Source organism: Tursiops truncatus, chromosome 4 (assembly GCF_011762595.2).
Source record: "Tursiops truncatus isolate mTurTru1 chromosome 4, mTurTru1.mat.Y, whole genome shotgun sequence".
NCBI classification, from domain to species: domain Eukaryota; kingdom Metazoa; phylum Chordata; class Mammalia; order Artiodactyla; family Delphinidae; genus Tursiops; species Tursiops truncatus.
Window position 1 is genome coordinate 26,029,617 of NC_047037.1, and position 121,896 is coordinate 26,151,512.

The following is a 121,896-nucleotide window of genomic DNA, read 5'->3' on the forward strand; positions in this document are numbered from 1 at the left end:
CACAGAGAACAGAACACTTGTGCAGTGTGTTTAAGTCCCTGTTGAATCTGTGGAGATAGGGAGTCAGCAGGCATCCTGATACATCTCTCTTCCTCTTGCCCATTAAGTTGATGACCTTCTCCCATCCCAAACTTGCTGCTCGTCTTGTGCGCCGTACCACCCCTCCCTCCCAGCTCCCTTCCTGGCTCACCCTTTGTCCAGACAAGAAACCGTGGTGTCACGTTCAATTCCCTCCTATCTCCTTAGACCCAGCCAGTGATCAAATCCTATCATACCTGCCTTGCCACTGCATCTCAGGATGCACACTGCTTCTAGGTCCTGTTTCAGGCCACCCTAAACCACTGCTCCATGACCACCTACAGCTCTCGGGGTCCTGGGATGCTGGGAAACTGCTGGACGCAGGCAGCGATCCTGGGAGCTAAGCCTGAGACGAAAGGGGAGACGGGGAGGTGAGAGTGCCTGCGAGCTACGACGGTAGAATATATTAAAAATTACAAAAATGTGTATAGGCAAACCACTTCCTTAAGTTGATGGTCAAATGTGAAAATGTTATTTTTCATATCATTTATAATCCTGTCACAGTCCACTTAACGAAGTTTGGTTAGATTTCAGTGAAAATTATCTTCCAGAGTAGTTTTCCCCTCCCCGGGAAGCGGGGTGGTAACTTTACTATGATTAGCATACGTGGTGCAGAATTTCATGCAAATGAGATGTGGCAGCAGTGTGATAATTTAAATGTATTTAAACAAAAACAAAAAAAAGGACGAATGCACAAACTTGCATGGGTGAAGGTGCCTGGGAGCTAGGCCTGGACCGCCTGAGACAAAAGGGAGGAGGAACACCTGAAGGGATGTGAGGCCCCAGGGACAAGCCACATCTGCCCCACCATTTCTTCCGGCGCCAGCCAGCTGGGATGGTGTCACAGGCAAAGGAAGAGCCAGGCCAAATCTCAGCGTTGGCATTTTAGCTCGGCTGCAGCAGGCCCTTCCTGGGGACTTCCCTCTTTCACCCCAAAGTCACTTCCAGCCAGTTCTTCTTTGGGAGGCTTATTGTCAACTCACAGGCTGTGTGTGTGGAGTAGGTAATGGCAATCAAGGCCCCCGGCATTCTCAGGTTTAATCTTCCATCTGCTAAGTACCTGCTGTGAGCCTGGTACCATGCTGACAACCTCCACCATCCTCTGGGAGAGTTTTTCATGCCTATTTTGCAGGTGGGACCCTGGGACTCAGAGTGATGAAGTGACTTGCCCAGGGCAGCCAGGGCAGCACAGCTCGAAAAGAATGGGCCTGAGATTGGCCCCTGGGTCTGACTCCAAACCACTCCTTTTCTCCTGTTCACCAATTATCCTAAGCCGGGATAAGGATCTCCATCACCTGCAGAGCTATTAAGAATTCGGATTCTGGAGCCAAACCCCAGAGATTCGGCTTCAGCTGTTTTAGGCTAGAGCTGGGGAGTCTGTGTTTCCTCAAGGGCACCATGTCTCCCAGGTGATCCTGACACTCAGCAGGCCCAGGACTGGCCCTGCATCAGGTCCCGCTGCCTCTAGGTGATAGAAGCTGCCGCTTCCCCAGTGCAGCAGGGAGGGAAAGCCACTTGGTTGGCCTTGACGAGGCAGCTGCTGCCCTGCACAGGGGTCCGGCCAAGTAGGAAAGAAGTGTACTCAGCAGTAGGCCCAGAAGAGCCTGCTGAAAAGGGCAGGTGCCAGGAGACAGCTGTGTCCCTTTGTTATTCCTCCTCAGTACCGGGCTCAGGGATTGTTGCTTTGAATTCTTTGTGCACTTGACCAAATCTGTCTCTCTTCTTTCTATCCCCCCTACAAAGAGGTGCCAAGTTAAGCTGCTGGGCACAGCACTGCCCGTATCAGCCCATTTGAACATTTTCATGGGCTCCTCTGCAACCAGAGGGTCCAGGTGAAGCTCCTGGCCCCCAGGTGGTCTGACCTGACCTCCTGCTCCTGCCTTCTCTCTGGCTGGTCTCCTTCAGGAAGATGCTGGACCCTTTGCTCTGCTTCCCCCTTCTCCCCCTCCCTGGCCTGGAATACCCCCTAGAGCCCTTCTTCACTCCCCAGATCCCCCTCCAGCTTGAATAACCCCTCCTCCAGGGAGCCCTTCATGACTGCCCTGGCCCATATTCCTTCCTGGAAGACTTGCTGTCATTTATGCCTCAGATTCTGCTGTGTCCTGTGATCTCTACATGTTTGTGTCCTAACAACACAAGCAGAGGTCACTTATCAAGGTCACTGGCTGGGTCTTGAATGTCTTCTTGACTCTGCACCTGCACTCCCCAGCTGTGCCCCAAGCCTTGGATTTTCCTAACAATCTCCTTTTCCCTCCTTCCCCTGTCCTCAAAACTGACCTTCCCTGTGGCCCTTTACTCTGTCATAAAATCAATAAGCCAGTTTGTGATAACTCAATCATAGATTTAATTTTTTCATTTTATTAGAAGAGCTAAATTTTACAGCACATCTGCCTTTTTCTAGGTTTTTGGCCCCAGTTATTTATTCATCACAAAAACTCCCTGAGGTAGGTGTAGTACCCATTTTATTGATGCGGAAACTAACGCTCGGGAAAGCTAAGCGATGTGCCCAACGTCTCACAGCGAGTGAGAGATGGAGCCCGGGAGTGAGGTCCAGGCAAGGCCTGTTCAATCATTTCCGTAACAGCACAAACTCCTTTACCGCTCTTCAGTGTTAACAAAAGCCGCTAGGTGGCGTCAGAAGGCAGTCTCGAGTTTGGCTGGCCTGCATGGCACGTTGGTGGCATGCCGAACCTGTGGTGCCCACATTTACCACTAGGCGGCAGGAGGGGGGAAAGAAATGGCACATAGGGCCACACGAGGGGCGGCTCAGCCCCTAGACTATAGAACCCCCTTATCAAATGACTAGTGAACCCCATTACCTTAGGACTGGGGAAGGCCACGGAAGCTCATTGATTATTTTAGCTTTTACAAACATTACAAGTTTAAAAATGTGTTAACTGAAATCTTCCTTGCATATAATTGAAGCACCATAGCCTAAGCAGAACTGTAATCTTTTTTGTTGACTTAAAGGCATCAGCATGGTTGGTAGAAAGAACAGAATTCCATCTCTGCAACTTCCTGGCTTGGCCAACAAAGAGAACCACCATTAATTATCTCCTGTGTGCCGGGCGCTTTACATGCTTTATCTCATTTCATCTTTACATCTTTGAGGGGTTCTGAGAGGTGAGGTAACTTGCCCAAGTTTACACAGCAGAGCCAGTGGATCCAAGTTCAGAGTTTCTTAAGCTCTCTGAGCCTCAGTCACCTCATCTGTTAAAGGGGCATAATTATAATACCTAGCCCAGTGTTGAATAAGGTAATGTACGTGAAGTGCTTCAGACAGGACAAAGATGTGGAGTGCTAACATGGGTGAAGTAAAAGATGCTGATACCTGAGTGAGGTCTGTCACATAGTGAATTCTAAAATAGGTACCCAAGCACAGTCTCCCTTCTCTAGCACCAATAGCATTAGAAAGTCCAGTGGCAGGTGTTTTCATATCTGATTTACATAAGAAACTGAGGCCAAAAGGGGGATGAGTTCTGGCTGAACCCTGTGAACTGGCTGGTGTTCATTCATTCTCATTGATTCACGTACTTGACAAACATTTATTGAATACTTAACACGTATCAGGCCTGTGCTAGGCATGAAGATATTGCCCCAACCTTCAGGTATTCACATTCTAGGGAAATCGGGACTGTGCTCTCATCCCCACTGCATTCTGTGAAGTCACCTCACCCATACATTCACTCATAGACCCACCCACCAATTCACCCATTCAGTCACTCACCCGTCCACCAAACTAGCCATCCATCCATCCACCTATCTGCCCACATATTCATCCACCGATCTATCCACCCACTTATCTATCAATTCATCCACTCACCCATCCACCCATCCACCCATCCAAACATCCAACCATGAATGTATCCATTTATCTGTACATCCATCTAAACAACTGTTTAGATGTTCCTTCCTCTGGGTGAAGGAACACCCACTTTAGTGCTCCTACAGTCATTTGTGTTCCCTTTATCACATCACTGATCACTCTGTTGTAATGGTCTATTCTCTAGCCTGTATTCCCTTCTAAACAGCGAGTTCCCTGAGAACAGGAAACTGGAGAAGGGAAACTGTAAGACATTCAGTAAATGCTTGTTAATAAAACAGTGATGCCCAAAGCGGGAGCTGGGCACTCGAGATTTGTCTAAGATGATCCACTGGAATGCAGGAAGACCATTTTAAAACTTCTGTTTGCATTTTAATTTTTAATTAAATAGCAAGAACATAATTAATCCTCTCCTGATATTTGATATCCAGATTGACAGTGGTGTCACTGATGTACTGGGTAGTCCTGCCTCACTCCTAGTAGGTGAAGCATCCTGAGAGGAGGATGGGAGTTTCCACCTGTGGGTGGACTACTGGGAAGCCCTCTCTCTTGTTTGCTAGTTTTCAGGCAATTGCAAATACAGCCATTCTTCAACTGTGGTGTCACTGATGTTCATCTATATAAGCGAGATCTTCAAGTATCAAAATCTTTGTGTGACTTTGTACAAGATATTGAGTGACTAAAAGTTTTGAATTAGTTGGTGGTTAAATATGTTTAATATCATCCCCTGAATTGGATATCAAATGGCAAAACTGGGCTTTATGGTTAGCAAAACAAGGGGGTCAACCAAGAAAGGAGACATGGGATTTGGGACACGGGGGATCCCCCATAGCACAGCAGGGCAGGAGATGTCAGAATAGCTGCTGGGCATCAGGCCCAGAAATCAGCCAGCTCAGATGGAGCTGATGGCTGGAGGACTCTGGGGAAAACGACTTGCTGGCAGGCCTTGTGTTTAGCCAGGATGTGCTCGTTTAAGTACTTCTGAACTGGTTGTTAAATAGTAGCTAACATGAGCCACCCTTCTTCCACCGCCCAGCCTCTTTCCAGCAGCTGGACCTCACCACGATCCAGACCCAGACCCCAGGAGTATGCCTGGCACAACAGGGGACTTCTAGCATCTGCCCCAGGCTTTGGTGGCTAGTGCTTTGTCCACTCTGGTTGCTACCTGCTGTGAACGATCCCCATACACTGAATTAAATTGGCTTCGCTGGTGACTGAATCTTTTCAGCATAATTCTCTGCTCGTTAGAATATCTGATATGAAGGAAAGTTTGGAAACAAAAGTGAGGAGATGATATAGACAAACAGTACAAAGAAAAGAAAGGCAAGTAGAAACTCCAGGACAAACAAAAGGCTTACCAGGAAGATAGTTTGCTCATAGTATATTACAGTAGCTGGCTGAGCCACCGTCAATATTTGCCTTCTCATAATCACGTAAACATTGCTTCCCGATTTTCGGTTTTTAGACTCGGCCTGTAAACAAAGAACAGAAACCTTATTTGTAGTTGTGGAACAGAACAGTAATCGCGAAGAAATAAAGTAAAGCTTACCAGCGCAGGGAGGAAGGAATAGAGAGGGAAATTGATATTTTCATCTCACCAAGGGAAAGTCAAAAGACACTGGGGAAGGATGGTGGTGGGCTTAGCAGTAGAAATACAAAGGTAGTATTTATACTGACAAAGTCATCCAAACAAGGAATGCATATGAGTATCTGAACTCAGATTAATCAGGAAGCTAATAGATAACACCTAAAATTAATAATTCTAGAAAGCATGTTAAAATCACGTTAATCTTGAGACACAGAGTGAACCACCAGCAAAGGAGCTGGAAGAATTCAGGGTGGCCCCACTGGGAGCCCGGGAGGGTGACTGGGGCCTTTCCTTACAAGCTCCTCTATGCTCGTTGACTTTTTAACCAACCACGTGCATGTGCTAAAAACTCCAAAGCAGTAAATGGAGGTTTTTTGTGATTAAAATGTACGAGGTGAGGACTGTTTGACAATACTCCATTCCATGGCAGGTCATGAGATCTAAAATTTATTGACAGACAGCTTTGATGAGACATCTGTTGCCATTCAGCCTCTCCCCAAAGAAACTGGGCTTCTCTCCTCTGTTGGACCTCATTGAAGGAGGCCCGAGAGAGGTGACCAGGTGGGGTCCCAGGGCTGGAAGGCTGCCGATGGGGTCAGAAGGGGACTGAGGGTTCTTCAGGTGGGGCTCCCAGGTGGGGTGTGGCAGGGAAAGAACCAGACCAGATCCCAGACAGCAGGAGATTGGCCATCCAGGGCCCCCATGCCTCCTGCACATCCCTGACTGGGATGGAGGACAAAGGGATGGTGGGGGAGGGGTCATTCCTGCCCGATGAACTGGGTCTCAGGGCCACTCGCCTGCTGGGCCAGCTGCCCCCAGCCCCTGGGCCATTCTGCATTCCTCCCCGAGGACAGATGGAGGCCGTGTTGGCCGCCAGACACGTGCACAGGTGGGAGGGCGGGTCCCAGGAAGGGTGGCCTGTCCTTCTCATTCTCCTCCTCCCCCTCTGCCCCAGTCTGAAGAGCTGAGAATACCGGTCGTCAGGGTACCCTCCTGTCCCTCCTACCACTCCGCTTTCTGCCCACCCCAGACCCCGCCTGGACCCCCAGATTCCTCCCACCTTGCACGGGGCCCTTGATTCCATAACAATGCACCACTCCTCTCCATCAGCCCCCGACTCTCAAGGTCCTGCTCCTCACTGACCCGGATCCTTGCTACTCAAAGCGAGGTTCTTGGACCAGCAGCACGGGCATCACCCGGAAGCTTATTGGAAATGCAGAGTCTTGGGGCTCCACTTCAGACCTCCTGCTTCGGGAGGCGCATTTTAAGAAAACTTCCAAGGAATTCACATGTGCTTTAAAGTCTGAGAGGCAGTGAGTAGATTACACCATCTGACAAATCAATTTATCCAACACTACTAGTTGACAATAAAAAAAAAATCCTTCCTATGATCCAGGCTGTGTGCTAAGACTTTGCATGTCTTGTCTTTCTTTTTTTTTTTGCGGTACGCGGGCCTCTCACTGCTGTGGCCTCTCCCGTTGCGGAGCACAGGCTCCGGACCGGACGCGCAGGCTCAGCGGCCACGCCTCACGGGCCCATTTGAAGCCAGGCAATCTGACTCCAAAAAACTCTGAGGTCTCAAGACAGAGGTCAGCAACTCTGTTATCCATCTTGGGAGGCTTTGTGTTTATTTTAAAAAAGAAAAGCAGGGGAGGGTGTCCAGGAGCGGGGAGGAGCTAGGGACAAAGTGGGAGGGGACTTGGGTTCAAGAACCACTTTTGAAGAGGGTGACTTTGGGCCAGTCACTTAGCCTCCTCTTTGGAGTGAGAATGATAATGACAGTTTCTGCTGCACGGCGGCTGGCTGGAGGGTGGGGGGTGAGGGGGCGGTATTTGATTATTCAGTGAGAAGGTATGCAAATCCCTTTATAAACAATCTTCCGGGCCAGTGCCAGATGCGGGGGATGTAGAGATGGGCGATGACACCCTGCCCTCTGAGAGTTCAGAGCCCGGGGATGGGAGGGGTCGGGGGACTGATGGATCCGCCCATATTCAATTTCCAACAACGCGGGGAGTGTTTGTTACTACATAGACGCGCGGGGGACTGTAGGGACCAAGGGAGAGATGTGGGATCTGCTATGAGCAAGAGGAAATGCTGCCCTCCTTGAGGTGCCCCCAGGATTGAGTTCGGAAGCAGTCAGGCTGGTGGAGGGAGGGGCACAGGGCCAGGGCTGGGATTCGTGCAGGGCACTGCCCAGCAGCTAGAGGGCAGGAGGGTCTGGGGAAGGCAGTGCCCGCAGCACAGAGCAGGGCGTGAGAGGGCCGGGGATGGGTCTGAGAGCCAATGGGCAGTTTCCCTGCCCGACCCGGACAGATTGCCCCAAGGCCCTCCCCCACTGCCAGCCTCATCTGACTTCATGTCTCTTGGCTTCCAGGCTCTTTCTGGCTTCTGACGAAGGCTTCTGATCTTTTCACTGGCAGGAAATTGCTCTCCCCTCTCCCTGCTGCTGGGTTTGGAGACTATGTTTTGGGCTAGCACCTCAGACCCACACTGTTCTGCTGCCCAGCTTCCTCCTCAGCTCTCACTCAAGTCTTGGGAAAACGGTCCCGTGAGTGTTGCCACTAGCCCACAGTGTGGTTTTGTGCCTCTTCCTCCAGGCAGACACAGCCCTGAGCCAGGGTTCACAGTAAAGCAAAAGGAGTGCGGACTGGACTTCAGTCCCACTTGCCTTTCATTTGGGCCCTTTGTGCAGTGCTCAACCTGCACAACCGTACATGGTGATCCTGATGCTTAAGAAACTGCCCAGCTTTCTGCTCAGACTGGTTTTGGCGGGGGCGGCGGGGGCGCACCGTGGGAACAAAGACAGTGTTGTACTCATCTCTGACAGCCCAGTGTCCAGGAACAGGGCCTGGTGGGATGAGTAGGTGACCTCACACCCATGTCCTCCAGCTCAGCTGTCAAAGTAAGGGCAAGGGAAACCAGGAGCCGCACTGCACAGCTGCATTGCACAGCCTGCCTGATGGGGTCAGGGCTGCACCTTCTGTCTCTACTTCTCCTCAGCTTGGACTCAGGGCACCCTATTTCTGCCCTCAGTGGGACTCAGTCTAGGCAAAGTATCTGAGGCTAGAGGTGGGAGTAGTCTCTAAAATTCTTTTACCCAAAGGAAGATCTGCTCCCCAAGGAGGGATAAGGGACAGGCCCTGCCATGAGGGAGTTATAACCAGGGTGGGGAGATATCACATTTATCACGAGAACAAATAATGAATAATTCAAAGCCACGTTTCAGGGCCACACTCTGTGGTTCAGGCTTCCCAGACTCCACTAGTGAGCGGATCCACTGAGCTCCTGCTGGGGCCCCTGGGAGTCTGGGGTGAGCCTGTACTGCCTGCTACAAGCTCGAGGGCTCTTTGAAAATTACCTGTTTCATCTTAAAAATTCATGAGGATTTTGCACTCAACTTCTGGGCTTGTTTTAACGTAACGTTGTGTGCTAAACTGCTTTCCAGGAGTAAAACAGAAACTGCAGAAAGATGCCCGCGTTTCCCTGTGACTTCACATCCTGCCAGCACAGTCTCGGAGTGGAGACAGCTGTTGTTTATCCTGCCCTGTCTCCGTCCCTTTCTGGTACTGATAGCTCAGTTTCCCTTAGGGAGAACCATCCCTCTGCACTCTCTGTCCACAGTCAGACTCTGCCCTCTGTCCCTGGGGTTGGACCCCTAAATCAGGTTACATTCCTCTGAGCCCAGTGTTTGCTCGGGGGTGAACACGTGGCCCAAGTTGAACCAATAAGCATTAGCCTTAGGACTTCAGCTGCTACTACTGGGATGAGAAGGCTTATTCCTGCTAGGATGGCTAAACTGCTGCGAGATAGCCTGGAAGTTTTGGGGCTGCCTAGTAGGAAAAGCTGCCTGGGAATGAATCAATCCAAAGGATAGCAGAGCTGAAACATGGAAAGAGGCAAAGTCCCAACGGGTCATGTAAATCTCTGGATCTAGCTATACCTGAAGCCACTTAATTTTGGGGTTAAACTGGTTTGCATTAGGTTTCTTTCACTTGTAACCAACAGAGTTCTGACTAATTCAACCAGTGGACACATGGCCCAGTTTAGCGGCCCAGTCTTACTGGAAAGAATTTCAGAGCTTTGGCATGGGAACCAGAAGACTGGATTTGGGTCCCAGCTTTCCCACAAACTTGCTGTGATTTTAAGGGTTGGATTAGGTCATCTCCAGGGTTGCTTCCAACTCTAAGATCTTCTGCCTAAAACTCTTGTACAAATTTAATGAAAGGCAAATTTACCCTGGACTTGGGGTGGGATTCCTGGACTGCAAATCTGGAGATCCTCACTGTGTCTGGGTGGGGCTTAGAAATCTGTATTTGTAACGCAATGTCCAGGTGGTTTTGATATGTAACCAGGTTTGGAAACCACTCAGATTCTTAAATTCTTCTTCCTAAAGCAGCAGTTTAAAGGCGCATCGGATAGGAATTTACTGAGCACCTACTATATGTCAGGGGCACCTTTTTCTGACAATGGCCTTCTTGCTGGGCGGGGAGGGTACCCTCCATCCTCATGCTGGACTTGGTATAAAATCCTAAAGCTGGCTCTGAGAATGAACAATACATCACTGGTGACACACTTCCTCAGTCATTCAATTGCTTCATAAATGGCATTTAAAACTTTTATTGATGAATAAGCTATTCACTCTCCACTTGGTTCGTTTATAAACAGCAAGAGGTGAACGCATGTATTTATGTCGCTGTTGCTGTTGACGTCTTGTGTAAAACCTTAACAAGACCCGGCCATGACAACCGTTAACTCCCACACTACTTGAATTCAAATGGCTTATTATCAAGATAAACATTTATTCTATGAAGGTATGCAATATGAATGTCATATTTTATACATGGTTACTTGTAACATAGTTCAGCTTGGGGCCAACACCATATTGAATTATTTAAAACCATTTCTCCATGGGTTATTAAAAAGTTCAGTAAAATATATATTAGTGTATAAAATTTTAATGCATAGTTCTCATTGCAGTATTTGCAAGCTCTTGGTCTTTAGAAGAGGAAAGCCAGGGAAGGCGCACTCCACACAGACTGTGTCTTTGAGAAGTTGCTCGATCAGACACAGCCTGTGCTTTGTCTCAGCAGAGACTTTGAGCCCCGTCAGGCTCTTATACAAGTTACAGGTGAGGAGTCCACAATAAGTGGACAGCCATCAACAGTGGCCCCGAGAGGACTTTGGGTCCCCAATTTCAGTGACTTTGACCCTTGCTGACTTGGCTACAGAGAAGTGTCCAGCAATTCTGTTACGTGTGACCCCTATAGCCCCTGGGTCGCTTAGGTGGGCAATGAATCGGGTGTTCCCCACACTATTGCTGACCTGTTTCGTGAGTGGTCATTTTATCATTTACCTAGAAGGGTTAGGTGGGCCTGGAGGACATGATTTTAAAACGTTCTGCCAAGTCAGAGAAGCTGGCCTCAGTCATGTCAAATGTGGGACCTGCTATGGCCAACGTCCCTTCCTTGTGGCCCAGAGCCCCCATATCAGGGCAGTAGACTCTGCTGGCCAATGTCTGGTCACATCAAGGTGGGACAGGGTGACCTTCAGCTTGAGAAAGTCACTGCATTCCTCCACCCCCAATTTCTCTAATAAATACCAGGGGCGGTGAGTGTAACACACAAGGCGCTCCCCAAGTGTTCATTCCCACCCACAAAAGTTAATGTTCTTCTCCTGATGTCTGCGTCATCCATGCCTTCTCATTTTTCTTCTTTTTTTAAAATTAAAAAAAATTATTAGAGTATAATTGCTTTACAATATTGTGTTAGCTTCTGCTAGACAACAAAATGAATCAACTATATGTACACATATATACCCCTTCCCTCTCATTCTTTTTCTTTATCCCCCCCATGGATGGCCATGGATCAGGCTGGACGTGAACTAGATGTTCAGTAAGTAATTGTTCTATGGCAAGAAAATGTGTTGGTTGTTCATTTCTTATATCCTTTTTGCAGCAGGTGACTCTCCAAAGGCGGAGAAGGTAATTTTCCTCTCTTCTCTTGCCTCTCTGAACAGATAAGGGCAGATTGGGTCTGGACTTGTTTACCTCTGGAGATGTTGATGCTTTGGGGTTTCAGAGCCCAGAACAGAAACTGTCAGGAGTCTTAGGTCAGGGTCCCCAGAAGCAGATCCCAAAACAAGGATTTGGGACAATATGGGAAGCGATCCCTGGAGTCACAGGTAAGGGAGTGAAACGGGAGCAGGAAGGAAACCACTTGCCACCGCTGTTCGTCACTGGCCGCCTGGGGGATCGTGGGAAACACAGCTCTGCTTTGTCTGCCCCAGGGGCCAGGGGCTGGCGGACTTATCCCCCAAGTGCTATTCGTCATTGGTTGAAGTTGCTCCCAGGGCATTGGCATCTGGGCACTTCTGGCCTGCACCCTGGGCCCTGCACACTTCTGCAGCTAGAGAAGTCCTCAGGCAGAGTGTCAGGGGCTTTGTAGGAAGATGCCGTCGGCTTCCCCAGAAAGGTGAGTTCTAGGGTGACGAGTAGAGCACCTCCAGTGACCCGGCACCCAGAAGACAGTGCCACGTGGAGGGGGTTAAGCTCGGCTCTCTCTGAGCGGGACAGGTAGAGGCTGGAGCCTGGGGTGTGACGTTAGGGGGTGAAGGGGAAGCTGGCGGCGGTGAGTGCATGCTTCACTTTCATGGCAGGTCCTCTGAGGGAAGGCACAGATGCTGGGGACGGGACCCTAGGGTGTGTGACGTTGGGGACCAGCAGTGAACAAATGCTGTGCCCAAGCTAGGCAGGAGGAGGTGACATCACCCGTTTTAAATGGACCACATGCACGATGAGAATCTCAGTGGTGGTTGTGATGACCGGAAGACCACAGATATTTCCTCAAGCTTTCAGGACTGTGCAAATCCCACTGGCTTCTTGGGTGACCCTGGGGAAGAGAGGGTATCCCCAGTCATGAGTTATGTTGGGCGTCTCACTGTCCTGCTAAGTCGGGGCTGAGAGCCAGACTGAACTTGAATTAAGAGAAAAGAAATCACAGTTGTCCCTCAGTATCTGAGGTGAGTGGGGGGATTATTTCCAGGGTCCTCTGCAGATACCAAGATCTGGGGATTCTCAAGTCCCTTATATAAAATGGTGTAGCATTTGCATATACCCTACTGCACATCCTCCTGTGTACTTGAAATCATCTCTAGATTACTTATACTACCTAATACAATGTAAATGCTATGTAAATAGTTGCTAGCATGTGGCAAATTCAAGTGTTGTTTTTGGAACTTTCTGGATTTTTTTTTTTATCTGAATGTTTGCTATCCGTGGTTGGTTGAATCTTCGGATCCGTGGATACCAAGGGCCGACTGTCACGTGGGCTTTGTCGCCCTTGAGTGTTGTGGACCAATGCAAACCTATTTCAGTGGTTGGAGTGAATAAAGGTTTGAAATCAGACAGGAGAGACGCCTGAAAGGTGAGCCCTTGTACTGAAATCCTGTGTGTCCAGCACAAACACAGGGAGAAGCGTCTTTCCTACAGCAAGTGAAAACAGCGTCAAGAATCTGGAACACAGAGCAGAGAATGATTTTTAAGAGACTGAGACCCCCCAAAATGCCTCTTCATCTTTAAAGACTCACAGAGTGTGTTGAGTCACTGAGAAGATGAAGAATAGGACTTGGGTCTTATGACAAAGTCTAGACATTCAGGACTTTAAAACAGACAGGGGACTTCCCTGGTGGCGCAGTGGTTAAGAATCCTCCTGCCAACGCAGGGGACACAGGTTCGAGCCCTGGTCCGGGAAGATCCCACATGCCGCAGAGCAACGAAGCCCATGCGCCACAACTACAGAGCCTGAGCTCTAGAGCCCGCGAGCCACAACTACTGAAGCCCGCGCACCTAGAGCCCGTGCTCCGCAACAAGAGAAGCCACCGCAGTGAGAAGCCTGTGCACCGCAACGAAGAGCAGCCCCTGCTCACTGCAACTAGAGAAAGTCTGCGCGCAGCAACGAAGACCCAACACAGCCAAAAATAAATAAATAAAATAAATTTATAAAAATAAAAAAAAAGAGCAGGACATCGTGTTCCCCAAAGGCAGCCTGTCACTTTGAGAGATGGCACAGGTGGCAAATGGAGACGGGTTCAAGAAAGGCTTGGAGGGAGTCACACCTGACGCAGGCAGGTGTGTTACTTGGGGAATTCAAAGACTGGGGCAACTGTGCCTGATGAAAGGACTCTTCTGACCTTCCCAAAACCACCATAGCCAGCGAAGCCATAGGGATGGGCAGGCCAGAGTGTGTGGGGTAGCAAACCATTGAGCTATCATTCTACATCCACGACGAAGATCTCAGTGAATACATCGAAGACAAGGTACCAGTAACTCAGACGTCCGCACCTGACAGAATGTACTGTGGTCCCACTTCTGTGGAAGCACACGGCACACAGGAGGGGAAATTAAAAACACCCAGAGTACATCCACCTAACACATGGAACAAACATTGTTAAACTATCGAAGGGGCGCCACATTTATTTCTAGCCTGTGTGAGACACTCACATGCCTCAAGCCAGCCCTAAGGTAATAATTCTAACCTTTGAGTGATGGAGGAAGTGTCTTTATGAAATCAGGGTCTGAAAGGCATCCATGATTCCACCAGAAGCACAGGGGCCTCAGCTGCAGGGTGAGGTGAGAAGCAGTAGAGTCGGCAGGGAAGGCCAGGGAACACAGGCAGTTCTGTGTGGCAGGAGGTGCAAGTCGGAAGTTTCAGGACAGGAGTTGGAGACATAAACAAATATCAGATCACGGTGGTTCCCTATAATTATAATGACCATATATTATTCTTTAAATTGGAACACTTTAAAAAAATTAAACATTTTGTTTTGAGATAATTATAGATTCCCATGCAGTTGTAAGAAATAATACAGAGAGGTCCTGAGTACCCTTTACCCAGTTTCCCCCAATGGTCATGTTTTGCAAAACTATAGTACAATGTCACAGACAGGAGATGGACATTGATACAGTGAAGATACAGAACCTCACCACCAGGATCTCTGCAGCTGCGCCTTTTAGCAACACCCAATTCTCTCCCACCTACTGCCTCTTTAACCCCTGGTAAGCATTTTTCTATGTCTATAATTTTGTCATTTCAAGAGTGCTACATAAATGAAATCATACAGTACTTAACCTTTGGAATAGTTTTTTTCACTCAGCATCATTCTCTAGAGATTCATCCAGGTTGCCACACCTATCAATAGTTCATCCCTTTTTATTGCCGAGTAGTATTCCATGGTGTGGATGTGACACAGATTGTTTAACCACTCACCTGTTGAAGGACATTTGGATTGTTTCCAGGTTTTAATTTTTTGAGGACCCTCCATACTGTTCTCCACAGTGGCTGTACCAATTTACATTCCACTAACGGTGCACAAGCATTCCCTTTTCTCCACATCCTTGCCAGGGGCGTTGTCCCTAATTTTTATTATATCCATTCTGATAGGTGTGCAGTGATATTTTATTTTGGTTTCAATTTGTACCTCCCTAATGGCTAATGATGCTGAACACCTTTTCATGTGCTTGTTTGCCATTTGTATATCAGTAAAGCGTCTGTTCATGTCTTTTGCCCATTTTCTAACTGCATTGTGGTTTTTTCTTTTAACTTTTGAGTTTGAGTGTTCTTTATATATTCTAAATACTACCAGTCTTGCTGAATATGTGGTTTGCACATATCTCTCTCACCCTGTAGCTTGTCCTTCTATCTTCCTTACCGAGTCTTTCATGGAGCAAAAGTTTCCAATTTTACTTAAATCCAATTTATCATTTTTCCCTTTTATGGATCGTGCTTTTGGTGTCAGGTCTAAGAACGTTTTGCCCAGCCTTAGATCCGAATGAGACACATTGGGAGCAGATAGAAATAACAGGAATAAACCACAACTGCACAGGGCAAATCAGGGTGTCTGGTTACACTGTGTACATGTCGTGATAACTAGCTGTACTTAATCTTGTAGGTAAAGGAAAGTAACAAGATGAGATTTAGGTAGAAATGGATTGGCAGGGCTGAAACTGGAGGAGTGAACCCCTTAAGGAGGAGCTTTTAAAATTCAAAGAACCCAGAAGGTCAGGATGGGAAGAAGCCTCAGAAATCAATCCAGTCTTCTCAATACATGGATGAAGACACTGGGCCACCAGTGACGTGTACCCTCATCAGCAGATTCTTAATCACAAATCATGGAAACCTTCAGTGGAGGAGTTGAGAATTCAGGCCGCTGGGGATCTTGTTAAAATGCACATTTTGATTCAGTAGGTCTGGGGTGGGGCCTGAGAGTCTGCATTTCTAATGCTTTCTCAGGTGATGCCTGTCCTGCTGGTCCACGTAGCAAAGTTTAGAGAACATTAAATAGCTCTCAGAATTACCGGGTGAGCCAGAAAACCAGGGAAAGTGGCTTCAGGTCAGGAATACTGCTCGGATCACACGGGGAAGTAGGAACGGGCACTGCGGGGCCCTGCTGGCACTGAGACCCACACTGCTACCACCCTTGCTGAGTGGATCCCATGGGGACCTGTTTCTTCACATCATGAGCTTCAGAATCACAGGCTGGCATGGGGCATCTGACCGGCAGAGTGGGGTTCAGGCTGGTCTCTTCCTGCAAGGGAAGCTGGGAAAGGGAGCTCCCCTAGTCCAGCTGGCCTAACCCATACAGTGGGGTATCCTCAAGCTCAGTTCAAAGGGGATAGACAGCCAGAAAGAATGACAGTTGTCCACTACATCCCTCTCTTGGGGACAAAGTCTACAGTCTCCTAACAACCAATAAGGTTTAAAGTGATGAAATCTGGGAGGGAGAACACATTCACTCAAGTGTGTGAGGGCCAATAATAACTTTTTATTCCTCTACCTATTAAAGAAATGAGTGGGTATTTGTTGTCTGCTATGAGCAAAGCACTGAGGGGAAAACATCCTGTGTTCATATTTCCATCTCGTCAGGAACTAGGTTCCAGATATCTCTGCAAATTTCTTCAGGCTTATGACTTTACTCTGACCTGCAGAAATCACGGAACGGCCTCTCCTCAGGAAAGAGAAGTTTCCCTGGCATCCATGATGCCTTCGAACCTCCGTTCAGATTTCAATTCATTTGCACTAAATTGTTAAACTCCATTTACTTATTTTACCAGCAGGCTCACGGCACATTCTTCTTCATACAGAGGGGAGAATGGGCTGTCTTTCTGGAACATTCCAAGGCATAGTCGAATGATGACGATCTTATAACAATCAGAGCGAGATATGACACACCACAGATGGAAAAAGCGTCAAGATGTTCAAAGCTCGCAAAGTAACAAACAACGGAAAGGAAGGAAGATAGAAGTTGTATTTGCTAACAGATGGTCAGTATGAAAATCTGCAACCCTAATTCAAATATGCAGATATGTACATTTATGAAGAAAACTGGAAATGGTAACTGAAAGGGTAAGCCTGTAAGATTTTTTCTTCTTATTTAAATCTCGTTGAAAAGATAATTGTCTAAACAACAAAAACAAACCACAATGGCTTTGGGGGGTTATAATATACATATATATAAATAAAATATATGACAACAAAATCAAGAAGGCTAGGATGGGTGAAATGAAAGCATAGATTGTAAGGTTCTTATACAATATGAATAGTGAATAAAACATCTCTTGAAAGTATAACATGATAAGTTAAAGAGGTATAAACCTTAAAGTAAACTACTAACATAACAAAACAAAGAGCTATAGCTTATAAGTCAACAAAGGCAATAAAATGAAGCATAAACAATACTCAGTTCATCCAAAAGAAGGCAGAAAAGGAATCAAAAGGGAACACAGAACAGATGGGACATGAACTCCCGTTTTTTAAAAAATGTATTTCTTTTAGGCAGTATAAAGTTAGGTCTTGCTTTTTTATCCATGTAGAAAAATCCAGGCACAGATGACTTCACTGATGAATTCTACGAAAAATTTAAGGAAGAAATAATAGCATTTCTACACAAACTTTTCTAGAAAATTGAAACGGAGGGAATCCTTTCCAACTCATTCTATGAGGTCAGTATTACTCTGACACCAAAACCAGACAAAAGACATTACAAGAAAAGAAAACCACAGACTATATCCACCACTAGATTGATGCAAAAATTCAAAACAAAATGTTAGCTAATCAAATCCAACAATGTGTTAAAAGGGATTATACATCACTGGTGAGTTTATTCCAGGAGCAGGGTTGGTTTAACATGTGTCAGCTGATCAATACAATTTATCATATTAATGAACTAAAAAAGAAAAACCCTACAATCATCTCAAATATGGAGAAAAACACTTGACAAAATCCAACATCCACTCCAGATAAAAACTCACAGCAAATAGCAGCTCTTCTAAGGGAAACTTCTTCAAATTGTTGAACCACATTTATGAAAAACCTAGAGGTAACATCTTAGTTAAAGGAGAAAGACTGACTACTTAAGGTCAGGAGCAAAACAAGAATGTCTGCTCTCACTACTTCTCTTCAACATTGTACTGGTGGGTCTAGCCAATGAAAATAAGGCAAGGAAAAGAAGTAAAAGACATTCAGGGCTTCCCTGGTGGCGCAGTGGTTGAGAGTCCGCCTGCCGATGCAGGGGACACGGGTTCGTGCCCTGGTCCGGGAAGATCCCACATGCCACGGAGCGGCTGGGCCCGTGAGCCATGGCCACTGAGCCTGCGCGTCCGGAGCCTGTGCTCTGCAACGGGAGAGGCCACAACAGTGAGAGGCCCGTGTACTGAAAAAAAAAAAAAAAAAAAAAAAGAAAGACATTCAGATTGCTAATAAAGAAGAAGAGCCATCCTTATTTGCAGGCAGCATGATCTCGTATGTAAAAAATCTGATGAAATCTACAAAACAGACACTGGAACTAATAAATGAGTGTAGCAATACTGCAGGATACAAGAACACACACACACACAAATCAACTGTATTTCTATATACTAGCAAACAATGGTCCAAAGTAGGAAATATTGTTTAAAATGTACAACTGCAACAACAAATACTACTTAGAGGTGAATCTCCCAAAATTTGTGCAAGACTTATCCACCAAAACTGCTAATCACTTTTGAGAGAATTTAAAGAAGACCTAAGTAAATAGAGAAATATATGTTTTTTACGAATTGGAAGACTCAATATTGTTGATATCAATTCTTCCCAAATTGATCTATAGATTCAATGCAATCCCTATTGAAATCCAAGCAAATTTTCTTTTGGAGAGAAATTGACAAGCTGATTCTAAAAGGTATGTGGAAGTACAGAAGACTGAGAATAGCCAAAATGAATTTCACGAAGGACAAAGTTGGATGACTAATGCTAACTGATTTCATGACTTATTATAAAGCTGCAGTAGTCAAGAGTATGCATTATTGGCATCAAGACCGACAAATAGATCAATAGAACAGAGTAAAGAGTCCAGAAAAAGTCCACACATATATGGACAACTGAGTTTTTACAAACATGCAAACGCAATTAGGTGGAGAAATGCTAGCCTTTTCAATAAACGGTGCTGGGACATTTGGGTATCTCTATGCAATAGCATGACTTTCATCAATGTCTTACAGAAAACACAAAAATTAACTCAAAGTGGATCAAAATCTCAAAGTAAAACCTAAAACTATAAAACTTCTAGAAGAAAACATAGGAGAAAATCTTTGTGAGCTTGGGTAAAGCAAAGATTTCTTGAATAAGACCCCAAAACACGTCTATAACAGAACAAATGAATGATTTGGACTTCACTGAAATTAAAGATACCTGCTCTTAAAGGACCCTGCTAAGAGAATGAAAAGACAAGCTACACACTGGGAGAAAATAAAGCCTACATCCGAAAAAGGATATCAGATGCAGAATATGTAAAGAAGTCTCAAAATAAAATAAAACAAACATGCCACTTAAAAATGGACAAAAGATTTAACAGATATTTTAGCAAAGAAGATATATCGGTGGTAAATAAGCATATGAAAATATACTTAACAGCATTAGTCATTAGGATCTGGAAATTAAAACCTGAGTGAAATACCACTTCACACCTAAACTTATAAAAAAGCTGATCCTATCAAATGTTGGCAAGGATGTGAAGGAACTAGAACTCCTACATACTGGGAAAGTAAAATGACACAACTTTGGAAACAATATGGAAATTTCTTAAAAAGTTAAACATACACCTACCATATGATCCAGCATTCTACTCCTAGGTATTTACCCAAGAGAAAAGAAAGCACATGGCCACACATGAATATTCATAGCAGCTCTATTTGTAGTAACCCCAATCTAGAAGCGACTCAAATGTCCATCAGTGGTGAATGGATAAACAAATTGTGGTGTATTTATCCCATGGAATGCTACTCAGCAGTCAAAAGGAATGAACTATAGCAGCACGTAAAGATATGGATGTTTCGTAAAATAATTATCCTAAATGAAAGAATCTAGATGAAAAAAAAGAGCACATAAAAGTCAAATATGTTCATTAGTGATCAAAAAATGAAAATAACAAGCTATTAAACTCCAAGTTTGGACTCCAGTCAGTGAAGAAAACACTGATGATAGGAAATGATTAGTGACCTGGAGATCAAATGAGGGGATTTTATTTTCATTTTCAAATGTTGATGAGAAATGGCAGGTTGATTTCAACAATCAGAATCCTCTGATTATTAACTCATGTGATCAGATGTAAATGTCCATCCTTCCAAATCAGTTCACCTGCAGAGAATCCGTTCTTTTTATTATTATGGGCAATTTTAAACAATGAATAGAATGAACAGTATAATAAAGTCTCATGTTCCCATTACTCGGCTTCAAAAATTTTCAACTCATCACCTATCTTGTTTCATCTGTATGTCCCCACCCACTCCCTGTGCCTGCAGCCCCCAACATCATGCTCTTTCATCTGGAAATATTTGTTTGTGTTCCTACAAGAAGAGGATTATTTTCAGTCTCTGTTTCAGATTTCTAGTAATTCAGAACAAGTGCTGGCAACTTCATCTGAAAATCTTGGAGGGGTTGGGGAGGAATAGTAATCACATTGATTAACCTGCCAAGAGATTTTTCTTTTCTTTTTTTAAAAAATAAATTTATTTATGTATTTATTTATTTATGGCTGCGTTGGGTCTTCGTTGCTGCGTGCAGGCTTTCTTTAGTTGCGTCGAGCAGGGGTTACTCTTCGTTGCGGTGTGCGGGCTTCTCATTGCGGTGCACCTCTTGTTGCAGAGCATGGGCTCTAGGCATGTGGGCCCTGTAGTTGTGGCTCGCGGGCTCTAGAGCGCAGGCTCTGTAGTTGTGGCGCACGGGCTTAGTTGCTCCGCGGCATGTGGGATCATCCCGGACCAGGGGTCGAACCCCTGTCCCTTGCATTGGCAGGCGGATTCTTAACCACTGCGCTTCCAGGGGAGCCCAAGATTTTTCTTACGAAAATTAAAAAATAAAAGATTTATCTTCTCTGTTTACAAAAAAAAGTTGCCTTTTCTGTAGCTAGCAGGCAGTGATGTCCTATTAGACTCTATGTGAAAATCCTAGGAGCTGTTGTGTAATGTGACCATTATCCAGGAAAGGAGTGTGCATTTTTAGATGGAAATGTGAAATTCTAGAATATATTCCCTGTGGTCAATGAGGCTTCTAAGGGCATCCACACTTGCTTTACAGGAGGCTACTTGATATGGGAAATCACCGAACAGATGTTGTGCTCCTGTGAGTTCTTCTGAGACATAAGCTCCCTGGAGATGATTTCAAAAGATAGTGAGATTCTTTGTTCTTCAAAACCTTCAAATCTCTCAGCCCCCTTTTCTTTTTTCTTTTTCTTTTTTTTTTTCTGCTGTGGAACCATCTCCCTTCTCAGATGCAATAGCTCTACAGTTGCTGCCAAGGGAAATACTGCATTGAATCCAAAGTATTTCTAGTGGAAAGGAAATAACTTTGAAAACAGAAATATTAGGGATACAGCTTCTTCCCTTTTTTTTTTTTTTTTTGCATTTAGGTATGTTATTCATAAAAGAAGTGCACGAATCCTTAGCACGTAGCTTGACGGGTTTTTACATATGTAGGTATTCATGTAACCGTCCCCTGGATACAAATGTGGAACTTTTCTAGGACCCCAGCAAGCTTCCTCATGTATATTACCAAGATCAATAACACACCCCCTGCCCGCTCCAAAGTAACACTCTTCTGACTTTTACAATCAGAGCTCGGTTTTGTCTGTTCTTGAACTCACCTAAGTGGAGTTATGTATTCTCTTATGTCTAGCTTGTTATGGTCAACATTGTCATGAGATTCCTTCATACTGTGTGTAGCAGTAGTTCATTCCTCTTCAAAAAAAATTATTATGTACTATTCCATTGTATGACTATTGCCCCAATGTACTTATCTATTCTCCTGTTGATGGGTATTTGGGTTGTTCCCAGTTTGGGCCTGTTAGGAATAGTAATGCACACCCTGGTCAGTTATGTGTATGGTAACCATCTTCCCCCAGACTATGCCCTTGCCTTTTCACTTTCTAATATGTCTTTTGATGATGAAGTTATTAATTTTAATGAAGTTCAATATATTTAGCTTTTTCTTTATGGTTACTGCATTGTGTGTGCTGCAAAGAAGCCTTGCTTACCCCAAGGACATGAAGATTTTTTCCTATGTTTTCTTCTAGAAGATTTTTGTTGTTGTTGTTGTTTTACATTTCGTGTTTAGGTCTATAAGCACTTTCAATTTAATTTTTGTCTGTAACATGAGATGGGGGAAGATTTGTATTTTTCCACCTGGATATACAATTGACACAGCAATACTCGTTGAAAAGACCATCTTTCTCCCACTGAATTCCAGTAACACAATTCATCGACAATGTAGGCGTGGTCTATTCTATTCTATTAGTCTAGTCTAGTCTAGTCTGTTCATTCATCTATTTGTTTATCCATACGTAAATCAAACTATCTTAATTATTATATCTTTATAGTAAGTCTCAGTATCTGGTAATAATAATTTCTCCTACTTTACTTTTCTTTTTTTAGATTGTTTATAATTATTTTAAGTCCTTTATGTTTCCAAATGAATTTAGAATCAACTTGTCAATTTCCACAACACAACTCAGAAAAATTTTATTGTTATTGTATTGACTCTATAGATATTTGGGGGAGAGGTGACATCTTAACAATATTGAACCTTTCAATGGACATGGTATATCTCTCCATTTATTTAGACCTTCTTCAGTGTCTCTGGACAATGTTTTGTAGTTTTCAGTGTAGAGGTCCTGCACACCCTTCATTAGATTTTCTTATTTTTGTTACTATACATGGCACTGTTTTATACTTCATTTTCTAATTGTTGCTAGCACGTAGGCATACAATTCTTAAAAATTGACCTTGCAACAAGTGACCTTTCTAAATTCTTTTATTAATTCTCAAATCTTCTGTAGATTCATTTCTATGTATACAATGATGTCATCTGCAAATAATGTTGGTTTCATTTCTTCTCTTCCAATTTATAATACCTTGTAATTTCTTGTTCTTGTCTTATTGAACTGCCTAGATTTCCAATATAATGTTGCATAGAAATAGTGAGAGTGGGCAATCTTTCTTGTTCGTCAGCTAAGAGGAAAGCATTCAATAATTTATCATTAAATGTGATATTAGCTACAGGCGTTTTGTAGATTTCCTTTACTAGATTAAGAATGTTCCCCTCTTCCTAGTTTTCTGAAAGTTTTTTTTAAAAATCATAAACGAGTGTTGCAGTTTAGCAAATGCTTTTACCACATCTGAGATGATAATGTTTTTTCTCTTTTACTTGGTCACTATGATGAATTGCATCACTTTTTGATTTTTAAATCAACTCGTGAAACAAACTGACTTTGATCATGATAAACCTCTTTACATACCCCTGGATTTGCTTTGCATTTTCTTTAAGATCTTGCATTTCCACTTTGAGTAGTACCTGGAAACGTTACGTGCATCGTGGGTGCTCAGGAGTGGCATAAACTTCTGATTGTGCCTGGGTCAGACCCTGGGTCATTGCTGGGAGAGCTTCATCCAGGCGTGGTTGCCTCACTCCTGTCTACTCTAAACCTCACTCCTGTATACTCAAACCTCGTCACTCTGCAAGGGGCACTTCAGGAAAAAGACCATTTTAATCTTAGGCCAGTCAAAATGTGTTCACTTTTGGTGGATCAGAATGGCACTGGGGTAATGCCAATCCCAGCAGTCTGGTGGTGTCCTGGAGCTGGCTTGCAACAGCTGATGGTTAAAATTTCAGGAATTTTGAAAGCTTGCTATTGATTACAACAATGATTAAAAATAAATTATATAAACTTGCAATTAAGTAAGTCATATTTTGAAAAGGTAAGAAATACCCTAAACTCATCACTTTTAATTATATTGCTATCATCTTTGTCTTATGGATAATTTACATTTATTGTATACATATGGTGGAAATACTACAAAGGATTGGCCACTGATCATCTTTCCCCAGCTCTGTATTTAGTGCCATCACGTGGGAGCTTGAAATCAGCCGTGGTGCGAGTATCTACACTACGGAGAACAGCAAACACTACAAATCAGGGTTTTTACTTTTTCCCCAGAGAGCTGGTTGTTAAACTTTTGCAAGCCCACCACTGTAGCAACTTCACCATCTGCTCCCTACGTCTTTTCCCTGTTTGGCAACGTCCAGCGTACTCTATATTTACCAGCTTACTTGGTTGTGTACTTTTCCTACTAGAAGATAAATTCCATGAGGGGGGAGAGTTTTGTTTGTTTTCTTCACTATAGTATCCTTAGCACCACCCACAGTGCCCGGCACGTGGCAGGCCTCGATACACAGCTGTTGAATGAATGAACGAATGGATGAGTGAATGAATGGATGGCGAGTGTCCTCCCATCTACCCCTGCCTAACTCCTGCAGGCGCCCAGTCATCAAGTCCCAAGGATGTGGGCCTTCTGCACTGGCTCTCTCTTCCCCAGCCCCTGCTCCCAAGGGCCCCTGGGACCCACAGCCTTGCCCTGGATTTCCCCACCTCTACTTTCACCTGCGTGCTAAGTGCCCTTCCACCGACCCTCCAGGAAGGCTGTACAAAGACACAAACTAACCCTCAGCATTCCTGCCTCAAGGCTGCTGTGATTCCTGCAACAGCATTTAAGAAGTGTAGTCCAGGCCCTGCACCTGCTGCTTCTTGTTACTCAGAAGGATCTCATTTTGACGGTAGCCTAAGGCTCCTTGGAGATGCTTCAGCCGTTTGCCATCTGATGTTCAAGTGGGAGAGGCAGAGGGGTGGGCTTCAAAAGCACCCCCAACACACACATCTGGAACACATTGGCTTTATCTATTTCACTAAAGTTTTGGATCTTTGCAACTGTGTTTGAAAAAAGAATTTTGCAGGTCTCTAGGATAAAGTATATGGGCTGTTCTCTTGACACCCATAGATCCACATTCTTCCTTCTCTGCCCTGCTCTGTAGGACTTCTAAGGACAACGCCAATCAGGTGCCCTTGCCTGCTGGGCTCCCTGGGGTTTCAACCAATGGGGAGGCATGGATGGAGATGGGAGGAGGGACAAGAGATGGGTCAGAGTATTTATGCCCCGGCTCCCTCCTTGCCAGACTGTGGTTGGCACAGGCTGTGTCCCTCCATCTAAGGCCATAGCTCTCTTACAACTGCAGGTCCCCTTTTTCCAGTTACTGTTCCCCTCTTTTAGCCCTCTGAACCTAGTGACGTAACAACGTTCCCCTCCCACTGATGCAGGGTGCTGATTCACAATGGTTGGATTCCCCGAGCCCTGCCCACACCTGTGTATGCAGCCCTTTTATTAACTCTCCTCAGCCTCCCTTTTGAGTGTGCTGGCTGTGTCCTGGAACCCCGACCCCTTCCAAGCCCTTATCCCTGAGTGTGCCTTGCGAGCCCTCATTCTGCATCACTGCGCCCTGCCTCCACACAGCTCGTCTTCCATCACCTGGGCGTTCCCTACCACACTCTGAGCCCTTTCCCACCTCCACGCGTTGCTTCTGCTGGGCCTTCTCTCCTCTGGGCCCCTTGTTCACACCGTCAGCAGGCACTGGGCTTTGCGCCCACCAGTTTGCGTGTCAGTCCCTCTGCTGGGGTGTGGGGTACCCCTGGCAGCAGGAGCAAGGCACCCCTTGGGGCTGGCACAAAGCCTGGCACACAGCCAGTTGTTGACTCAAAGTGATGACCGAATGGCAACTTTTTCCTTCAAATGCCAACCCTGTGCAGCAAATCATTAGCATATTATCTCTGCTGGATGGAAAAATCTCCAGGCACGGGGCCAGTATAACTGAGGCCTCTGTGCCAGTTGGAAGAAACGGCACTCACCCTGATTCTCCCACACAGGCTGGTGGGCTGGGCACTCAACCAACGCCAGGGCTCCTCAGGAAAAGAGTCTTATTTGTTGCATAGACAAAGCAGGTAAGGACACGGTCGCCACGCCGGAGTTGGCTTGTCACTGGCTTATTTACACCCAAAACCCATCAAGAAAGTGGAGGGGGCATCATTATTATTGGCCAAATGTATCATCTTCAGTCTGTCCCATACCTTTTATTCTACAGTTATTCTGATGGATCATGGCAATGCTCTCTGAGAAATTCTCCACACACCTCCAGCCCCACGGGTCAGGAGCGGGTGGGGCTAGAATCAGTCTATCATGAATTGTGCAGCATCAGGGCAGAAGTGGCTGGTCCTTCCTCCCCGGTTCTGGAGAGCAAACAGGTCAACGTCACTAAAGGAAGGAAGAGGATTGGTAAGGACTCCCTGCCTTTGGACTTAATCACATTGGTGACAAGCACCATTCAAAATCTTCTCCTCTTGGAGAATTCTGGGTGGGCTGGGGCAGCTTCCTCTAGTCTATGATATACAGTTGGCCCTTCGTATTCACTACCTCCGCATCCTCCGATTCAACCAACCAGGTCGATCTGCGGTTGGTTGAATCAGCGGATGTGGAACCTGTGGATACCGAGGGAACTTGAGCATCTGAGGATTTTGGTATCCCTGGGGCATCCTGGAACCAATCCCTCGTGAATACCGAGGGGCGGCTGTACATTCTAACATCAACCATGTCTTCACCGAGATGACGTAATTCAGCACCTTATCTAGGGGATCTCAACCCTGGCTGCACATTGGGCTGACCTGGAGAGCTTTAAAAACTATCAAAGCAGGGACCCCAACCCCCAGAGGTCTTGATTTAATTGGTCTGGGGAAGGACCTGGGCCCTGGGACGTCTTACGAAGTTCCTCAAAGGGATTCTAATGTGCAGCCGGGCTTGCCTAATCATATCATCCAGCTCATTAACGGGAGGACCCAAGAATTCTCGTCTTTGTGCTCGAGTTCACTGTCTAACCACAGGTCATCTTTGGTGTCTGGGCAGAGATCCTGGGTGTCTGTGAGCTCCTTGGACATCAGTGGCTGAGCATGTGAGATATTTCAAAGTCAAGTCCGGAATTAACAGACTCCCCTCCTGAAGCCTCCCTTGGTGGGGGTATGCATGTGTGTGTGTGTGCGTGTGCGCATGTGTGTGTGCGTGTGTGCGTGTGTGTGTGCGTGTGTGCGTGTGTGTGTGTGCATGTGTGCGTGTGTGCGTGTGTGTGTGTTTACCAGTTGATGTATGTCCTGGTAATAGTCCAGAGAGGCGAATGCAGAAGTCATGATCCAGACCCAGACAGTTAACGCCAGGAGGGAGACAGTTAACGCCCAGAGTTAACGCCTGATGTGACTTGAGAGGGGTGGACCCAAGGGTGGGTTACAGAACAGAGGCCCCTTCTCAAGGGGCTGACACTGCTCAGCCTCTGCCGGCATCACCATCAAGGAATGTGTGCTTGGTCTTACTACACCTCCCTAATTTTCAAGAGGAGTCAGAAATCTGGATTTTCTGTTCAGTTACTTGACTTTTCTGAGTTGAGCTCAATTTTATTAAACCACACACACACACACACACACACACACACACACACACACTCTAAGTAGGACAACACAACACATCTGCAGACTGGGATGGGACCCAGGCCCCCAGAACTAGAGGGAACAGCAGACCAACTCCTCGTGTTTTGGATTAGAAGTGGAGATTTCCACTCCTTGTCGAGGACCTGAAGAGCAACGCCGCGGAGTCTCCTGTCCGTTTGCCGAGGCACACATGTGCCTTCTGTTGCAGCCAGGTCCCGGGCAGCGGGCACAGCTGTCCTGGCACAGACCAGTCGCCACGTAACCGTGCTACTTGCCACCTGCTGCCCTCTTGGCTGTAACATCGTGAGGTGATGCAATCTGCTTCTTGGTGAAAGGCAGCCCCCTAAAGTAGCCAGCGGCACGGCATGAGCGATGGGGAGAAAGCCCGGGAAAGAGGGGCGGCTTTGATCCGGAAGGTGGGAATGTGACATTGGGGTAAAGTGTGAACGGGGGGACTCAGCAGGGCTCAGATCTGTGGGGAACCGAGCTCACCATATGCTCTTCTGCAGACCATTAAAAAGCGATTAGCAGGACTGTTTCAGCTGGTGCCGGTGTCAGCAACCTCAGAGAACATGCCGGGGATGGGAGGGTCTGGGGCTGGGTGACGATGGGCACTGGCCCTGGAGGGTCATGAGGTGTCCAGGATGTCCACCAGGGAAAGGCCATCAGTGTGTGTGTGTGTGTGTGTGTGTGTGTGTGTGTGTGTGTGTACTGATACACAAGGAACCCTGGACATACGTTGCACACACACAGGCAAACTGAACAGGAGCTGGGCAGAGTGCAGCGCAGGGCTTCTGACCTCAGCTCAGCTCATTGGAGCACAGAGCTCCCCGATTTGAGCAGGGTGGGGCAGCCGGAAGTTCCCCCTACTGAGAGAGCCCCCCACCACTGCCTCTCACGTGTTTCGCTCCCTCTTGTTTTTTCAGAACTCGGCATCTCCCCAGAGGCCTTCCTTGATCACCCTCAGTAATGGGGTCCCTCTGCTCCCTGCTCTTAGCCCCTGGCCCAGCTCATCTCTTCCCTCTGACGTCAGTTGCATTTTTTTTTTTTTTTTTTTTTTTGCGGTACGCGGGCGTCTCACTGTTGTGGCCTCTCCCGTTGCAGAGCACAGGCTCCGGACGCGCAGGCTCAGCAGCTGTGGCTCACGGGCCCAGCCGCTCCGCGGCATGTGGGATCCTCCCGGACCGGGGCACGAACCCGCGTCCCCCGCATCGGCAGGCGGACTCTCAACCACTGCGCCACCAGGGAAGCCCCTCACAGTTGCTTTTCTTCTGCGTCATCGTCTCCCCCTCAGAACGTGAGCTCCAGAAGGGCAGGGCCACATCTCCCTCTCGTCCCCAGGCAGCGCTGGGTGCATGTAAATGCCCAACAATACCCGTGGAATGGCCAGGGAGTCAGAGGCGTGGTGTCCCGGAGGATCCAGCAGGAATTCCTCTCTGCCCCCAGGATTTTCCTTGCAGGTTTCATGGGCACCCCAGCTATAAAGGGGGTATCTTCTCATTCCCCGCCGCCGCCAGGCCTTCTCTGAGTCCATGTGTGTGGCCCCAGGGCTGTGCGGGAATAATGGGCACAGGTCCTACTGTCCCAAGGCTCACAGCCTACTGAGCAGATGAGACCACAGGGCAGAGAGGGGCTCCATTCCAGGTGTTTGGGTGAGGGTCCTGGGTGCCAGGAGAGGTGTCATCAGCCCAGGAGGCATGGAGCTCTGAGAGCAGGCAGAGTGTGGTGGGTGGTTAGGGAGGGCTTCCTGGAGGAGGGTGGAGTGAGGACCAGGAGGGCACTGCTGGGGGCAGGCGATTGCATAAGCAAGGCGGATGCAGCCGAGCTGGAAAGCTGGCGCTGAAACTGGGACCCTATGAGTTGGGAGAGGGAGGGTCCTCCTCCACTGGCCACCTGGTCCAGCCCCTACACCGTGTGGAGGAGGAGGTGACTTACCCAAGGTCACAGCATATAGAAAGCTGGGACTCAAACCCAGGCCTCCTGACCCCGAAGCCTGAGCCACGCCTATGCAGGAAGCTGCCCTTCTACAGCCCAAACCCGCCTCAGGTCGGAGTGGGGGTGGAGGACACAGCTCCTGGGGGCAGTGCAGCATGTCTGGTTCTTTTGGTCTGTTCTCACCAAGGTTGTCTTCCCTTAAAAAGCGGGTGTGAAGAGTGCTTCTTCCTCCAGGAAGCCCTCCCTTCAGGCCCTACCTTGCACAACCCCTTCGTGAGCTCCCTCTCACTTTATTAGGCTGTGCTGTAAACGTCTCTGCTGGGGGTGGGATAGATCTGCTTGAGCTCTGGGTCCTCAGAGGTTGGCACAGTGTGTGTCGGTGGCCTGTACTACTGAGTGAGTACTGCACTAGTCCTGACCTAGACCCCAGCCTGAACTGGCTCCTGACCTCACACGCTCACCCTTCAGCAACTTGCACCGCTTCTTGGTGACACCATGCACTTCCAAAGTCGCATCCAGCCCCACCTCTGGGTCACTTTGTTGGCCCTTAGGGTTTACCCTGCTTGACCCTCTGCCCCTCCAGAGCCACCCTGTGGACATCGCGGCCCTGGCATCAATAATTTGGCCTGTTTTTCCACCATGGAAGCTAGCATTATATGGCCCCAGGCCCATTCTCTCCGCCGGGGCAGGCCTTTGTAAAATGACTAGAGTCTGGGATTACACAGGGACAACCGGACAGAAGAGACGGGAAGTGCCTGGGGAGGGATGCACAGTCCTGCCTTCTGAAGGTTTGGCAGCCAGATTGATAGAAGACACCCTCCCAGTCCCTTCCCAAAGAGCACTGAACAAACTGAAGGACTGAATGACAAACTTTATTAGAAACGCTCTTCATTCGTCGAATTCACATTAAAGTGGCAGGGGGCAGTGCCATCTGGGGCTCTGGTGTCCCGCTGCTGTGACAATTTCCAGTTAAAAATCAGTCTGGGCAGAGAGTGTTGGAAACGCGAGAGATGCCTGGTGGTGGCAGCGGCGGCAGCAGCATTGTTGCCCGGGGGAGGACAGGCTGGGGCGGGTGGAGAAGATGCCTCACATCCACCCTTCCAGTTACAAAGCTGCCCCCATGGCCCCAAGCTGATAAATAAACAGCACGTCACACACACACACACACACACACACACACACACACACACACACACACACACGTGAAACAGAAACAAACTCGTACAAGTCTCCTCAAGTGAAAAAATAATTCGCTCAAATAAAGCTTTGTGGCAGTCAGGCTGTATCCTGAATGGACGGTTGCCTGGAGACCCTCAGCCCCCCAGGAAGGCTCCCCAGCCCGTGGACATCACCCCCCCGTGGGTGTCACAAGGCCTCCAATTCCCCCGTTAGCACCTTTGGACTAAGTACTGCCCTCACCACACTCTTTTAAAAGGCATCGCTACTTAAAACAATAATAATAAAGGATACACTCATTCCCTGGGGTGAATCTGTCAGACTCAGCTTCCCTGAATAGAGGTGCCCTGGGCATCCAGAGACTGGGGGTCCGGGTGGGGAAGGACGGCGAGTGAGAGGGGAAGTGAACAGCGTTCAGAGAGGTAAGCTGGGAGATGTCTCAACACTGCTTTGTCCACTTGCCAATTCCGCAGCTGGGCATCCCTAGGTAACAGTCTCTCAAATGGGCACAAAGTCCTAAAGTGTCATGACAATCCTGCTGCCCTGGGAAGGCTGGGGACCCAGAGGGGCACGGGCATCAAGCTGCTTTCACCATGCATTATTTAGAGGCAATGTTCTCCCGGAGCTGGCCAATTTTCCCCTGGCCCTGTCTGCAGCGGGGCACACAGCAGAAAGTGTCCTGCCCAAATGTTTTATTCATTCTCTTGAATAAGGAAACAGGCTCTCGGATCAATGCCGGTGGCTGCTTGGCGGCTGTGTCCCGCTCAGCGGGCAGGATCTCCACCCAGCGCAGGCTTCGGGCGCTTTCCGGCTTCCAAGGAGGTGTCTGACTTGGGAGGGCTGCTTCAAGGCAGCAAATACTGTTGGCAACAGACATTTCATTTTCAAAGTTGGGAAGATGTCCTGGCCTTTCAAAGAAGTGAATGTCCTGGGGAACCAGGGTGAAGAGGGAGACTTCTTCCTGATGTACAGTGTGACCGTGAAGCGACAGGCCTGGGTCTGTGGGTGCCTTCCGCTGCCCCTCCATCCCCGGCTCACTGGTACTGCAGATAGTTTTTGAGAGATTGAGGCAGGGGCAGGGAGCCGATGTCCTGTAGGCGCTGGCGGCCCAGGGCCAGGCGGATGCATCTCCGGCACAGGTCCATCAACGGCAGGGGCTCGGCTACAACGAGAGGGAAGAGAGTTAAGTCTCGCCAGAGCTGTCCCTACACCTCTCACCCTTACCCAGCCCCTGCTCACCCCCTGCCCGCCTGCTCCTGAGCTGCCCTTCAGGGCCCCAGTTCCTCAGAGAAGCCTTCTCTGGTTATAGTAGCTGAAGGCTTAGAGCAGTGTCTTCCACATTGTGGGATGCAACCAACCCGACTAAAGACGCATGGAATCAATTCATTAGGTGGTGACCAGCGATTAAAGAAAAAAAAAGAAAGAAAAGGAAAGAAAAGAAAAAAGAAGAAACAGAGAGCAATGCCACAGCAAGGGGTGAATACTGCTCCACGAAAGCTCTGTCTCTGATGTAAGTGTTCAGTGTGTCTCCATGTAAAAATTACTTTTCACTGCAGGTCGTGATAAAATGCGAGACGCTGACCTAGGGTGGGTCTGCAGGGGGCTTCCTCTTAGAAACAGGTGAGGTGGCGGGGGCTGTTTGAAATGCCCTTGAACCCTCAAACTTCTCCTCTAGCCTCTTTTGATGGTGAGTGGAGGAATGCATTTTCTTCAAATGTCCAGTTCTAGAAAAAATTCATGAATTAGAATTCATAAGCCATGGAACCTCTGGACATAGGACCGAGGTTTAGTTAGGTTTATTGCAGACATACTTATGAAGCTCTTATTCTCTTCCAGGCTCTCTAATTGGACCCCGGGGATACAGAGAGAACTAAGCCAAGGCCAATGGCAGCCCTGGGTGTGAAGGAAGGCTCGAGGTCTGGAAGTTTAAATATGTGAATAATTGTAGCAGAGCGTAACATACGCAATAATTCTTAAATGCACAAGGACAGAAACTGAGCAGTTTCTATATGGAAGAGTCGTTTGAAAGCTTCCAAGAGAGGATACTGGAAAGGGGTTTTGAAGGGTGAATAGGAGTTTTATGTGATGTGAGGTTGGGGAGGGTGTTCTAGGCAGAGAGAACAGGTCAAAGCATGGAGGCATAAGACAGGACAGGCTGGGAGGTCTGGAGGGAGAGGAATGGTGCTGATCAGCTGGGTCTGGAATGAAGAGGGTGGTGGTCACATGCTGTTTCATGTGGCTTCTGCAGCCCTAGTTTCCCCCAACCCACAGGAACATGCTAGAGGCCTGATGCTGCATCTTAGCACTTGTTTTTTTGTCAACAGAACAAGTGATGTTTTAAAAGCATTCTATAACGTGCTAAGGTACAATAAAACTGTAAGTGGTAAACACTAACACAAGAGTTGTGAGAGGAAAATAATATCACAAGGGAATGGAAGGAATGGGAAGGTTGTTGAGAGTGTGTTTTATAGGAATTTTCATTTACTGGAGATGCAGAGTTAATGAGGAGAGTCATTAAAATCAAACCCAGACTTGGCTGGTGCGTGGGAAGCCATGCACAAGAGCGTACCCAGCCCTCCTTCACGCGGGGCGAGGCTGCATATCCTCGTGGAGTGTTGGTGGTTTTAAACACTCCCACCTCCGTATCCTCTTTTGATCCTCATACAAACCCTTGAAGTTAGCTAGGGAGGCCTGGGCACCCCCTCTTTCCCAGGCCTAGAAAGCAGATTACTCACCCCGAGTCTTGCGGTCACATGGTCATCATGCCTAGGCCAACACCTGACACCCCCCTCGAGGTGTCCCCATCTCTCCCCTAGCAATGCCCCTGCACCCAGCTCTTCTCTCACTGTCTCCCACCGGGTTCTCATCCAAGCTTTGCACAGTCCCCCAGATTATGCCTCTGTGAACCCCTTTCCCTGCCTCCCCACCCGAATCTTCCCATCCTTAACATCTTGACCTGCCCACCGCAAGTTCCCATGATCTCCTTTTAGCTCCTATAGCACCAATGCTTGCCGCCTGTGCCACTGGACGTTGGGGAGAAAAAAACCTTTAAAAGCCTTATTTAATGATCAATTGCTACTTATTTACCAGGCAACATGAGAGATGAAATATAATTGTAGCTACTGTTTATTGAAGACATATTATGTGGCCAGGTGCTGTGCTAAGCTCCTTATCTGTACCAACTCATGTGAATGCATGTATCAAACTCATATCACAGTTACCTCTTAGGGGTGGATGGACCTAGAGTCTGTCATACAGCGTGAAGTAAGTCAGAAAGAGAAAAACAAGTACCGTATGCTAATGCATATATATGGAATCTAAAAAAATGGTACTGATGAACCTAGTGGCAGGACAGGAATAAAGATGCAGACGTAGAGAACGGACTTGAGGACACGGTTGGGGAGGGCAAGGGAAGCTGGGACAAAGTGAGAGATTAACGTTGACATATATATACTACCAAATGTAAAACAGATGGCTAGTGGGAAGCTGCTGCATAGCACAGGGAGATCAGCTCGGTGCCTTGTGACGACCTAGAGGGGTGGTAGGGAGGGTAGGAGGGAGGCTCAAGAGGGAGGGGATATGGGGATATATGTATATGTATAGCTGATTCACTTTGTTGTATAGCAGAAACTAACACAACATTGTAAAGCAATTATACTCCAATAAAGATGTAAAAAATATAAAAATAAAAAGGTAATACAGTAAAAAAAAATTACCTCTTAGGGTAGGAACTATTATTATTACCCCCATTTTAAGGAGGAAGAAACAGAAACACAGAGTGGGTAAGTCACTTGCCCAAGGACACACAGCTGGTAAATGGCAAAGCTGGGAGTTAGACCCAGGCAGCTGGAAACTGGAAACTGTCTTATATTTAACCACATTTATTGAGCATCTGTTCTGTCCCTTTGCTACGTTAGGTTTACAGTTAAGTACCCTACATATGAACAAGTTCTGTTCCGAGAGTGTGTTCATAAGTCCAATTTGATTGTAAGTCCAACAAAGTTAGCCTAGGTACCCAACTAGCACAATCAGCTATATAGTACTGTACTGTAATAGGTTTATAATACTTTTCACACAAATAATACATAAAAAAGAAAAAATAAATAAGCAAACATTTTAAATCTTACGGTACAGTACCCTGAAAAGTACAGTAGTACAGTACAACAGCTGGCATACAGGGGCTGGCATCGAGTGAACAGGCAAGAAGAGTTACTGACTGGAGGAGGGAGAGGAGGTGGGAGATGGTAGAGCTGAAGGATCGTCAGCGATTGGAGACGGAGGGCGAGATGCAATTTCACTCATGCCTGACGCTGATGGCACAGGTTCTGGTTCCTCGCTGGATTCAATTCTATCTACCCTCTTGAAAAAACGATCCAGTGATGTCTGGCTAGTAGCTCTTTTTCTCTCGTCATAGATGACACAGTAGCGCTGGATTGCATTCTGAACGGGTGCTGCAACCTCTGTGTACCTTTCTACATTCGGGTCCTGTGCCTCAGAGACTAACAGTGCCTCCTGAAATAAAGAAAATCCCCTGCCATTTTCTGCATGGTGAATCTCTTCGGTTCTTCAGTTACTTCTTCTTCCTCTTGTCTCTCTTAGTCCTTTCTCTGGGATGAAGAGAATTCAAGAAATTCCCGGGCAGCTACCATATCTGCACTCGCTGCCTTGCCGCTTACTTTTACCTTGGAAGGTTGTCTCTAGCCTTGAACCGATAAAACCAGCCAAGGCTGGCATTAAAAGATGCACCTTCTGATTCTTCGCCGCGTTTCTTCTTCAAGTCTTCATAAAAGCTTTTAGCTTTCTCCTGAATCAGCATTAAGCTGAGCGGGACTCAACTCTGAGGCTGCTGCTGCATCCGCACGCTGAGAAGTTTTTCACCTCCTCCATCACTTTTCCACACTTCTTCAATATCACTGTCGACATCATCAGCACAGCGGACTTCACATGCTCCATGATCTTGCACTTGTCCTTTAGAATCGTGCCGATGGTTGAACAATTCATGTTATAAGAACGAGCGACGTCTAACCATCTTTTTGCCTCGCTCCGCTCTCTCAGTTATTTTCACTTTTGTTTCCATCGTTATCGCTTGGCGCTTCTTAGCAGTACCAGCTACATCACCACTGCCTTTACGCTTGCTTCCGGACATCCTGGGCTTGAAATAAAGATACTGTACTACTGTACTCTATACGGTACTGTACACAAAAGCACAACCACTTGTAGAGGATGCACGCACGTGACAACGTACGCCAGACACGTGGACTAACTTACGTGACTGGACATGCGAATGAATGTTCGCATCTTTGAAAGTTTGCAACTTGAAGGTTCGTATGTAGGGGACATACTGTATCTCATTTAGAGATGCCTACTTCAGAGAAAAGGAAACTGAGGCTCAGAGGTGAAGGGGCTTGTCCAGAGTCACACAGCCCAAAAGCCTACAGGTGGAGCTTCACGGTGCCTCCCTTAAACACCATGCAATAATGGAAGATCGCTTTAAGGTATGAAGCGAAGGAGAGGGTCACCTGTCTCCCAGGCTCACACAGTCCATAGGCTCTTACTCTGGCTCCGACCGCTTTCCAGTTCACCGGTGCCCACCTCTCCTGCCGTGAGCTCTGCACCCACCTAAATGGGCCGCCCTGCCACCAAGATGCCTTTTCTGCTCTCCTGCCCACCCATTTCAACGTGGACCTGGTCAGCCACTTTCCCTTTCTTCACGGCCATCAGACCCCTCTCCTCTGGCACATCCCAGGGATCTGCAGAAATCTGGAGCCCCTGACTTCCAGCTCTGCCAACTGCAAGTCTGTGCCTCTGTGAAGGTACTCTGAGCGCTTGTTTCTTCACTTGTAAAATGGACCAACAATCCCCAGCCTGGGCCTGTCACAGGGGGATGGCCCAGAAACCATTTGTTAAATGAACGAATTGACTCGCTTCTTTGGGGCGTGTCTTCTACAGCTGTTTCAAGCTATTGAAATAAATTGCTCTTACCTGACAAGGTTGCTGTCTTGAGTTCCCACTCTCCTGTAAACCCTCTGAGAACAGGGCAGGCCTTAATTGGCAGGAGGCTTGTGGTGAGGGTTAAACGAGTTAGAGAGTAGAAAGCACTTGGCACAGTGACCAGCACGTAGTAGGTGTCCGACATTCAGCACTTCTAGCTATCTCGTCCCCATCCAGGCATTTGTTTGGTCACCCTTTGTGAGGACGAGCTTGGGTAGGGATGTTAATGAGATGGGGTCTGCTAGGAGGCCAGCAGTTCCTTCTCTGAATGTCGGGAGATGGGCTTGCATTCTGCATCGGGAAAATTTTGAGCTGTTAACGTTTGAGAATCATTGCCAGGGCTTAAGAACTTCTGTAATCACTTTAAAGCTCTAGGCACATACTAGGTCCTCAATGTCCAAAATGCTAAGCCTGGTCAGCAAACTCAATGCCCTGTGTGTTCCCTGCCCAGTTAGGTGCTGAAGAGAAGGAAAGAGCTATGTTTCTATTCATTCCTCTGCAGTCACTGAAATCACTCCAGAGCCCAAACTCCAAAGGAAGTGAGGGAGGGGGGAGGGGCCAGAGTTCAGAGCACACCTTTAGCTCTAAATGTGAAATATAAACCATCTCTCCCGGGGCTTCCCTGGTGGCACAGTGGTTAAGAATCCGCCTGCCAATGCAGGAGACACGGGTATGATCCCTGGTCTGGGAAGATCCCACATGCCGTGGTGCAACTAAGCCCGTGTGCCGCAACTACTGAGCCTGCACTCTAGAGCCCACGAGACACAACTACTGAGCCCACGTGCCACAACTACTGAAGCCCGCGTGCCTAGAGCCGGTGCAACAAGAGAAGCCGCCGCCATGAGAAGCCCATGCACCACAACGGAGACCCAATGCAGCCAAAAATAAACAAATAAATTAATAATTAAAAAAAAAAGACCTTGCAATTGTTTAAAAAAAAAAACCTCTCCTAATTTCTGAGGAAACTTTAACTGATGACTTCATAGTAACCCCAAAGTGCACAGAGAAAGTAACTTCCAGAGCTCCAAGGATGCCCCGTGTGGCTTGGGCCATCCCCCAACTTCTCTTTCTAACTCCCTTTGGCTTTAGAACTGCCAAGTGTCAAGGTTTAGAAATGATCACCCAGGTGGGAAGAGAAACACAGCATCTTTCAGCCTGGAAGCCATTCTTAGAAATATTTTCCGACAAAGATAAACTTAAAAAGGAATCATTGTTGCAAAAGTGAATATCCAAATAACCAATAAATATATGAAAAAGTGCTCAATTTCAAGAACCATCAGAAAAATGCAAATTAACACCATAATGTGACTCTGCTATATGCCAACAAGAATGGCTAAAATGAAAATAAGACAGTAGCAAGTGCTGGTGAGGATGTGGAGCAACTGGAACTCTCATATGGCTTCGGGTGGGCGTGGAAACTGGCACAACCATTTTGGAAAACTGGGAGCATCTACTAAGACTGAACCTAGGGCGCACAGTCTCCCCCTGGTGTACACATGCTCACCAAAATGCACGTACACGGATGCTTAGAGAAGTGCTAAACTGGAAACAAGAATTCTACTCTCCGCCATCAGTGGAATGCACACACAAACTGGGTCTCTTCTGATAGTGGAACACTAATCAGCCGTGAGAATGAAGGAACCACAATTACATGCAAAAAAAAAAACATGGATGAATCACTCAAACATAATTTTGAGTGAAAGAAGTACATTTTGTGTAACCTCATCTGTATAGAGTTCAAGAGCAGGGTGGTGAAGTTAGGGTAGTGGTGACATTAGTGGGGAGCAGTGATTGGGGGGTGGGTATCGTTCTGCTCCTTGATTTGAGCTCTGGCAATACCAGTGTGGTCAGTTTGTAAAAATCATCAGGCTTAATCACCTGAGATTTGTACACTTTCAGCATATATGTTATACTTCAAAAACAAGTTTACATTAAAAAAAAAATCAGTCACTGACTGAGTTAGGAGGGCCCTGGCTCCCTGGTGGGTGGGTGTGGATATGACACAAGCCAGGCACCTTCCCACCTGTCCCAACAGGCAAAGTGGGGGGAAGGGACTAGTTTGGAATCCCAGCTTCTGCTCCCAGGGAATTCCCTGGTGGTCCAGTGGTTAAGACTCCATGCTTCCACTGCAGGGGGGCCGGGTTTGATTCCTGGTTGGGGAACTAAGATCCCGCATGCCGCGTGGCAAGGCCAAAAGAAAAAGGAATGCAGTAAACATTTATTAAAAGAAAACTATCCAGCTTCTGCTCCCACCACCAGTGGGCCAGACAGCTGGCTCACCTTCACAGAGCCACATTTTTCTCATCTGTAAAATGGGGGCATCAACACCTCCATCCATGCCTTGTGACAACGGTATGACACAACACGCTCCTTGTTCCAAAGGCGTTCTCTCTACAGTATGTCTTATTCCAGGCCATCAGCCCCAGAGGTACCTTTAAAAAATAGTAATACTTTACTTATTGTGGTCCTAAAAATGTCCCGGTACATCATCCTAATTGACAACAGTGCTCAGCTCTTGATGAAGACTTACTGGAGCTAGGGCTGGATGTCTTGTTCTGTGCTAAAAATATCACAAGGCAATCATTTCCAAAGTTCTCCAGGAAGCTGAATTTTCCATAGTTCTCCACCACTCGCCCCCTACATGACCCTCAGTAAGCCACAGAACTGCCCAGGGACTCTGTTTTGCTGTCAATAAAATGGGGGTGTTAGCTCATCTGGTTTTGATGGTCTATGTCTATGATGAAACAGTGGAGAGCTAGGCACTTTGTGCCTTAAGCTTCTTCTCTGGGCCCCTTTAAGTCTCCTCTGCTGATGGTGAGGAGATGCCAAGACACGAGTCATCACCCTACCCCCATTCCTGCATTTATATTTTGAAAAAAAAAGATCAACATTTTTAAGGTCAAGAGGTGAAATTCTTTTGGAACAGTTTAGACAATGGTCAGCAGATAGGGGAAGCTTTCAGTGACAGCCCTGAAATCTGAACTTAAGTAGACATGGTTTTTGGGGGAAAAAAAGGAGAAGACATGCATGTGGGCAAGCACACACACTCTACGTGTCAGACACTGTGCTAATCACTTTCTGCAGACCATGGTTTTGGTGTCCAAAGACTCAGAGTATTGTCTGCACGCCTCTGGGCCTCCCCTCATGCTATGCTTCAGCTAGAACATCCTCCCCTGTACTGCCTGTCAGAAGCCTGTCTCCTCTTTCAGGACCCAAATCAAGAGTCACCTCCTCCCCAATGACATGGCTCCCCCACCTTCTGGGTCTGCACCTGTCAAGTGTCAACCCACTTAGCTAACTACACAAATGGGCAAATGTGTCATTACCTGCTCACTTCTAAAATACGCCATACCTCTACCAATTGGCCCTATCATGGCCAACAGAGACCTCAGCTCACATCTAGAAAGCCCCTGGAATCTGGAGGTTTCTGTTAGCAAGCTTTACTGTTGCCACAACAAAAAGGGTATGACTACAGCTGGGACAAAAGCAGCATCTTCAGATGAACTTGGTTCCAGCAAGCATCATGGGCACAGACGGAAGTGCCCGAGGGGCTGGCCTGTCCACCAGCTCCCCGACACAGTACTAGACAGCAAGGTATTCTCACCTAAAGACTCTGCGCTGCTCCCAGGCAAAGGGGAGCTACGTGGCTGTGGAGTGAAGAGCAGCTGCATTTTTAGATGTGTTCAGTGGCTCTAAAAGAAGAGCCTCTACCCACCCAGCCTGAAAGTTACTTAAGGAGTTATTCCAGCAAAATGAAAAAGGAATCCAAGAAACAGGATGGCACAAGCTTCCAGGAAAAGGGGGGAGTAAATGGAACACAGAAGCAAAGGAAGGTAGAGTGAGTGATACGAAGGTCCATTAGATGGTGATGCTTGGAAGATCCTCCTTCCAGTGGCCGTCGTGTCTCTAAAGTGCCACACCCACAAAGCTCTGTGCCTCCTGACCTCTGACCCCAGCCCTTGGCTTCCCCACCCTCAGCGCTCCCACTGTGCCCTCTGGCAGTGCCACTCCACACAGAAAACTGCAACCCAACTTCTTTTCTGAGAGCTCCCTCCACCTCCCGCCTTAACTGAACCCAGCTTCCTCTCCCAGGACACCACTGCCCTTCAGCCTTCCCTGGGCGTTGCTGGTGTCTCAGGGCCAGGAGGTGGGCAGGACCCCTCGCTCCTTTGCCACATACAAAGCTCTGCAGCCTCCATCTGCTATGAGAAGTCCCAGCTCCTCCGTGGCTCACACCACTTGGCCGGGTCCTCTTCTGGTCCTTGTCAGGGCTCTGGCTTGGCCTCCCCGGTCCCTTCTCAACCCACGCCTGCCACCTCCCCGGTGACAGAATCCTCCACAGGCACGACCCTCTCATCATGCAGCCTCCTGGGGCTGGAGGCCACGCCCATTCACCCAGCTACCCACATCCTGGGCCACAGCATGGACTGCAGCATTGCTCCTAAATGCCCCTTCTAGGACCCCAGGGATGCTGAATCAGCCACCACCACTTTGACCATTACTTCCTGCTCTCTTTTGCTCAGCCCACCAGCATTGCCTTTCTTCACCTCCCTCCTCACCCAGCTGACCAGTTCGCTGTTCTCAGGGACAAAGCATACGGGGGCAAGGCAGGCAGGACGGTGGGGGGGGGCTGGTGAGTAGCTGTGGGGATACCAGGTTGGGGGCTGGACAATGAATTGGGGACAAGAAGCCTCTGGCATTCAGATCATCTGTGTTCAGTGCCACTTCAGAGCTTCTTCTCCCCAACCCGGCCTCACCCTAGTACAAGGTCAAGGCCAGTCTGTTTCAGCAGCAGCTGGCAGCCCTGGGCTCTGGCCGGCCTCGGCCACCGTCTGGCAGAGCGGCCTCCCCAACCTCCTTGGGGCCTCAGCCTCTACCAGTGCGGCAAGTGGCTTGGCAAGGAGGCTGGGGGTCCTTTCTACCAGCTGACACTTGACAGAAGTCACGTTTAATCCTGGCAGTGGAAGGACTCTGACTGCACCCAATCAAATCAGGTTTCAACACACAAGAAAAAGTGAATGGCAAGGCCAGGGATGCCTGTGAAATACATGTTAGATCATGAGCCTTGGTAATCCAGGGCCGTGGCTCCCAAGGTGCTGGCACAAGCCCGGCAGGCTTCCTGGGGGAGGTGGTGCTGAGCCAGGTCCAGGGGGCTAGCTGGTTACAGTCTGCTATTATATCAAAAGCAAGGCTGGCTGCTCAAAGGCTGCCCTCAGCTTTACCAGGTGAGGCTCATTTTAGCCACAGCATTGTCAAAAGAACGAGGGATCCGGTGACCTGAATGCCCTGTCCGAGGGCCTTCCATCCACCAGTGCTCTCTGCCCCGCTGGCCGAGATCTCGGCAGGGCTGGAGCTACCTGTCCGCCCACCTTGCAGCCATGCCTGGCCCTGCTGAAGCCAGGGGGGTGTTACCTGTTGCCCTCTCCCAGCTCTGAGGCTGAATGAATGGCTCCAGGTGGGCACTGGGGACTCCCCTCCTGGGGTGGTTTGTGGCCTTGGCCCCTGTGGGGCCTTCTCAACCTCCAAGCAGATGCAGCCTGGAGGAACCTCTGTGTGCTTGGGTTGGGAAGGAGTGGGGAGAGGGAAGAGGGTCCCATCACCTGCCCAGCCTCTGAGAGCCTGGCTGGGGTGTAGGGAGCTGTGCTGGATAGGACTCCGAGCTCAGGCTCCACCCTAGTACAAGGCCAAGGCCAGTCTGTTTCAGCAGCAAACTTGAACCATGTAAGATGATTGGTGCATTCTGCGGATGGAAAAATCAAGGCATGAAGAACATCACTGTTTTGATTAAAGGCTTCTCAAGAAGGGTTTGGAGGGGTATCAGAGTTCTAATGTCATTCTGGGGACTCTGAGGATAAAGTCTTGTCTAACTTGTGACGCTCATCACATATGCGTGTATTCATCAGACTTCTACTTACAAACGTGCTTTGCAGGTCCTGAGCAGACAGCCTGGCCCACAGAGGCTCATGGGGCTACAGACAGGACAGGGAGACTGAAAAAAGCACAGAGGGGTCTGTGCTTAAGAGAAGGAATTGTAGGGGGAGCTGAGGGAGCCAGGAAGAGGGGCACCTAACCCAGCCAGAGGGTGTCCAGGACGGCTTCCTGGAGGAGACTACAGCTAAGAGAAGTTTTAAAGGATGAATAAGAGTTATCTCTGCTGAGGGCTGAGAAGGATGTCTGTTGGCTCTGAAGGCGTATCTCTAAGATGCATTCAAAGAAATCTCTTTTGTGTAACATTGGGAAAAGTTCACAGTTTTCCCAGAAGACACTTTGAGGAAACAATAATCAATTGTTGGAGAAAATCTAGTCTGTCAAAAAAAAAAAAAAAAGTCAGTGCAGACTGTGGGCTCCCACAGGCAGGGACTGGCTCTTGTCCTCGCTGCCCAGCCCCGGGGCTCAGCTTTGGACATCGTGGGTGCTGGGCCAGTGGGAGGGTATCTGGGGGAGGGGAGACAGCTGCAGTGAGCCTTCACCTCTACAAAGCAAACTATGGCCCAGCTCTTCTGGTGCAGGGAATGAATGTTAAAAGTAGTCCTTTCCTACTGCCCTAAGTCAGCTAAAGAACCCTCCAGAAGGCTCCTGCAGGCTGACAGAATTAGCAACACACTGTGCCGGCTCCGCGGGTCTGCTGGAGGGATGCTCCTATCTCAGCTGAAAAACTTCCCAGAAAATCTGACTGTTTTCAGTTTGGAGCCCGCCCCAGGGAGCTCCACAATGGCTGGACACCCTGGCCCTGGCCGAGGACAGCCTCAGTGGGGGAGGGCCTGGCTGGCGTGTGCCCTGCACCACGGACCATCCCAACACCCCTAGAAGTTATCTCTGCTGCTGCAGCCATGGGAACAACCTTGTTGCCCCTACAGACACTGAAAGAAGCATGTCCAAGATAGGGAGACCAGGGAGGGGAGTAGCATCCTTCAGAGACAGTTGGTACTCATCCCATCCAGGGTAAGGTTGGGGCCCTCAGGGATGGGACCCCCATTCCTCATGGTGTGTCCCCTTCTAAAGAAGAAAAATGAGCGTGGGGATAGCCAGCTGGAGAGCAGGACTTACTTAAAGCCATGGGAATGAACACAGTGTGGTATTGGGAAAGGAAGAGGCAAACTCGAAAGTTCGAGAACTAAACGAAGCAAGGCGTTATTTAGACACATACTATAGGTGTCTAAAAAGTCTGCAAGGAACAGGAAACACAGAATTCAGAGGAGTGGTTGCCTTGAGGAAGAGGGGATGGGGGCTGGCAAGGCTAGACCATGGAGGCACAGAAGCGCCCGGTTGTCAATTTTCGAGTCCTTGGGCTAGACGACGGATTCATGGTGGCATTAAATTAGTAAGAAATAAATATAGGAATCAGCAAAGCAGAATAAAAGAGGGCTATGCACGGGACCAATGATGACAGTGTATTACAACCAACGATTCTGTTTAATCCAATTCTGTGTATCAGTTAAAAACAAAAAAAGAGAAAGGGCAAAAGCGAATGAGAAGAGTCATGAGTTGGCCTTAATCTGGCTCAAATGAGAGCTTGGCTAGAAGATGAATTACAGTTAAATTCTAGTTAATGGGTAGTAACGCTCTTGTCTGTTGTGAACTTAGCATAGCCGCGGGGAAGGCGTCACTGGGAAGCAGAAGCACAGGCCTGGGGTGAGAAGGCATAGAGCCAGTTCTGGTCTCACAGGGCAGCTGCTTCCTCTGTAGCAGGGGGCCAAGCCCCGTCTCACCGGGAGCTGGGGCAGGACGAGACGGGGGCAGAGGACAGGTACCCGGCGTAGGCCCTGGCACACGTGGGCCATCGTCAAATGACAGCTATTTTGTTTTCAGAGCAGCTAGTCCTTTAGGACAAAGTGCAAAAAAAAAGAGGCAGCTGGTGTGGTGAGCTGAGGACCTGACGCCCTGTGTGGGATGCTGCATGTCGACAACCACAGATAATTCCCACCAGAGGTCTGAGCAGGCCAGGAACTGGGGTCCAACCCCAGCCCTGTGGGACCCTGATCCAGCCCTATCCCTCAGCCTCTTCTACTTTGGGGGATGTTCCTTCCAATCTTTCCCCAGAAGCAGAAGCACGAGGACACTCATGAGTGCTGGTAGATTTTCAAAGCCCGTCTTGGTGTTCTGGGCTCTTTGGCTGGCTTGCTGGCGATGATGATGATAATGATGTGAACAGTCATGGCAAGGACTTACCTAGCACTTCCTGTGTCGTGAGATGTTCTAAGCAGTTTATGTCTTACTGTACTTATACTTCACTATGACCCGATGAGGTATTACTATCATGAAAGCCCATTTATGGACTGAGGAAACCAAGGCACAGAGTGACTCACCGAAAGCCACAGTTAAGTAGTGAAAAATGGGACTGGAATTCAGGCAGTGTGGTTTGGGGTGTATTCTGTTGCCAAACTCTCCTGGGAAGGTAGGGTGACAGTCCCTGCAAAGGAAATGCAGCCCTACTGATTCTGTCACTCAGTGACAGGTGCCCGCATGCCCCGGACCCCAACTCCACGTGGTAGTGCTAGATCACTGTCTGTGCACTAGAGGCCCCTGAATGGACTGGAGGGGGGCCCCTGACCCAACAAAGCCCAGCCCTGGCTGGCAGGTAAGCCATGAGGTGGCCTCGAGGAAGGACCCTGCCTATGGGGATAGTTACTAACGGGTTGTTCAATCCACCTGGTTCTGTCTGGGATTTGGCCTGAAGACCAAATCTTCAGGAGAGGAGAGGAGAAGGAAGCAGGTGCAGACCACGTGAAGGGGTCTTCTCCTCTGCAGGGCTGGAGACCACCAGAATCACCCATCCCTTCCTGGAGCAGCCCTGGGGCTGTGTTCCTTGCAACCACTAAGGCCAACTGGCACAGTTGACTCTTGTTTTCTAGCAAATCGCCAAGGTCAGGCCAACTTCCACTTGGGAAACGGCATCACTTTAGCCTCTTGCTAAACAGCACCGGCCCCAGGGGTTTAATATGAAGGCCTTCTAATGGATTTATTGTGTTTATTTGACCTTTCCCAGTGTGAGCCCAGAAACAGGCCCAGAGGAGGGTGGCAGAAGCTTGTTTTTCTTAAGCTAAGGAAAACTGATGAGTAAACTGAATTCTTGGTTGGAGTCTGCTGAGTTTTCTCACCCTGGCTCCCCGCCTCCCTTAGTTACAAGATCCAGTTAGACTCAGGAGGAACCCGTGTTTACAGGATAGCTCTGGAAGAGGAAAACTGTGTCTACTAAGAAGTGGTCAATGATGAGATCTGCAGATAAATATTTTCAGTGTGTCAAGAGCCCTGATAAGGGATAATCGTTAGTATATTTAGCAATGACTGCTCTATTTCCACTTCTAGTCTCAAGGCAAATGATTTCTTGTTTTAAAATAACTTTTCAAACAGTTCATGATCAGTGCATGAATGAAACCACTTCTAGTATCACAAGTATGGTTGGGTTTTTGACCAGAGGCTGCAAACTCCAGTGCCTAGGGGCCAGGCAGGTACCCTAAGTGACCAGTGCAGAGCAGACGAAAGCAGCGGGCAGGGGGAGAGTGGTGGGGTCCACGGACGCCGGAGACACACGCCAGGGGTCATCACTCAGCTCTGGCCTCAGCTCCAAGCAGGAATGTGGGCCCCTGTTACCAGATTCCCTGCCCTTTCCACAAAAGCCAAGAATTCAGATTTTTTTATGTGACGTTTCTGAGTTACTTTAATTTGGCATGGCCAAACGAAATATTGACATTTCTAGGCCCAGACACAGCCCTGGGCTGACAGTGTCACCTCTACTCAGAGTGAAGCTTATCTACCACCTTGCTGGGAAGTCGGAACCAGCCCACCCCACACGGGGGGCAGCCCATGCCCCATGAACTGCCAGAAGGTCTGATCCAACCACAGAGGCACAAACTCCAGGGGATCCACGAGTTTGCCCCCCGTCCTTCCACAGCCCTAATATCCACAACTGCATGTGAAAACCAGAGCTTCACGAAAACCCATTTTCTCCCTTTGGTCTCCGCGTGGATCCCAAGAGTCCAGATTGAGCAAATGTCACTCGCCCGGTCACCAGACACACCCACTCCTTCCCCCCACCAGCTCTCCGTGAGTGTGCAGGGGTGAGGACACTGGAGGAGAGGGCACCGCAGAGCTCCCCACGGGGGGACGGTAGTGGCGCAACCGCCTCTGCGGCAAATGCGGAGTTCGCCCGGGCGGGTGCTGTGTGAGCACTGCCCTTGGGCAGCTGCTCAGTCCTCACAGCGCCTCTGCGCAGGCCCCGTGTGCCCTCACTTTAGAGACAAGCAGGCTCGGGCACAGAGAGGGGCTTCCGAGAAATGGCACCGCCGTGGGCTCCGGAGTCTGTTCCTCACAAGACACCTCTCAACACCCAGAACTTTTCTGTATTTGGTGTAAGGTGCCTATAACATCTATCTTCCCATAAAATCAGGTATCTTCTTATTTCTTATTTTACTCTGGACAAGGGGTGGCGGCTGGTAGAGGTTTATGGACAAAAACATATTAGCAGAGAAAAATGACAGACAAAAGCAACTTTTTTGATCGTGGGAGTTAAGAAAATGCAGAAAAATCCCTTAGTTCAGGATGTGGCAAAACCAGTTTCCTAAAGGAACGTAGCTTGAGAATCCCCTTGACCTTGGATAACAGTAATAATAACCGACTAATACCGTATTATATACTTGCAAGTTGCTGGGAGAGTAGATCTTAAATGTTCCCACCACAAATAAGAAATGGTGATTATGTGAGATGACAGAGGTGTCGGCTGACACTACGGTGGCAATCATTTTGTGATATATAAGTGTATCAGATCAACACGTTTTGTCCCTTAAACTGACACAAGGTTATATGTCAACTGTATCTCAATAAAGCTGCAGAAATAAAAGGCTTATTTCCCAATTGAAATAACAATACTACTAACCTAAGGCAAGTAGCAGCTGCTCTCTGCTGAACCCTGCCTCTGGGCCAAGACGGGCCCGGCCACAGGGGGCTGAGATGCATCATCTCACCGGGCCAGCACAGTGAGTGTAGACACAGCACCATGTCCCGTGTTATTTCGCAGTGAGGAACTCAAGCATCGAGGCTGGGCTGCTGGCACAATACTACATAGAGGGTGAGGGGCGGGCAGACCCAATGTGTATTCGCTATGTTTTTACCACCAGGAGTCCCATATTTCTTGAGGATCCGCTGTGTGCCAGGCCAGGTGCTGGGGAATCACAAAAGGCAGACACCCGCAATTTGAGAAGCACACAGCTTCCTGAGGGGCCTGGGAGGCGAAGGGTGCTTCCCCCCGTGCCATGCTCAGCGTGACTAAGTTCACCCCTCGGGTATTCCTGCATGCACATAGTTGCCCTGTTGATGGAAGTCTGGTGACAACTTCCTTGCACGGAATTTTATTTTCTAATTGGGGTGAAGTTTGCATAACATAAAAGGGACTGTTTTAAAATGCGTGATTCAGCGGCATCTGGCACATTCACAGTGTTGGGCAACCATCACCTCTGTCAAGCTCCAAACCATTCTCATCACCCACAAAGGAAACCCTGTATCCATTCAGCAGTTCCTCCCCATTCCTTCAGCAACGGCTAATCTGCTTTCTATCTCTAGGAACGGATCTATTCCGGATATGCCATATAAATGGGGTCATACAATACACGACCTTTGCATCTGGCCTTCTTCACTCAGCATGTCTTCGAGGTTCATCTGTGCTGTAGCATGTATCAGAATTTCGTTTCTTTTAATGGCTAAGTAATACTCCATTGTATCGATATACCCCATTTTGTTTATCCTTTCAGCCACCGAGGGACATTTTGGGGTGTATTCCCCTTTTGGCTATTGTGATTAGTGCTTCTATGAATATTAGTGTATAAGTATCTGTTTGAGAACCTGTTTTCATTTCTCTCGGGTATACACTTAGGAGTGGAATTGCTGGGTCATGTCGATTCCATGTTTAATTTTTTGAGGAACCTGCCAGACTGTTTTCCACAGCAGCTGCATCATTGTACATTCCCACCTGCAATCTGTCCATACACTCGCCATTTCTTATTTTCAAATACTTGACTTTAGTTGGATAAGACTCTTGAAGTGAGAGACAGAAGACACAGGTCTGGCTCTGCCACAAGTTCATTGTGATAGTAATAACATATATATTGATTAATAATAATAATGACAGTTAGCATTTCTAGTGAGTTTACTGCACCAGGCACTGTTTTAAGAACTTCCATAAATTAACTTATTTAATCCCCACAACCATCAACATATTTCTTTACAGATGAGGAAAGTGAGTCACGGGGCGGGGGGTCATAATTGGCCAAGGTCACACAGCTAGTGGTCTGGGATTCCAACCCAGGCAGTCTTAACCCAGGTCTAAGGGGCACACATGGCAACAGTTCTCAGCCTGTGTGACGAGGAAGGGCAGGTCTCTTTGCCAGAGTAGGAGAACCCCTTTGCCAGATGAAATTTTATGTAAAACCCCAGTCTATTTAGCAGATAGAAGGGAAGCTGCTGGAAGGATGGGGTCCCAGTTTCCCACCTTAAGGTGGGGCCTTGGGGACTTCGGAGGAAGAGGGTTTTGGAACCCTCTAGCAAATTCCACGATTCTGAGTGAGATACTGAGAAGTGAGTGAGAAGACAACATCTCGGACTCTTGACCAATGGCAGGCAAGGGCACAGGCTTTTGCTTTTAAATTTAATGTGTGAGAACAATACCTTAGATTTACAAAGCATGTTGTCTTTTCCAAGGACCTGCACGAACATCCTATTTGCTGTCAGAGTGAACCATTCCAAAACACATTCAAGGATTTATGAGGTCCTAAAGAACCTCTGTTGACTAGAACACAGTACTCAGGAACGAGGGAGATGCGCTGATTTCAACCACGTGCCAACTGGAGCAGCTCCACTGTTTTCCTGCTTTTGTTTCAGCTCTTGTGGGGCCTCTTTCCTGCCTCGTCCGTCCAACCTAGGGACCCAGAATCACCACCAATGTCTGTGCACTTACTATGTGCTGGGCCTGTGCTCAGAACTTCTTTTTTTTTTTTTAATAAATTTATTTATTTTATTATTTTATTTTATTTATTTACTGTTTCTGGCTGCGTTGGGTCTTTGTTGCTGCTTCGTTGCTTTTCTCTAGTTGCAGTGCACGGGCTTCTCACTGCGGTGGCTCCTCTTGTTGTGGAGCACGGGCTCTAGGCATGCGGGCTTCAGTAGTTGTGGCACATGGGCTCAGTAATTGTGGCTCGAGGGCGCTAGAGTGCAGGCTCAGTAGTTGTGGCGCACGGGCTTAGTTGCTCTGCGGCATGTGGGATCTTCCCAGACCAGGGCTCGAACCCGTGTCCCCTGCATTGGCAGGCGGATTCTTAACCACTGCGCCACCAGGGAAGCCCACGTGCTCAGAACTTCTGACACATCATCTCCCTTCATCCTCACTACAACCCCTTGAGGAAGGTGAGACAGATCTGTGGTCCCTTAGCCAAAACCCTGGGGCAGACTGTTTGGGAATTCAGAGTTCCAGAGTTGAGTAACTAGGTTGCATATGCCACGTGTCGCCTAACATCCCAGGGGTCTGGGGCAGCGTCTGCAATCACACACATTGATATTTCTATAGCGAAACCTATGAATATTCACACTGAAATAAGAAACGACTCAAAACAGCCTCACACCAGTTCAGGTTGACCTGGCTGTCAAAGGAGTTTGCCCCAAACTTAGGAAAGAAGTTTTGATTTTCAGAATGTAGTCTTGTGCTAACATCTTCATCTGACGAAGAAATGAGGCTCTAAGAGGTGGAGTGGCTTGCCTAGTGAGGGTAACGCAACAGGTGGGTCCTGGAGGTAGGATTCAAGCCAGAAGTCTGCCTTGAGAGCCCATGTCTAAACATGGGAAAAGAGCACAGATATCTGGGAGAAGCAACAGAGGGTTCGAATCCCTGCTCTGCCACTTCGGAGCTGTGGGATCCGGCTTCCCCCTGGGATCCTCGGCTTCTGTAGAGGTTGTTAGGACTATTCTCAAATGTTCCAGCTCTCACCCTCCGGGCACAAAATCACCTTGCCCTTTCCTACTCACCGAAGTTAGGTGCCACCATAAGTCTTGCCTTGGCCAATGAGTGGAAGTGTGGTGTGTCACTTCCACCTGGAAGCTTTAGCAGCAAGCTGGTCAGGGCATTGCTGCCTTCTCTTTTCCATTAGTGACCATTAGGATCTGCTTCTAGTGACCCCGGACCTGAAGTGAGGGCACAAACCTTGCAGAACAGAGCCTCCAGGGGACTAGTGATGAGCATGTACCAAGGGCAAAGACAAATCTTGGTGGTTTGAAGTCAGTGTGACTTGGGGCTTGTCTATTACTGCAGCAAGACCTGGCCCATCCTGACTGATACAGGCTCCTTCTCTATAAAGTAACTGGGGTGAAGACTGAATTAAGTGGCACATGTAAAGTTCCAGGAGAGTGCCCGACCAATGACATTAGTTGATTCCCTTTCCCATGCTCAGCCTGAATTCCCCAGCTGTAAAGAAGGGTGGGGGAGGGAGAGCGGAGGAAGGCGGTAATAGTTACCTTGCTCTGTTTAAATAACTGAAACTACTGTTAACCCACGAGGTATTCATGGGAAGGATTTTGTGGATGTTTACCAATGTATTGAGTCATAGGCGTCCCTCATCCCACCCTGGCATTGACGGAGAGGCTGGGTGGAGGTGCAGGGAGGTTGGGGACAGAATGTCAGCCCCGAGACAAACAGCTGCCCAAGGACTTCAGGTTCCTGATGGAAGTGACAGCTGTGGACCAAATATCCCCAAAGGCGGGACTGCAAAGGGCCCGCTTGTGTCAGGAGGAGGTTAGGAGGGCCAGGCAGCCTGCTGACAGCTGCTGAGCACGGGGGAGGCACCACTTCCTCCGAGAGGGGCGCCAGATGCAGGGAGCGAGGCTGCATGGAGGATATTCTCCGTGATGAGAATGCGCAGTTGCCAGGGGACTTGCATTAAGACCCCATTTAGCAACACCGATTAAGGAGCTATAAATAGCACCTGAGCTCTTTCACAGGCCATAAAACATACTTCCCCGCATCGTTGCCAGCCAGCAGCCTGCCCTGCTTAATTGGGGCTCAGAATAAAATACCTGGGATGCCACTTCTGGATGGAAGGCCCGTGTTGTCTTAGGGACCAGCTGCTGGGCTAGGGATGGGGCAGAGGCTGGACACAGGGCTGCTGCCGCAAAGGTGGGAAGAAAGAGGAGAGAGGAAGGGGAGGGGAGAGCACACGTCTGAAGGTGACTGTGGAAGTCTGGAGCCACACCACAAGAGGCGGTGCTACGTCAGCTGACGGCCTGCAATGACCACCCAAAACAGCAGCCGCGCCCCTCACCTCTGCCAACTGCTGGTCTGACAAATGAGGACCACCGAGGCAGGGAAGTGGGCCTGGTTGTCCCTGGGTCGATGTGAGGGCAGAAGACTAGCGTTTCGGTCCTATCTCAGTCACTGGACAGCTGGGAGACCTGGGTGGGGGGCTCCCCACTTTCTCTGGGTCTCTGGTCTTTTCCACTGCAACACGAGGGCGGCACGAGAGGTCTCTAAACTCTAGATGCTCAGCCTGGGGCGCTACCTCGGAACTCCCACCAGCGTCAAGAAGAAGGAAGAAGCCCATCGTGTGCTGAGTCACCTCCAAGGTCCATGAAGCGGAGAAAGAAGGGTGTGGGACTTCCTGGTGGTGCAGTGGTTAAGAATGCAGCTGCCAATGCAGGGGACGCAGGTTCGAGCCCTGGTCCGGGAGGATCCCACATGCTGCGGAGCTACTAAGCCTGTGCACCACAACTACTGAGCCCGTGCGCCACAACTACTGAAGCCCTAGAGCTTCTACTATGCGCCTAGAGCCCATGCTCTGCAACAAGAAGCCCATGCACTGTAATAAAGAGTAGCCCCCGCTCGCCACAACTAGAGAAAGCCTGTGCGCAGCAACCAAAATTTAATTAATTTTTAAAAACAGAAGAAAGAAGGGTGCGTGTCAGCAGGGAGGGGAATACTGCTGTTTGTGTATTTTCGAAAAGTATCTTAGAAGAAAACAGGAGACTCTGACAGCACTCGTTGCTTCTGGGGAGGGTGGCTGGAAACGGGTAGGCAGGGAACTTATAACTGTTATTTTAAATAAACCTTATGAATGCATTTAGTGTAAATAAAATCTAAATTTAAAAACTACGAGACTTCAGAAGGCCCAGGTTTTAATGAAGGAATAAATGACAAACTAGACCAGTGGGGTCTCTTTCCATGGACTAGTCTCTTCGCTGCTACTCTCTGCTTCACGTGCTCCTCAACTTGGCTGTGTGTTTTAAGCCTCTGTGCCTTTGCACATGCTGCGCCCACCCCCGAAATGCCTTTCTCAGCAGGGCCCAGGTCTGATTCTAGGGTGTATTGGGACCTGGCACAGAGTGCCACCCAGCACAACACTCTGGGTCTCTGAGGACTCACGCACACACGCAGAGCATTCATTTCCGATGATCCCCTTGTGGTTTATATGCAGAAAATCAAGTCTCTGCTCTCACACCACCTCCTCCCTTGGCCTCATCTGAATGTGCTGGGAAAGTTAATTTGTAACATTGGCCCGAGCAAAATACAATTAGGAAGGGATGCCCTGTAGCAACAAGTACTTGCAATAGAGGTACCAGCAATGCCACGGTGAGGGGCCTGACTGAGGAAAACTGATTTTGTGATTATTCATGGCAAAGATGTCGTCTGGGCCTTCACCTCGGCTGCCTTCCTGCTTGCCAGCTCAGGAATCCCATGGTAACGAGGCACCCCTGGAGAAGGGGCTGCCAGGCGGAGTGTCTTGGCTCTGCAATTTAACTGGCTGGAGGAACTCAGCAAGGCCCTGACCCTCACTCGTCCCATCCACTGCCTGGGGGGCTTGGACCAGGGTCCCTCTGACCCTCTCTGGTTCCCATCTATACCTTGGAGGGGGCTTGGACCAGGTCCCTAAAGCCCTCCCTATTTGGAACTCTATCTGGAATTTTAAACCTCTGCCAAGCAGGGCAGAACAGTGAGAGAAGCCCACTCTAGATAAGTAATATCTCGCAGTGAACATCAGAGACAAGAGGAGGGGGTGTAAGGAAGCCCCAGTAGTTACAGGAAGATATTCACATGCAAGGCACACGCCCATGTGTAAACCCCGAACCCTAAGAATGGAAGTCATCATTTTGTTTTGTTTTGTTTTGTTTTTTTGCGGTACGCGGGCGTCTCACTGCTGTGGCCTCTCCCATTGCGGAGCACAGGCTCCAGACGTGCAGGCTCAGCGGCCATGGCTCACGGGCCCAGCTGCTCCGCGGCATGTGGGATCTTCCCGGACCGGGGCACGAACCCGTGTCCCTTGCATCGGCAGGCGGACGCTCAACCACTGCGCCACCAGGGAAGCCCGGAAGTCACCATTGAAATGTGTCCTCAGCACGACTGTCCTCTGTGGATGGTAGCATGGGAGGACAGGATACGGTTGCTACCAAATGAAACTTCCCAGGGGCAATGAAGTGACGCTATCAGAAGGATGGCCTTATCCCCCTGATTTAACTGAAAGATCAATCATTTATAAACTTCCATTCTACTAACCCTTATGTTAGTTACTAATGGATTCCTGATGGTTTTGCCTCCAGCATCCTCTGCTTCCTTTTTTAGTAAAACATCTTTGGATTCCCTTGTGGAGTGTGTTTGTTTCGAGACTTTGCCCCCTCCCACCTTCAGGGGTGGAGCCTGTGACAGGGGCTGAGCCAGTCAGCACATTCCAATCCAGTGGCCACGGTGACTGGTTGAGGGGGGGGCGGGGGGCGGGGAATGTGACCCAAATTGGACCAATCAGAATGCATTCCAGGACCTGTGCTAGGCAAAGCTAGCGCAAGCATGCTGGCTCCTGCTGGATAAGGAGGGAAGTTCCTGCAGTCATTCTGGGATGCTAGAAAGAAGACCCCAACCATGGGACCTCCGTCCAGAATGTGTGTGTGTTGGAGGCGCTTAGGGATGGTGCTCTGTGGGATGGGAGATCTAGGGATCAGTGTGGAATCACTGCCTTTACTTAGATTGTGTCTTTTCATGTAGGTTGAGAGTATGAGGACCTAAAGCCCCATAAGACACCCCTAAGGCACCACTAGGCTTGAAGGAAGAAAGGCTGAGAAATAGAGAGAAACCAGATCTAGATCCTGGCAACGGTGTCTGAACCCTGGATACAGGTGAAGTTGAACCCAAATTTACCCCAGAACTAAAAAGCACATACATTCCCTTTATCAACGTAAGGCAGTTCGGGTCAGGTTTCCGGTTCCTTACAAGTGAATACACTAATAACCTCCCCCACTGTGCTAAGTCTTCGCTAGATCCTGAACTTAAATTCTTGGACTACAATCAGAGGTCATTCCTGTTGGAAACACCCTAGTGTGTGGAAGAGGATCTCTGGTCCCCTGAAGAAAGGCAGGGGGCAAGAACTGACCTTAAGCGCCTGGAGTCTGAGAGAATCCCAGAGAAAGAGTGAGAACCCACAGCGGGCCAAGCCGCCCACTTGCAGGAGAAGGTGCTACCTTCACACAGTGGCCTGAGGGCTCCGGAAAGCCCTACTTGCCCAACCCCACTTCCCCCTGTGGTGTCTCAAAATCTACCTGCATAAATTTCCCAAGTTCAATGCAACACAAGAGAGACAACGAAGAGTCAGGGAATGTCTGTTAGAAGGGATCTCCAGGAAGAATACCAGTCCATGCCGGAGCTGCACAATCAAGGATCTGCTGTCCAGAGAGCGGAAGCGGCTGGCTCAGGGCCAGCAGGGTGGGTCTAGGGCAGGGCACAGACTGGAGCCCCTGCGCTCTCACTTCCAACACAGAGTCCCTCCCACTGGCTGCAGTTGCTGTCTGGTTGTCTTTTTTTTTTTTTTAACATCTTTATTGGAGTATAATTGCATTACAATGGCGTGTTAGTTTCTGCTCTATAACAAAGTGAATCAGTTATACATATACATATGTCCCCATATCTCTTCCTTCTTGCGTCTCCTTCCCTCCCACCCTCCCTATCCCAACCCTCTAGGTGGTCACAAAGCACCGAGCTGATCTCCCTGTGCTATGCGGCTGCTTCCCACTAGCTATCTATTTTACATTTGGTAGTGTATATATGTCCGTGCCACTCTCTCACTTTGTCCCAGCTTACCCTGGTTAAGTCTTTGCTCTTCTCTTTTAAATCTCTCTCCCCTGTTACGTATGCAAAGACTCTGCCACCAGGTGGCAATATGGAGTTACCGCATTCGGTGTGGAATTCAGTGGGCCTCATAGATTTGCTTTTACATAAAACTATCTTTATTCATCTCAAAAGATAATTGGCATAGGAAGCTATGATTAATTTGAATAAAACCTCGAGGACAAACCAGAAGATTATAATAGGGTTACACACATTGTCTGTTCTTTACTAATTACTTGCCTCTTTCTAACACTGCTGAGGGAGGGAGTGGAGAGAAGCTAGGCTTTGAAGTCAGACTGGCCTGGCTGTGAAACCCAGCTCTGCTTAGCTGTGTCTTAGCTGTATGTGTCTTAGCTGTAGGTCTTAGCTGTATGTCTTCGAAAGTCACTCCTCTTTGAGCTCCACACGTCCATCCATCTGTAACAATGGGTTCACTACTACTCTGGACAGGGCTGCCGTGAAGGAGAACTTCCTTGTGGCATCCCCAGGGCTAGCGTCCAGCAGGTGCCGATTAGGTCTCAGCTGAAGCAATGAATTCCGCATCTACTGAAGTGTTTGGCGTAATACAGCAAGTACTCTATAAATGACACTTATCAGAGGCAGAAGGGAAGCAGTTCTACCAGTGAAATTACAGGCCATGGGCAGTTAAAAAAAAAAAAGGTAGGGGGGTTTGTAGGGGATGTGAGAACTCAGCGGAGGCCAGAAATCACAGTGTGTCCTGGCTGCCCATGAGCTTACTGCATAAGGTTGATGCTTTTCAACCTCAGTGCACATCATCCCCCCTCACCGTGCACCTCGGCTCTGAAACCCCTCTAGAATCCTCTCTGCCTCGAGAGGAGGGTCTGCAGGACAATTTCCATTCAACTCTCTCCGTGAGCTCCCTGACCTCACCTGTGGGCAGGGGGCTAACGGTCCCCAAAGCATGGTGTTAAAGAAGATTCTCGGGGAGCAGGGTCTCCTCATCTAACACCGGCTCGGGGGCTGGGTTCCCAGGCTCAGGGCCTCATTCTCTCCCTCTGCAAAACCTGCAGCTGGCTTGGCTGGTGCCCACGTCCCCTCCAGAGGGAACACCCCTCGCCCTCGAGCTGACTGGCCTTCCCAGGGGCACAGGATTCACGTGACTTCAAACCTTCTCAACTCTAAAGGAGCAAATGATGTGACACTTTATTTTTCCCAAGTTGAACAGGCAGAGCCAGCACCTCATAAAGTGATCGGGAAAATATTTGGCTGGTTTTGTAAGCCGGGGCCACAAAGGCTCACTTGTGATGGGTGGCCCTGCCCAGGTCTGGGCAGCGAGGTCCGCAGACGACCACTGCCCGCTTGACACCAGCCACCTGCGTGCAGGCCACGAGGCCTGGCAGCCTCTCAGCCCCGCCAGGCCATCTCCTCCCACCTCCCACACCCTTCCAGACCCTGAGCTGCCAAAAACAACACCAGACATCGGCCCTGCAGGGGGGATTCTCGGGGTGGGGGGGGGCAGGGAGGCCCTCAAAGAAGCTTCTGCAGACTGGTCAGTGGCAGCCACCCAGGAGAGGTCTGCAGTGTGTCTGGGTCATGGTCTGGCCCCAGGAGGGCTCCCCTTAAGGAATCCACCCTCAGGCCTCCCAGCCTCCCTGCCTTTGCTCCCGCCATCCCCCCTGCCTGGACCACATCTCCCTGTCCTCTCCACCCACCCCTCCCCAGCCCTGCAGAACATCCTCCATCCTATCATCTGGGCCCACAGGGACTGTTCCTCTGCACGAGCTGACAGGACTCACTGCCTGTGCCTCTCATGAGATAATGAATCTCACCCTTCTTGGGGTGCCTCTTATTACTTAATGGTGGGATTATTTATTTCACTGACACCTCATTTATTTGAAACTTAGGGAAAGAGCTTTTTCAACATCAGTGAATTTTTCTGACAAGTTATCCTTGTAAGTACCAACTTACTTTCAGCTTGATCTCTTTGGGTGGGAGTTTTTCTAAAATGCATTATGCCTTCATTTTTTTTTTAATTTTATCTTTTCCATTTTACTGAGATATAATTGATACATGACACTGTATAAGTTTAAGGTGTACCACAATAATTTGATATATGAATATACAGCAAAAGGGTATTATGTCCTCCTCTTAAATGAATTATCCCTGGATGGAATGGAATCCATTTTTCAGGATGCAGAATTACAAAAGAAAATACCACCTCTGGTGCCGTGCCCTTGCTCTGTTCGGCTCCCGAGTTGGGGGCTGTGTGCCCCTTTGCTGACTGGCCCCAGATGGCGATGCTTTGGGAGCTCATGCTTGCTGTTGCTGTTCTGTGTCCCTCCACGTGGGTAGGTGGTCCACGCTGCGGGGGATGAAGTTGGTGTGTTTGCCTCTGGCCTCACCTACCCGCTACGCTCCCATCTGCTGTTTCTATTCTGTGAAGGGAGGGGGACGCAGATAACAAAGCGTGTGTCAATGCCAGTAGGATGTAGATGAACAGCAAACAGTATCTGAGAAGGGTTCCTTTCAAGGCCCCAAGTGAGCCTTCCCGTTCGCTCTCAGGGTCGGGGTTGTGTAGAGCTGAGGGTGCCACATAAGGGCACTGTTCCTACGCTGATGCGTCCGTGGGGTGACGAGTGGGATCCCCTGTGCCCATACAGAGCCTGACCCAGGGCAGCTCAGAGACAGCACCCAGCTGACTTGCTCTGGGATGTGTGACCTGGATGGGGCTCATCCCAGAGCTCCATCATCAGCTCTTGCTTTAGAATCAATTGCATCCTAAAAGGGCAGCTGGGCCTGCAGGTGGAGCTGGCTCAGCCTCATCACGGGCTCCCAGGGGCCGTGGCTTCAGGTCGCTGGCGGCTGCCGTCTCCAAAGGGTGTGGCTTTGGGTCGGGTAAAGATTTCTAAAGCCTTGTTGCAAACAATCGCTGCATCTGATCTGTGGTTCTTGGGAAGACAGAGATGTCCAACAACTTTATGCAGCACGCAAGACAGGCATGGCCACTTAGGAACCATCTGGTTTCTTGAAGTTACCACAGCTGGTTCGGGCTGCAGTAACTCCTCTTTTAAGCCCTGGGAACAGAGGGGCTGGACAAGGCGCAAGCTGGGTGCAGTGACTACACTGCACTGTCAGGATCCAGGGACGGGGGAAGAAAGGGCCTAGGAGGGCCCTGGAGACCCCAGGTCGGGTGTGCAGGCAGAGATGTGGCCTCTCTCCTCCAGGTAGGGTGGCCCTGCTGCCCTGAAGTTGCTGAGCTCTGCCGGGCAGCGTGCTCCTCCCTGGCGATGATGCTTTCCTCGAGCGGTTACTTTGACCACGAGGCATCTCGAAGGTACCACTTGGCCGCCTGGCCTTGGGCACTGTTAGTGAGCTTGTAATCTCGCCCATACCCCAAATTATCCTCACTCAAAATTCTTATATACACAAAGCTTTACTTCCTGCTTGCTTCCTTTGACCATTTTTTTTTTTTTTTTTTTGGCTGCACTGCCCAGCATGCAGGATCTTAGTTCCCCGACCAGGGATTGAACCCACGCCCCCTGCAGTGGAAGCATGGATTCTTAACCACTGGACTTCCAGGGAAGTCCCAACTTCCTTTAATCTTTGTGAGACCCTGCCTGCCCCCCACTGCCAGCTTTGTTTCCTGCCATGCTCCATGTGTGCCACCTGCCATCTCCATTCCTAAACTGTACCAGGCTCCTTCCTGCCTCAGGGCCTTTGCACACGCTGCTCCCTCTGCCTGGAACACCCTTTTCTTCACTCTCACCCCATAGCAGACACTTTACTAGTTTGTTAATTTTTCCTCTGAGCTTACAGGGTCCCTATATTGGCCTTCTCTGATGCCCAAGACAGACCAGGCCCCTCACACACTCTCTCAGCACCCTCTGCTTCCCCAGTGTGACGCCTAACACGATAGGAACCACAGGATAATCTCTGTACTTGGCTGTGACACGTCTCCCTGTGGACTTGTAAGTTCCATGGGACGGGGTCCCCGGCTGCCTGTTCATGGCCTTATCTCCAGCACCTAGCACAGGGCCTGGCATATAGTTCACAGTCAGTACATACTTGCTATTAATCAATGCCCACACCCTTCACTCCAACTCGAGCCATGCCAGGCTGCCCCCAGAACCCAAGCCCTCTCATAACTCTAATTTCTTGCTCTTTCTGCCTGGATACACCTTTCTTGCCTAAGTAATTCCTGCTCTTTGATGAAGGAATGAATAAATCAATGAAAGCATGAACCAATAAACAAACTGTCAGAATGTCAGAGAACTTATAATTCTCTGAGGCCCTCCCCTGCACGACTGAAAAGGCACCGAATGTGTGGCAAGAGAAGTATTCATAGAGGAAAAGGCCCTTGAGTGGGAGTACTGCCCACAGCAAAGCTCAATGAACGCACAAGCATCCTTCTAAAATGCTTCTGGGAAATCCTAAAGTCTCTGGTGAGCAAGGGCTGGTGAGCGGAAACGAATAGTGCGGAACCTACTCTGATGAATTTGAGATGGGCATGCGTCATCAGTGCATCTTGAACTGAGGGTGCTGTCTGTTGTTCAGCTTAAGGAAGGGGAAAACATTCATAAGGTGGAAAGAGCCTAGGCGTCTGTCATCTGGAGAACATTATGCAGGTAGTGATAAGAGCTACCTGGCAGTGATCACGTCAGCATGCCAGCGCTGTGCTAGGCAGTTTGTATGCCTTATGTTATCGAATCCTCAAGAGAACTGTGAAAGGTGGGAGTTATATCCGTGTTGCAGATGAGAAGATGGAGGTTCGGAGGGGTTGAGTAACTTGGCCGAGGTTACAGAACTCGCTGAGGCAGAGGTGGGCTTGACCCCGAACAGCTGGACTCCCAAGTCTCTGCCCCGGCTACAGAGCGAGGTGCTGACCAGGGGTCTCCGGGCAGGCGTCCCCCAAGCTGAAGGCGAAGTGCTGCCATGGAAACAAGGTTCCCAGCTTCCGGCCCTGCCAGGTCTGTTTCCCAAGTCTTTAACCAGGTCTCCCCCAGCCTCCCAGCCTGGGGGTCTGCAGTGGCCAGGGAGGAGGGGAAGGGCAGCCCTCAGACCACTCGGGCCAGGCCACTAGGGCACATGGGGCCAGCCTGTGGTGGCGTGGTGGTGGCAGTTTCCAAGGGGATAGCAGCTGGGCTCTAAGGCCCCCGTCCTTCTCCACAGGGACCTCGTCCATTGCCGGCCTTGGACAATCTGGGGGGCGTGGTTAAGGGCAGCCCCATTCACCTCCCACCTGTCCTTCCATGACTGCAGAGCTGCAGGTCCCATAAAGCCCGTCCTCGGCCTCCTGGAAGTTACATCCCCACGTGGTCACCATGTATCTCCACCACCAGAGGAGCAGCTAGTTGGCTTGGGCCCTGGAAACGGGGGGGCTCTGAGCCGTTCACAGGAACTCCTTGTCAGGTTCATGCAAGAAGCATTGCCCAGAGAGCCACTGTGTGGTTAACTGTCTGGGCACCGAGGGCGCCCTTGCCTTCTCTCTCTAGGCTCCAGGCTCAGGCCCAGGGCAACCAAGTCCTGGGAGGCAGGGTGTCCCCTCGACAGGCTCTAGTCCCCTCCATCCCTCTGCACCTGTCCAAGCCATCCTGAGGCACCATTCCTGAGCAAATGGAGACCTGTGTTGAGCAGATGAGGCTTTACCCTCTGTGCTAGTTAGCTAGGACTGCCGCTACAAAGTGCCACAGAGACGTATTGTCTCACAGTTCCGGAGGCAGGAAGTCCACAATCCAGGTGTCAGCAGGGTTGGTTCCTTCGGAGGCTGAGAGACAGAGTCTGTTCCAGGCCTCTCCCCTAGCTTCTGGTGGTGTGCCGGCTATCTCTGGTGGTCCTTGGCTTGTAGACACATCCCACTGATCTCCGCCTTCATGTTCACGTGGCATTCTCCCAGCAGCTGTGTCTCTGTGTCCAAATTTCCCCTTTTTATAAGGACACCGGTCGTATTAGATTAGGGCCCACTCTCATGACCCCATCTTGACTTATTACATCTTATTTCCAAGTGAGGTCACCTTCTGAGGTACTGGGAGTTAGGACTTCAACATATGAATTTTAGGGGCACACAGTTCAACCCATAACACTCTGTTTAGTTTATGCAAGGGGAGGCCAGGGTGATAGGGAAGAATGATGCAGCCCAGCAGCTGACTATAGCGTAGCCGGGTTGACAAGAGCCCCCAGAACACCACTGGAGAGCCACGAAAGAAAGGGAGACGTTTTGCGCAGAAGGTAGCACAGGGTGGGCAGAGCCACGGCAGCCAGGGCAGGGGGCCACGTGGCTGCCGCAGGGCCATGACAACCACTGCAGCAGACCCGTGGCTGCCCAGTCAGGCCAGGGCAAGACGAGTCAAGGCAACGCTGCAGCACATGTCTGAGGGCCGCACAGTCTACGACAGCGCCGAACAGAGGGGATTCTCAGGAGGTGAACGTAAGCCATGTTGGCCTTTAGGTCAGGCGGCCCCAAGGGGCCGGACAACCTCGGCACCAGCCTATTCTGATGCCCCAATCTCTTGTTCTCAACTAAATCTGAGTTCACGATAAAATGCCTTCCCGACGGGACTCACGACCGAGCTCACTTAACATAAATTCCCTCTAAGGAAATGGTGCCCACCCCCCAACCCCTGGCCCGGGGCCTGAGACTCTGCAAGGCACTAACCAAAGGTCTGAAGCTTCCAAATATACATGTTAGCTTAATTAATTAGAGAATCCTTTCCTGGAAAATCAGTTGGCACTCAGTATCCGCAATCTCAAAAACGAGCCGTTCTTTTTACTCCTAACCATCTACCACGCTGATAGAAATAAAAAGGGCAGCAAGCAGAAGCAGAAGCCTTCACTGAAGCATTATGTACAAAAGGGAAAAACTGGAAACAACCTCAATGTACAGAAGTGAGGATGGGTAATTACATGACGACATAACCTAATGGTGATGTATTATTTAGTCATTAACAATTAAATGATCCCACCAACACCACCACTGCTTAGCACTCTCCTAGAAGTACGGCCAAATAATTAGTAAGAGAAAGAAAGAAAAATTGTCATTATCTGCAGACAATATGCTTGTCTACCTAGAATACCCAAGGGGATCAGAAGGGAACCTACTAGAGAAATACGAATTCAGTGAAGCCGAAAATCACGAGTAATCAAAAATCAGCAGCTTCCCACTAGACAGAACCAGCCAGGAAATAGAACGGAAGATAGGATTCCTTCCATGATAACTACAAAAAAGATGAAATACCTAGGGCTAAACACAACAAGATACGTGTAAGACTTGTAAGAATAAAAATTTAAGTCAGACTAAAGGACATGAAAGAAAACTTGAATAAATGGAAAGGCATTTTATGTTTGCAGAGGAGTACTCAATAACTCAAAAACACCAATTATCCCCTAAAATAATCTAAAATGCAGTATGATCTCGATTAAAATACCTTCAGGTTTTGGGGGACCTTACCAAAATGATTAACTAAGGTTTGCCCGGAAAAGTAAACACAAAAGAAGAAACAGAAAAACCCTAAAATAAAGAATAATGAGGGAGGAGCGGTCCTACGGGCTATTAAAAGATTTTTAATCATAGCGCTACAGTAATTAAAACCATGTGGTCCTGGTGAAGGCCTAGACGGATGGATCGATGGAATGCTGCATTTCTCCAAGAATCGGCAAAAAGCTGCTGCTCCTAAGAAAGTGGTCTGGTGGAGAAGGAAAGGCACGGGGAGCCAGACAGACCTGGGCTGTCCTCCCAGCCTGTGTGGCCTTGGACGTCTGTGGCTTCTGTTCTGAGCCTGTTTTGGTCTCATGTGAGTATCGTGAGAATTTAAGAAGGTTATGTATGTAAAGTGCTCAGAACAGGGTCTCAAATGTACTCACTGAAAGGTCACTATGACTATCAATAATTTATTATCAATATTATTTTTATTTTAAAATTAATTTAGGACTTCCCTGGTAGTGCAGTGGTTAAGAATGCACCTGCCAATGCAAGGGACACCGGTTTGAGCCCTGGTCCAGGAAGATCCCACATGCTGCGCAGCAGCTAAGCCCGTGCGCCACAACCACTGAGCCTGTGCTCCAGAGCCCGCAAGCCACAAATACTGGGCCTGTGTGCCACAACTACTGAAGCCCGTGCACCCTAGAGCCCACGTGCTGCAACTACTGAGCCTGCGTGCTGCAACTACTGAAGCCCACGTGCCTAGAGCCTGTGCTCCGCAACAAGAGAAGCCATCGCAGTAAGAAGCCCGTGCACCGCAACGAAGAACAGCCCCTGCTCGCCACAACTAGAGAAAGCCCGCGCGCAGCAACGACGACCCAATGCAGCCAAAGAAAAAAAGTAAAATTAATTTAACTATGAATATTACCACCCTGCCACCCAATCAGAGGCCCCCTGGCCTTGTGTTCTGTGGCACCAGCCACACCCCAGCTCCCCATCTGGTCCTCCCTCCCTAACAGAGCTGCCTGCAGATCCCCGACCCATCCCTCCTTGCCTAACAGAGAGAGGCCAGTCCCCGTCCTTCATGGGAGACAAGCAGAAAGTCCAAATAAAGAGACCTTAAGAGATGCTCCCAAGAAAGGATCAAGACTTTGGGAAATGTGAGTCTTCCGAGAGATGGTGGTCAGCCTCGGAAACACACTCTCTTCTTGTTTAAAAGCCTTGGTCGTGGGCCCAGGACGGTATCATTGAAGCTCTTCCCCTTCTCAGGGTGGGTGAGGGTGGCAGCAGCGGAAGAGATGGAGGAATCGGCATCGTGGGCCCAGGAGTCGACGAAGGCCCTGGCCTGACTTCAAGGAAGGCCTGTGTTAGGGCAGGGGGGGTCACTGGGTCACACAGGTGCTGGGAGCTAGCGATGGAGAGTCCCCCCTGCAGGCTGAGTGGTCTGGCCTCGTTCTGGCCACCAACACAGACTTCCAAGAGAGAATGGAACAAAGAGAAATGGTATTTCAGGGTGATAAGCTAGAAGCCATGTACCAAAGACACCAGGTTGAGGACAGGGGACCCAGAGACAGGAAGGTCAGCCAGGACACTGGTGCAGCTGACCAGGAGAGAGGGGAAAAGACAATGGGCCTGGTTCAACCATGGGGCATGTCAGGCACAAGGCTCTGGACCACAAGTTTTTCAAGGGCCTTAAAAAATGTTTGAGGACTAGGGTGAATGTATTGATTCAAAAGCTACTGAAAGAAAATTAAAATTAATACATGTTAATTAAATACTTACCAAAAAAAAGCATTGTGTCAAGAAGTCAAGTGCAACTCAGCTGACAGTTACACCTTCGTTATATTTAATGTAGGATGTTGTGCATTTTTAACATGTTTCTTATGATGATGTTACCACCTGTGTAAGCAGCACAAGCTGGAAATGATAGATAATACCGAGCAGGGAATTAGAAACCCAAATGCCCTCCACAGTCTAGGAAATCTGGTATAGTGCAATAGGACGGAACCCATCAGGGATTTCTATAAAGTCCTGCTCTTAGGCCTTGGAAGTAAATCTGGCTGGCAGAACATATTATCCTGTGACAATAATATTCTGTGACAATATTATTCTGTGACATAATATTCTGTGGAAGAGAGTCACAAGCTCCCTGGCACTGGAAAATGAGAGCCGCCTGCTCAGTTAGCTAAGACTAACAGAGACCACATCAAAAGAAGTATGAGGTTAGGGCTTCCCTGGTGGCGCAGTGGTTGGGAGTCCGCCTGCCGATGCAGAGGATACGGGTTCATGCCCCGGTCCGGGAGGATCCCACATGCCGCGGAGCGGCTGGGCCCGTGAGCCATGACCGCTGAGCCTGCGCGTCCGGAGCCTGTGCTCCGCCACGGGAGAGGCCACAGCAGTGAGAGGCCCGCATACCGCAAAAAAAAAAAAAAAAAAAGAAGTATGAGGTCCAAATGAAAGGAGGCGAGGTCCCAATATAACTTGGGTTGGAGAGGCCCTGACTATGCGTCATACCATCTACCTCCTTTGGTCACTAAACTCACTTGCTGTCTTATTAACCTATTTAGCTGCTTCCACCTCTGGCCCTGGGTGGTCATCACATCCTAGGTTTTCCTCTTCCAGAGGAAAGCACATAAGAAGCTTCTGACTGAGGCAGAAGATGCCTCCAGTTCTTCTGCCTTGGCTGTTATTTCTGCCCCGTCGATGCTCTTCTTATAGATGCCTGAATCCAGGCGCAGACTCAGCCCAGACTTGCTTGCAAGGGTCTCCTGGCTGCCCACCAGTTTGAACTCAAGATCTCTAATGATGCTACATCTGCTCCCTGGTCCTTCCTCATCCTGTGAGCGTCCCTGTGCCCACAGTACCAGCCCTGGGTTACGCACCCACCCCCCCGGCCCCGCCCAGCCTTCTAAGCCGAACGCACCGGGGCAGATTACCTAAAATGTTCCAGGGGGACAGGGCACCGAGGGTTCCATGCCGTTCCAGCATGCCAGGTCCCAGCTGCTTCCCAGGAAGTCTGGGTAGGCACGGGCCCTCCCCAGTCACTCCCCTCACAGAGAAGTGAAAATTCCCTCCTTCCTCCTGATGTCTGGGGCCTGGCAGTCAACAGAGCCAGATGACATTAGGATTTATATGAGTTTTGACAACATCAAGTCCCAGCAAAGTCTCAGGGGAGCCTGGAAGGGAGCAGCTGGGGGAGCGAGGAATGAAAAAGTCTGTTCTGAGCCCCAGGACAGCCTCTTCCATTATGCATTTGTATTCATCCTGTAGCCATGGTGCTCCAGGCAGGGGCCCAAATAATACAGAGGACACAGCTGTTGAGGAGCTTACAGTCTCAAACTTTCCGCCTCAGAGTCGCCCGGAAATCCCTTCCTGAACATGCCCTCTGCAGTCTCAGCCGTGGAGCAGGCCCCTCCCGGGGCACTGCAGCGGCTGCAGCCTTGCCCCCACACCTAGCATCCCTCCGTGCGGCGGTCCCCGCCTGCCCGGGCCTCCCGTCCCCACTGCCACGTCCAGGCGGGCCCAAGACAGGGGCCGGGAGCGCTCTTCAAGTGGGCACAGGCTGGTCACGCCCTGTCGGGGAGCAACTATATATAGTTAGATAGCCAAGGCTTTATCTGACACACTTTCTCATAAAGTGCTTCCCTGGTGCCCTGTGAGGATGCTGCTAGATCCCCCCTGTTCTCTGAGAAGGAAAGCGCAGCTGCAGAGAAAAGGTGTCGGGCTGGGGGACGAGAGAGTCACAGGCAGGAGGGCGGGGGCACCACCAGGAGGGGAGTGTCCTTACTGCAGCTACTGCCGTGGGCTCCGGGGGCATAGCCACACTCAGGGTGACCCCACCTGAGGGGCGAGGGAACTGGGGCGTTCACAACCCCCCTCTAGAGAGTGACTGCAGCTGCTCCAGGGCAGTGGGTGGCCCAGCCGGGGCCCACGGCCAGAGGAAGGTTTCAGAGCTGGGGAGGCACAGAGGTCAGGCCACGGGGTGCGGAGAGTCGGCCGAGAGGGATGGGGCCTCCTCCAGTCTCAGCCCTACCAGGCGAGTGGTTTCCACGTGTTTGTTGCAGGACTTTTGAGGTGGGCTAAACAAAAGGCCAGGGGCAAGCACAAGATCCAACCCGTGCTCTCCTCAGGCCGACTCAAAAATTGCCTCCTCCGAGAAGCCTGCCCTGCTCTGCTCGCCCTTCCCTGGGCTCAGGGCACAGAGTGTGTGCAAGGAGCAGCTGTGCAGCTCCACCGCCTCCGAGGAGGCTCCCCGAATCCGGGCACAGACTCAGCCCACACTTGCTTGCAAGGGTCTCCTGGCTGCCCAGCAGTTTGAACGCAAGATCTCTAATAATGCCACATCTGCTCTGGCACTGTGGGCAGAGGGACTCTCACAAGATGAGGAAGGGCCAGGGAGCAGCTGGGCGGCTCCACTGCCCCACCGGCCACGTTGGCCTGGGGAGGGCCAGCAGAGTCGCTCCTCGGGATGCCCTGTGGGAGCCAGCACAGACCTGCCCAGGGCCAGAGCGCAAATTCCGTGATTCACCAAGTTCCCAAGCACCTACTGTGTGCAGCGCCGCGGTGGAGAGAGGGGTGGACGGCGCCCAGTCAGCGTGGGGACGCCCGGGCGGGACCACAGGGGCTGCCGGTGGGAGGCACGGGAGGAGGGGGAAGATGGGCACGAGCTGTGTCAGCTGCAGAGGGTGCCCACTGGACTCCAACGGGCCCCGGGCAGCCAGGCTGCTGCCCTAGAAACAGCATGAGCACGCCCAGCTACCAGTAACTAAAGGGAACCGGGCCAGGCCGGGTGGCATCTGTTCAACGTCCACGGCATGCCGGACACTTGGCTGCCTTTTTCTATCGACGCCACCACACTAAAGCCCCCAGACAGCCCGGGGGGGAGGTGCCGCTACCCCCCCCCACTTCCCAGAAGAGGAAACTGAGGCCCAGAGCATGGCCAAGACTGTCCAAGGTCTCCCAGGAGGCTTACGTGGTATGAGGGGAAGGGGCTGTTTGGCCCGAGTTCAGCAAGGCGTGGCCCAGGCTCTGGATGGCCGAGGAAGGAGGCACATGGCTCTTCACACCCAGCTGGTAAGAAGGACCCTCGGCTCCTGTCTGGGCCCTGCTGCAGAGGTTGAGTGGCTTCGTGAAAATGTGTATATGTGTGATCGATGTGTGTGGGAGGAGGGGGGAGGGGAGGGCGCAGCTGGGCCTGGCAGCTGGCACACAGCTCTCCTCCAGCACTGCAGGGCAGCAAGGTGGCTCTGGAGATCCGGAAGCTTCCCCAGCTGTGACTAATCCACTGGGGCCTTGAGCGCAGGTTAACCTCTCTGGGCCTCCTCTTTGTCACCTAAGATGGAACCTTCTGATGAATTAAATTACACCTCAGTTAGTGAAGCAGAATAAGCATGTTTTGGGAATGAGAGAGACTGTGGTTTGGATCCTGGCTCCACCACTTATTGGCTGGGTGACCTTGGGCGAGTTAAGTGACCTCTCTGAGCCCAATTACCTCATTTACAAAGTAGAAAAGGAAGTAACATCTGCTCGGCAGATTGCTGGGAAGACTTACAATATGAAAAGTGCTTACCACGATATATGGCACGACTACATATTTTATTATTGTTGCTGTTGTCATTATGTCCAGCTGGCATTTTTAGCTTTAAGTTCCAAGAAGCCTTGATTTCTCCCTACAGACTCTGTTATGAAAACGAACGGCTTCATCTCCCTGCATGACCTCTGCACATGTTCCCGCATCCGCGGGGCTGCCCGGCCTCCTGACCTCCTCTCCCGCCTCTGAGTGGGGGTCCTGGCACCTTTCATCTCCAGGCAGGTCAGGCTCAGCACCCCACGCCACCCCTCTGCTCAGAGCCACAGTGCGGCCCACAGCCCCTGCTGAGCAGGGCCGAGGGAGGGAAACAGAGTAGCAAGAGGCCAAGCCCGAGCAACAGTCTGTCCTGGAAATAGCTCGGCCAAGTTGCTTTACCTCTCTGAGCCTCTTAATACAGGGAGAGTAGCCCCTCCCTGCCGTGGGGCAGGGGTGAAGGAGTTGACGAGATAGCCAGTGTACGCTGGCACAGGGAGGGGCTCCCTCCGGGTGGAGGGGGCACTGTCTCCTCTCTCTCCCCGACTTGGGTCAGTGAGGGGCTGGGTCAGCAAGTCAGCAAGCTTGGGAGGCCACCGGAGATGCTGCGAACCCCACAGCAGGGGACTGAGCCCCCTTGCCAGCCATTCCTCCAGAGGACCAACTCGTGGGCAACGCATGGCAAAGCCAGCAGCTGCCTGGGCCGCTCCAGCAGCGTCTTGCTGCGTCGCAGCCTCAGGCCTCACTCCTGCTGCACAGGGGCCCACAGCGGTGCTAACTGTAATGGTGATGAAGGCCTTCAGTGCAGTGTGTCCTAATCACCCCTCCGTGACGGTCGAGAACGGAAGATGTGGTTAGTGAGGGAGCAGGGCTTGGCTGGGCACAGGTTGATTTCCCCCTGGAAGGCTTCCTTTTGTCTGCCCGTAATGATATCATCTACTATTTATCCAGTCCCGTTTTGCACCACATACTTTACTTCCAGTTCGTGAACGAGGCTAAGAATCAAGGCCCCCGCCCCACCTTGCAGAAAAAGAAGCTGCAGCTCAAAGCGGTGAGATACCCTGCAACAGGGCTCCCAGCTGGGGACAGAGGAAGCTGAGATGTGAACCCTGCTCAGCTTGACTCAAAGCCACCCCAGGCTCCTCCACCCCGCACTGCTAACTCTGGGTTCACGGCTTCTTGCAAAGTGTGTTTCCTGCTGGGTCGGACGACATATTGCCCACTAAGACAAGCAGCAGCTGGGTGGGCCGGCTCCAGTGAAGGCCAGTTTTGCTGAACTAGCCCTACCTCTGCAGCTGCTTTTCAAAAGGAAGTTTTCCAACAAAAGGAGGTTGCCCTGCCCTGTCACTACTGCTGTAGGTTTCAGCCTGTGTCCCCTGGCCTTTCCGCATGAACCTGGGCCCCTGGCACTACCTGCGGTGGGCACTGCCATGGGAGCTTGTCCCAAGCAGAGCTGGCGTCCACGTTCTCAAGGGCAGGTAGCACCTGCTCTGTTTAATTAAGTCGTTTGTCAGCGTTAACAGGCCGTGGCAGAAAGATCAGAGAAGCAGGAGTCTGGGGTCTGCACTGGAGCCCTGGCTCTGTCACTAACATGCAGGGGAGAGCTGAGCACCTCCCTTAAAACTCTCTGAACCCCAGGCTTCTCACTTGCCAGATGGAGCTAAGTATGTCCTGTCTTATTGCTCAGGACATTCTGGAGGGTCAAAAACCATAGGAAGTGGATTTAAAAGTTGAAAAGCCCCTGTAAGAGGCATACGCTTGCTGAGACAATAATTTCTATCATTAATAACAATGCTTGTTTATGGTCCTCTTACTCTATGCCATTTATTATTAGAGACTTTACATGCACCATCTCACATAATCTCCACAACAGCCCCCAGGAGGTAGTTATGGTTTTCATCCCTGTTTTACAGAAGGAGAAATTGAGACTTGGTTTCTAAGCATTACGGTGTCCCAGGGCTTGGTCCTGAGACCTCTTCTCTTTAGTAGCTACATCCATTACCCCAGGGATTTCACACTGTGTCATGGTTACAAAAACCATCTATATGCTGGACCTCTCCCCTGCACTCCATATCCAACTGCCTATACAGCACCTCTTCTTGGATGCCCTGTGGGCATCTCAACCCTTACATGTCCCAGGTCCAGCTCCTGACAACCCCCCCACCAACCTGCAGTCCTGCCCATCTTGGATAAAGGCACCTTCATCCTTCTAGTTGCCTGGGCCCCAAACCTGGGGATCATCCTTGACTCTTTTTTTTTTTTTTTTAAAGTGTTTTCAGCCATTCTCTAATGTGGTTTAATTAATTTATTTATTTTTGCTGTGTTGGGTCTTCGTTTCTTTGCGAGGGCTTTCTCCAGCTGTGGCAAGCGGGGGCCACTCTTCATCGCGGTGCACGGGCCTCTCACTATCGCGGCCTCTCTTGTTGCGGAGCACAGGCTCCAGATACGCAGGCTCAGTAGTTGTGGCTCATGGGCCCAGTTGCTCCGCGGCATGTGGGATCTTCCCAGACCAGGGCTTGAACCCGTGTCCCCTGCATTGGCAGGCAGATTCTCAAACCACTGCGCCACCAGGGAAGCCCCCATCCTTGACTCTTTGACTTTTCTCTTGCTCTCAAAAAGAGAAAGTGTTGGTCCCACTTTCAGAATACATCCAGCATCAGCTACCTTTCGTCACCTACACCATTACCATCCTGATCCAAGCCACTAGCATCTCTCATTTGTATTGAAACAGCCTCCTAACTGGCCTCCCTGCTTTTACCCTCACCCCTCCCCCCAAAAAACTTATTCCCAAGACTGCAATTAACGTGATGGCTGAAACCTAAGGCAAATCAGGTCACTCCTCTTCCCCAAACTCTGTAGTGACTCCCCATCTCGTTCAGAGAGAAAACTGAAGGTCATACTTGGTCTGCCTCCCCCCACCGCCTGGTTCCTCTCTGGCCTCACCCCCTGTGCCTCTTCCCTTCACCTTTCAGTTCCAGCACACGTGACCATGTGACTCAGGGCCTTTGCACCTGCTGTTACTTCTGCCTGGAGAGCTCTTCCCAGATACACCCGCATGGCTCATTCCCGCTCCTCTTTCAAGTTCTTTGCTCAAATGTCACTTTCTCAACAAGGCTTTCCTCAGCCACCTTATTTAAAAATCGCAAACTCCAACTTCCCCCAATACACTCTAGCCCCGTCCCTGCTTTATTTTGCTCCATAGCACGTATCACCAGCGAACAGTTTACTATTCACTGATGGGCTGATTGTCTATCTCCACCTACTAAAATATACGCTTCATAAGGACAGGGAGTTTTGTCTGTTTTGTCCCTGCAGTTCTGTATCCCCAGTGCATGCGATAGCAGGAGGTGCTCAATTAATATGTGCAGAATGAGTTTTTAAAAAATTACTTGCCCGGGGTCGCATGGTAGTAGAACTGGGGTCTAAATTCTGGGCTGACCATGTATATTCCCAATGTGGGAGGCAGTGGAGCGGGGAGGGGAGAGAGGGAGAGAGAGAGAGAGAGAGGTGTTCTGCTTAGTATTCCCCTCAATTTATAAACAGACTAGAAGGGCAGAAGGAGCAGAAAAAAGGGGTGGGTGGCCAGCATCACCCAAGACTGGTGTTCCTGAAAGTCCCCGTCCCTCCCACAGTAGATATACCTACATGTCACTTGCTGCTTTGAAGAAACAAAAAGAGCAGTTCCAAGCAGGCTCTAAAGTGACTCCCCAGGTCACCCAGCTGATTAGTGGCAGAGCAATCAACATCCACAAACTCTGAAAAGATTTCTGTGAACTCCCTGAAAATTGGTTTTTTCAAAGATAACTGGCTTTTGACAAATTCCCTACAGAATAAGGTAAGGGCTTCTGTCCAAGTGCATTCATCATCTCATCTGGTTCCTGACCCTGAGGCCACTGGCACACACAGACCTGCTTGTGAAAGTCTGCATAAAGAATTCATTGCAGTCGGGCTTCCCTGCTGGCGCAGTGGTTGAGAGTCCGCCTGCCGATGCAGGGGATGCGGGTTCGTGCCCCGGTCTGGGAAGATCCCACATGCCGCGGAGCGGCTGGGCCCGTGAGCCATGGCCGCTGAGCCTGCACGTCCGGAGCCTGTGCTCCACAGCGGGAGAGGCCGCAACAGTGAGAGGCTCGCGTACCACAAAAAAAAAAAAAAGAATTCATTGCAGTCGAAGAAAATGATAGGGTCAGTTGTTAGAAACACCCCATGTGCTCACCGTCCTACTCTGCCTCCCTGCCCCCACCCCGTCTTTCACACTCCACACCTTCGCTCCAGCAGCCCCCATGGCCTACCTTGCTCCTCAGGCTCTACCCAACCTGGCAGAAGTCCCTTCCTCTGCACAGCCCTCCCTGATTGGATCTGTGTCCCCTGTGTGCCCTCTGTCCCTGTCTGAGGACTGTGGGAACCTGGGGCTCCTACTCGACTGTTCTACTCTTGCTGGACATACGGACTGGACCATGTCAGCCCCTCTTTGCAGCTGCAAGGCCCCAGCCCAGGTCTGGCCTGCTGGAGGAGGTAGAGAAGGCTCAGCCAGTGTTTGGACAGTGCCTACTGACCGGCTGGGCGAAGAGAGGATTGGTCCCACACTCCCTTTCCTTGAGGACCAGTAACCTCTAGCTGGGGTTGGCCCCACTCTTGGGGGATGTGGGTGGCCCCATAAACAGGATCGAGGTCGCCAGGAAGGGCTCCTGGGTGCACCGACGGGTGCCTGAAATCCCCCCGAGTGTCTCATCCAGTCACGAAGGAAGCACGTTGCAGAATGGTCCCATTTGTGGACTTCTTTTTTTAGTTTATTCAGTAAATTTATTGAGTAGATGGAATAAGCATAAAGAGAACAAGATAGGAATCTGGAAATCAGTATTTGGATACGGACACAGATGCACTTGTGTATGCCTAGAACACATCTGAGATGCTCTACAAGAAAGTGGTCAGGGTTTCCCTGGTGGCGCAGTGGTTGAGAGTCCGCCTGCCGATGCAGGGGACGCGGGTTCGTGCCCTGGTCCGGGGGGATCCCACATGCCGCGGAGCGGCTGGGCCCGTGAGCCATGGCTGCTGAGCCTGCGTGTCCGGAGCCTGTGCTCCGCAACGGGAGAGGCCACAACAGTGAGAGGCCCGCGTGCCAAAAAAAAAAAAAGAAAGTGTTCAGAGTGGGCCTGTCTTAGTTGGGGTTCCCCTGAGATGAGGCTTTGGGTGCCGGTAGTTTTGGGGGGAGGCAATCTCAGGAAATAAAAATGAGGGAGAGGGGAGAGTGAAACAGGAAAGGGAGGAAGACTAGAGAGGGTGTGTTAATGAGTGGACATAGCCGGGGGCTCGTGCTCGGACCCTCTGAGCGGCTGTGTAGAATGCACCTCAGGGCTGTCCCACTGGAGGCTGGGGACACTGAGCCCTGTGCTCCCAATGGTTGAGGGGTGCCCTCAAGGTTGTACCTGTGTCCTGCTGAGTGGCCACCTGCAGCTCCAGGGAGAGCAGAAGGCATGGACGCTGCCCTTCCGGAAGCACCAGGCCTGGGACTGCCCGCCACTGTGGGGTGGAGGGGATGGGGGGTGGGCTCCCCAGGAATCATATGGGAAATGGGGATGGTTAGAAAGCGTTAGACTTTCCACAGTTCTATCCTTCTGTAAGTGTTGATTTGGAAAGGACATTAAGCACAAAGAAGCAGGAAATTCACCTCTTCTCCTGGAGCCACCTAGATACCGTGTGTGGAGCACAGCCTTGCAGCGTTATTTTTTATAGTGTGTGCGGTCCCTGTACTTTGTGCCGTCTTTGTGTGTCCCCGTGTAGCACGGGTGACGCCTCCCCTTGGAGCTGGTGCTAACAGCTCAGCTGTCCAGGGGAGGGGGATGGGCGGCCGCCGGCCCACTTCCAAGCCAGGCTTGGGAAGGAGTTTGAGGTCCAGATGGAACTCAGAGGGGAGGGCGGCCCCCCACCCCATGGCACAGAGTGGATTTATCGCTGACACCGCAGCCTCCGTCCCAGCTATTAAACACGGTGCTGCCCAAGGGGCCAGCAGGGCCTTAAATCTCTGCCCTGGGGTCACTTCCATTTTCCTGCTCACTGAGCACGACCAAACTTTTGCTTCCTAAAGAAAAGTCTATCCTTTAAGGTTGTAAGCGCAGAAGTGTCCCAGCACCCGGATCCCCGCCACAGACAAGGCAGGGACTCCTCAAGGAGGTGGCTGGAGACACTCACCACCCCGCTCCTCCCGCCGCCAGGTGGCAGGTGGGCTTGGCACTCGGCTCTGGGCCCAGGTCCAGCTCTGCTGCCCCCGGCCAGCCCAGGCAAGCCCCTTCGCCTCTGGAGCCTCTGCTTCCTTGCCTGGAAAATGGGTACGTCACACCTGCTCCCCAGGACAATTTGAGGATCAAACAAGGACATGGATGTGAAGCAGCTGCGACAGTGCCTGACATTGTTGGGACACCAAAACTGGGGGCCTCAAGAGCACACCCTGGACTTTTCGCCTCCTGCTGGGTCCCTCCCCTGGGTCCCTCCCCTGGGCCCACCTCCCTACGTGGCCTACCTTCCTCCACCATCTGCTCGCGTCCTGTCTGCCCCCGCCCCGTCCACAATCCCACCCCCCCCCCCACTCTGCTAACACGGAATCTTCTGGACACCTGGCTTTCACATGCTCTTCCAGCCCCTCCCTCGCCTCCCACTGTCTACCTGCGGATCTCAACTCCGAAGGAGCGAGCTGCACGCCTGCTGCCCCACCACCGTCCACACTGCCTGCCACGGGAGTCCCACGAGGACAGCCCTTCTTCGAGACAGGCCCAGAGAGCTCGTGCTCCGAGCAAGGGTCAGGCGACTTGCAGGCGAATTGGACTACAAGGGCTCAGAAGCCCTGGTCCTCTGTGTCGCATGGCACCTCCGGGGCAGCTGTCCCTGAAGCTCTGGGCAACCTCCACGCCCAGCCCTTCCCCCCTTAAACCCAAGGCTTGCTCCTGTTCAGGACCAACGTTCCCACGTAAGACAGCACGGGCTGTGGGTCAGCTGACCCGGGAGGTCAAAGCTCAGTTTCATTTTTCACCAGCTGTGTGACCCTGGGCAAGTCCCTAGGCCTCACTTTCCCCAGGAGGAACGTCACTAGCAGCCTAGCTGTCTAGTGCTCTTAGGAGGAAAAGATGCTGATAACAGAGCCTGGGACACGGTCTCATTATTATAATTGTCACCATAGTGCTGGCTTGTTGAGTGTGTCCTACGTGTCACTTTACAGCTATTCTATTACTAATCCTCACTCTGCAAGGCAGGTCCTATTAGCCTTGTTCTACAAATGAGAAAACTAAGACCCAAAGGAGGAATTTACCCAGAATCCTAGCCCACACCTGCCTGGTCACAAAGACTGTGCTCTTCAGAGCCGTTACCTCTTACATGCACATACCGTGTGCCAGATGTGTAAGCCCTTTACGTGTATATTATGACACGTATGGGCCTTACAACAGCCCTTTAAGGTAGGTACTACTATTATCATCATCGCCATTTCACAGATAAGGAGACAAAGGAACTGAGAGGTTAAGTTATCATACACAAGGTTACACAAGGTTAAGTAACATATACCAGCAGCAAAGCCAGAATTGGAACCCAGGCAGTTTGAGGCCAGAGCCTGTGCTCCTAACTGCTACCCTCTGTGTCTCTTCCCTGCTTTGCCTTCCTTTGTTACATGTGATCCTTCCAGCAACCCCTGAAGACAGGTAGTATTAACCCCATTTCACAGCTGAGGAAACTGAGGCTCTGACACACAGCAGGTGTGAAATTAAACCAGGAGACAATGCATTTCCAGCTGTGAAATAAAATGGCTCAGAACTTTCCTCAAATTCTTTCTCTATTATGACCTTCTGGAAAAGCTCTCACTGGGGGATGAGGCTGCAGTTACCTTAGTGACACTGTATTCCTTTCTTGTCCTCCAAGTCCATGCTCTAATGGCACGGCCCACTCTGCAGACTCTAGGCTTGCTGAAGCGCAATGGATGCCTTAAGGACGCTGTAGATCAGACACAAGATCAGACTGCAAAGCACCAAGAAACCCTTCACCCGGAATTCTGCTCAGCTCCGGGGCTTTGGAGAGCGGCTGGCCATGTGCCTGGCTCTGTTTGCAGGAATTGCACCAAACACCTTGGGAATCCCTGGGGAGAGGACCTCCTGGCGGCAGACCAGCAAGACAAACACTGGGATGCATCTTGTCGGCTCCATGCCCACAAGGAAGGGAGACATCATTAATCGAGCAGTGTTCTTTCCCACAGAGGCAAGGTAGGGCCTCTGGATCCTTTGCAGAACAATGTTCTAGTCAGCACTTATTGATCAGAACTACATTTCTCAGCTTCCTTGCAGCTAAGAGTGGTATGTGATGTTTTAACCACTGAGCTATAAGCAGAAGCAGAGTAGGGTATTTCTGAGACATCCTTTTTTTTTTTTTTTTTTTTTGCGGTATGCGGGCCTCTCACTGTTGTGGCCTCTCCCCTTGCGGAGCACAGGCTCCGGACGCACAGGCCCAGCAGCCATGGCTCACGGGCCCAGCCGCTCCGCGGCACGTGGGATCCTCCCGGACCGGGGCACGAACCCGCGTCCCCTGCATCGGCAGGCGGACTCTCAACCACTGCGCCACCAGGGAAGCCCCTGAGACATCCTTTTAAAGAGAGACAGTGTGCCCTCCAGCTCTTTTTCCATCCTACTTCCTGGAATGTAGGTGTCAAGGCTGGAGGTGTGGCAGCCATTTGAGACCATGAGGTACCTTAGAGAATGAAAATCACAAGCCGGGAAGGTAGAGCAGCAGGCAGGTGGAGCCTGAGGCACTGATCACCTCCTGGAGCCCCACAATATCCTTGGATTGCCTGTTTCCAGAATTCTCTTAAGTGAGAGAGAAATGAACCTCTACTCGATTTTAAGCCTATTATTAGAGATTTGGGGTTGCACACAATCAAACCTAATTCATACTGATATACCTCTAACCCTCAATCATCCTCCAGGTGTACTTCTGGCATGCTCTCCAATTTGCGGGCCCCTGAATCTATCAAGCTGCTTTGCACCCCGAGCCAGTACCTGCTGCATGCCGTTCTTCTGTCTGAAACACACTGCCCCCCTCCTCTAGTTGGCAAACTCCAACTCATCCTTCAAGACAGCTCAAGTGCTCCTCCTAGAGAAGCTGTCCTGGCTTCCCAGGTTATAGTGCATCCACCTTCTGAGTTCTTATGGTGCTCTGGGTCCCCTGCTCACCCTGTCCTGTAATTATCTATAGCTGTCTCGGGGGGCTCCTGGTAGCAAGGCAATGTCCAAGCGTCCCCATGGGCCCAGGCAAGGAAGCACAGTGAAAGGCTGTAGACAGAATGAACAGTGTCTGAATGAGTGCCTGGAGGGTCAGACAGGCTCTGCTACACAAGCTCCAGCAGTGGCTCTAGCCAGGGAAGACTTCCTGGAGGAGGAGGCAGACAGTGGCACAGAGCATACTAGCTCAGGCTATTGGGCCAGGCTACTGCCTGTGGCACAGAAAGCAGACACCACAAACCCTCAAGAGATCTTTATATATGGCTTAATGGAATGTCTCCAAGACAGTCTCTTAAGCGTCTCTGTGAGGTCACGGCCCCCAGCTGCTGCCAGGCCTGGATCACCAATTGGTAGTGATTGACAGGGCAGCTGCCTAAAGAATCTCCAAGGCCCCAGGTCAGGCGGGGGAGGGGTCAGGCATTGTTGGAAGCTGAGCCTACTCTGTGCTGGCGTTGTACAGCCATCTGGTTTGGGTCAGAGGTCTCCAGGGACAGGTTTGATTTATAGGCCGGTGCAGCCGCCCGGGGGGCATGAAGGGAGGGCACAGGGAGGCCAGGACGGGGTGGGGGGGGTGGGGAGGGGGAGGGAAGGGCCAGGCAGGGTCCCCCTCAGAGGCTGAGCGAGCACCGTGCTTCTGCTCTCAGCCTCGAGCACCTCAGGTTGCTTTTAAGAGAGAAACATCGCAAAAGAAAGTATTGGAAGAGCCAAGAAGTCTTTACTGTGTGCCCATTGTCTACTCAGGGCTGTATCTCAGGCTGTTCCTATCTGGGAGAGGAAGGGAATCCACGTGAGCGCCATCCAGGGCAGCCCCCCTCCAGCGCTGAGCTGGGCTTGCCAAGCTGACAGGTTCCCTGACCCCTCTCTGCCACCCTCCAGCACGGCCATCGTTAGCCGCCCTTTGCAGGTGATGACACCAAAGGGAAAGCACAGAGAGGCCGCAGCCCGGAATGGCGAGCTAGGATTCAAACCCGGGCTTTCTGCCTGACTTCCCTCTACTCTGCAGGGCCCCCAGAGGATTCCGGGGTTCAGAGGAGGAGAGGTAAGCGGCGGGCCGGAGTCTAAGGAAGACGAGCCATGGAGAGAGGCGTCGGAGGGCTGGTCACTAAGAATGCGGTCGTGCCTTCAACTTTGCTGAGTTGTAAAGCCCCGCACACCCTCCATCCACCCAAGTGCGCTCCAGCAGCACAGAGCAGAGCTGTCAGTATGGACTGAGGTCACTGGGGAGCACTTTACAAACGAAGTTGGCATCTCTCTGAGCCTTGAGAAAGGACAGCTCTGGCAGATGGAGATGGAGAAGATGGCATCCAGGCAGGAGGCACAGCACAGGCAAAAGCGGAGGTGAAATCTGCCTGGTGAGATGTGAATGCTGGCCTGAGCACTGGGGGCCCGCTCTTGTGACAGAAGTGCTAAGAAGCCGGCTCTGGTGAGGGAGGCCACATACAAGGTCCATCTCCTTGGGTCTGCCCCGAGAAAGGGGCGCAACTAAGAGCCCTCACTTCCCAGGGCAGAGTCAGCTGTGCTCTCAGAAGGCCGAGAACATGGGGCCCATGCGGGGCTGATGCCTTTCCCACGTCCTCTGCTGGACACGTTCTGGGATCGAGAGAGGCACCACCAGGGTCCTACCGGGGCTGGTGATGGTGGGTAGCGTGGGGACAGCAGTGACTGTCGCCTCAGAAACCACGGAGCACAGTTCCCCTGGGCCCCTCCATGTACCTGGCACCCCACCACTCCAGTTCCTTGGATATGTGAGGTGCTCCCACTGTCTAGTGAGGGCACCTGGGGCTCAGAGGGGTTCTGTGGCTGGCCCAGGTCACACAGCTCTGCAAAACCTGGCCCTAAGCCCACACCTAGAGAAGTTCAGATCATCACGCTGAGGCTAAACAATGAGAGCAGGGAGCATTTCAGGTGTTGAAAAACCTCACTGTGATCAGACGGAAGATACCAGAGGCAAGAAGGAAACTTTCAGGACATTTGAACCTGAAATGGGAATCAGACAGACTAGGGTCCACATTCCAGTTCTGACCCTGTGACCACTTGGCCTCTCACAGCCTCAGTTTCCCTATCCATGAAATGGGGATGTTAACATGACTCACCAAAAAGGATTGAATGGAATTGCATATATATAAAGCATTTAGTTTGGGGCAGGGAAGTGTTTAGCAAACGGTTACTTTGATGTATCTTCACAGCCACTTCTGCGGGGAAGCCCACCAGGCATATGGTGGGACAGGTGGCTCTGGTGGGCTTCAACTCCCCTTTCCATGTTCTGCGTGTCTTGGTAGGGACTTCATGAAAAGCCAGAGCCAGACCTGAGCCATGAACCCATGCAGGGCTGGGGTGCAGCAGGCAATCCATCATCCACAGTCAGCCAGTCGAGTCACCTCCCAGCGAGGAATGCAGATGAAAGCCCATTTCATCATGAAACTAGACACCAGGCTACTTCCTGCCAAGGGCACCCCTTGCGAGATGCCAGAAAAGCCCCGCTCTGGCCTTTGACCTCTGCCCTTGGTTTGTTTATACACGGCGGGGTTGGGGTCAGAAAATGACAACCAGACCCAGGCAGACACACACATGTGTCAGGGACAAGGAAAGTGTTGGACAACTCCCGGGGCATGAGTACATGCCAGCGAAGGGCCACCAGGTCAGGAGGAAGGAGGAAAGAGCCAGGGGCCCCCGCATGGTGGCCACCAGTGCCGTTCTGTTCAGCTGCAGTGGGACAGAATGGACGGAAGCCGCCTGCGTGCTCAGGGCTGCAGGGACATGGGAAGAACACACCCACCCCTTCTCCAAAGAGCCTACTGCCCAGATGGACAGAGAGGACAGACACCCCAGAACCTTAAAATCACCACTGAGGGCAGTTATGATTACAAGTCAAAACGGACACTCAACCGGGCCTCGTGAAGCAGTCTCTACCGCGATCCGGGCCACCATTTACAAAGGGCTCTCAAGGGTCTGGTTCTATTTCATCTCCGTAACAAGCCTCTTTCTCATTCCTCCCCTTTCACCCACAAGGAGGTGGAGGCTCCGCGGGCTCAGGGATGCTCCCAGGGACACAGACTAGCGAGGGGTTTCCGCTGCTCCTCCAACCTGCGCTGGGTGTACCGGAGCTCTTGCTTCTCTGGTGCAGCTGCCCCTCCCCCCCACCAGGGCTCCTGACCCCTGCTGTCCCCCAGGCCCTCCTCCTCGCATTCCTGGCATACCTCCTGTCCTTGCCCCCTCCTGGCTCTCCCCACCCAGTTCTCCAAGTATTCCTGGTAGTGTTGCTGCCCAACTCTCCCTGGGCAGGCACCTGTGCTGAATCTTCTTCCTGACCCTCCATCCTGGAGCTGGGCCCTAGAATAACTAACTCATGGGAGAGCTGAACCTCCTTGCAGCCCCAGATGGAAATAGCCCCATGACGGAAACAGTGGCCAACGCCCTTTCCGTGAGGCTCCCCAGTCCTCCCAGTGGCTCTAAAGCAGCACTGTCCACTAGAGTTTGGGGCGATGACGGAAATGTTCTACGCCTGCCCTGCCCGATATGGTAGCCACCAGCCACATGTGGCTATGGAGTACTCGAATGTGGCTACGCAACTGAAAAACTGGATTTTTTTTTTTTGCGGTACGCGGGCCTCTCACTGCCGTGGCCTCTCCCGTTGCGGAGCACAGGCTCCGGACGCTCAGGCTCAGCGGCCGTGGCTCACGGGCCCAGCCGCTCCACGGCATGTGGGATCTTCCCAGACCGGGGCACGAACCCGTGTCCCCTGCATCGGCAGGCGGACTCTCAACCACTGCGCCACCAGGGAAGCCCGAAAAGCTGGATTCTTTACTTTATTTTCATTAAACTTAAATGTAAGTAGCCACACGTGGCTAGTGGCTACTGTATTGCACAGCACAGCTGTATAAAGTCTGTCATCCAAAAGATCAGACGTGCAGACAGCCTCTGGATGTTAGATACCGATGAGTAATGGACTCTTCCAGGCTATCTTGTCTAATCCCTTCTTTCCTGTGATGGAGAAACAGAGGCACAGAGAGGGGAGGTGATTCGCCCAAGGTCACACAGCCATTGCCAAGCTGGAGGGGCCCAGCCAGGTTTCCTGGCTCCTAGTGCAGAGCTCCTTCCAGGACCTATCCCCTCCACCTTTTCCAAGCACCTCCCGACAACTAGTACCTGTAAACCTGGGACATCTCTGCTTAGCCACCAGCACCCCCCCTCACTACATGACCCTGCACCCCTACTCACTCCAGCAGCCTCCTTCCAGCCAGGCATCTCAAGGAGCTGACTTCCAGCCAGTGCTGCGTTGATGGCATGATCAACTGGGAAGCTTATAATACACACACACACTTTCCAGGGTCCACGGATTCAGAGACAGCCAGAACCTGTGTTTCTCCCACTCTCCCTGAGGGTCGCTGAGGTCCAGGTAAGTGTGCCAAGTGACCAGCTCCAGGATTCCCCACAACTAAGGGAACCAGCAGGTGGGACCTGACCCAGAGGCACCAATCAGAGGGCTGGTGGGAACCTCTGTCTGCACCTGAGAAGCGCTGGCCCATCAGAAACGCTCAGGACTTTAAACCAAGACCTGGGAAAATAACGTGTCAGCTAACAGGGAGGCGGAAGCGGTCAGGGACCAAGGAGGGGTCAGGGTCCTGGTGAGCTATCCCCAAGAGATACCCAAATTATGAGGGAATAGAGATGACACAGGAGAGGCGGGGCACAGGTGGACGGGAGGGGGTCTGGGGCAGACGTGCAGTGGAGGCAGCAGTGGGGTGCCTGAGAGCATCCCATTCCTGGACCCGCCCACTACACATGCAACCTTACGCCCACCCCTTCCCTCAGGCAACTTGGATCTCCTGGGGTCTGGATTTCCAAGGGAGCCTCAACTAAACGTCCCTCCCCTTTTCTCGATGCTTGGCCCCTGGGTGAGCTTTGTGAGTGGCCCCGGGCTGTGATTCTGGCCCCTCACCCCAGAGGGAGCCACCCTCAGGGGGAAGACCGGGATCCCACATGGCACCCCCAGCAGGGCCCAGACAACGAGCAGAGGGCTACTGTCCACCTCAGCAAGCACTAGGGCAAAACCGCCCTCACCCTGGGACACCATCGTGGATGCATTTTGAGGGAGAGACCTCAACCAATGGGACAAGATCTGGAATGCCGCTGTGGCTCCGAATGGATTGACTCAAATGGATCCAAATGGGTCGACGCTTCTACTTAAAGGACGACCATGTCTCTGCTGGCAGCTCTGGCCCTCAGTGCTCCCTGGTGAGGTCATGGGCCTTGGAGGTGTGAGAGATGGGGACCTCAGGTGCCTCGTCAAGTGGGGCCCCAGGATGGGGCAGCCTGTACCCGTTGGGGTTCCCAGCAGGCAGGTCACGAAGCGGGGCTCGCAGCTCTATTTATAGAAAGCAGCTGCTGCTGAGGAGGAAGAACTGGGGAGAACCGGCTCGGCAGTGTTTTCCAAGCTCACCCTGTCTCGGCTTAATTTCATCCCAAGCAAATAAATCATTAGGGAGGCACCGAGTCCAGGGAGATCCGATGAAGCAGGGCCATTAAACGGCACAGCCTTAACGTGAATTATGGACGGCCTCAGACAAGCAGCCTTATTAGTGTCTGGGTTAGGCCATAACTCATGCTAACCGCCCCCTGGTCTTAACCAAGTGAGGAGACGGGGAGAATCAGCTGGCTCCCTGGCCGCAGGCATAGCCCAGCAGGCTGTCTGCTCTCCCAGCGGTTCGAACACCCTCCTGCAAATGTGCTTTGCTCTGTGCCTTGCCTTCCCGGCAACACCCACTCCCACGGGCAGGGGTGAGGACAGATGATCTGGCTGTGCGGTATTTAAGGGTGCTCACAGGCTGTGGCAGTGGGAGCCGCCGGCACCATCGCGTCGGGGAGCCCTTCTGCGGAGCGCAGGACAGCCGAGGCCTGGGACCACCCACAGAGCCACGGCAGACTCACATGACCCCGAGCGGCACGGAGGTGAGAGGCGTGGGTTCAAGGTTGCCGGATGGCTGCCTGCCAAGCTCCTGCCATGAGCGGGCTCTTCATCCCCCCTCAGCCTCAGTCTCCTCACGAGTGACGTGGGAGAGCAGTGCCTTGTCATCCGTGGATGGAACGAGATAACACGCACAGAACGCTCACGGGCGTTTGCACGGGGCTGTGGCAGTTTAAATCAGATGGCGCACGTGCCGTGCTGAGCTGCGCCTGGCCTCTTGTTCAGTGCTCACGCGATGACTGTTTAACACGGAGCTGTTTCTATTTGCGGTAATCCCTTCCCAAACGAAGTCACCCTCGCGGGAAATTCATGCATAAGAGTATGGATTCACTTGGCGACGAGCCGTCCTGGAGGCCTTGCCCTGTGCCCCTCCCAGCGGCACCCAGGCCAGTCCCACCGACGCCCGTCGGCAGGGGTGAGAACGAATGGTCTGGCTGTGCTGTATTGCAGGGTGTTTCCATGCAGTGGCAGCTGCTGATACCGGCTTCGGGAAACCCTTCTGCTGAACAGACTGCCTGATGCCTCAACAGGCTGCATCATCAGCGTCGTTAGGAGCTTGTCAGAAATGCAGTCTGGGGCCCTACCCAGACCTACTGAGTCAGAACCTGCTTTTAACAAGATCCCCAGCGGACGTGAGCGGCACGTGAAAGTTTGAGGTGCGCAGCTGACTACAAGTCTATGGCGAAGTCCCAGCATCACACCCACTGTACAGGACGGAGAAGTTAGGAAACCTATGCCCGGGTCATCCAGGTAGTAAATGGAGAGATCAGTTATGTCTGGTCCTGCCGGCGCTGAAACCCCTAGTTCTGTGGTCTGAGCAGGAGGGGGTTATCTGACATGTGGGAGGCACTGAGAGGCCACGGAGGGTCTTCCTATGTGTGGATGTGGGAGTGGGGAGCACCTCTTCTAAATTGCACCCAAGCTCCAAAGGCCCTTCCACCCTCACCCATCATTCTCCTCCTGAACTCCTACGTCCTCCTTCACCTATGTCGGGCTTTTCAATATGGACTCATAAACGGCACTGAATGCTTACTCTCTTGTTTCTGGCAAGGTGCACTGTCAAGGAGGGATTGGAGGCCTGGGTTTTAGTCTGGTTCTGCCGCTCATTAGCGGGTGACCTCGGGCCAGTCCTCCCAGCTCTCTAGTCCACTCAGCTCCCACCTGTAAAATGTGGGTCTTGCACAGGCTGCTGAATGGCCCGTTCCAGCCCTAAAGCCTGGGGCCTGTCTTCAAGCCCTGCTAGTCCCAGAAAGGTGGAGACCGGCCGTCTCCTCCTCACTCCCTTTCCTCCATGGTCCAGTAGCGGCCAGCCCGCAGCCAGGCCTAGCAACCATCTGTTCAGAGGCAGATGCTGGTCTTCAGGCCCACCACCTCACAGCCCATCCCCGCTGAACACACGTGCGGGCACAGCTGGCGAGGACACCACTTGTTTGGACATCCGTGCTGAACACATGCTCACCAGGCAAGTCACCCGCGGGAGCTACAGAGCGCTTGAGCCAGACATTTAGCTGGAAGCCTTTAAGGCTGCTCGCAGGGAAGGCTGAGCACTCCCAGCTCACCTGTGACGAGCTCACAGTGGCCTCTGGACCTCAGGTGGCATTTCCTTCATGTATCCTAAAGAGAAAAGAGTCCAAAACCTCCCCAGACCAATGTATTCCCTTGTGTGGGATCCCTCAGAGCTCACAGTGTGGACCCAAATTGAATAACAATAATTATTTCCACATCTAATAACACTAAGTAACTTTAACAGCCTACGAGAGCTATAATAGTTACAACCGGCAATTTTTAAACCTACCTTTTTCAGTACCTTCTATGTGCCCGGCACCAGCCTAGTCACTTGCCATATATGACCCACGATCCCGATGGATCGTGGCAAAGTCAATTTCTACTACTATTACATATGAGGAAACCGGCTCAGGGGTGAAGTGACTCGCTCAAGGTCACAGCTAACGAGCAGCCAAGTCAGGACTGGGCCCGGGGCTGGGAGATCCCTGAGCCGCAGTTCTTCCCATGACACCAGGCTGTGAGCCTCTGAGAAAGACGGCAGCAGCTCTGCGGTGGCCCACGGTGACACCTGTCCCAAACGGGCCTGCGTTTCAAAGCTCCCTTCTGCAGGCAGGACTTCCTGGACTGAACCTACTCATGACTGTGTTAATTGTGGGGAAAAAAGCCCTCAAAGCAGGGCCACAGCGTCTGAGTGAAACCTTTTTTCAGCTGAAAGTCTGTTCCTTTTTAGTGGGAAACAAAGGGTAGGGGCCAGTTTCTGAATGCTGAGATCCTGAATTGAATTGCTGGGCCATCATGCAGCCTCTGCTTGGCCCGGGTGTGGGGACAGATGTGCTGTGCACGGTGCACAATGAGGGGTGGAAGTGGGTCACTCTGGGGTCAGGCTTCAAGGGGGTGACAGCTCAGAGCCAGCCTCACTTCGTTCCAGGCAGCTATGACTCCAGTCCCGCTGCGATGGAGAAAACATGCACTTATTGAGCACCTACTAGGTACTCCGCTATGAGGGTGGCTGAGGCGGCTAGGATGCAGTCCCGCCTCAGAGAACTGCCACTCTCAGCAGCAGCAGCAATAACAAAAGAGCGAAACACACCTCTTATGAACCTGCTCTGTGCAAGTAAGGGGTCCAGGGGTCTCACTGTGCTGACACACACCCCGTGTAAGGACTGACTGAATTATATATCTCAAATGATCGTGGTCCAACAATGAGTCTGAAGCCGTCTTAACTGCAAATTAATGTGATTGTGCCGTATTTTAAATCAGAAACCAAATCTTTCACAAGCATTCATCGGGTGCCCAAGACGAGCTCAGCACTGGACACAGCACAATCAATGATGCAGGCTAAGTGTGTGATATCAACAGCTCCCCTCCACCCCGCACCTAACGCGAGCGACATGCTGGACCACGCTGCGTTTCTGCATCTATCTTAATACTCACCAACCCTGCAAGGTACATATAATTATTCCCACTGCACAGATGGCAAAACAAAGGCTTGAGGATGTCAATTAGCCAGCAGGGGGCAGAAATAAAATTCAAATCAGGACCAAAAGTTTATTCTCAAAGACTGGAAACTGCCTAAAGGCCCAAAAATAAGGGTCTGGATAATCCAATTATGACACAGCCACACCATGGAAACCCATGCAGCTGTTAATAAGGAATGAGGCAGCTCTACATTAATCATATGAAACGATCACCAAGATCTATTAAGCGGGAAAACGAGGTGCAGAGCGGTGTTCACAGTACGATCACATTTGTGTGAAACTTCTCTGTCATAAGATTCTGGAAGGACATAAGAGAAAGTGATCATGGTGGTCACCAGCAGGAAGAGAGGCTGGGGAGCTTCGGGGTGGAGGTATTTCACCAGGCACGCTTTGGTAGCGTTGAAATTTGTTGCCACATGCATCCTTTACCTTTCAAAAGTATTTTAAAGTCCCCAGTGTGCCTGCTTCCCCACACATGCCTCCTGGCTGACCATCTGTGCCCTGGGGAGCTTCACACCCACCCAAGAAGGCATACACATGTGGAAAAGTGAGTGACTGGGGCAAAGCGGGGATTGGGGAGGGGGGGATGGGATGAGGACTCAGCCTTGAATTGGGGATGCAGGGGACAGAGCCCTGGGTTGAGGGCTGTGGTGAGCTGGAGTCAGGGCAATGATAGGGTGCGGGGCAAAGGGGAGACCAGGCCTGGACCTGGCTCAGGAGGGGGGAAGAGCAGAGTCCAGAGGATGGTGCCACCCAGGAGACACAGGGGAGCTGGGCGGGAAGGTCGTGAGTGCAGCGCACACAGCTCTGGCAAGGGGACGGTGTCCTTGCAGCCATCCCGGTAGAAAACTCTCTGCCCTTCATCAGTACCAGAAGCCTTGGCTGGACGCCAGCCTCCTCTGCTGAGCTGATGTACCAATAAATGCTTGTTGGCAGATCAATTAAACCATCTAGGAATGACGTCTGGAACGACAGTTTCCCTGGCTCGAAGCAGGTGGACAAGGCTTCCCTGCCCGCTGGGCCTGAGATCCTGGGGTACCCGCTCCCTGTCCCCGCTTAGTCAGCCCTGGGCTCGGACACCTGCTCTTTGGAATCGGCGGGCACAGTGGAGGCAGCAGGGCCGGCCCAGGTAGCAGGAGGCACGGCAATGGTCCCGACGACCTGGGTTTCAGGGCAGCTCTGCCACTGGCTATAAGATGGGTTTAATAACAATGACGTTGCCTCAAGGTTTATTGCGTGGGCTGAAAAAAAAAGAAAATGAGTAAAACACTTGGCCCAGGGCACAGAACTTGGGTGGAATCCCCCAAATGTATAATTATTATGACCCTCAAATCAAAGCTGCTCTGTCTGGGGTCCCCTCTCCTCTTCCTGTGTCACTCGCGTACTACCCACTACCACAAGAACTCCAAGACAGGAGACAAAGCCGTTCTGTCAGCCCTCCTGGCCGCCAGCATGTGGAACGAGGTGCCAGGGGCTGGAGGGCAATTCCAGAAACCTGCCCGGAGCAGATTCCAAAGGCCTGGCCCACCCCACGGGCCACCCTCACGGCAGTTGGGACATTTTCAGTGACATTCTCCTGTTAGCGACCGAAGGATGCCTGATTCACAGCCACCGCTGGGGCTGTTTACATGCAACTAGGTTTTCAGAACGCCCCGTGGAGTGCTGTGCTCAGTCAAGAGCTTGGTGGGCTGGAGGTGAAACCGGGGGGAGGGACAGCATCTCAGGGCCTCCTCCAAACTCACCGCTGAAGGAAAGGGTCCAGTCCTTTGCTGAGTGGCCACCCAGCCAGGTGGAGCAGCCTCTCCTATTCCTTCTCTTCCTGCCTTGTCTGTAAACGTCTCCACAAGGGACCACTAAGCCAGTGTGCCTCAGTTTGATCCAGTTATTAGCTGTGTGACCTTGAGCAAATTACTCAAGCTCTCTGGGCTTCAATTTCTTCATCGGAAAATGAAGATGCTAATAAAGGTATTAGCTCAAAGAGTTGTTACAAGGATTAAACGAATTAAAATTTGTAAAGTGCTTAGAATCTAGCCCAGCACAGACTAAGTATCAGAGAAGTGTCGTTAGCGTGGCGCTGTGATTGCTGTTATTATTTGACCCTGGACCCAGTCATCCGGAGCCAGCTGGCCTGTCTGCCTGGCCTCGGTTCTGCACTTCCCAGCTCACTCGGATGGCAGAGCCCCTGGGCATCCTGCAGCTCTCTACTGTAAACCCCTCAAGACGCTGAGCTGTTTCGTTCCATGGTGTAGCCGAAGAACACATCTGTAATAGGAAAAATGCACTTCCAGGAGCTCTTGTCCTCCACAAACACATACTTCAGAGTGACAGACAGTCTGCTCTTCCTAAGTCTTGCTTTCATAGTCATAAAAATCAAAAATTGAGAAAATCATGCCCATTAACTTCCTTCCTACACATTAGAAGGGAAGTCTCTTATTGAGGCCACTTTTGTTTTTATCCAGAGGTGAAGCCCCGGACCTGGCCCAGCTCACCTAGTTAGTCAAAGCAGCGAGCACCAGTCGCTGTGGCCCTGCTCTGTGCTGGCGAGCTTTATCACGCCTGTTTTACAAAGGAGAACACTGAGGTCCAGAGCGAGGAGGTAATCATCGTCCAGGGCCTCCTGGTGAGTCCTGGGACCAAACTCTAACCCCATCTGTTCTACCCCGCATGGCCTTGTGGGGAAGCAACCCCAGAGAGCGGCCCTGCTTTTCTGCCCTAGAGCCTGTCTCTAACTGTGGTCACCTAACCCCCTTGTTGGGTCTGAATTTGGGGACCCACCTTCGTGGCCACAACCAATTGGCTCATAATTCTTTTCATGCACAGAATTCCACCTTGGGTCACCCTACCTGCCCCAGAGACTCCCTAGGGCCAAAGCCTTCTCGGTGTCCAGGGATCCGCTGGACTGCAGCCCAGGTCACTAGCTACAGGCATCACACAGTCCCTTCCCAACCAGCCCGTCAGACTCCCCTCAGCCTGTTCTTTGGTGGCTCACCCTGTAGTCAGGGCTTGTTCAAAAAAGCTGAGCTCCCCCTTTCTGCAATCACACCCTGCCCAAGATAGGGAACATCACTCCTATCTGGAGAAGGGGCCAGCACCATAGCACTCAAGCCTAATCCTGTCACCCAACAGGAGATGCCACAGGCTCGCATCATATGACATCCTGGCCTTGTCTCCCCTTGCCTCCTGGATGGGCTTTCTAGCCTCAGCCAACCTGAAAAAGTCACTGCCAACAGGGAGGATAGAATGCTCCAAGTTTTAGTCTCACCAAGCAGCTCCAGCCCCCGGAAGAATCCAAGAGCTCAGAATGCTCTGATCACGACCGTCCTCTCCCACCCAGCCTCCACCCCCCGCAGCACAGCAAGCGGAACACCACGGCTTGAATACCCTTGATCCTATCCTTCATGGCTGCAACCTGGTTAGCACCTTAGTTTTGTGCCAGTAAACGAATCAACAGTCCCAAGTGTGAATCAATCCCCAAGAGGAAGCCCACCTTGGGGCCCAATGGTTGGCTCAGGTAATTCCTCTGGGTATCAGTGCCAGCCTTTAATCCCAGCTGCCATAGTATTGGTGCCGTCACACAAGACCTCACAGCAGCTATGAAAGGGACCTGACACTGTCCCATTTTACAGCTGAGTAAAACGAGCCCTAAAGCCTTAGAGTGACTCACCAAAGACACAAAAGCACTGAGCATTGGGGATGCAGTGGGAAATGAGGCATGTCAGATCCCAGAGCCTGGGTACACCAAGGCCATCCTTGTAGTCCAGTGATCAGCTCTGGCAAGTAGATTTTCCAATTCCATTTAAAGAGAGTATTTGTTGTTGCTGTTGGTTTTCTAAGCACTGGGGTTTGCCTGGTCATCATGTCTTTGAGGGTTCTCAACATTCTCCACAAGGCACTGCGGTGACTAAACTAGCCCGATTCAGGACACACTCATCCTCTCTTTACTTAACCAGTTAATCAGAGAAAACAGGCCACTCTGCCATTCAATGGCAACCTGAGTCCAACAACCACGGAAATGAAATACGAGCAAAAGTGTCGCCAATGGTACCACAGAGTGGAGCACACCAGCCACATTCTGGTGGTCTGTCGCCCTTGAAAATGGTCAACCCACGCTAACCTGAGTCAATGTCAATTTTTACTTGAGTAAAATCTTGTTCTTGACCTCTTTTCTGGAGTGTCATGTCACTCTCAGCCCCTCAGCCAAAGGGGGGAGCATGGGAAAAGAGTGGGCTTCGGAGGCTGACCGACCTGGGGAGGTTCCGGTTCTGGTTCTCCATAGCTCTGCTCTTGAGTTTCTCTTCTCTGAAGAGGGGCAATTATATCTCTCATTTAAAATGAATAAGCTAGGGGCTTCCCTGGTGGCGCAGTGGTTGAGGGTCCGCCTGCCAATGCAGGGGACACGGGTTCGTGCCCCGGTCCGGGAGGATCCCACATGCCGCGGAGCGGCTGGGCCCGTGAGCCATGGCCGCTGGGCCTGCGCGTCCGGAGCCTGTGCTCCGCGGCGGGAGAGGCCACAGCAGTGAGAGGCCCGCGTGCCGCAAAAAAATAAAATAAAATGAACAAGCTGGAATTCTGGCTTTAAGCGCCCAGCACTGGGAGTTTCATCAGGGGTGTGGCAGGAAGCCTGTTTGGATGAGGTGTGTACAAGCTCACAGGTGACTGACTCCAGGCCCCACTCGGCTGGGATTCAACACGGGACAGGCGACCACATGCACCTCTGTCCAGAGGCCACCCTGCCTCCCTAAGTGACTCCCTCCCAAAACCAAGAACTATTTTCGTTACTAGGATTTTTAAGCTGCCTCACAGGACGGTTGTGTGTATTAAATGAGAGGAGGCCTTAGAGCTGTCAGCAGTCAAACACAGCAGCCTGTGAGCTTCTGTGCAACCTGCGAGGGTGTTTTGTGTGTCCACACGGTGTCTTAAGCCGCTGCCAACGTTAAAAATTGGAATAGTTCACACAAAATCTAGATTTCTAGGTCCTCTTGAAAGAAACCAGAAGATTCCACAACTTGCGGCTCTCATTCCCATGAGGCAATAATCAGCCAGATGCCCCCTTTAACAGAGAGCTCAGCAGGAAGACCTAGATTTGAGTGTTCAGCCCCTGCATATAGTAGGTGTTCAATAAATGATAGTTATCACTACTTATTATTTATCAGTAACTCGAGTGCATGGGATTCAAGTGCAGGGACTGTGTCTTCTACTTGTCACTCTCCTCCCACTGTGAACTTGAAGCCAGAAACACGGGAGACATCGTTTTGCACAACCCTTACAGCGACTGAAACGTTCGTAATTTTAGCATCAACACCCAAATCACTTATTAGGCGCCAGTTCTAAGCACTGTCCTAAGCACGTCACATATCTTATTATCTTATTTGATTTCTCACAACAACCCGGAGCTAGATTACTATCATTGAGCCACTTTCGCAGAAAGGGAAACTGAGGCACACGCCAAGATCACCCAGCAAGCAGAAAAGAGTCAAGGTCCAAACCCAGGAGCCTGGCCTCGGAGTCCACGTCCTCACCACGAGTTCAGGATTATCCCAAGTGCTGATGGAGGATGGGGCCTCAGGAGGATGCTTTCCCCCGTCTCCCCGCCCCCCCAGTTCTGCCTGGGACAGGCAGCCTCTGGACCCACCCCTGCCCACCCCTTCCCCCCTCAGCAGGCTGCACTTACGGTCAAGGCCATTGATGTAGCGCATGGTGACTTCACAGTGGCCCCACACGGCACTCACCACCGGGTAAAGCTTCTTGCCCTTGAGGCCACGGAAGGCCACGCCCAGGTACTGGCCGTCCACGACGAAGCTGAGTGTGCCCTCGTCCATGTCCAGCACCACGAGCAGCGAGTCGGGCAGCGCGAAGGCCTCATCGGGCCCCAGGAAGGCGGGGTAGGCCACGCCGGGTCGGTTCTTGCCGTCGTGGTAGAGGCGGCTGCGGCCCAGGTCCCAGCCCCAGGACTCGGCGTCGCTGCCCACCAGCGCCGTGTAGCCCACCGAGTGCAGCGGGGCCCGCGCCGTGGCCACGCCCACCACAGCGTGTGTGCCCCGCTGCCGCGCCGGCCAGTGGATCTGCCAGGCGTGCAGGCCGCGGGCGTGGCCCACCTTGCCGCGGATGCCGTCCGTGCTCTGCGCCACCGGGTGCCGGTGGAAGGTGAGCCGGTCGTCATCCTTGACGAAGACGTTGAGCGAGCGGTCCTCGGGGTTCCACGCGTGGCGCAGCTGCACCGCCAGCCCCGCTGCCGGCATGTCCAGCAGCTGGTCCAGCCGCGCCGGCCGCCCCGGCTCCGCTCCCCGCAGCTCGCGCTTGGCCGGCCGCAGCGCCGGCTCTCGCACCTCCACCGACTTGAGGCTCCCCGAGAGCTTCTGGCCCATGGCTCGCTGCCGGGACGGGGCCGCTGCAGGCCACCGCTACCTCGTGGGAGCTTCCGGTCCCCGCAGCCAGGGATGGGCCACGGGGCTGGAAACCAGGCTTCCGGACCGTACACGTCCACAGCCTCTGCGGGGCTGGGGCAGGGGCCCAAGCTCCTGGAAGGAAGCAAAGGACGCGGGTTATTACAGCAGCCTCGACAGCCACGTATGCCCATGCCTTGGCTGGGCCCTGGGCGTGCACTAATAACAATAACTAATGAATCGAATGATATCTGGCACTTATCTAGAACTTGCCATATGCCAGACACTGTTTTAAGTGATTCATATTTATTAGCTCATTTAATCCTTAAGACCTCCCTATAAGACATTCATTATCATTCCCATTTTATAGATGAGAAAAGTAAAGAGTATAGAGGAGATAAGTAATTAACCAACGTCCTACGGTTAAGAAGGGGTTGAGCCCAGATTCACACAGGCCGTCTGGCTTCAGAGTCTGTGTTCGGCTCTTAGAGTAGTCACAGGCAATTTTATTTTAGAAATAAGCACTGAGCCCAGAGAAGTTTGATTTGCTCAAGATCACAGAACATAGAGAACCCCAATGCATTTGGTCCCAAGAAACAAGCCCTGTGCCAAGGTTGGGGGGACAAAGTGCCCAAGACAGGGGGTCAAAGATGTTTAGGGTGTGGCCCATTGGTTCCCATCCCTGGCTGCCCTGGGGAGCTTAAACAGCATTTAAAGTGCAGCCAGGCTTGAGAAGCCAGACACTGAGCAAGGAGCCACCAAGGTCACCCAGGGACGTGGACATGGACATAAGATAACCATTTGAGGATGGGGTGGGGTCTCCATGGGAAGGTGAGTTGGAGGCAGGGGGATGAGAGAGTTGATGCCCAGACTCTGGAGCCAGCGAGAAGTATATGCAAATCCCTCTTTCCATCGCTTAGCTGTGTGTCCACAGGAAGGACTCTTTGCCTCTCTAAGACTCCAGTTTCCTCATTTGTTGAATGGGGGTAACATGCTCCCTCCAGGTGGTGTGGGAAGCTAAGAGACAATATCAAAAGTCAAGCCTGAGATTCTGCGGGCAGCTTTTCCTCTCTGGCTCTATCTTCTGGGCATCCTGCATATACACCTTCCCTTTGGATGGGCTAGCTCTTTCTTTAGGCATATAAACATAGTTAACAGCATTGACCCTGGGCAACCTCCGCTGAGACAAGATCCTGGTTTTCAGGACTTGGCCACCATCACTAAGAGACTAGCCAGAATCCAGGGTGCTTGCGCTGTTTGGATGGGCCCCGGGTGTGGGAAGAGATGGAGAGCTGAGCCCTGCAAGCTGTCCAGAGCAGAGGTGTGTGTCCTCCCCTCCCTGCTCTGAGAGCTCCTAGGCTTTCCTTGAGATAGATGAGGAGGCAGATATTTTTCATGCCCTGCTCTGCCTGGCCATGACCTCCCACCCAAACAGTGGCACAGTCCCAGCCAAAGTGCCATGCGGCACAGGCAGCAATAATATGCCTTGCTTTTTTAACCCTCCAATTTTATTCTCGACTCCCATTTTCTTTCCTTTCTACGGTCAGACCCCAGCTTCAGCTCATGCTGACCCTATCCAGAGAGTTCTGGCTAATGTTTCAGGAAATACCAGAATACATAAAAATGTACAACACTAGACAGTTCTAAGAGAGCAGAATAGTTACTCCTTTTCATATCCAAAATCACCCAAAATAAAGGAGAGAAAGAGAAAGAGGAATGCAAATTTTGTCTTCAGCAAAACTAGAACACATTTGTAATCCAACCACAACTTATAAAGAGAGGCTGCCAAAAAAATGGTCAAGCGTTGCCAAAACCACTGAAGATCAAACGAGGTGTGAGAAAACACCTACAGAAGACACCTGTGGCTGCAGATCTCAGTTGAAGATGGCAGAGCCAGCCAGTAGCTGGCACTCCCTGAAGGAGAAGACCAACGATTCCTAATCGGGAACAATGGGAACAGGGTATGCGGTCTAGCAGTGGGAGCTGCCTCTGACACTGTGGGGAAAGAGGAGGGCAGGGCTAACAGAGAAAACTTTACAGGTCTGCCATCTTCACAGGAAGCAGTGTGCTGCTGAGGCTGAGCGGGAGAAGGGCCTGAACTGGGGGAAGCCCAGGGCTGCAGATCTCTGCTGACTGGGTAGAAGCTAAAAGAAATCACAGCCACAGTCCTGTGAACAGAGTTACCAGGAACCAGGGAGCAATCCTGCTCTCCTAAAATACCTCCTGGCATCTCCTCTACATGCATCCCTTGCAAAATGCTGATTCAGGAAGGTCCGCCTCTTCTAACTAGGAACCAGCACATGATGTAGTCAAAGATGCTGGAAAAGAAACAGAGGAGGAACAGAACACGGAAAAATATGGTAAGCCAAGAAAACTCACCGTAAGAAAAAGCTGTCACAAAGCAGATAAAAATTGGGAGCAAATTTGTAAACTAATTTTGTGATCACTTATTTGAGAAGGGAGACAACTAGTACAGCCTAAAAAAAAAAAAAAAAAAAGATTAAATACATTTTTACATAGTTACAAAGGCAACCTCCAGAAGAACTCCAGAAGAATAAAATACAGATCTTCCAAACTGTCAAAAAGAACATGAAATAAAACATCATACTGAAAGATTTTGCTTTAAGAAGCAATAGAGACCAAGAACCAAGATGGCAGAGTAGAAGGACGTGCTCTCACTCCCCCTTGCGAGAGCACCAGAATCACAACTAGCTGCTGGACAATCATCAACAGGAAGACACTGGAACTCACCAAAATAGATACCCCACATCCAAAGAAAAAGGAGAAGCCACAATGAGATGGTAGGAGGGGTGCAACCACACTAAAATCAAATTCCATAACTGCTGGGTGGGTGACTCACAGAATGGAGAACACTTATACCACATAAGTCCACCCATTGGAGTGAAGGTTCTCAGCCTCACGTCAGGCTTCCCAACCTGGGGGTCCGGCAACGGGAGGAGGAATTCCTAGAGAATCAGACTTTGAAGGCTAGCGGGATTTGATTGCAGGACATTGATAGGACTGAGGGAATAGAGACTCCACTCTTGCAGGGCACACACAAAGTAGTGTGTGCATCAGGACCCAGGGGAAGGAGCAGTGACCCCATAGGAGACTGAACCAGACCTAACTGCTAGTGTTGGAGGGTCTCCTGCAGAGGCGGGGGGTGGCTGTGGCTCACAGTGGGGACAAGGACACTGGCAGCAGAAGTTCTGGAAGTACTTCTTGGCATGAGCCCTCCCAGAGTTTGCCATCAGCCCCACCAAAGAGCCCAGGTAGGCTCCAGTGTTGGGTTCCCTCAGGCCAAACAATCAACAGGGAGGGAACCCAGCCCCACCCATCAGCAGTCAAGCGGATTAAAGTTTTACTGAGCTCTGCCCACCAGAGGAACAGTCAGCTCTACCCACCACCAGTCCCTCCCATCAGGAGACTTGCACAAGCCTCTTAGATAGCCTCATCCACCAGAGGGCAGACAGCAGAAGCAAGAAGAACTACAGTCCTGCAGCCTGTGGAACAAAAACCACATTCACAGAAAGATAGACAAGATGAAAAGGCAGAGGGCTATGTACCAGATGAAGGAACAAGATAAAACCCCAGAAAAACAACGAAATGAAGTGGAGATAGGCAACCTTCCAGAAAAAGACTTCAGAATAATGATAGTGAAGATAATCCAGGACCTTGGAAAAAGAATGGAGGCAAAGATCAAGAAGATGCAAGAAATGTTTAACAAAGACCTAGAAGAATTAAAGAACAAACAAACAGAGATGAACAATACAATAACTGAAATGAAAACTACACTAGAAGGAATCAATAGCAGAATAACTGAGGCAGAAGAACGGATAAGTGACCTGGAAGACAGAATGGTGGAATTCACTGCCATGGAACAGAATAAAGAAAAAAGAATGAAAAGAAATGAAGACAGTCTAAGAGACCTCTGGGACAACATTAAATGCAACAACATTCGCATTATATGGGCCCCAGAAGGAGAAGAGAGAAAGGACCAGAGAAAATATTTGAAGAGATTATAGTTGAAAACTTCCCTAACATGGGAAAGGAAATAGCCACCCAAGTCCAGGAAGCACAGCGAGTCCCATACAGGATAAACCCAAGGAGAAACACACCGCAACACATAGTAATCAAATTGGCAAAAATTAAAGACAAAGAAAAATTATTGAAAGCAGCAAGGGAAAAATGACAAATAACATACAAGGGAACTCCCATAGGGTTAACAGCTGATTTCTCAAAAGAAACTCTATAAGCCAGAAGGGAGTGGCATGATATACTTAAAATGATGAAAGGGAAGAACCTACAACCAAGATTACTCTACCCAGCAAGGATCTCATTCAGATTCGATGGAGAAATCAAAAGCTTCACAGACAAGCAAAAGCTAAGAGAATTCAGCACCACCAAACCAGCTCTATAAGAAATGCTAAAGGAACTTCTCTAAGTGGGAAACACAAGAAAAGAAAAGGACCTACAAAAACAAACCCAAAACAATTAAGAAAATAGTCATAGGAACATACATATCGATAATTACCTTAAACGTGAATGGACTAAATGCTCCAACCAAAAGACACAAGCTTGCTGAATGGATACAAAAACAAGACCCATATACATGCTGTCTACAAGGGACCCACTTCAAACGTAGGGACACATACAGACTGAAAGTGAGGGGATGGAAAAAGATATTCCATGCAAATGCAAATCAAAAGAAAGCTGGAGTAGCAATACTCATATCAGATAAAATAGACTTTAAAATAAAGAATGTTACAAGAGACAAGGAAGGACACTACATAATGATCAAGGCATCAAACCAAGAAGAAGATATAACAATTATAAATATATATGCACCCAACATAGGAGCACCTCAATACATAAGGCAACTGCTAACAGCTCTGAAAGAGGAAATCGACAGTAGCACTATACTAGTGGGGGACTTTAACACCTCACTTACACCAATGGACAGATCATCCAAAATGAAAATAAATAAGGAAACAGAAGCTTTAAATGACACAATAGACCAGATAGATTTAATTGATATTTATAGGACATTCCATCCAAAAACAGCTTACACTTTCTTCTCAAGTGCGAATGGAACATTCTCCAGGATACATCACATCTTAGGTCACAAATAAAGCCTTAGTAAATTTGAGAAAATTGAAATCATATCAAGCATCTTTTCTGACCACAAGGCTATGAGATTAAAAATAAATTACAGGGAAAAAAACGTAAAAAACACAAAAACATGGAGGCGAAACAATGCGTTACTAAATAACCAAGAGGTCACTGAAGAAATCAAAGAGGAAATCAAGAAATACCTAGAGACAAATGGCAATGAAAACACGATGATCCAAACCTATGGGATGCAGCAAAAGCAGTTCTAAGAGGTAAGTTTATAGCTATACAAGCCTACCTCAAGAAACAAGAAAAATCTCAAATAAACAATCTAACCTTACACCTAAAGGAACTAGAGAAAGAAGGACAAACAAAACCCAAAGTTAGCAGAAGGAAAGAAATCATAAAGATCAGAGCAGAAATAAATGAAATAGAAACAAGGAAAACAATAGCATAGGTCAATAAAACTAAAAGCTGGTTCTTTGAGAAGATAAACAAAATTGACAAATCATTAGCCAGACTCATCAAGAAAAAGAGGGAAAGGACTCAAATCAATAAAATTAGAAATGAAACAGGAGAAGTTACAACAGACACCGCAGAAATACAAAGCATCCTAAGAGACTACTACAAGCAACTCTATGCCAATAAAATGGACAACCTGGAAGAAATGGACAAATTCTTAGAAAGGTATAACCTTCCAAGACTGAACTAGGAAGAAAGAGAAAATATGAACAGACCAATCACAAGTAATGAAATTGAAACTGTGATTAAAAATCTTCCAACAAACAAAATTCCAGGACCAGATGGCTTCACAGGTGAATTCTATCAAACATTTAGAGAAGATCTAAAACCCATCCTTTGCAAATGCTTCCAAAAAATTGCAGAGGAAGGAACACTCCCAAACTCATTCTATGAGGCCACCATCACCCTGATACCAAAACCAGACAAAGATACTACAAAAAAAGAAAATTACAGACCAATATCACTGATGAATATAGATGCAAAAATCCTTAACAAAATACTAGTAAACAGAATCCAACAACACTTTAAAAGGCTCATACACCATGATCAAGTGGGATTTATCTCAGGGATGCAAGGATTCTTCAATATACGCAAATCAATCAATGTGATGCACCATATTAACAAACTGAAGAAGAAAAACCAAATGATCATCTCAATAGATGCAGAAAAAGCTTTTGACAAAATTCAACACCCATTTATGATAAAAACTCTCCAGAAAGTGGGCATAGAGGAACCTACCTCAACATAATAAAGGCCATATACAACAAACCCACAGCAAACATCATTCTCAATGGTGAAAAACTGAAAGCATTTCCTCTAAGATCAGGAACAAGACAAAGATGTCCACTCTCACCACTATTATTCAACATAGTTTTGGAAGTTTTAGCCACGGCAATCAGAGAAGCAAAAGAAATAAAAGGAATACAAATTGGAAAAGAAGAAGTAAAACTGTCACTGTTTGCAGATGACATGATACTATACATAGAGAATCCTAAAAATGCCACCAAAAAACTACTAGAGCTAATCAATGAATTTGGTAAAGTAGCAGGATACAAAATTAATGCACAGAAATCTCTTGCATTCCTATACACTAATGATGAAAAATCTTAAAGAGAAATTAAGGAAACACTCCCATTTACCATTGCAACAAAAAGAATAAAATACCTAGGAATAAACCTACCTAGGGAGACAAAAGACCTGTATGCAGAAAACTATAAGACACCGATGAAAGAAATTAAAGATGGTACCAACAGATGGAGAGATATACCAGGTTCTTGGATTGGAAAAATCAATATTGTGAAAATGACTATACTACCCAAAGCAATCTACAGATTCAGTGCAATCCTTATCAAATTACCAATGGCATTTTTTACGGAACTAGAACAACCATCTTGAAATTTGTATGAAGACACAAAAGACCCTGAATAGCCAAAGCAGTCTTGAGGGAAAAAAATGGAGCTGGAGGAATCAGACTCCCTGACTTCAGACTATACTACAAAGCTACAGTAATCAAGACAATATGGTACTGGCACAAAAACAGAAACATAGCTCAATGGAACAAGATAGAAAGCCCAGAGATAAACCCACATACCTATGGTCAATTAATCTATGACAAAGGAGGCAAGGATATACAATGGAGAAAAGACAGTCTCTTCAATAAGTGGTGCTGGGAAAACTGGACAGCTACATGTAGAAGAATGAAATTAGAACACTCCCTAACACCATACACAAAAATAAACTCAAAATGGATTCAAGACCTAAATTTAAGACCAGACACTATAAAACTCTTAGATGAAAACATAGGAAGAACACTCTTTGACATAAATCACAGCAAGATCTTTTTTGATCCACCTCCTAGAGTAATGGAAATAAAAACAAAAATAAACAAATGGGACCTAATGAAACTTAAAAGCTTTTGAACAGCAAAGGAGACCATAAACAAGACGAAAAGACAACCCTCAGAATCAGAGAAAATATTTGCAAACGAGTCAACGGACAAAGGATTAAACTCCAAAATATATAAACAGCTCATGCAGCTCAATATTAAAGAAACAAACCACCCAATCCAAAAATGGGCAGAAGACCTAAATAGACATTTCTCCAAAGAAGACATACAGATGGCCAAGAAGCACATGAAAAGCTGCTCAACCTCACTAATTATTAGAGAAATGTAAATCAAAACTACAATGAGGTATCACCTCACACCAGCTAGAATGGGCATCATCAGAAAATCTACAAACAACAAATGCTGGAGAGGGTGTGGAGAAAAGGGAACCCTCTTGCACTGTTGGTGGGAATGTAAACTGATACAGCCACTATGGAGAACAGTATGGAGGTTCCTTAAAAAACTACAAATAGAACTACCATAGGACCCAGCAATCCCACTACTGCGCATATACCCAGAGAAAACCATAATTCAAAAAGACACATGAGGGGCTTCCCTGGTGGTGCAGTGGTTGAGAGTCCATCTGCCTATGCAGGGGACACAGGTTCGTGCCCTGGACCGGGAAGATCCCACATGCCGCAGAGTGCTGGGCCCGTGAGCCATGGCTGCTGAGCCTGCGCGTCCGGAGCCTGTGCTCCGCAACAGGAGAGACCACAACAGTGAGAGGCCCACGTACCACAAAAAAAAAAAAAAAAAGACACATGCACACCAATGTTCATTGCAGCACTATTTACAATAGCCAGGTCATGGAAGCAACCTAAATGCCCATCGACAGACAAATGGATAAAGAAGTTGTGGTACATATATACAATGGAATATTACTCAGCCATAAAAAGGAACGAAATTGGGTCATTTGTTGAGACGTGGATGGATCTAGAGACTGTCATACAGAGTGAAGTAAGTCAGAAAGAGAAAAACAAATATCATATATTAATGCATGTATGTGGAACCTAGAAAAATGATACAGGTGAACTGGTTTGCAGGGCAGAAATAGAGACACAGATGTAGAGAACAAACGTATGGACACCAAGGGGGGAAAGTGGTGGGGGGATGGGGGGAGTGTGATGAATTGGGAGATTGGGATTGACATGTATACACTAATGTGTATAAAATTGATGACTAATAAGAACCTGCTGTATAAAAAAATAGATAAAATAAAATTTAAAAATTAATAAAAAAAGAAGCAATAGGAACAAAAACACAGAGACATAAAATATGATAGTAAAATTATGACCAAAATACTAGCTATGGGGCTTCCCTGGTGGCGCAGTGGTTGGGAGTCTGCCTGCCGATGCAGGGGACACGGGTTCGTGCCCCGGTCCGGGAGGATCCCACATGCAGCGGAGAGGCTGGGCCCATGAGCCATGGCCGCTGAGCCTGCGCGTCCGGAGCATGTGCTCCGCAACGGGAGAAGCCACAACAGTGAGAGGCCCGCGTATCGCAAAAAAAAAAAAAAAAAAAAAAAAAATACCAGCTATGTTAATGATTTGCCATAGTGAACTACTAAAAAGAAAAGATTGTAAGGTTGGGGAACAAGACAAAACTCCCACCGTATGGCATATTTAAGAGATATTCCCAAAGCAAAGTAATTGAACAATGTTGAAAAATAGGAAAGGTAAATACATATCAAGTAAGGGCTACATCAAACTAAGCAGGTACAGTAACCTTAATATGAGGCAAGTAAGGTTGAATTCAGGGCAAACGATATTAAGTGAGAGAAAGAACACTTTATAACAATAAAGAATATAATCCACAATTGAAGATTGAACACACCAAATAACAGCACCAAAATTCAAAGCAAAAGCTACAGGAAATACAAGAAAGGTCAGACAGATACACAGTAGAGGCAGATGATTTTAATTCACCTCTTTCAGCTCATGACAGATCAATAGACCAAATTAAGTAAAGACATAGAAAAACCAAAATTGCATAAGTAATGACATTTAATTGATGTATACATATTTCTAAAAATTGCCCATATATTAGGCCACAAATAAAACCTCACCAAAAAAGCAGACATAATACAGAACCTGGTAACACAGAAGAAAAACTAGAAATTAATCACAAAGTTATGGATCACAAAATCCTACCACCTGGACGTTTCTGAAAACTCTCTTTTAAACAACTCGGATCAAAAAAGAGACCTATATAGAAATTGTACAGTATCTAGAAAACAAGAATATAAAAAACATTCCATATATTGGAACCTGTGGGATCCCATTCAGGTAGAGCCCAGAGGAAGTCATGGCTGGTGTACTTACATCAGTAAATGAAAAAGAGTGAAAATATACAAATTAAGCATAATAAAATAGAAAAATGAAAGATCTAATCAGCACAGCTGTCGGGGAGCCCAACGCGCCACTCCGCGTCCTGCCCCATCTGTCCCCTGGAGTCGCCGCCCGCCGTCACCGTGCCATGACCACCCAGCAACTAGTCCTCCATGGCCCGGGACCGTGGGGCTTCTGCCTTGTGGTGGGCAAGGACTTCGAGCAGCCTCTCACCATCTCCCGGGTCACTCCCGCAAGCAAGGCTGCTATAGCTAATTTATTATGTGCTGGAGATGTAATCACAGCCATCGACGCACTTGGAAGCTCAGGAGAAAAATCAAGGGCTGCACAGACAACTTGACTCTCACAGTAACCAGATCTGAACAGAAAATCTGGTCGCTTCTGGTGACAGAGGAAGGGAAACATTATCCATACAAGATGAACTTAGCCTCTGAACCGCAAGAGGTCCTACACATAGGAAGCACCCACAACCAGAGCGCCCTGCCCCTTACCGCCTCACCTGCCTCCACTTCTACTCCAGGGTCATCACAAACCAGTACAACAACCCAGCTGGCCTCTACTCCTCTGAAAACATCTCCAACTTCAACAGTGCCTTGGAGTCAAAGACGGCAGCCAGTGGGCAGGAGACGAATGGCAGAGCGTTAGACCATTCTCAGCTTCCAAGCAGACTCGTCATTGATAAAGAATCTGAAGTTTACAAGATGCCGCAGGAGAAACGAGAGTTAAATGAGCCTCCAAAACAGTCCACTTCACTCCTGGTTTTGCAGGAAATCCTGGAGTCTGAGGAGAGAGGGGATCCCCACCGTCCCTCAGGATTCAGGAGAGTTAAGGCTCCAGTCACCAAAGTGGCTGCATAGATTGGAAATGCCCAGAAGCTGCCCATGTGTGACAAATGTGGCACCAGCACTGTCGGCATGTTTGTGAAGCGGCGGGACCGTCACCGCCACCCTGAGTGTTATGTGTGCACCGACTGTGGCAACAACCTGAAACAGAAGGGCCATTTCTTTGTGGAGGATCAGATCTACTGTGAAAAGCACACCCGGGAGCGGGTCACTCCACCCGAGGGCTATGATGTGATCACTGTGTTCCCTAAGTGAGCAGGCAGCCCTGCACCCAACACTGTTCTCCAGCGAGCCCCTGCTGCATCTTGTCCTCTGAAAGCTCTGGCCTCTCTTTTCTTTTAAGTTCTCGCTTACTTTGGTTTTATCCCTGCTCGTTAGCTAACTGACTCACGCTGGCTGCGTGATGCCCGCTTTTATAATGAACGGAAGATGGTTTTGTTCAGGGTCCCGTTACCAGCATCACTGTGTCTTCTCTTCTCCTCCATTCATCTCTGCTGCAAATGGACATCAGCCAAATTTGAACCAAACTGAATTTAATATGTCTGACAATGATTTTTTTACTCAATAAATTAATAGACTTCAAAACAAAAAAAAAAGGTCTAATCAAAAAACAGAACAGGGCCTCTCACGGTGCCGACTGTAGGCAGCTCTGTGGCCCACACGCGACATTTCTTAGGGAAATTGCTTTATCCTTGTGCACACCATGCCAACTTTGGAGCTGTTGAAAGACACCTTTAACATATTTGAAAGCAACGGCCAAGCAGCAGCCCCAGAGGAGACCATGCTGGGTCATGGAGGGCACGGTGCTTTCCTTGCTGGCCTCGAGGCCTCTGCCCCATCAGTGGCAGGCGGGGGCCTCAGAAGCTGCCCACCCTGGCGATGGTGGAGTGGACACACAGCAGCCCTTTGCTACTCCCCCCAAGACAGGACCCAGAGTGAAGTGCTCATGTCCATTAATGGCCATCCACTAAGGAAAATTAGTGACGGCACAATATAACGAAGGGCAGGGTTTGAATCCCTTCCTGTCCATTGGGCCCTGGCAAGGGCTTACGCTCTCTGAGACTCATCTGAAAAGTGCTCTATGTGCTAAGCTTGCCTGTCTTTGCAAGGACCAGGGGAGACATCTGTAAAGTCTGAAATGGCACAGGGCACCTGGGAGGCACCCAGTAAATGTTAAGTGCTCCTTTAAACTGTGTATGTCCTGCGACGTTGCCATTTCACCACCTGAATGCATCCTAAAGAAACACCAGGGCGTGCACTAGGATTCAGCTACAGAAGCAAAGGGCAGGGTGGTTCATAGAACCAAAATGTGGAGATTAATGTAAATGCTCACAATAGGGGGCTATAACTTTTTCATGGGGTCCCCAGCTTCCATCCAGATCTACTCTGCCCGTACCTCCCCTGCACCCAGCTGGGATGTTGCCTCTGCAGTCCTCGCCCCAGAGAAGGTCCAGCTCCTACGGTCTCCTGCAGCTGTGACTGAACTAACAAATGAATAAAAGACGGGCTAAGTAACTCGGTTTTATTCCCCATGGAACCTGTCAAAGGCAGTGGTCAGGATCAGAAGCCAGAGCTGGGAGACAGGAAGTTACTAATGCAGATTCCCAACTCCTAAACCGGGGTCACAGGTCTATCTTCATGTCTTTGTCCAGGCAGTTGGGACCCCCAGTCCTTCCTTCCTCACCTCCCCAATCCAGCCTGAGAGCCCCACCTCCTCCAGGAAGCCTGCCCTGATCCCCCCAGGGCCTCTAGGTGCCTGCCCCACACTTCTGTCACCCCTGAGCCAGCCACGACTTTCTGGTCCACTGATCTGCGTTTTTCTACCTTGAGGGGCATTCCTCTGGGGACAGGAAGCTCTCCCCTGGGCTTCTTCACCAACTCCCATCCAACCCCACCTAGCACACACACAAACAGGCACTGTGCTTTGGAAGACAGGGAGGAATACATGTATGGGTGTGAAGAGGAGATTCTGGGCTTCAGCAAGTTCTCACGTTCTGCTCTCTCTAGAGGATTCAGCAGGGAAAGGGCCGGGGCTGGAGTCAGGAGATGAGAGCACGGGGCCTCGTTCTCCATTAACACAGTCACTGCCTCTGAGCCGCTGACACTGGGCTGTATCCAGTCTGCCCCTTGTTATACACTGCTGTGCAGCCTTCCTGCTCCCAGCCTCATTTATTCTTTCAACAAACACTTGGTGGATGGCTGTCATGTGCCAGGCTCTGTGAGGCTGAGAGCTAGGGACACGCAGCAGTGGCCAAGTCAGGCTCAGCCCCTGCCCTCTCTCTCCAGACAGAGGAAGCGGGTACTGGTCACCTTTCTCCTCTTGTCTCCACCATAGCTCGTGGCGCTGGGCCAGGCACAGAGGAGATACCACAGAGTCTAAGTTCCTGGTAGGAATAACACTGTCTCTCAACCCAGCAAGCAGACAGCATACTGAACGATGCCTCCATCACATTTCCTCAAACCAAACTTAATTTCTTAGGCCATGCTTGGATGGGGATGCTTAATGACATTATCCGGAAGGATCCGCCCCAGGGCTTCAGTGATGGCTGCGCGAGAAAACAAAAACTCAGATTGCCGATTGCCCTTCCCAGGACCCTGGCGGGTATTGCAACCTGACAGGGGAAATGAGGAGACGCGAAGCGTGGGTGTCGCACTTCTTAAGGAGCCTCAACGGTTTGCAAGGTGTGGCGCTCAGTCTTCAGAGGCCCAGGACCCCAAATCCCATTCTCGAAGTCTTGTCTGCTGGACTCAGCCAGGCATGGGGTCTGCCGGGAGACAGGACTGCCGCAGGACTGATAACGACTGGGTTAAATGCCCTCCCCTCAATGCGGCCTATGGCTTTGGACTTGCTGGGGTAGGGGTTGGGGGCAGATTTCATGCCTTCATTTAACCAGCAGTAACGATGCCTCCCTGGGGATCTGAGGCTACAGGAAAGTGTAAGACCCTATCACTTCCCTCCTGAGAGAGCTCACGCCAAAGGGGTCAGACCCAGTGACAGGTCTGAATAATGACAAGGACTGTAAAAAGCAGTGCACTTTGATACCACTTGAATTCCTATAACAGACTGCATATTGGTTTCAAATATATACGACACCACTTGTAAAAATGCAAAGCTGATCTAATTCACGCTCCCTGCTTAAAATCCTCCACAGGCTCTCCACAGCTTTCAGGATAAAGTACAAACTCCTAACCCTAACCCTCCCCAAATGCTCCCTGATGCTTTCCTGACCCACCTCCCTCTGTGAAGCCCTTCATGGCGTCCCCACTAACCTGCGTGTCCTGACCCTCTGCTGCCTTCACCCCTTCCCCTTCCCTTGCACGCCCCTCCACATACACGCACCTGGGCAATTCATGCTACTCGGGTATCAGTGCCCCTGGGGAGCTCCCCATCCCGTGCCCTCAGAGCCCCTGCACCTGTCTCCATCACAGACTTATCACAGACTTATCACCCTAACGTCTCCTCAGCTGCCTCCCTCCCACCAGACGGGAGACAATGCAAGAGCAGGGGCTGGGTCTCCTCACCGGAGTCCCCAGGACTCTGCAGGGCTCTGGCTCAGAGAAAATGGTGGATGCACAAGCACGAGCAAAGAAATAAAAGCAACCTGCCACTTTAGAAAGAACCTCCACCGAGGCATGACTGGGAGAGCGGAGCTCCCTGGGCTCCGGCAAGCCGTTTACATTTTCAGCCCTCAATTTTCACCTCTGTGCAATGGTGCCAACGGTACCCACTTGGACCTGGTTAGGCTGGGATGTTTCTAAGATTTTCTTAGTACAAATATTAAGTAGAGAGGCTATTCTATTAAAAGATGCTGATTCAGAATGAACCTCCCAATGGTGAATGAGCTAAAGAACCTCCAAGCTTTCATTCACAGGCGTCCAGTAACTTTTCTCTCTGTACACGTGCATGGAGCTCATGCGACACTGGGCTGGGCAGGCCCTTTCTTCCCAGGAGAGCCATCTGTGCAGCTCCAGGTGGAACCATCTCACACCCATCTTCCTGGACTGTGAATCAATGAGGTTTCCCCGTGCCTCTCCTTCTTGTGGGGTTTCCATGGGAATCTTCCCACGGGTGACCGAGCCAGGAGCCCCCAGGGCGGAAGCTCAGGCTGTCAGCCAGCAGGGAACGCAGGGGATGGGATGAAGGAGGTTTGCCGGGCGGTGACCAAGCCAGCGTGCCCTGCCAGGTCATTTGAAAGAGACAAACCTCCAAGGCAGGAAGGCCAGATGCCCTATTTCCACGTGCATTCCTGGCGGGTCTGGTCATCGCTCCAGCTGCCCCTGTGCCCTAAGCACACGTGGGTAAAGTTCTGCAGGACAGCTGGCCTCTGTGAGACCCAGCATGGCTCAGGCTGGAGCAGAGCTAGGAGAAAGGGGACAGGGTGGGTGCTGCATAACGGGACGCTCTTGGATCAACTTCTATGACGAAAACACAATGATCTTCATGTCTGGCCCATCATTTATCTCATGAGCCGAACATTGCCCACTTAGCATAACTGGTTGTCTGAAAACTCGGGATGCCTGAATGAAAAGGGAAACTCAGGCTTGGTCTAGGAGATCATAGTAGGAAGCTGCTGGGATTTCTGAAGGTCCCTCTGTTAAGCTTCAGCTGTCTCTGGGAGCACTTTTGAGATACGGGGGTGGGGGGGCATTGTTGGAGACGAAGAGGGGATGGAGAGGAAGTGGGGAGACAGGGAGACCCTGAGAGAGAGAAGAGAGGGAGGGAGCCCCAGGGAGCAGAGAGCCACTCTGGCCCCGGGAATCTGTGTGACATGTGCATCTCACAGAATGTGGCTGACAGGTGAGAGGTCTCTGTGGACTCAGCCCCACGAGTTTCTGGAGAAGTCAGAGCTCCAGGCTCACTCATAGGTGACTTTTCACAGCACTGGAAGCCAGGTGGGGTACTTGGGAACTGCTCTGGGCCTCTCCCTCTGCACACACCAGCACATGGAGGTGTAGAGCTCGGGGCAGTCTCCTGCCACCTCTCGGCCCTGAGGTCCACCTGCTGGCCTCGTAAATGGGGCACACCCACTGCCGCATCTTCAGCGTCTGCTGCGCCCTCTCCGCATGCATCTTCTCTTACGACTGGCAGTTCCAGCCCTCTGTGGATCCTCCCAAACTGAGTCTCCAGCCCCGCTTTCTCTCCTCAGCACCAGATCCACCTATCCCAAGGCCTCTGGCCACCCCAGACTAGGGGCTCCTTCAAATGACCTTGTAAAGCCAGCTGGTCTCTTTCCCCTAGGACACGCCCACCCACTCTAGATATCAGACCTGGGGTTTCGGGGGCCACTGGCACCTCAGAATCTACATGCCCAGGACTGAAAGCAGCCTCTTCCCTCTCCGGCAAACCAGGTTCTTCTCTCGTCCCCATTTCTGCCACAGATCCCCCTGTCTCCCGGTCTCCCTCAATGCCTTCAGCTCTCCCTCAATTCACATCTTGCCTGGATTACTAAATGGTCTCCCAGTGGGGCTCCCGGACTCCAGTCTGTGGCTCCCAAGCCACCCTCCATGCTGCCACAGGGTAAATCTGACCAAGGCACACACACACCTTTTGTTCAACTCTCCAGGTGGCTTCTCCAGGGAGAAGCCACACCCCTTAGCTTGGCATGTAAGAGTCCTTAAGATCTGTTCTTGCTTACTTCTCCCACGTCTAGTCTCCCAGCACGGCCCCCATCAGACCAGTCATAGCAGACTCTCCTGAGAGACCACGTCCTGCCCATACCTTGGCCTCCGGGGGCCTTCCCAGCTTCCCTTGCCCAGCTGACAGTCATTCATTCTCCTCCCACCCGCAAGCGGGACCGGGCACCCTCTGTGGTGTCCCTCCCTCTCCCTTCGGCCTCGTCCTGCATCCACAGCTGTCTTCTGCACCCCGTGCTACATTTCTTGCTGGCGAGCCCAGCACCCAGCCAGCCTCTGTCTCCTACCAGCACCATACGGGCATCTGCTACCTCGGTCTGCATTAGAAAGCACTTCGCAGACTGAAGAAGAAACTTCCACTCCACACCTCTCGTATAGTCTGCATTTTTAACAACAAACATTTTTCTTTCGTAACTTTTCTTTCATTTTTCTTTCATAGCATTTTAAATGGGGGTTAACTCAATATGTGTAGCAAAAAATCACATGCAATCAACACCGCCCTGGAAAGTTCTTCTGAAGAAGGTTCATGATACCCAATTTGGGAACCTACCATCCTCTTTCCCAAGGGGTTCAGCACAGACAACTGTTTTTCCTCCAGCTTCAGAACCGATACAGCCAGTGAGACTTATTTAGGGACCACGTTTTATTTAAAATATTTTATTTAAAATGGGGACTTCCCTGATGGTCCAGTGGTTAAGACTCTGCACTTCCACTGCAGGGGGCATGGGTTCGTTCCCTGGTCGGGGAACTAAGATCCCACATGCCGCGCGGCATGGCCCAAAAATAATAATAATAACAAAATAAAATGTGTTGCTGTTTTATTTAATTTTTTTGTTGTTGATCTTTCTTGCCAAGTATGTTTGGTTATGTTCACATACGTTAAGTGCATGTATTTATGTACTTATTTTTTTAACTGACTCAGGCAGAGACTTCTGGTAGCTTTGCTCCAGGTACCTTCACACCCCCTGATTTTCTGCACCGAGTGGCCTGTTCTACCTGCCGGGCTGCCTGAGACCCTTCATTCCTGTACCAATAGAAGAGGGGCCTTTCAAGAACCTGGCAATGTGACCACAGGTCAGGCAACTCGGGGAGAATCAATTAGCCCCCATATGGTGAATGGCACTAGGTCTTTTCCCAGAGGGATGGGGAACGCTGCACTGGCCCAGGTCTTGGCCACTTTCTGGGGTAGAAGCGAAGCCTCCCAAGGACAGGCCTGTCTAAACGAGGAGAAGGAGCCAGTCTTAAAAAAGCCAAGGGAAAAAGTCCTTGGAGTGTTGGCGCGAAACCAAAAAGGCCGGGGGGTGGAGGGTAATGAGAGAGGCAAACAGTGAGAAAGGGGTGAAGGGAGCAGTAACCAGACCCGGAGGGCCCTGGGGGCACCTACATTTTACACCCTGGCAACCTCGAGGACGTTCTAAGACTGCAAGAGATTTGATCTATTATATACTTTTAAAAGATGTTTCTGATAAATTATTATTATTTGCTAATCTGATATGTGAAAAATTGTATCTTATTGGAGTTTTAACTTACATTTTTCTTACTGAGTGAGGTAGGGCAGCTTGTCTTATGTTTGCTATTTCAATTTTATTTTGTGCATGTGAACTGTTAATGGTCTTTGTCTGTTTTTGCCCTTTTTCTTCTTGACTTGAGAACATTTTTACACATTAAAGAGATGAGCCCTTTGTGACAGGAGTGACGATTCTCTCCCCAGTTTGTCATATGTCTTTTGTCATATGTCTTTTAACTGTTTCTGGTGATGTCCCTGTAGATTTTCTTTTTATATAATTCAGTTTATCAGTCTCTGAAATAAAATAGAAATACAGACTGGAGAGATATTTGAGTGGAATGGCCAGCAAGTTGAATTTTGTTTGCTGTTTGTCAAAAATGGCTTAAGTTCCTTTTATTAGTACTTTTAAAGGAAGTTTAAAAAATGGAATCAATCAGAGGGTATGTATCTCAAGAGGATTCTGCCCCTGTGTCAAGCATGTTCATATCATGCTACTGACTTTCTACAAACTCCATTAAAGTTTGGAGTTTGACTTTCTACAAACTCCATTAATCAGTAGCACTTTTTGAAAAATGAAGGTGTGGGAGATGAGGGATTCCCCCATCAGCCTCAGTGACAGAGGCTTCAGGAGTTTGTTGGAGGATAGAGCCACCAAGGTGGGAAAACAGAGGGAGAGACAGGAGAGGGGAGAGACGTAGTGCACTGATGCTTCTTCCCTCGGTGCGATGACCTCCTGGAAGGGGGGACGGGCAGTTCCTGGATTCTCCTTTTAATAGCGTTTCTCTGAGGCTCAGGCACGCCTTCCTGATTTATGCTCATCGATTGCAGGGGGACAGAAGGTGCATGGAGGAGGGAGGCTCAGATTCCTAGAGAGGAGAGAACTCCTACCTTCAACCCCCAAACTCTCCCAGGAGGAGGATGGGGCAGACGAGGAAACTGAGCTGGGAGAGATGAGAGTACTTGCCCAAGGTCACACCGCTGGTGTGGAGGCGGAATTCGAACTCAAGCCTTACTCCAGAGCCCAGAGCTCCCCACCTCCTAGCGCTGGCGGCCCAGAAGTGCCCTCCTCTCCTTTCCAGTCCGCAACAGCCCACGCTCCGCCATCCGGGAGGCAGGAGCAGCCACTCCCCCTCGCTTCTCCCGCCAGGGAGAGGTCCTGGGCTCGCGTCCCCTCCTGGCTCCGAGCCCGTGGCGCGTCTTGCGCTACCCGGGCGGACACATTCACCGCGCTCCAAGCTATGGCCTCCTCCCTCCTTCCCAGACCCCACCCCCACCCCCTGCCCGTGACTCACGAAGCACGCGACCCCCTCCCTTCCTAAGCATCGCCAAGTTTGTCTCCAAGCAAGGCCAGGAACTGGCCCCAAGCAGCGCCCGGACCGGGCGACAAGCCTCACTATCCAGCGTCAAGAGTAAACGATAACAGCCACCAGTTCACGAGCGCCCACTGCGTGCCGGGCGCTTGATTTCCACCGCTCTGAACACGCCCCACCAACAACCCAGATGAACAGACCCCTGGAAATTACTGTCCCCAATACATACACGAGAGAGCTGTTGCAGCTCTGGAAAGTTGGATAACACGCTTGGGCTCACACAGCTAATAATAATGCTGGCTAACATTTGATCGAGTATCTCCTATGTGCCAGGCACAGGTCCACGTACATTACGAGGACCACCCCATAGATCCTACCAATAGCCCTATTAAAAGGGCACCATTATCATCCCCATCCTATGGATGAGGAAATCGAGGTTTGGCGCCTTGCCCAAGGTCACCCAGCCAGTGAATGACAGATCATGGACCCAACCCAGGCAGGGTGACTGGGGGGAAGGGGGTAGTTTTTTGTGGTGTCTCCATTACGCAGAAAAGCAGCGGGCTTCGAACCTATGGCACCAGGGGCCGGCCCTCAACGCCCCATGGCTGCGCGCAAACCAACCAGGTCGGACTGCCACCGCCCGCAGAGAGGAATTCCCGAGGACCTGGACGGGACCCACGCCAGGAGCGTCGGCTGTGGCGAGTGCCGGCCCGCACGAGGTCGGCGCGGCCAGATTTCGGCTCCCGCGTGCCCCTCACCAGAAGATGGAGAATACTCACCATAAAAGAGAGGGCAAGCGCCTGCCCTGGAGGAATCGCCAGCGCTGGCAGGTCCTGGACTGCCGGGAGAGGCGGCTGCCGCCGCTGCCGCCCACTCAGGGGCGCCCGAGCGACCCCGAAGATGCCGGCTGGCTCCCCGGGGCCAGGGGCGCGTCCTCACGGCCCATGCCCAGGAGCAGCGCCCCCTCTGCCCAGCAGGGTGGCCTGGAGTTGGAGCGTTCTTGGGAAGTTGGCGCTCCGGCGCGGCGGGAGGGCGCAGGAGGCCGGGTGGGAGTGGGGAAGCGCCTTTCTGCGCGGATCCCGGGGGCGCGCCAAGGCCCGCGCTCCAGCGGTTCCTAAGCTCCGCGCCAGACCCGGAGGGCGGCGAGTCCCGAGCTCGGGGCGCACGGGCCGCGCCTCGGCCTCCGGCCCCTGGCGCGCCCAGCGACTTCCCCCGCGCCCTGGGCGCACGCACTGGTGGTTGGAGCTGGGGCCCGGGCCCGGGCTACGGTGCACTCATCGCCCTCCCCAGAGGCTGGGCGCCTTTGTGCGCGGGGCGCGTCGGCCGCCGCGGCCAGCTCTGGATGCTGCAGCCGCCGCCGCCTCCCCCTCTTCCTCCGCCGCCGCCCGCTCCCCGCCTTCCCGGCCGGCCCGGAGGCTGCAGCTGAAAGCCGATCCGGCTGAGCTCATCCCTGAAGGCCACTAATCCAATAGCCGCGGAAGGCGCGGCCGCCGGGAACGCCCCTTCCCCCACCATCCCGCGCCCCGGCCCGTCCCAGCTCGGGCCGCTGCCGGCGCCGCCACCTTCCCGAGGCCACCAGCTGGCGGGAGAGGGAAGTGGAGCCCGCGCCCGCGTCCCCGTGCCGAGTCGGCGCGGTCGCCATTCACCAGCCCGCTAGCCCGCGCACTCCCTCACTCACGCACTCATTCATGAGCGCCCCTCCCTATTCATTCAAGAGCTTCGGGAGCGCCGGGGTGGGTACCCCTGAGCTGGAGGGGACACACACAGTCACTCGGCAGCTTTGCTGTCTTTACCTAATGCATGTGGGAAATAGCAGCCGGGGAAAGGGCATGGTTTAATAACCTCTTCCTCAGACACGTGTCTACACTTAATTTTTTCAACTCATCTTCTAAAGTCCAATTTCATACCGCACCTGCTTCACGGAGCCTTCCCCGCCCACCCAAGGCGCAAGTAGGTGGGTCTCTCTACTCTGCCTGCTACCAGCGCTGAAGGTGGGCAGCCTCTTTGCCAGCAGGCGCAGAGAGATAAGGAAGAGGGCGTGGCCAGAGCGGAGGCCGGGCGAGTGCTTGTAGCATCAGTGCTTCCTTGGGGATATTGAAAGTTACTGGTCTGGGTGCCTTCGTCACTGCTCCCAGAGTTGACCTCAGTTCATTCCACAGTCATTTGGTCTGACCCCAGCCCTCTCTGTGCCAGGTATCAAAGAGCCTCGATGCAGAGCGCCCATTCATCTGGGACACAGGCAAGCAAAGACAATCCAACCTAGTGCGAGAAATGTTTTGATGGCGGCTCTGGGGCTCCTTTCCCAGACTGGGAAGGGCAGTCTGGAATTAGCTCCTGGAGGCAGAGGGATGGGATGGTCACCTGGCTAGGTTCCTATCACAGCACAGAGCCTATGGTATGACTGGAATGTAAACAATAAGGTAGGATGTAGCTGGAGGGATGGACAGTGGCTAGGGTCTTGGGGGCCATCCAAAGAGTCTGACCGTTCCCCCAAGGTTAGTTGAGGCCTTTAAGCAGGGTAATATTTTGTCAGATTTGCATTCTATAAAGATCTCTCAGTAGCAGAGTGGGTGGATGGAATAAATCAGCTTGGAAGCTACTGAAATAGTCCAAGCAAAAGATGATGCCTCATAAACCAGGGTAGCCGTGGTGGGATGGCCAAAGGGTGTATTGATCAAGTATTTGTTGCACTTATCCTGTTGTTCTGTCGTTGCCTGTTTGTATGTCTGTCTCCCTCCTAAGGCTGTGAACCCCCTCAAAGGGCAAGAATACATTTTATACATCTCTGGATTCCCTGTACCCAGCACAGAACAGACATTGAGTAAATGTGATTTGAACTGACCCGAGTGACAGTTCTGATGTACATTCACACTTACTGTATTTTGGGGGTCTCCACAGCAGGCCTTTCTATCCCCCCCATTAGGAAACTCTTGGAGCACCTACTCTGCAAGTTACTGAGGGGGCTATGGACACAGGTGGGGGGCAAGAAAAGAAAATCTGGGGAAAAAAGATATAGAAGCAAAGGGGAATTGAAAGAAGACTTTCAGTGGCTTCTCCACCTGAACCTAATCTGGCTGACGGGGTGGAGGAAGAGGATGCCATCACTTGCCCTCTTTGCTGGAAACATGACAACAGCTTCAAGGACAAGATGGGGAAGGAGAAATAGCCACAATTTGAGAAACTAACTTCCCTCTCCCTTGGGGGCTCCAGATAGGTTCACCATACTGACCCTTCCAAATATGCCTTAGGCCCAAAGGAGTGGCCACAAGAGCCCCCCAAGTGTCCCTGCAGGCCCTAAAATACTCCAGCCCCTGGATACCCGGTGAAGCAATTTGTCAGTTTGGTAGAAACCAGAATAACCTGGCTATTAAAACTCTTCACATTGAGGTAAGCAGCCTCTAAGATGTCTCCAGCAGTCTCTGCCTCTTGGTTTCACACCCTTGTGTAACCCCTCTGCTTAGGTGTGGGCTGGCCTCATGGACTTGCTTCTCACCAAGAGAATAATGTGGAAGTGATGAACTGATTCACTTTGTTATAAAGCAGAAACTAACACACCATTGTAAAGCAATTATACTCCAATAAAGATGTTAAAAAAATAATAGTAGTAATGTGGAAGTGATGGATGACCCATCCAAGATTAGGTTATAAAAAGACTGTGGCTTCTACTTTGAGCATTCTCTCTCTCTCTCTCTCTCTCTGTCTCTCTCTCTCTCTCTCTCTCTAACTGTCTTTTGAATTAGCTGTCTGGGAGAAGCCAGCTGCTATATGTGGAAGCAGCCTTGTGGAGAGGCCCATGTGGTGGGGACAGAGGCCTGCCAACAACTCACTTCAACTTCTAAGTGAACGAACTTAGGAGCAGATCTCACCCCCCAGTCCCAGCTGAGCCTTCATATGAGACTGCAGCCCTTGTCTGACACCTTGACCGCAAGTTCATGACAAACGTTGAATCAGAGACATTCAGCTGCACTGTGTCCAGATTCCTGACCACAGAAACTGTAAGAGAATAAATGTTTATTGTATTAAGCTGCTCATTTGGGGGGTAATTTCTTGTGCAGCAATAGATAACTCATGCAAGACGTTCTTAACTGTCCAAGGTTGATTCAAAAAATAAACCCTCAAAGAACTAGCCAGTCTCACTCCAAAGAAAACACAATATTTCATGGGTATGGCCAGGCAGCCTTTGGGTTTAATTTCAGTTCAGACTCTTTGGGTCTTAGCTTTCTCATTGTAAATGGGGACAGAAGGATTTCCTGTGTATGGTTATGTGTTGTAGCACGTTACATACATAGTAGCTGCTCAGTAAGTCTTTTTCTTCTACTTCTGAGCAGGAGGTGAAGACCTGCAGCATTCTTGGGATTTCTCGGGCTAAGGCAAAGTCATGCCTAGAGCAGAAGGTCCACTGGGGGGCTGCTACAGTCAGGGGTCCAGAACCTCTGTTTGTAATGCAAAGCTGTGAACCCCACCATTTGCTTGCCTCTTCTCCCAAGCGGCTTAGAATCTACTTACCAGGTTTCAGCAACCTTGGTCTCCTTCTCAGTCTTCCAAAAGTATCAACTGTAGTTTAATAGAAGGTGAGGAAAAACCGTCAGTACTGAGAAATTCTGGCGCTTGAGGCTTGCTCCGAGGAGATGCATGCCAGGGAGGAGAAGGCTGGTGTGTGCTGTCGGCACATCTTCTGCCCTCCCTCAGAGGAAACCCCATTTGAGCCCAGCCTGCAGTGTGGGGTTGCCCATAAGGGGCCCTCCTCTCTGGTCCTCTCTACAGCTCACTCACCACCATCTCTATCCCCAACTGCTGCAGCGCCTCCTTACTTCTGCTCCACAGCTAGAGCTGGCTTCTCAAAGTGAAAGTCAGCCCTGCCGCCCCCTTCAGAGGATGGCCCACAGGGTGGTTTTCCCACTTCTTAGCTGAATCTGGCTCCTGCGTGCTAGTCGCACTTTCCTGCACCCTTGCTCTGGGCCAGGCCACCTCTGAGCAACTCCAGGGAACCAAGCTTCCTCCCTGACACCAGCCTTCACACACCGACCTTTCTCCCTGGCACAGACTTTGCCCAGGTAACTCCAATTCTCTGCCTGTATGCATGCCCTCTCCTCCAGGAAGCCTTCCTGAAAGCCTAGTCTCAGTGTACCCCCTCCTGTGTGTGCCCTCTGGCCTGTGCCCTCTCTCAGGGCCCCAATTCCACTGTTGCTGCTGCCTCTTTTCTTGCCATCCTCCCCTCCCACAAGATGTGAGCACTTCCAGGGCAGAGCTGTCTTTTTCTTCTTTACAGCTTTTGCACTCCCACCTCCATTTCCAACTCACTGATTTCTCTAAGCCCTATAGCCCTCCCAGCAGCCACAGGTGGGTTAGGGAGCCCAACAGCAGCTTGTTGTCTTACCTCTGTCACAGCACATCGCAAACCCTTCGGGAACTGTCAGACTCCGGCAGCAGACAGCGGCTCTCTTAAGGGCACGACTGTGTCTGCTTCACCTCAGTGCTCCTGGCACCCAACCTAGGGCCAGGTACGCAGTAGACAGCCAATAAAAGGTCATGGAATAAATGACTGAAGTCATGGCAGAAGGAAGGAAAGACAAAGGTTGGGAGGAAGAAAATCTATCTCCATTACCCCCTCCCTCCCTCCCTTAAACTATGCATGGCCCTTACATAGTTATGTATTTATTCATAATATAGTAAACACCTATGAGTCCACCATCCAACCCAAGGCACCTACGTCTCCCATGTGCTCCTTTTCTAGCCCATCATTTTGCCTCCCCATCACGTAAAACCACTCTCCTGATGGTTAAGATTTATCATTTCCTTAGATTATTTTTTTCAAATATCTATACAGTTGACCCTTGAACAACCCCAGGAAATGGGGGTGCCAATCCCCACGCAGTTTAAAATCCTTATATAACTTTATAGTTGGCCCTCTGACCCTCTGTATCCGAGGTTCTACACCCAGGGATTCAACCAACCACAGATTGTGTAGAACCATGGGACATATTTCTTGAAAGCCATCCGTGTGTAAGTAGACTCATGTGGTTCAAACCCAAGGGTCAACTGTGTGTGTGTTTTTGCATGTGTGTATATACACACACACACACATATATATACACAATATATATATGCTTAAACATTATTTTATTTAGTTTTACTTGTTTTTTAAACTTTATTAAAAGATGTTATACTGTATGTAGTTTTCTAGGACTTGCTCTTTGGACTCAACAAGATTCATCCATATTGACGCATGCAACTGTAGCTCATTCATTTTCATGGCTAAATAGCTTATTGGGTGAACAAACACAATGTTAAAAAATTATTCCTGACATTTGTTAAAGATGGTAAGGAGGGCTTCCCTGGTGGCGCAGTGGTTGAGAGTCCGCCTGCCAATGCAGGGGACGCGGGTTCGTGCTCCGGTCCGGGAGGATCCCACGTGCCGCGGAGCGGCTGGGCCCGTGAGCCATGGCCGCTGAGCCTGCGCGTCCAGAGCCTGTGCTCCGCGGCGGGAGAGGCCGCAACGGTGAGAGGCCCGCGTACCTCAAAAAAAAAAAAAAAAAAAAAAGATGATAAGGAAAACTCTTCCATGGGGGCGGGGTGGGGAGGTACAGGGGAGAGTGATCAGGTTCAACTCTGAATACAACAAAGACAAGTGAGGATTTATAGCCAAGGAGCAAGGTTGGGGGTCAGGGGATGGAAAATTACTAAGAGCAAACACAGGGTTAAGGAGGATTCTTGCTAGACTGACTCAACAGGGTCCTTGCTGAAGGCAGGCCAGCATGAGGGATGAGAGATTTGATCAGATGTTGAGGGTGGTCAGATACAAAAGTGTGGGAGAGTTTTTGCTAAACTGACTTAGCAGGATTCCTACTCAAACTGGATTCTAGGGGAATAGAGAGGGAAGCCCAAGGTCAGGCCTGGATGAGCAGAGGAAACATTAAAGTTTGGTCAAAAGAAAAAGTCTTTGCCAGCAGTTTATTTTTCCATGGTCCTTTCAAGGAGTGTTGGGATTGATTCTAGTTTGGGGCTATTATGAACAGTGCTGCTATGAACATTCTTGAACAGGTTCCCTACTGCATCTGTGCTAATGTTTTCTTGGGCCTATTCGTAGGAGTGGACTTGTTGATTCACTGTCTAGCCTGGGTCAGCCTATCCAAAGCTATGCTAAAAACTGTTTCAATCCTCCACATCAAATGTCATCAGGGAGATGCAAATCAAAACAAGATACCACTACGCACCTGTTAGAATGGGCAAAATCCAGAATACTGACAGCATCAAACACTGATGAGGATGTGGAGCAACAGGAACTCTCATCCATTGCTGGTGGGAATGCAAAATTGTGCAGCCACTTTGGAAGACAGTTTGGCAGACTCCTAGAGGAGTTGAAAACCTATGTTTACACAAAAACCTGCGCATGGATGTTTATAGCAGCTTTATTCATAAGTGCCCAAATTTGGAAGCAACCAAGATGTCCTTTGTAGGTGAACGGATAAATAAACTGTGTACATCCATACAATATTATTCAGGACTAAAAAGAAATGAACTCTCGGGCTTCCCTGGTGACGCAGTGGTTGAGAGTCCGCCTGCCGATGCAGGGGACACGGGTTCGTGCTCCGGTCCGGGAAGATCCCACATGCCGTGGAGCGGCTGGGCCCGTGAGCCATGGCCGCTGAGCCTGTGTGTCCGGAGCCTGTGCTCCGCAACGGGAGAGGCTGCAACAGTGAGAGGCCCGCGTACCGCAAAAAAAAAAAAAAAAAAAAGAAATGAACTCTCAAGCCTTGAAAAGACATGGAGGAAACTTAAATGTATGTTTCTTACTAAGTGAAAGAAGCCAATCTAAAAAGGCTACATATAGTATGATTCCAACTACATGACACTCTGGAAAAGGCAAAGAAGTATGGAGACAGTAGGAAGATCGTTGGTTGCCAAGGGTTAGGAGGGAGGAAGGGATGAATAGCTGGAGCACAGACTTTTACAGCAGTGAAACTACTCTGTGTGATGCTATAATGGTGGATACAGGTCGTTAGACATTTGTTGAAACCCACAGCATGTACACCAAGAGCGACCCTAAGACAAACTATGGACTTTGACTGCTAATGATGTGTCAGTGCAGGTTCATCAATTGTAACAAATGTATCACTCTGGTGGGGGATGCCGATTATGGGGGAGGCTGTGCATGTGTCAGAGCAGGAGGTGTATGGGAACTCTCTGTACCTTCCACTCAGTTGTGCTGTGTCCCTAAAACTACTCCAAAAATGAAGTCTATTTAAAAAAAAAAAAAAAAAAAAACTGTTTCAGTACAGCTACGAAACATGGAGGGTTAAAGGCACCAAAAATAATTTTCATCATTCAAAGGACACAAAAATGATTGACCCAGGGATCCCCAACATTATTTCCTTGGAATCATTTGCATACAAATGATTTGCATACCAACATAGCTGCAGATCCCAGGTTATTCCATTCCCCTTCCTGTTGCCCTTTACTTCCTAGATGAGCAGAGCTACTGGCGCCCTGAGGTCTGAGCACCCCGGGAGGACTCTGGAATACACCCGAGTTAGCCTGTAGTAAGAAAGAAGACAGGTGAGACTCAGTGACAGAGACCCCAAATTCATCCAGTGAACACTGAACTTGATGCAGGACAAGATATTAAGGATACACACACACACACCTACACCCAGAGTCCTGGAGAGTTCTGTGGTCATAAAACACCTTGGTACAGTGGGATGGGGTGGCGGGACGGAGGGCAGAACACGGCAGGGTCACACCACAGAACTTTTAGCCTTTAATGGATTTCTATAAGCCTCATTTTTCTCATATAAAATGGGAGAGATACTATCTAGCACATAGAGTTGTACGGATTAAAGGAAGTGATGTCTATAAGGGCTTGGCCAATGTTTGTTCTTCAAATTGTGACCTTGCACAAGTTACCAAATGTCTGGGAAGCTCAGTTTCCAATCTGTGAACTAATAAATGTACCTTTCTCTAGTGGCATTTGTCACATTGGGACCCTGAGCGGCTGAACCGCCTTTCTAAGCCGGAGGAATTCCCCTCTGCATGCATCCAGGTAGGAAGCAGAGTCGCTTCCTGCTGATGGACAAAAATCCCAGCGCCCAGTCATGGCTCTCAAATCTCCTGCAAACCCTCTTTGCATTTTATTTTTGGTAAAATCAAACAAATAAAACCCCTTCATGGGACTTCCCTGGTGGTGCAGTGGTTAAGAATCCGCCTGCCAATGCAGGAGACACGGGTTCGAGCCCTGGTCCGGGAAGATCCCACATGCCGCGGAGCAGCTAAGCCTGTGCGCCACAGCTACTGAGCCTGTGCTCTAGAGCCTGCAAGACATAACTAATGAGCCCACGTGCCACAACTACTGAAGCCCATGTGCCTAGAGCCCATGCATCACAACTAAGAGTAGCCCCCGCTCGCTGCAACTAGAGAAAGCACACACACAGCAGCAAAGACCCAAGGCAGCCAAAAATAAATAAATAAATTTATAAAAACAAAAACAAAAGCCCCTTCATGTCCTAGCCTCCCTTTCCCTGGATGGGGGTGTGATCTGGATTCTACCAGACAAATACACCAGTCAGATTCAGAAGTTCGCTACTGCAGGAAATTCTCTAGGACTACGGCGTTAGTTCTGGCTGGTACTTCT

General features: G+C 50.1%; 1 protein-coding gene, 1 long non-coding RNA gene and 1 pseudogene across 4 annotated transcripts; 2 read left to right on the top strand and 1 right to left on the bottom strand.

The window, feature by feature from the left end:
- Positions 1-30,165: 30,165 nt before the first annotated feature.
- Positions 30,166-113,719, bottom strand: SPSB4 (splA/ryanodine receptor domain and SOCS box containing 4). 3 transcript variants are annotated; one of them, XM_019934120.3, is made up of 3 exons: positions 113,048-113,715; positions 92,397-93,243; positions 30,166-31,641 (listed from the first exon to the last, which is right to left on the bottom strand). In XM_019934120.3, exons 2-3 carry the CDS (start codon positions 93,088-93,090, stop codon positions 31,514-31,516), a joined length of 822 nt encoding a protein of 273 aa, XP_019789679.1. In that variant the 5' UTR covers positions 93,091-93,243; positions 113,048-113,715; the 3' UTR covers positions 30,166-31,513. The 3 variants fall into 3 exon arrangements, with proteins under 3 accessions (XP_019789679.1, XP_073659870.1, XP_073659869.1); XM_073803769.1 differs by lacking the exon at positions 30,166-31,641 and adding an exon at positions 55,276-57,986 and having other exon boundaries at positions 113,048-113,717; XM_073803768.1 differs by lacking the exon at positions 30,166-31,641 and adding an exon at positions 81,541-81,757 and having other exon boundaries at positions 113,048-113,719.
- Positions 46,719-49,942, top strand: LOC141278541 (uncharacterized). The gene is made up of 3 exons (XR_012331328.1): positions 46,719-46,857; positions 48,027-48,167; positions 49,161-49,942. It is a non-coding gene; the product is annotated as an uncharacterized lncRNA (long non-coding RNA).
- LOC101331025 (PDZ and LIM domain protein 1 pseudogene) lies at positions 103,103-104,167 on the top strand (annotated as a pseudogene).
- Positions 113,720-121,896: the final 8,177 nt, after the last annotated feature.

Bases quoted from the DNA above. Each gene is read 5' to 3' on its own strand.
- SPSB4 (XM_019934120.3), bottom strand. From the start codon at position 93,090: ATGGGCCAGAAGCTCTCGGGGAGCCTCAAGTCGGTGGAGGTGCGAGAG. The intron at 31,642-92,396 runs GTAAGTGCAGCC...CTCTCGTTGTAG, and splicing joins CTACATCAATGGCCTTGACC to CCGAGCCCCTGCCGTTGATG.